The 124071-nt window shown below is 44.6% G+C and overlaps 3 protein-coding genes across 6 annotated transcripts; 1 reads left to right on the plus strand and 2 right to left on the minus strand.

The window, feature by feature from the left end:
• The first annotated feature begins 53169 nt into the window (after positions 1–53169).
• On the plus strand, positions 53170–62462 carry SQSTM1 (sequestosome 1). Of its 2 annotated transcripts, none has more exons than XM_075602046.1 (8): positions 53170–53616; positions 56309–56404; positions 56751–56965; positions 57855–58029; positions 59100–59189; positions 59556–59785; positions 60329–60545; positions 61261–62462. In XM_075602046.1, the coding sequence occupies exons 1-8, from the start codon at positions 53424–53426 to the stop codon at positions 61416–61418; spliced, it is 1374 nt and encodes a 457-aa protein (XP_075458161.1). In that variant the 5' UTR covers positions 53170–53423; the 3' UTR covers positions 61419–62462. The 2 variants fall into 2 exon arrangements, with proteins under 2 accessions (XP_075458161.1, XP_075458162.1); XM_075602047.1 differs by lacking the exon at positions 53170–53616 and adding an exon at positions 55115–55137.
• A 906-nt stretch (positions 62463–63368) lies between these two features.
• MRNIP (MRN complex interacting protein) lies at positions 63369–73152 on the minus strand. Of its 2 annotated transcripts, none has more exons than XM_075602048.1 (7): positions 72965–73152; positions 72291–72350; positions 69923–70020; positions 69016–69079; positions 67925–68085; positions 66465–66582; positions 63369–64816 (listed from the first exon to the last, which is right to left on the minus strand). In XM_075602048.1, the coding sequence occupies exons 1-7, from the start codon at positions 73022–73024 to the stop codon at positions 64226–64228; spliced, it is 1152 nt and encodes a 383-aa protein (XP_075458163.1). In that variant the 5' UTR covers positions 73025–73152; the 3' UTR covers positions 63369–64225. The 2 variants fall into 2 exon arrangements, with proteins under 2 accessions (XP_075458163.1, XP_075458164.1); XM_075602049.1 differs by having other exon boundaries at positions 69025–69079; positions 72965–73151.
• Positions 73153–75650: 2498 nt separating this feature from the next.
• On the minus strand, positions 75651–119813 carry TBC1D9B (TBC1 domain family member 9B). Of its 2 annotated transcripts, XM_075602051.1 has the most exons (22): positions 119484–119813; positions 117212–117322; positions 114254–114372; positions 112192–112420; positions 107444–107702; positions 105713–105920; positions 103570–103800; positions 95118–95270; positions 94305–94455; positions 93440–93654; positions 92900–93017; positions 92177–92462; positions 89524–89653; positions 88566–88664; positions 86947–87015; positions 86072–86312; positions 85673–85738; positions 84038–84109; positions 83036–83086; positions 82219–82278; positions 79202–79311; positions 75651–78455 (listed from the first exon to the last, which is right to left on the minus strand). In XM_075602051.1, exons 1-22 carry the CDS (start codon positions 119599–119601, stop codon positions 77760–77762), a joined length of 3792 nt encoding a protein of 1263 aa, XP_075458166.1. In that variant the 5' UTR covers positions 119602–119813; the 3' UTR covers positions 75651–77759. The 2 variants fall into 2 exon arrangements, with proteins under 2 accessions (XP_075458166.1, XP_075458167.1); XM_075602052.1 differs by lacking the exon at positions 83036–83086.
• Positions 119814–124071: the final 4258 nt, after the last annotated feature.

Consider the following 124071-nt stretch of genomic DNA (forward strand, 5'->3'; position numbering starts at 1 on the left):
GCAGAAGCGTAGGTGAGCCCCTACTAAAGCCGCTCTAATTGTGGCTGTAGGGGCTCAGTGCTGAGCGGGAGCGCGCCTCAGCGCGCCACCGCCAGCAAGCAGCAACCATGGACGAGGCCTTAGGTATAAGTAAAGGTACGGATATGCATATAAATATTTGGTGATGCAGACGTTTGTTACTTTGCTATGGTGCAGAGAGTAGGGCTGCCAGACATTCCGTATATATGGGATGGTCCCATATTTCATTGACTTGTCCCGGAAAGGTCTGTCGGGACACATTATTGTCCCGTATTTTAGCGCCTTGACGTGAAATGCTTTAACTTAAAATGACTGTAATGAAATCAGTCATAAAAACATAAAAATTTCTACTCGAGTGTAATAGTTCCCTTTTCCGATAGATGTCGCGTTTCTAAATTATTCAAATAATAAAGTCAGGACACTGCCTGGACCTCCCCTAATACCATGACACCCGCCCCTATAGGCGTTATTTTTTCTCTCACCGCGGCTTTCCCCGCTGGCCAAGGATAAAAACCAAGGACTATAGAGATCAAGCGAGAAATACCATTCAGCTCCAAGCATTTGCAAATCATTCATCAAGACGTCGCACTTTCATACTGGATTTCGGCGTCCCGTATTGTAATAAGGTAAATATGGCGACCGCAGCAGAGAGCACAGTAACACTGGTAACACTTACTGTAAACTGGTATTCAATATGCTGTGCAACTGTTTATGTGAAAGAAGCTTTTGAGCTCAATGAAATGAATGTAACGCAAAGGCTTCCCTGACACACAGAAGCAGCTTTACAGCTTATTGAATAAGGGCCTTGGAATCACTCACTTACATTGTCATCCAGACTGCAAATGTATCTCTTACACAGTACTGCACAAAGACTGAACTAAGATAAAGCAATTACAAATCCTATATTGGTAGCTCATCTGAGTTAGTACAGATGATGAAGCAGCAGCACCACCTGCTGTTCTGTTTTCATTATTGCAGGCCAGGAAATGAGAGGATGACTGTTTTAGAAAACCTGCTCAGCTTGTATATTAAATAATAATGTATACAGAAATGCCCGGGTATGCAACAGCAGAAACAGCCACAAAGAGATCCGGAAAAGGGGAGATAAAGATACAAGCAAGAAGCTCTATTTCAAACTGGATTTTTCCACTTCAGAATATATATATATAACCTTTTGACACCTCCAGCCATAAAACACATCCACACCGGGGGAAGGACCAGCACAGATAACATTCCAATAGACACTGTTTATAGTATAGCTTTTGCTTGCTTCATTCATTGTAACATCGCCGGAAGAAGAGATCAGTGTATCTCGAAAGCTCGCACAAATAAAAGCATTTCGTTAGCCACAGAACGGTATCATCTATTTATTTTTTGATTATATATATATATATATATATATATATATATATATATATATATATATATATATATACTTGGTTAAGTTATGGTGAGTAAAAAAAAGTGACAAAAACCCTCCACAGCAAAGCATATAGCAAATGGAAATTTAACTGAATGCTCATTTGCATGTCTTAGGCAGGTCTGCAATCCCGCCTTTCACCATTATCACCCAGCACATAGCACTTCCACTGCAGCAAGGGATTCTGGGAAATGACATGCAAATGAGCACACAGTGCCACTTTTTGCTTCAAAACCATTTTAAACATGGTTCCCTATAGGCTTAAGCTTGCTGCATGGTCACAGCTTTAAGCGCAGCCAGGGTTAAGATGCACGGCCATTAAACCCACCCACAGACAGCTGTTTCAACCTTAATGGGTCTCATCAGTGTGGGGTTGGTTAACTGGCTATGCAAAGCTGGAGCAATGAGGATGGGGTTTACCATACTTAGTTAAGTTATGGTGAGTAAAAAAAGTGACAAAAACCCTCCACAGCAAAGCATATAGCAAATGGAAATATAACTGTATGCTCATGACATGCAAATGAGTGCTGTCGTCTTTGTGCCATCATTTCTGCTGGTAACGTATACCTGTATTCGTTTATGGCCACAGCACCAGACCTATCAAGTTTATTTAGTTCTGTGGCTAACGAAATGCTTTTATTTGTGCGAGCTTTCGAGATACACTGATCTCTTCTTCCGGCAGAAGAAGAGATCAGTGTATCTCGAAAGCTCGCACAAATAAAAGCATTTAGTTAGCCACAGAACGGTATCGTCTATTTATTTTTGATTATTGAAGCTCGGCTAACACGGTACTGATACCTCTACACACAAACATACATACATACATACATATATATACATATATATATATATATATATATATATATATCTCCATGTTAAAAATGGTTTTGTTTTGAAGCAAAAGGTGGCACTGTGTGCTCATTTGCATGTCACTTCCCAGAATCCCTTGCTGCAGTGGAAGTGCTGTGTGATAATGGTGAAAGGCGGGGTTGCAGACCTGTCTAAGACATTCAAATTAGCATACAGTAATATTTCCATTTGATATATATATATATATATATATATATATATATATAAACCATACAATACCGTTTTAAGCACGAGATCAGGAGACAGCACTCTGGTAAGTTTGATCACAAGTTTTTGTATTGAAAAAGACACATAAACCGACGTTTCGGTCCCCCAGTGGGACCTTTCTCAGCCACCTTGAGAAAGGTCCCACTGGGGGACCGAAACGTCGGTTTATGTGTCTTTTTCAATACAAAAACTTGTGATCAAACTTACCAGAGTGCTGTCTCCTGATCTCGTGCTTCAAACGGTATCGTATGGTTTATTATTGCTTTATGGGACAAGCACCCAATTTTTTCTACTTGCAAGTGGAGTGCCGGCTGCTTCTGTGGATTCTATATATATATATATATATATATATATATATATATATATATATATATATATAATTTTAATAGTCGAGTCTCATATATTCCCAGCATCAATGACATTGTGAACTTAAATGCAGTTCCACTCAATAAGAATTATTCCACAAGTGGTTTTATTTTTTTTTAGAAGTATACCAATTTGTACTGGTGAGAGATTGTGCCATCCTGTTTCAGTTATCTGAATCTATCTGCAGAGCGGCCAAGATCCAACAACTATAAAAAGTGAGATTTGGGAGCAAAGATTAAAATCCTATTTTTTAAAAAGTTGACGTTTCTGACACTTCTCATACTATAAGTATCCTGTATTTCTCTAAGTACGGGATACTTCTATAGCCTCCCATATGTATCATGCACAGCTATGCTTGGCTTATGAAAGTCTTTCTGGAAACATCCGAGTTAACAATGTAGTGTGAATGCGTTTGGTGCCCTGATAAATACTCGCCCCCTAGACCTGAGAATCCCAAGGGGAGCTGAGGATTGCAGTTTAAACACAACATGAAAAGGAATTGGCTGAACTTCAGGATCGTTCGTCAGGCTTATAAAAAGGTTCCATAGCATTGAGTTGCCTTGGTAATGGCTGTAGGTCGGTGAAATTAATTGTGGAAACACACGCTCCTTTATATAAAAAGTAGTTAAAAGCCTGCAACGTTTCATTCATTCGGATGACCAAAGGGCATCAATGATCATTTTTTAATTTACGGAAGACACATTTTGCTTTAATCTCGTGGTTAATCTATGCTAGGAATACATTTATCTTAATACATTGTTGGAAACTAGACATTATAAAATGCTACAGTATGTAAGGCTGCAGGGTTCTAACGTCTCACTTACTAGAAGGTAGTCAAATGCACTTTTAACGTCAGTTCTCTAGCTGTCTGTCAAAGGGTTCCCACCCAGAATTGTCCCATTAATGTCCCTAATTTGTCCAATATCACCAAAATCATGTCTCCAAATGAGAAAATCATGCTGTGAGGAAATTTATATGAAGTTATTTGGTCGGCATAGATTTTCATAGTATAATATTAGGGGTATATATACATAATTGTAACACCCCAATCTCCCTCCCAGCATGAAGTTGTAACGTTGCTGACTGCAAGACAGGATACGAACCCGCAGGGCAGAGGTAGGGAGTAGTACACCGACCTTGGCCTGGGATCTGAGGCCTGGGATGCAGGGTTAGTCAAGTCCATTTCCGGGGGTCGAGGCAGGCAGAGGTCAAGCACAAGCAAGTAATCACAGAGGCAAAGACAGAGCCGAAGCAGAACAGGGTACAGAGTACTTTGCACGAGCACTGACAGGGAGCAACTGCCTGTTTTATAAAGGCCAGAAGCAGCTACTGCCAATGAGAGCCAGAGAGAGGCTGACTTCCTGTCAGGAAGTGTGGAGCAGGAATTGCCAGGAAGCAAGATGTCCACTGTAACTAAAGTGAGGGTGAGAGGTCACTTCCTGTCGGCAGCCATCTTAGGTATCCGGACAGATCCCTTATAGTATCACCCCCTTCAACCGTGACTTTGAGCTGAGTTGTCTCTTGCGAAACAATCCCAAGTCTACTATAAATAGAGGCGATACCCAAGGGCATGTCTTTTATCTGGAGAGGAATATTGACTCGCTGAACGAAGGCTTTAACCACGAACATACTGGTGGCTCCAAAATCCACAAAGGCCTTGGTAGTAACCGAATGGTTCTGCCAAGATAAACAGATGGGGATATGGCGCATATGCCCAGAGGCAACGCCGCTGTTTGTGCTTGGCACTGGCCGTCTCCTGATTTCTTAGGACAGACCCGTACCATATGGCCTTTCTTGCCACAGTAGAGGCACAATCCCAAGGAGCGACGGTGCTGCTTCTCCCGTACCGTGAGACACATATTGCCCAAGTGCATGGGCTCTACTGATTCTTCAGAGGCATCATTATGAGGAACCTCAAGAGGTGGGACCAACGGAACAGACCAAACCCTGTGATAACGGCCCTGCTCCTGACGTCTCCCCCTCATCCCAAAGCCGAGGGAAACGCAAAGGGTGATCAGGCCTTGTAGATCCGTGGGAATGTCCCTGTAAATTAATTCATCCTTCAGTCTCTCCTCAATGCCTTGACGGAGAGCAGACTTCAGGGCCCCCTCATTCCAATCAATCTCCGCTGCCAGGGTCCTAAACTCAATCGCATATTGTCCCATGGTGCGGGAGCCTTGTTTAATCTGCAGGAGATAATTGAAATTAACCTGCCACTCACTCTTAGTTTACATAGTATTTAATACTTAGGTGCATAGTGAAAAATTATGTACTTTGAGTGCAATTTAGAGGGACCTAGTATGCGAACTATACCTCATGCAACAAGTTGCTAAAAATTAATCTGCAGGAGTGCAGATTCGGCAGAAGCCACATGACCAGGAGAATTGAAGATCGTTCGAAAGGTCTGCATGAAGGTGCTGGAGTCATCCAACAGGGGGGAGCCTTATTTATAAAGGGGGGACACCCAGGCTAACACTTCATCCGTGAGGAGGGAGAAGATGTACGCCACCCGAGAGCGGTGGGTGAGAAAGATGCGTGTCAAACAACCTGGCACTGGTTCAGGAATCCTCTGCAAGCTGAGGGAAGGACTCCATGGCGGCTGGGAGTAGGGATACAGGGTTCCTTTAAGACCACAGGTACTGGTGCGACTTGACCATCAGAAGGCGAGGACGGAGATGGAGCTACCCTGGGTGGGCTGTGGTGACTGCACACGGTTTGCAGCATAGCGAAGATTGAATCCAGTTTCTGATCCAGCGTAGCTAGATGGGTGGCTTGGGTTCCCAGAAGCTGGCCCTGACGGGTAACGGTGTTCGCTGCCTCTGCACGGTCCATTGCATGGCTTGTGCAACATGTAATGTTGCTGACTGCAAGACAGGATACGAACCAGCAGGGCAGAGGTAGGAAGTATTACACTGACCTTGGCCTGGGATCTGAGGCCTGGGATGCAGGGGTAGTCAATTCCAATTCCAGGGTCGAGGCAGGCAGCAGGCAGGGGTGGTCAGGTCCAGGTAGAGGTCAAGCACAAGCAAGTAATCACAGCGGCAAAGACAGAGCTCAAGCAGAACAAGGTACAGAGTACTTTGCACGAGCACTGACAGGGAGCAACTGCCTGCTATTTAAAGGCCGGAAGCAGCTGCTGCCAATGAGGGCTATAGAGAGGCTGACTTCCTGTCAGGAAGTGAGGAGCAGGAATTGCCAGGAAGCAAGATGGCCACAGTAGTTTCAGTGAGGGTAAGGGGTCACTTCCTGTCGGCAGCCATCTTAGGTATCCGGACAGATCCCTTATAGAAGGATAGGGTGTACAGTATAAATATAACAGTCCCAACTTGTCTCTGTCCCTTTAAAGCAGCAGTCCAAGCTGCCATTTAAAAAAAAAATCCCTTTAATATGTGCATTAACACAATCCACACAATTATTAGCTAAGTTGCCGATCGATCCATTCTCCTGTGATCAATCGGTGAAGATTTGGCTTGGGGGTTCACTAAATGGCTGTCAATGCAGCAGAAGAGGACCAAAGATGCAAAGTTCTGTGGGGAAGATCATGTGACCAGGCAGTCACTAGATACCATTGGTGCACTGCTAGAGAGAGTGCAGGGCTCAAAAAGGGGTGTGCCAGAGCCTGTTTCAGAAGAGGAAGGGGATGTGACTTTGTAAATGGTTTGCTATAGAAACAAAAAATGCTTGTTACATTATAATACATTAAAAATGTCATTCAGAGTTGTTAGGTTTTTTTTGTTTTTAATGCTTCAAGTATTTTCTCATAGTATAGAACTGATTTATAAAAAAAAAACACGTGTAGGATATTGCTTGGTCTGCAGCTTTAAGGGGGATTTGTGCTTGAAAAGGGTGTAGGTGGGTTGCTCAGTGGTTACCTTAATCTTCTCAGGGCTGTAGATCCGTGCTGGCTCTCGATGAGGAGTATAAAAAGTAGAACAGGGTCAGAGGAACTTTAAACTGGGTTTATTAACATGTGAATAAATGTGCCTGACTAATACCCTATAACTCAGCGCTAATGACCATTAATTGTGATAAATACAAATGGAATTAAATTAAATGTGATGTGTTGTGAATGTGATCAAACTACGTGCGTGAATGGTAAAGCGGCCGTGGGGTTACTACCTAACAAATTACTCACAAATTTCGCATACAGACTACAATAATACAAAATGCAAAAACCCCGGCGCTTATAATACAGCTTACCCCAGTCCAATGAAATGTCCATATAGCTTTAAAAGTTCTCTTGGTGATTCAAGCGATGATAAAGTGGTGAATCCGCTGCTGGCTGGCACCCCCAATGATCCTCCTATAGATGAATAGATAAGGGGAAAGAGACCATTGCACCAGGTTTCAGTTCTATGGACTAGAAAGTTGTAAACTTACAAGTATAATAATGTTGTGTTCAATTGAGAGAATCTGTGCTTTAATCCACGTTTTCTCCTGGACTTCACGGATCACACGTGTTGTCCATCTTTAGTCAGCCTCATCTACTGGTTCCCCGCAGCTTATACCCAATAGTAATCCCTGTGGATTCCCAGAAATGAAATGACATGGGAGATAATAGTGCAGATTGCTAGAAAATTTAATAGAATAAAAAACAGTCAAAAGCCTACTTACATAAACTTAGCTGCTGTAAAACGACTGACAATGTGCCGTCCGCAGCGTGTATCAGGTGTATGGTATGGTACACTGAGCTGCAGGCTCTCCCACTGCTTACAGCTCCAATGCCGACGCTGTCCGCCGCGCAACTGACTGACGTCACACGGTGGCGCTACCCCAACCCTCCTTGCCGATGGACACCTCAGTCTCTCAACTCCTCCTTCCTTGATGAGGAGTATAAAAAGAACAGGGTCAGAGGAACTTTAAACTGGGTTTATTAACAACAGATCGTCTTCACATGCATTACAGCTGTAACGGATTTTCTGGCCTAGCCTGACCCACCCAATCTCATATTGGCCCCTGTGGTCTAACCAGTCCCCATTACAGTGTAGTGTCTGGTGGTGCACCTGTTGGCAACAGGACTCCTGAGTCTCCCGCATGATGTTGTGTGGGGATTGCCAACCCAGACAGGCAGCTGAGGTAGTGTGCATGAGTCCTACCTATATCCAGTGCAGCGCCTCCACCTCATCAGGGTCCCAGCGTCCGCTTGTGGATGGTCCTGGTGAGGAACTCCTCTGTGGTGCATCCCTCTGTGTAATCAATCCACACTTACACACGAGGGTATCTTAGATCAAGGTCATCTTTATTGACGGTTCAGGCAGACTGCCCCTCATAGCGGTCGTACTTAGCCGCTCATGTTCTTGCTGCAATCCGTGGGAAGGTTCCTCCTTTTCTAATGGAGTTGCTTCCACCTCTCCCCTAAGGAAGATTCACCAGATTCTCTCTGTCTGCTCTGAGCTGCACACAGTCACAGCTCTTGCATCAGCCTATTGTTGCAGACCTCCACATGACTCTCCTGAACAGAGTCATAACACCAACTGAACTGCTAACTTTAGGCAGTGCTGTGTCTTATATCACCTCAGGAACAGGCACATATCTGATGTCACTAAGGGTGGACACCGAGCATGTTGTCACTTCCTTTGGGACATATGACACCTCACCAGGGTTTGAGGGCAAACCTCCATGATGACTACTGGCAATCCTGCATACTTACCAGGTTTACTGCCAGCATGAAAGAGATATGTACACCAATTTTACACATGGCTACACAGCATTCATGGAGAGGTACATTGCTTCAGTTACAGATGTATATATTCTGTAATGGTTACAGCCTCTCCTTTTGGGATCATGTACTGCCATGTTCCTCTCATTCTAGGGAAACCTATCTATACGGGTACTTCCCTAACTCACAAAACAATAACTACTTTAAACTTATTTACAAATGAGATCCCTTCCTTAAAACCTCTTGGAATCTGAGGGAAAAACACATCCCTGCCCCTTATATAACCTGCAGTTGGTGTAAAACCCCACCCTAGTTACTGGGCAGAATAAAGATAGACATATGTTGCACAAGGATCACACCAGATCATGTGACCCTTCTAGCAGCTTCTGGAAAACCAGTGAGTACCATACACTGACCTTTAAGAGTCAAGATAATACTGTAGTAACTACTAGATCAGGGGTGCGCAAACTTTTCCCCGTGTGCACCCCTTACCGGCTCGCGCCATCCTCCTTCCTTGTCCATGACGCTGCAGGGTCACGTGACCCCGCGGCGTCATTTGACGCCGAAGACAAGGTGGTAGGAGATATTGCAGAGGCCTCACCCGATCCCCCGGCATTTAATTTAAATGCCGTGGGGAAGAGTGCGGGGCCTCTGCAACCCGCCCGCACACACCCCTGAAAAATCTGCCACCCCATACTTTGCGCCCCCCCTGAACTAGATCATAAATGGGCCTTGTCAGGATTAACCCCTACACTGCCTGCAGTCACCAGGACTGACTGTTTGGGTTTTAAATTTCGCACGGGTGCTACCTAATCCTTACCCATAAATCTTGTAACCTAATTTTTGCCATTTCACCTGGGCACAGGGAAATGAAATTACGTCCCATCGTCTCAAAACAAGGATGAGTCTGTGCTTAAAGATATACTAAATGCAAATAAGTGAGTGCTTTTAATATTAAACGATTAGATTTGAACCAACATAATATATATTTTTTAAGATAAGCTTTTAAGTCAAGCAATGCTGCCGGTCTCTTGAGCACAGATAAAGGGCGCTGCTTTCAGAAGCATACCGTAAAAATATATTCTGTTAGTCCAAATCAAAAAGTAATAACCTCATATACTTTTGAAATGTTCACATATTTATGCACACTGACTAATACATGGTGGAAGATAAAGGGAGATCGTTTTTTTTTTCATCACCCCACTACGATGGAAATGGTTTATTCACTGCATAATTAGATGCCGTTTTGTAAGGCATTGAGGATTACCGATGTAAATGGCCTCTCTTGGTAATTCACCTCCTTGAATATTTTAAACAGATCAGCTTTATCTTTGTTGACTGACAGAACTATCAGATCATCTGCTTTAAAGCTGCAGACCAAGCAATATCCTACGTGTGTGTTTTTTTTTTTTTTAATAAATCAGTTCTGTACTATGAGAATTTTTTTTTAAACAACTCTGATTGACATTTTTTATGTATTATAATGTAACAAGTATTTTTTTGTTTCTATTGCAACCATTTACAAAGTCACATCCCCTTCTTCTTCTGAAACAGGCTCTGGCACATCCCTTTTTGAGCCCTGCCCTCTCTCTAGCAGTGCACCAATTGTATCTAGTGACTGCCTGGTCACATGATCTCCACAGAACTTTGCATCTTTGGTCCTCACTGCTGCACTGACAGCCATTTAGTGAACCCACGATCTAATCTTCGTCCATCGATCACAGGAGAACGGATCGATCGGCAACTTAGCTTATCACGTGTCGGTGTGTAGATTGTATTGATGCACATATTAAAGGGAATTTTTTTTTAAAATAAAAGTGACGTCCTCATTTTGAAAGCGAGCAAAATGTTTTGGCACACCGAAATTAGACCAAATTCAAAACACTTCTCCTGTGTTCCAGAAATCTAACAGAGGGGACATGTGGTACGTCCTATATATTGAAGTCTGCAGTTGCAGACAAGCATGTAAATCAAGTAACATGTCTGACGATTGCTAAAGCCCCTGACATTCAAAATAGTATCATTGGAGAACAAGGTAAAACAATTCTTGGAAATTAAATATTTACATGCAATACATCCAGTCCTGGATGAAAGTTCCCAGATAGTTTGATATTATTATTAACTGAGGACATTACTTTTGAGTCTACTAGGTGTGAGAATGTTTTTGATACTCTTAACCTTCCTATAGGAAACATGAGGTCTATTCCCTCTCTGAAAGCTTTAACTTTTTCCACAAACCCGTGAGTGTATATCATACCTTGTCTTTTATATTTAAAATATTTTTCTACAATTTTGCACTATGGAGCTACTTTCTTTTTTTGTCACACACACGCACGCACGCACGCACGCACACCAAAATTATATAATAGTGACACTAATAAAACTATATATACACATTATTTTGACACTAAGGACTGTAATGTGTTATAAATTAATATTGGTGTTTTAAAATTATATACGGTACATTTTGAAATCTAATTATTCATGAGGTATCATTATAACATCCAAAGGCATTGCCCTACACTGATTTACTGAACACAACGAAAAAAAATATGAACATGTTCATCTGTATACTTTATTTAAGTGATTCCATGTACATGGCAACGTGTGATAGGCAATGGAATACAGGCATACCCCAGTTTAAGGACACTCACTTTAAGTACACTCGCGAGTAAGTACATATCGCCCAATAGGCAAACGGCAGCTCACGCATGCGCATGTCAGCACGTCCTGCACAGCAAAGTTGAACTCCCTAGAGGCACCGAAGCTGTGCGCAAGCAGGGAGACTATAGAGCCTGTTACACATGCGTTATTTACATCAGTTATGCACGTATACGATGATTGCAGTACAGTACATGCATCGATAAGTGGGGAAAAAGCAGTGCTTCACTTTAAGTACATTTTCGCTTTACATACATGCTCCGGTCCCATAGCGTACGTTAATGCGGGGTACGCCTGTAGTTGAATAAGGATTTATGTGCTTCATATATAAGGCCTCGTCCAGGGTAGAAGCGAACGCGCTGGGGTCAGTCGCTCGTGGTGATCGGGCGATTCCTGGCCAGCTACTTGCACGCGTAGGGGGGCGTGCCCGTGACGTCACGTGAGTGGTTCGCCCTCATTGGCTGAACCGCGCACGTGACCCCGAACGTCGCGTGACAAAATCAAATTATTTTGTCTGTTCGGTAATCGCGTGCGCTCTATGGCCTGCCTCATAGAGGCAAGGCCTTTTGTTCGCGCCGCGCTAAGTATGGACGCGGCCTGAGTATGCTGCAGGGATGTATGTCTTTATAATAGCTAAAGGATTCCCAGTGACAATTTAGGCAAAACATTACTTACATGTGATAAAATAAGAGCAGCATCACGGCAGTCTCTTCAATAAAATACATTCCAGGCCGTGCCTTGCTCTGTGGATAATCATTAAGCAACCATTAACATTTATAGATAAGTGTTTTAGTGCCACGTACCCTGAAAGTTACTTATAAATAAATAATAATTAAATAATAATAATTAAATAATCAATTACAAACATTGATACACTGTATATAAAGCCATCACTCACTTGGCTCCCACTCGCTGCGGCATCCTGCATATCAGGGGTCTCAAACTCGGTCCTCAAGGCCCACCAAACAGGCCAGGTTTTATGGATATCCCTGCTTCAGCTCAATCAGTGGCTCAGTCAAAGACTGAGACACCTGTGCTGAAGCAGGGATATCCATAACACCTGGCCTGTTGGTGGCCCTTGAGGACTTAGTTTGAGACCCCTGTGGTATATTATCAGCTATGTCCGCTGGAAGAGTATTTGCGATGGGCTATATTGTGTAAAACACAACAAGCCGGCACAATGTCAGCAACTTGACCAGCGGAAAATACTTTTTAATACTCCAAATGTCCGCTCAGTTACACTGCGGGTAAATGTATGTGCATCATTATATCCACACCGTGCTTCTGTAACAGGATTTGCCACAGGAGTGAGAAGCCGCGGCCTTGCTCATAGCCAGCATCACCTAATACAAAGTAAGAAAACACGATCAAATTAACAGTAACCTTTTTTGTTATAATGACACCCACTTTCATTTCAAGAAGGGCAAGCAAGTCCTTTTTTTATATATATATACTATTTCTTTATTTTTCATAACAAAAATGTTACATCATATACCATTTCCATATGAGTCACAATATTAAGGCCACAGCATCAAGTATATTTATATCTCCATATCCAAAGACCGTTTTACCATACATTAAATTATACAACATTAAATCATACCCATACAGAAAAGGCAGTGCTCATATAAGCAAGTCCTTGTTAAGAAAATGTGGTTATCCCTGTGGATGTTAAACTATATTAAATACGCTTACCTAATAGCCATACACCTGTCAAAGTGCCTGCTTCAAACTCCTCATACACAGCAGACTGGCGCAGAATATGCGAACCGTGACATGACCCTGGGAAGCCCGGTGCCACACTCATGATGCGCATATGTGCATCACACACCCCCTGCACATTGAGGGAGTGATTATGTCGCAGGTTGCAAAATATCGCCTCCCTGTTGTGTGTGGGTGGTAGCGCGTCTTGGGTGCAATCAGTTTTACCCATCACGTTTGGAAGACCCGCTAGGGGATAAAAGGCTAAGTTGACTTCCTGCCACTGTGTCCTCTCACCAGGAAATGATATGTACCCCCTAGCACGTCTAGTTAAGGCATGAAGTAATTGGCGGAAACAGCGCGAGACGTTGGGTTGCGTTAATCCGCTTACAGCTGCCAAAACTGTCTGGAAAGATCCTGAGGCCCAAAAATGTAGCGAGCAAAGTCATTTGACGATTTATATATAAAGTGTTTTATCAGGAAGTAATACATTGAAAGTTACCTCTTGTTTTCAAGTATGTCCTGACTAAACTAGGCACGGCATGAGTCCAGTTGCTCAGGGGATCTAAGTCTCCCCTCAGCTCTTCATAAAGAGCCAGTATTACATCACTGCTCAAATGGTACCTCTGCATCACCTCCTCCTGACTGAGCCCTTTCCAGAGTACACCTCTCTCTAAACACCCTGGGCCTTAACCGTCTCCAGGCAGGGTGTGCCTCCCCCTCAGTAATCTCCTCTCTCCCCCTTCTGTGTCCCCCACTCTCCCTGGGTTCAGTTGATTTCTCCTCCTCAGATTCCCCTCCACCAGAAATATCTGGGATGGCTCCATTTAGTCAGCATTAGAAAAATATTGTGAAGTTTCAGGTATTTATAGCAGAAATCAGTAAAGTAACGCCTGGCTGAAGCAGGTGTTAATTATTTGCGATATTTAAGACCAATTTGGCGTTAACAACGCCAATTGCACTTGTATATACTTTTCTGGTGTTAATTACAAGTGACCGGTAATTTGAATTCTTCTATAATGCCAGTGTCAAATATGTGATTCTGCTTGCAAATTTGCGATAGTGCAGCTTATATCTGTATAAGTATCTAGGCCTTAGTGCAGGGATGAAACCTGTGCTGATTGATAGATCAAGTCTCCACTGGGCAGCTCAGAAATCTAGATATATAGCATTGTCACGGGAGACCAGGCATTTACACCTTTATACCGGGATCATAACACTGAGCAAAATGAGTTGATTAAATAAATTGTGGTTTATTCACTTAAAATAGGCAAACACACAGTGTTACAAAACTAGACTTTCCTAGTTGAAATGAACGAAAAAACCAAAGTCTTTAGTTGACCGGGACTTGGCCCGAAATGTCCTGGAACTCAAATCGGCATGAAGTTCCTGACGCCACCGCTCTCTTTCCTCCAGAGGGGCTGAAATCCCTTGACCAGGAGTTTAGCTCCAAACGTCCTGGAGCTAAATTCGGCTTGCAATCCTAGCCGCAACCGCTACGATCCCTTTCCAGAACTTGGCCAAAAAAAGCGGGACTTAGAAAATATTTCCACCTGAAATTTCTGAAGCTGGCTCGCTGCTATTTCTCCGAGAGCATCTTTTGATACATTCAAATTTGCTGCTGATGTTTTGCCGCTTAAAATCTTATGTCCGGATTGACTGAAGTATACTTATAGTATTTCTGAGTTCAGTCATGAAATACTACAGCCAATCCCAGCGTGGGAACTTTTCTACCAGCCAATCAGAGCGATGCCAGTCTTCTCAAGCCGGGCAAGCGGACCTTCTGAATCAGCCAAGGGCATGCGCAAGATTGCCACCTCTGCCACTTGCTCGCTGTTTTAAACACAGCTTTTAAACATATCCCAGGCTATGTTTAAAAGCTATGTTTAAAACAGCGAGCATTGGCTTAAGGGTTCCATGTAATAATGGATTTGAGACAAAGGGTTGGCACCTTGTGCTCATTTGCATGTAATTTCCCAGAATTCCTTGCTGCAGTGGAAACACTGTATGCTAGGTGATACTGGCGAAAAGCTGGGTTGCAGACCTGTCTAAGACACGTGAATGTGCTCACAAGTAATATTTTTGCAGCTACAGTATATGGTGGAGGTTTTTTGTCACCTTTTCACCCACCATAACTTAAATAATGTGTAGTATAGATAAAGATATAAATGATTGCGCCTAAAACACTATAATGGGACTTTAAATGATTCAGGTGATATAAGTGACCTCAAATGTGATGTTAATTATGATGGTGCCAATATATTAGCACTTGGTGGAGACTAAACAATATGAGTGGGTCTAATACCCAAGCACAGATGATAAATGGTATGGAATAAGCAATGCAAAGCAAGAAAAATATGTAAACCAAGGTCCATAGGAGTGGCAGACTGGGTGCAAATGAATGCAACTGTAGAAAAACCACCAAATGGGTCTTTCTGGAGTCCAAGGCTGCTTTCTTCAAGGATTTAACCACTTCCTGTGATGGAACCTAAAAGAGAAAGAAAAGAGAAAGCGCATGTTCCTAGTGTAAAAACGTATTAACAATTTAATAAAACAAGATGAGTCTACAATGGTCCAACTCACAAACACCGGATAATTTTAGGCATGTCTGAGATCAATCTCAAGCTTCCTCACCGCTGTAGGAATGGAAGGTGTCCGCCATGCCCCGCTAGGTCTGTCACAGTCCTAGACGCCACTGGTGTATCCAGAAACCGGAACTGACGCTTGCACCTTCGAAATGGGTCCCCAGTCAACTGGCAGCACTTCTGATGTGTTCCCTCTGTAGTCTGGGATTTCCTGTATCTCTAGCACGATAGCGCTGTGATGTCTCAGCGTGAGATCAAGATCGAGAAAGTCCTAACGCGTTTTCTTGCAGCTTTCAACTTCATCCTTTCCTGGTAGGTTCCTGAATAATTTGAGATATGTAATAGGTTTTTCGGTGTACTAAAAGACAGTTTCCTTTAGTTGAAATGCAAATCTAATTGGTGCAATTGATGCCCGGATAATTAAAATTAGCCATTATTAAACATGACCTAGTTTTGCTGCCTTTTCCATTTGCAAAAGTATTTTGGATTCTTCAATCTCACAGATATTGATGGTTTATTACTTTTGCCTCCACTGCAAATTTCTATCCATAAGGTCTCTACATTTTCATCATTCCCTTTATAAACATCTTCCTTTGTAATAGGTTTTAAATTGGGCTTAACATATGAACATACTCCACCTCCTCTACTATTTGCTTGATATCTCAGAAAAAAGGGGATAACCCTATAAATGAACTGCGCAGTCTTGAGTTTCATCCCACCATGTTTCAGTAATACCTATGATTAGGGTGACCAGACAACCTTTTTTTTAAGCTACTATTGTCCAGGTTTTGAGAGGAGCAGGGGCTGCAGTGCAATGTCTCCTCTGGCCATTAGGTGGCGCTGCGTGTGTGTGCGTGCGTGTGTACACAGAGGCGAGAGAGAAGAGTGAAAGGGGTTACGGAGGAGGGAGAAGAGAGAAAGGGGAGGGGGAGAGGCAGAAGAGAGGAGAGGGAGTGGGGAGTGGGGGGGGGTGGAGAATACAGGAAAGAGAGAAGAGACAGGTAAGAGTGGGAGAGGGATGATAAATCAATAAAACAGCATAATTGGGGATGCTATTACACAAATACCATTATAATATTTATTTTTAAGTCATTGTAAGAGATGTGGGCAGAGGTATGCAATGGAGACCGTATTTAAGGTGAAATTCAAATAAGGCTTTATTGCGCCTGTTCCTTTAAACACCGCAAACATAAACATAAAAGAAAAACCTACTCCACTTTGGAGAAATCACTACACATTTTACTTCAGCCCCATCTAGCTAGGTGGATAGCTAAGCTGCTTACCACCCAAACATACATATATACAGTGGTCGACAAATCACCAAACAATCTACTCGCCACAAAAAAAAATCTACTCGCCACCTAGTACCAAACGTGTGCTGCTTGGGCCAATAGGAGCTCGCCACGATGTTAAATCCACTCGCCCGGGGCGAGCAAATGTATAGGTTTGTCGAACACTGCATATATATGTAAACACCCAACAGTCCAAAAAGAAAGTCTTATCTGTATCTGGAGTTTCTGTACGGGACGTCCTCTCTGTTCTCCTGGGTCAGCATCCATGTGTGCTATGGCACTCTCTGGGTCCAGGTATAGAGGTCTTGTCCCCTTGTTTTGCAGGCAGCATACAATCCTTCTGTGTGCACCAAGACATCTTCTTTTCCTTAGTTCAGCCCAGGTGTGGGCTAAGGAATCTCTTTCCTGTTTCTCAGAACAGGCTTTTTCTGACAGCCCTAATCAGTCAGGTTGACTCTGGTTGATTGCTGGTGTGCAATTAACCAGCACCCTGCTGGATTAGAGACAAATTTATCCAACAGTGATAAGTCCCTGTTACAGTCATGTTATTTGTTTTAGAAACAATTTTTTTAATGTGTCCCGGTTTTTACTTTTGGAAATCTGATCACCCTACGTGTGATATTATATTGCTCCTTTCTGTCTATTATTTCAAGCTCCACCATTTTATCAGGCTTCTTGCAAGCATGCATTTAAGATTGCTACCAGTCTGTGCTATTGATAGCTTATCTGCTGGCTCCTTTCTCCTTCCGTTTATTTTAGTCTTTAGAAATTAACTAGTATTATCTGTATTTAATATGGGTGCCTCCCTGCCTGCCAAACTCCACTTTGCCCCACTCCCATGAGACCTATAGCTATGTATCAGACCATTAACATAAAGTACACCAACAAGAGACCAAGGGTTTAATATATATATATTAACATGACCAGTGTTCAACAATCCTATACATTTACACGCCCGGGGCGGGTGGATTTAACCCCCGGGCGAGTAAATATTGGCCCAAGCAGCACACGTGTTTGTTTTTTTACATTTCCCCCCGCTCGCGCTGAATTTTCCCTGCTCGCGCTGGCTGAAAAAAAAAAAAAACTCCCCCTACCTGACAGCTGATTGGCGCGCGCTCCCAGGCTTTGTGGGCGCGCGGCCAGGCTCTATGAGCCCGCATCCAACGAGCGGTCATTTTTTCTGGCCGGAGATCTGTTGGAGAGTAAGTACTCTCCAATCCTCCATCTTGCGGCCCCTTTGCTCCTTCCCTGCAAGCCCCCTTACTCCCCTTCCCTGCAAGCCCCCTTACTCTCCTACCCTGCAAGCCCCCTTACTCTCCTTCCCTGCAAGCCCCCTTACTCTCCTTCCCTGCAAGTCCCCTTACTCCTTCCTTGCAAGCCCCCTTACTCCTTCCCTACAAGCCCCCTTACTCCTTCCCTGCAAGCCCCCTTACTCCCCGCTTCCCGCGCGAGGCAGGTGTTCCCCCTTCTCTCCCTGTCCCCGCTTAACTTGGCTTCCCGCCGATCCCCGCGCGGAGCAGGAGATTGTAGTGGGGGTGTTCCCCCCTTCTCGCCCTGTCCCGGCTTCCCGCGCGGGGCAGGAGATTGTAGTGGGGGTGTTCCCCCCTTCTCGCCCTGTCCCGGCTTCCCGCGCGGGTCTGGAGATTGTAGTGGGGGTGTTCCACCCTTCTCGCCCTGTCCCGGCTTCCCGCGCGGGGCAGGAGATTGTAGTGGGGGTGTTCCCCCCTTCTCGCCCTGTCCCGGCTTCCCGCACGGGGCAGGAGATTGTAGTTTGGGGTGTTCCCCCCTTCTCGCCCTGTCCCGGCTTCCCGCGCGGGGCAGGAGATTGTAGTGGGGGTGTTCTCCCCGCTTACCCGGCTTTCTGCCGATCCCCGTGCGGGGCTGGAGATGGTCACGGGGGGGGGGGGGGGGTGGCGAGCGGGGCAGTGGTGGTGCTCGGTCCTGCTGCCTTTCCTCTTCTTCCCCCTGTCGTGTATGTGTATGCATGGGTGTGTGCGTATGCATGGGTGTGTGTGTGTGTGTATGCATGAGGGTGTGTGTGTGTGTGTGTGTATGCATGGGTGTGTGTGTGTATGCATGGGTGTGTGTGTATGCATGTGTGTGTGTGTGTGTGTATGCATGGGTGTGTGTGTGTGTGTGTGTGTGTATGCATATGTGTGTGTGTGTGTGTGTGTGTATGCATATGTGTGGGTGTGTATGCATGGGTGTGTGTGTGTGCATGGGAGAGTGTGCCTCCCCCCCACCCTGCCGCCTCCCCCCCAAAGATTACACTAAGCCCAGCTATCTTCATGACGGCGCATGAGGTGTGTGGGGGGGGGATGCCGGTCTGCCCGCCCGCCCGACCACTAGCTTCATGCCGTGCGGGACATGCCGGCGAGGGGAGCAGGGCAGTGGCGGCCACGGTGGGTCTGACTGTCCCCTGGGGCGCCCGCTGGGGGACACCTCGCCACGTTTGGCCAGTCTACCAAATGGAGTGTCTGGCAGGATACTATGGTTTGTAAGTGTGAGTTTTAACACTCACAAACCACTCCAGCTTCCTAAACATTTGGTTGCATTCCTTAGTAGGCAGGCATCTTTGAGGGTAACTTAAACAAAGGGCTAGAATCACTATTCAACTATTAACCCTTGCCCTCCCGGATGGATCCCAGTGTTTGTGTGGTGCAGTCACTGGAACAGAAACAATACATTTTTACAGGGGAATAAACAGTTGGATGGCTGAAGCAAGGCAAAACCACATTACTGGACCCCAGTCCAGTTAACCCCTTGCTTCCCAGGTGAGAGTAGAGGGTGGCCAAATGGGGTGTAACCCCTTTAATCCCGGGCCAAATCCCCTCTCTCTTGACACACTGTCACTCACCCACTCAGTCACTCACCCAGTCAGTCAGTCACTCACCCAGTCACTCACCCAGTCAGTCAGTCACTCACCCAGTCAGTTAGTCACTCACCCAGTCAGTCACTCACCCAGTCAGTCAGTCACTCATCCAGTCAGTCAGTCACTCACCCAGTCAGTCAGTCACTCACCCCCTCAGTCAGTCACCCCCAGCCAGTCAGTCAGTCAGTCAGTCAGTCACCCCCAGCCAGTCAGCCAGTCACCCCCAGCCAGTCAGTCAGTCACCCCCAGCCAGCCAGTCAGTCACCCCAGCCAGTCAGTCAGTCACCCCCCCCAGCCAGTCAGTCACCCCCCCAGCCAGTCAGTCAGTCACCCCCTCAGCCAGTCAGTCAGTCACCCCGCCCAGCCAGCCACCCAGCCAGCCACCCAGCCAGCCAGTCAGTCACCCAGCCAGTCACCCAGCCAGCCAGTCACCCAGCCAGCCAGTCACCCACCCTCTCTCTCTCTGTGACTCCCCCCCCACACTCTCTCTCCCCCCCCCACACTCTCTCTCCCCCCCACTCTCTCTCTCTCCCCCCCCACACTCTCTCTTCCCCACACTCCCTCTTCCCCACTCTCTCTCTCACCCACACTCTCTCTCTCTCCCCCCACTCTCTCTCTCCCTCCCCCCCACACTCTCTCTCTCCCTCCCCCCCACTCTCTCCCTCTCCCCCACAATCTCTCTCTCTCCCTCTCCCCCACACTCTCTCTCTCTCCCCCACACTCTCTCTCTCCTCCACACTCTCACACTCTGGATCTCTTATTTACCCTATATATCTTAACTGCCCTATACTACACCGAAATAACCTATACTGCTTTCTTCCAGATCTGACTCAAGCTTCACACGGAAGACATCGGAACCCCCCCTAACACAGAAGACAGGTAAGGAACATCTCCCCTCCAATGTATAACATTGGGTGAATGAGGGTACCTGGACATTGAGGGACTGCGGATCAGGTAAGATCCCAGGCGGGATTGCTGCTTTAGATATTGTAAAGCGGGGATGTCCAGACACTGGTTAAGGGGTTCAGGAAACTAGTCATTCACACCTGGCTTTTATTTCTAGATCCGACATTTATACACACACACACACGTAACCAGAACGAATTGTAGTATAATGTAATACAATAAATACATTTATGTCAAAAAGAATGTTGTTCTGACTAGGAATTTATTAAATGTATTTTATTTATATATTTTATTTTAAAGCGAGGCTGGGGGCGGGGTTGGGGGCGGGACTAGGGGCGGGGCTAGGTGGCGAGTAGATTTTTTGGTTGGGCGAGTAGATTTTTGGGTGATTTGTCGAACACTGAACATGACAATGTAACACTGTTTCCTCATGAACACATACGCTACTAATGCTGTATTCTACCTGTGTGGCCCTCAGGGGCCTAAGCCTCCACACGAGGAGCCTGGGGTACATATATATATCGCAATACTCGTGGTGCAACGCCTCCACCTGAGAGGGATCCCGACAGAGTGGGAGGGGCCCCTCACAGGACACAACCCAATAACACACAATGGATATAAATAAACAAGAATAACCTTTACTGAACACGCATATACATACAGTTAGGTCCGGAAATAATTGGACACTGACACAATTTTCATAATTTTGGCTCTGTACGCCACCACAATGGATTTTAAATGAAACAACCAAGATGCAATAGAAGTGCAGACTTTCAGCTTTAATTCAAGGGCTTGAACAAAAATATCGTATGAAACATTTAGGAATTGCAACCATTTTCATACACAGTCCCCTTATTTCAGGGGCTCAAATGTAATTGGACAAATTAACACAATCATAAATAAAATGTTCATTTTTAATACTTTGTCGAGAATCCTTTGCAGGCAATGACTGCTTGAAGTCTGAAACGCATAGACATCACCAAACACTGGGTTTCCTCCTTTGTGATGCTTTGCCAGGCCTTTACTGCAGCTGTCTTCCGTTGTTGTTTGTTCGTGGGTCTTTCTGCCTTAAGTTTTGTCTTCAACAAGTGAAATGCATGCCCGATCAGGTTGAGATCAAGTGATTGACTCGGCCATTGCAGAATATTCCACTTCTTTGCCTTAAAAAAACTCCTGGGTTGCTTTCGCAGTATGTTTTGGGTCATTGTCCATCTGTAAAGTGAAGCGCCGTCCAATCAACTTCACTGAATTTGGCTGAATCTGAGCAGACAATATATCCCTTTACACTTCAGAATTCATCCGGCTGCTTCTGTCTTCTGTCACATCATCAATAAACACTAGTGACCCCGTGCTATTGTAAGCCATGCATGCCCATGCCATCACACTGCCTCCACTGTGTTTTACAGAGGATGTGGTATGCTTCGGATCATGAGCCGTTCTAAGCCTTCGCCATACTTTTTTCTTCCCATCATTCTGGTACAGGTTGATCTTAGTTTCATCTGTCCAAAGAATGCTGTTCCAGAACTAGGCTGGCTTTTTTAGATATTGTTTGGCAAAGTCTAATCTGGCCTTTCTATTCTTGAGGCTTATGAATCGTTTGCACCGTGTGGTGAACCCTCTGTATTTGCTCTCGTGAAGTCTTCTCTTTATGGTTGACTTGGATAATGATATGCCTACCTCCTGGAGAGTGTTCTTCACTTGGCTGGATGTTGTGAAGGGGTTTTTCTTTACCATGAAAAGGATCCTACGATCATCCACCACTGTTGTCTTCCGTGGACGTCCAGGCCTTTTTGTGTTGCAGAGCTCACCAGTGCGTTTTTTTCTCAGAATGTACCAAACTGTTGATTTGGCCACTCCTAATGTTCCTGCTATCTCTCTGATGGATTTTATTTTTTTTGCAGCCTAAGGATGCCCTGTTTCACTTGCATTGAGAGCTCCATTGACCGCATGTTGTGGGTTCACAGAAACAGCTTCCAAATGCGAATGCCACACCTGGAATAAACTCCAGACCTTTTACCTGCTTAATTGATGATGAAATAATGAAATAACGAAGGAATAGCCCACACCAGTCCATGAAGAATTTGTAGTGACAACTGCGCTCCAGTGTTTGATCACACAAATGATGGAAAAAGGAACTCAGGCTAATTAGACATAACATCCTCTGTGGGGCCAAAAGATCCCTGAGGTAGGGGCAAGCAATAAACCCCCATAATACCTCCAATAGGGATGGTCCCCCTCAAAGTGTTGAAAGTACTTACATATTGCACTGGTCCTTTGGATTCCTGGTAGACGTGCAGCCAAGTAGATATGGATAGCTGTAGAGAAAAGAGGAAACTGGCGCACAGTCCATTGAAGTGGGTCCCAGGATAACAAAAATAAATATTTATTGATGTGAAAACATCCAACAAACGGAGGAGAGCAACCTCCTACGCGTTTCGAACAGTAGTTCTTTGTCAAGGAGTATAACAAATAGCTCAGATACAGTTCTTATATACCCTACCTGTGTTTTCCGTTTTGGCGCCAAAATCAGGTAATAACCGGCGCTTCAAAGGAGCGTCACCGTCCCTAAGATGCTTCCTCCATCCCATGAAGCCAAAAGCATAGGTGGGTAGGCACTCCCCCTGCTCTGCACCCTCCCTCCCCCGCCCCCCCCCCCCCCCCCCCCGCCCCCCCCCCCCCCCTAGTGCGGCTACAGAGCCCGCATCATGAGCGGTCTGCGATGCTGCAGGAGATCACCACTCCTGAACAACCCCTCCCACAATGTGAGAGGAGCAGACAAGAGCAATCGATCCCAGACACGTCTTCCTCCATCGGTGGGGAAGGAGAGACTGAAGACCAGAGCAATCCATCCACGTTAATGAACATCACAAGAAGGGAGAGCATATAAAGGATTCACATCCAACTTATAGTACATTACATATGACAATAATAAAAGTTCTAATCAGAAATCTATCCAACCATCATTATCATATTATCTCCCTTGTTTAACTATAAAAATAAAAAACAAAAAACACATTTATTAAATCACAATTAAAAAGCTAATCTAATGTAAAAAAATTATATGAAATATTAAAAACAATGTGATGAACTTCTAAATCCTCCTAAGAGACAAAACAGAAGAATTGAGGAGAAGGGAAAGAAGTGAAAGGAAGGGAAGAGGGGGGGGGGGGAAGGGGAAAGGATTGGTCAAAAAGCAGGGAAAGAAGTTTGGAGAGAAACAGAAAGAAGGAAGGAAATTAGATGACAATAACAAAATCTTTATTTTATTTTATTAGTTTATTGAAATATGTATTAGAATATCTTTTCAAAGGTCCAATGTGAAAATTGTTGAAGATTGTGAAGATGCTAAACAATTTTTAGGATATTCATACTTATTCATACTTGTTTACTAGAGGGATTGAAATCTTTAAATCTTTGAGTTTTCTTAAACAATTCTAAATGTTTTACATTACATATATGCTCTGCAGACTGGATGTAAAGGCTCTTGATGGAGATATATGAAAGATTTTGTTATTGTCATCTCCTTTCCTTCCTTCTTTCTCTTTCTCTCCAAACTTCTTTCCCTGCTTTTTGACCAATCCTGTCCATGAAACAGCTTTTGAGTCAATTGTCCAATTACTTTTGGTCCCTTGAAAAAGAGGGGGCTACATATTAAAGAGATGTAATTCCTAAACCCTTCCTCCAATTTGGATGTGAATATCCTCAAATTAAAGCTGATAGACTGCACTTTAAGCCCATATTCATTATTTAATTGTAACCTGAATTTATTTTGGTACCCAGCTGAAATAACAAAACTTGTATCAGTGTCCAATTATTTCCGGACCTAACTGTATACTTATTACTCTATAAGTTCCCAATGTCATTCACCCCCACTTATGAGTGTATACCCCTTGCCCACCACCGTGTACCCCCACACCATGTCCACAGTATAACCCTTGTCCCGTGGTCAGCGCTGCCACTATGTGTGAGTACTCTGTAGTTGGTGCACATGTAACAATACCTGCCCAGTGCGGCGGCACCTGGGTGTTCAAAGATCTTCACAAAGGGTCCAACAAGTGGTAGGTCACCAAACCCGCAAGACAGGTTGGTGAACAGTCACTATGTTCCCAATACCTGTACAACATTCCTGTTGTCCCTTCCTAGAAAGGGCTTCTCCAAATGCTCCAATTGCTCAGCATGCAAGTTCATGAACCATACTGTTACCTTTACAAATAGTTCTAAAACTCTAAGTTATAGAATTAAAGACACACTTAACTGTAAATCCAAGGGGGTAATTTATTGCATCTCATGCCCCTGTGGTCTTCCATACGTTGGAATGACCACAAGAGAGGTCAGGTTTCGTGTGCTTGAACACACTAGGAATGTCAAAAATGCAAAAAAAGATTTGGATCATTTCAAAAAAATTACAACCCTAGCAAGACATTTCTTGAACAAGCATGACTCGGACTATACACTTTTGAGGGCTTTTGCTATTGAAAAGGTTACTCTGGGCATACGCTTTGGAGATCTGGAGAAAGCTCTATTACGCAGAGAGTCCAGATGGATCATTCAGATGGAATTAATTATTTCAAAAGGTCTGAATGACTATCTGGGCTTCTCCATGTTCTTATAATGTATACCTCTCTGGCTTTCGCTGAGGCCGCCCTTACCTGATGTGTGCATTTAGACATGTTAGTTGCTAATTCATTAAGAAGTACTGACCTAATTTTTTGATTAGTGAGTGTGATGTTTCCCTAAGGGAGTTACCAAATTGTGATCATTATAAATGGCTGTAATTTGGTATTATCTTATAAGAATGTTTACTGCATTTCTTTATTGTCTTCCTGTAGTGTCCTCTTCATATCGATAAGAGACACAGACTAGGGTGCAAGATGGCCTGTCATCAGATGTCTGAGAAGCAGTATGATGGACCCTTCCAGTTCCACAACAATCATCCTATGGACTGTGGGCTCAACCATAAGCACATCTTGTCCCCTACAAGAATTGGACATTTCAATATCTACTCAGCGACTATTCAGCTGGAGATTATAATGATTGAGATACTGGACTATCCTTAGTCTGATTGTATCATATGGGAGAAAAAAGAACCCAGTCTTCCAGCACTCAATCACAAACAAATGTAGAATTGTAAATTTAAAATACTTTATTATTGTTACCAAGAATAAAAAAAGGGTGTTAAAACGTAATTAAACGGTGTATTACAACAGCACGTGGCTGTGTCCAATAGTAACCCACCTAGAGCTGGGTGGGTGGATGTAGTAATAAAATCCCTTATAGATATTCGGGATTTGGACTGCTATATGTTATAGCTTCCTAAAGAGTATAGGAGAGGAGCCTATAAAAACTCACCCAGAGGTATAGTCAATGTAAGTGTATCCGGGCATGTAGTGCACACTCAGATGATACACTTATAGTGCAATTGTATTATAGTATACTATGCAAGGTCAGACCGTATCCACCCCTATTGTGGGAATAAACTGCTTCCTGCGTGATATCTATAGCGTAATCGGCGCTAGGTCTATTGCGGATTCATCTTGCGCCCACATAATAAAGTAAAACACAGGCTTATAGGCAAATATTAGGTGAGATATATATTAGCGTTCATCAGGTGCTGTAAACCATAAAGGCTCACCTATGGTACTGTCAGTGAGGTGTAGGTGGTCTTAACTCAGTATAGAACTCTGTGTGTATTGTAATTGCCTGTTGAAGCAACCTCCACTATGTGTGTGGTTGCTGCAGCTGAGATCAGCACTGGTTGAGGGGCTAATAAATACACATAACAACTGACAGAATATATGATTCTACTGAGCAGATGAACACACTGACGAAATGCCAATAGTACCAACTAATAGGGTATGTGTGGGGTTAATGATGGGATGGATTCAGTGTACAATCACCCCACCCCCCTTTTCCCTGTATAGCAGCTATATACCTAATGCCAGTTTATAGAGGGGCCGGTCTAACTGTAAATTGCATAGTCCCCTATATCAGCGCTGATCTTGGTTATATCAGCGCTGATATGTTCGAGGACATGCCTGTCTGTAGGTGAGTGGAATAAACCCCTAGAGGTAAGAGGATCACGCTGTATGGTTACAAAGCGCGATCCCGGCTTAACATGCACGCCGGGGGAAGCCGCAAATCTCTCAACGCGGATCAACATCCATCTGCTGTTGAATTTCAAATGAACTGGCTTCCCGCGTGTGCAGGAGAGGATTGCCAAGGTAAGAGGATCACGCTGTATGGTTACGAAGCGCGATCCCCGCTGAACATGCACGTAGGGGGAAGCCACAAATCTCTTAACGCGGATCAATATCCCTCTGCTGTTAAATTTAAATTAACTGGCTTCCCGCGTGTGCAGGAGAAAAATGCCGACGCGCGCGTTTCACGTAGTGAACGCTTCTTCAGGGCACGTAGGGGGCCCCCTACGTGCCCTGAAGAAGCGTTCACTACGTGAAACGCGCGCGTCGGCATTTTTCTCCTGCACACGCGGGAAGCCAGTTCATTTAAATTTAACAGCAGAGGGATATTGATCCGCGTTAAGAGATTTGTGGCTTCCCCCTACGTGCATGTTCAGCGGGGATCGCGCTTCGTAACCATACAGCGTGATCCTCTTACCTTGGCAATCCTCTCCTGCACACGCGGGAAGCCAGTTCATTTGAAATTCAACAGCAGATGGATGTTGATCCGCGTTGAGAGATTTGCGGCTTCCCCCGGCGTGCATGTTAAGCCGGGATCGCGCTTTGTAACCATACAGCGTGATCCTCTTACCTCTAGGGGTTTATTCCACTCACCTACAGACAGGCATGTCCTCGAACATATCAGCGCTGATATAACCAAGATCAGCGCTGATATAGGGGACTATGCAATTTACAGTTAGACCGGACCCTCTATAAACTGGCATTAGGTATATAGCTGCTATACAGGGAAAAGGGGGGTGGGGTGATTGTACACTGAATCCATCCCATCATTAACCCCACACATACCCTATTAGTTGGTACTATTGGCATTTCGTCAGTGTGTTCATCTGCTCAGTAGAATCATATATTCTGTCAGTTGTTATGTGTATTTATTAGCCCCTCAACCAGTGCTGATCTCAGCTGCAGCAACCACACACATAGTGGAGGTTGCTTCAACAGGCAATTACAATACACACAGAGTTCTATACTGAGTTAAGACCACCTACACCTCACTGACAGTACCATAGGTGAGCCTTTATGGTTTACAGCACCTGATGAACGCTAATATATATCTCACCTAATATTTGCCTATAAGCCTGTGTTTTACTTTATTATGTGGGCGCAAGATGAATCCGCAATAGACCTAGCGCCGATTACGCTATAGATATCACGCAGGAAGCAGTTTATTCCCACAATAGGGGTGGATACGGTCTGACCTTGCATAGTATACTATAATACAATTGCACTATAAGTGTATCATCTGAGTGTGCACTACATGCCCGGATACACTTACATTGACTATACCTCTGGGTGAGTTTTTATAGGCTCCTCTCCTATACTCTTTAGGAAGCTATAACATATAGCAGTCCAAATCCCGAATATCTATAAGGGATTTTATTACTACATCCACCCACCCAGCTCTAGGTGGGTTACTATTGGACACAGCCACGTGCTGTTGTAATACACCGTTTAATTACGTTTTAACACCCTTTTTTTATTCTTGGTAACAATAATAAAGTATTTTAAATTTACAATTCTACATTTGTTTGTGATTGAGTGCTGGAAGACTGGGTTCTTTTTTCTCCCATATGATACAATCAGTCTCCATCCAGTCAGCACCTCACTGTGGTTAGCATCAGCTGTGCGGGTTTTTCTTTGTGTATAGCTATCCTTAGTCTGAGAAACTATTTGCTTACCCCTTATTATGTTATGCACCTCTGTGTCTATTATGAGGAGTAGCTGCTCAGTTAGCTTGGAGTGGATGCATTTAAATATGCTGGGTAACTGTGGAGATATGACTTTGTGTCTCTCTGTTGTTCTGTGGGTATTTTTTGCTGCCGGTGTAGACTTTTACTGTATTTTACGAGCAAAGACACACTGCGCATGCGCACAAGCACGTATAGCGCGAATGCGGAAGCAAAGGCTATTATGGTGCGTTTCATGCTGACGCCCCGATTAAGATCAGCTGTTTTCTCCTGCTCGTCGTGAAATTATCCCTTTTTAAACAGCCCCCTGCTCTAGCCTCCTCACCACTCCAAGTTAAGTCTCTGGACGAAACGCGTAGGAGTGGGAGCGCTAGGCAGGACCCCTGGATGGCTCTCCCCATGGAGCACACATAATTATGCTGCAATACACTGCTGTCTTTTTATTGGAATTATACCACCTATAAGTAACTCTCTCAGTGAGCTGGCTATTGATTTTGCACATGATATGCATTAAGGTGTGTCAATTTACACACACCTCATGTGACTTGCTGACTGCCCATGTTATTTTCACAGCTTGAGAGAATTATCAACAAACAGCCTATTCCTTACCTTGGAAGTTGATTCTATCTTGCTCTCACAGGCTTTATCTTGAGTACTGATTTGAAAATAGTATTTTATAGGCAGCTGGTTTCTCTATGTGCTGAGTTCTATATATATTTACTCTAGCACTTTGGATATTGTCTTCTGCATTGTATGATATTGTGCCAGTGATGTTACATTGGCCAGGTACTTACTTCACTGTGGATATAGGTGATTCCTTAGTGTTGTTACACAGGTACTGGTGACTACAGTGTTAGTTCACCTTTCCTAAACATCAGTGGTATTTGTATTGCTCGTGTCAGGGGTCCACGCCATATTTTAATTATTCTGCACTGTTTTTTAATGTCTGTGTCAATTAATAAATTGTAATTTTTCATTTTGGTACACCTGAGTGCTCCCAGTGGGTCTTTTTTCTCTTGTTGAGATATATATATATATATATATATATATATATATATATATATATATATATATATATATATATATATATATATATATATATATATATATATATATGCAAATATAGCTGTATGCTCATCTGCATGTCTTAGGCAGGTCTGCAACCCCGCCTTTCCCCATTATCACCCAGCATAGAGCACTTCCACTGCAGCAAGGGATTCTGGGAAATGACATGCAAATGAGCACACAGTGTCACTTTTTGCCTCAATAACCACTTTTAACATGGTTCCCTATAGGCTTAAGCTTGCTGCATGGTCACAGCTTTGAGCACAGCCAGGGTTAATAGCCTCTCTTGCATTCCCAGTAAAATCAACCCCACACTGATGAGACCCATCAAGGTCGAAACAGCTGTCTGTGGGTGGTTTTCTGGGTATGCACCTTAACCCTGGCTGTGCTCAAAGCTGTGACCATGCAGCAAGCTTAAGCCTATAGGGAACCATGTTAAAAGTGGTTATTGAGGCAAAAAGTGACACTGTGTGCTCATTTGCATGTCATTTCCCAGAATCCCTTGCTGCAGTGGAAGTGCTGTATGCTGGGTGATAATGGGGAAAGGCGGGGTTGCAGACCTGCCTAAGACATGCAGATGAGCATACAGCTATATTTGCATATTTGCTTTCCTGTGGAGGGTTTTTGTCACTTTTTTTACTCACCATAACTTAACTCAGTATTATGTTTTATATATATATATATATATATCTGTCAAATGAAGTCCAAGAGGCAGTGACAGAACTAGTTGCCACCTCGCGGGAAGAAACATTTGTAAACACTGACATAGATAGGAGTCTATCACCCTTGGGACTCTATATAGATATTTATCTGACTTCCTTTTTACATTAGAAGCGTTGTTCATTTGTTTGCAGCATATTTCCACCATCCAGTATTGATCTTCATCGATATGTATAGCTATCAAAAATTTTGTGTACATGTCCCATTGTCTTGATATAAATATATAAATATATATATGTATGTATATATATTTATATGTATGTATGTATGTTGTTTTTATATCTAATTGGTATTTGTAACAGGAGCGAGCTTGCTACTAACAGAGCTGTTGGATGTCGGCCAGGTAGTAGTTAATCCCTGTCTGCTAACGAGCCCACCTGAGTGAAGCTAGGGTTTAAAAGGCAGGGAAGGGAAGTGTTTGTCTCTCCCCTGGTCTGCGTACAGACCACATGTACGTGTCCTTGATACAGAGGGAGACCAGGGTGTGCAGGCCACATGTACATGTCCTAGCTACCTAGGGACACCAAAGCGTGCAGACCGCATGTACGTGTCCTTGCTACCTAGGGACACCAGGGCATGCAGACCACATGTATATGTCCTTGATACAGAGGGACACCAGAGCATGCAGACCGCATGTACGTGCCCTTGATACCTAGGGACACCAGGGCGTGCAGGCCACATGTACGTGTCCTTGCTACCTAGGGACACCAGGGCATGCAGACTACATGTATATGTCCTTGATACAGAGGGACACCAGAGCATGCAGACCGCATGTACGTGCCCTTGATACCTAGGGACACCAGGGCGTGCAGGCCACATGTACGTGTCCTTGCTACCTAGGGACACCAGGGCATGCAGACTACATGTATATGTCCTTGATACAGAGGGACACCAGAGCATGCAGACCGCATGTACGTGTCCTTGATACCTAGGGACACCAGGGTGTGCAGACCACATGTACGTGTCCTTGCTAGCTAGGGACACCAGGGCTTGCAGACCGCATGTACATGTCCTTGCTACCTAGGGACACCAGGGCATGCAGACCACATGTACGTGTCCTTGCTACCTAGGGACACCAGGGCGTGCAGACCACATGTACTTGTCCTAGCTACTCTGGGACACCAGGGCATGCAAACCACATGTACGTGTCCTTGCTACCTAGGGACCCCAGGGCGTGCAGACCACATGTACATGTCCTTGATACAGAGGGACACCAGGGCGTGCAGACCGCATGTACGTGTCCTAGCTACCTAGGGACACCAGGGCATGCAGACCACATGTACGTGTCCTTGACACAGAGGGACACCAGAGCATGCAGACCACATGTACGTGTCCTTGATACCTTGGGACACCAGGGCGTGCAGACCGCATGTACGTGTCCTTGATACCTAGGGACACCAGGGTGTGCAGACCACATGTACGTGTCCTTGCTAGCTAGGGACACCAGGGCTTGCAGACCGCATGTACATGTCCTTGCTACCTAGGGACACCAGGGCGTGCAGACCACATGTACGTGTCCTTGCTACCTAGGGACACCAGGGCGTGCAGACCGCATGTACATGAACTTGCTACCTAGGGACACCAGGGCGTGCAGACCACATGTACGTGTCCTAGCTACTCTGGGACACCAGGGCATGCAAACCACATGTACGTGTCCTTGCTACCTAGGGACCCCAGGGCGTGCAGACCACATGTACATGTCCTTGATACAGAGGGACACCAGGGCGTGCAGACCGCATGTACGTGTCCTAGCTACCTAGGGACACCAGGGCATGCAGACCACATGTACGTGTCCTTGACACAGAGGGACACCAGAGCATGCAGACCACATGTACGTGTCCTTGATACCTTGGGACACCAGGGTGTGCAGACCACATGTACGTGTCCTAGCTACCTAGAGACACCGGAGCATGCAGGCCACATGTACATGTCCTTGATACAGAGGGACACCAGAGCGTGCAGGCCACATGTACGTGTCCTTGATACAGAGGGACACCAGGGCGTGCAGACCGCATGTACGTGTCCTTGATACCTTGGGACACCAGGGCGTGCAGGCCACATGTACATGTCCTTGATACACAGGACACCAGGACGTGCAGGCCACATGTACATGTCCTTGATACAGAGGGACACCAGAGCATGCAGACCACATGTACGTATCCTTGATACAGAGGGACACCAGGGCGTGCAGACCACATGTACGTGTCCTAGCTACCTAGGGACACCAGGGCGTGCAGGCCACATGTACAGGTCCTTGCTACCTAGCGACACCAGGGCTTGCAGACCACATGTACTTGTCCTAGCTACCTAGGGACACCAGGGCGTGCAGACCACATGTACATGTCCTAGCTACCTAGGGACACCAGGGCCTGCAGACCACATGTACATGTCCTAGCTACCTAGGGTCACCAGGGCGTGCAGACCACATGTACATGTCCTTGCTACCTAGGGACACCAGGGCTTGCAGACCACATGTACATGTCCTTGCTACCTAGGGACACCAGGGCGTGCAGACACATGTACGTGTCCTTGCTACAGTACCTAGGGACACCAGGGCGTGCAGACCGCATGTACATGAACTTGCTACCTAGGGACACCAGGGTGTGCAGACCACATGTACGTGTCCTTGCTACCTAGGGACACCAGGGCGTGCAGACCACATGTACATGTCCTAGCTACCTAGGGACACCAGGGCGTGCAGACCACATGTACATGTCCTAGCTACCTAGGGTCACCAGGGCGTGCAGACCACATGTACATGTCCTTGCTACCTAGGGACACCAGGGCGTGCAGACCACATGTACGTGTCCTTGATACCTAGGGACACCAGGGCTTGCAGACCACATGTACGTGTCCTAGCTACCCTGGGACACCAGGGCGTGCAAACCACATGTACGTGTCCTTGCTACCTAGGGACACCAGGGCGTGCAGACCACATGTACGTGTCCTAGCTACCCTGGGACACCAGGGCGTGCAAACCACATGTACGTGTCCTTGCTACCTAGGGACACCAGGGCGTGCAGACCACATGTACGTGTCCTTGCTACCTAGGGACACCAGGGCGTGCAGACCACATGTACGTGTCCTTTCTACCTAGGGACACCAGGGCATGCAGACCACATGTACGTGCCCTTGATACAGAGGGACACCAGAGCATGCAGACCACATGTACGTGTCCTTGATACAGAGGGACACCAGAGCGTGCAGACCACATGTACATGTCCTTGATACAGAGGAACACCAGAGCATGCAGACCACATGTACGTGTCCTTGATACAGAGGGACACCAGGGCGGGAAGACCACATGTACATGTCCTTGATACAGAGGGACACCAGGGCGTGCAGACCGCATGTACGTGTCCTAGCTACCTAGGGACACCAGGGCGTGTAGACCACATGTACGTGTCCTGGATACAGAGGGACACCAGGGTGTGCAGACCACATGTACGTGTCCTAGCTACCTAGGGACACCAGTGCATGCAGACTACATGTATGTGTCCTTGATACAGAGGGACACCAGAGCATGCAGACCACATGTACGTGTCCTTGATACCTTGGGACACCAGGGTGTGCAGACCACATGTACGTGTCCTAGCTACCTAGAGACACCAGAGCGTGCAGGCCACATGTACATGTCCTTGATACAGAGGACACCAGGGCGTGCAGGCCACATGTACATGTCCTTGATCCAGAGGGACATCAGAGCATGCAGACCACATGTACGTGTCCTTGATACCTTGGGACACCAGGGTGTGCAGACCACATGTACGTGTCCTAGCTACCTAGAGACACCAGAGCGTGCAGGCCACATGTACATGTCCTTGATACAGAGGACACCAGGGCGTGCAGGCCACATGTACATGTCCTTGATACAGAGGGACATCAGAGCATGCAGACCACATGTACGTGTCCTTGTTACAGAGGGACACCAGGGCGTGCAGACCACATGCACGTGTCCTTGATACAGAGGGACACCAGGGCGTGCAGACCACATGCACGTGTCCTTGATACAGAGGGACACCAGGGCGTGCAGACCACATGTACGTGTCCTTGATACAGAGGGACACCAGGGCGTGCAGACCACATGTACATGTCCTTGATACAGAGGGACACCAGGGCGTGCAGACCACATGTACGTGTCCTAGCTACCTAGGGACACCAGGGCATACAGACCACATGTACGTGTCCTTGATACAGAGGGACACCAGGGTGTGCAGACCACATGTACGTGTCCTAGCTACCTAGGGACACGAGGGCATGCAGACCACATGTACGTGTCCTTGATACAGAGGGGCACCAGAGCATGCAGACCACATGTACGTGTCCTTGATACCTTAGGACACCAGGGTGTGCAGACCACATGTACGTGTCCTAGCTACCTAGAGACACCAGGGTGTGCAGACCACATGTACATGTCCTTGATACAGAGGGACACCAGAGCGTGCAGGCCACATGTACATGTCCTTGATACAGAGGGACACCAGCGCGTGCAGACCACATGTACGTGTCCTTGATACAGAGGGACACCAGGGTGTGCAGACCACGTGTCCTTGATACCTTGGGACACCAGGGTGTGCAGGCCACATGTACATGTCCTTGATACAGAGGGACACCAGGACATCACTTCTGTACCTGCGATTCCTTGATACAGAGGGACTCTGGTCACTGAAACCCTGGACTTTATGCTGCTGGACTCTGGCCTCGGGAACCGTGTACTTTGGCAAGGATGGCCGAGCTGTGCAGACCACAGGTGCGTGTCCTTGATATATAGGGACACCAGGTAACTGCACGGACATCTACAGTGGCAAATAGACGTTAATCTGATATTTAAAACGGTTGTTTTTGTTGTTGCTGCATTTTTGTGCTATGAAAAGCATGTATTTTTGTTAGTGGTTTGGGGGCAAAAACCATATTCACAGAACAGACTGTGTTCCCCAGGACACTTATGTTGGTCAAGATCCTGCCCCAAATCTTCTGCTTTTCAGCTGTGCAAGTGTGTGAGCACAAGGCACCCAACAATTGTCCACCAGTCCACCATTCCATTAATCAGTTCCTCCCTAGTGAACCCGAGTCTTCTGATTCGAGAAGCATCAGAAGCAGGAGCACCGGTATCGGCAGCAGAGGTGGATCCCTGCTCAGCCATGTCAACATTTTAACTGTCTAGCTGATATGGCTGAGTAATTCAGTATGTAATGTGTATTTATTTGAATTTGCAATGCTCTCGTGGGCGTTATGGGCATTATGTTAGGTAACGCACATGCTTAACACAAGAGGAACACATGCGTTAATTGGAATGCACGTTGTATTTTTTTACAAATGTGCATTGTATTGTTTAACACATCTCAGCGCTACAATTTTTTTTTTTAGCATCTTCTTGTATAGCACTACTAGTTTTACGTAGCGCTTTACAGAGACATTTTGCAGGCAAATGTCCCTGTCCCATGGAGCTTACAATCTATGTTTTTTTGGTGCCTGAGGCACAGGGACAGGGTCTCTAGGTGCCCAAGGTCACAAGGAGCCCACACCGGGAATTGAACAAGGTTCCCTAGTGTTGGTAGAACAAATGGTGAAGAAGGTGTTTTCTGAACCTACACCAGCATTTAAAAAATACAGCACTTGGTTCTAGAGATTTATTTGTTTTATTGCAATTTTTTTTCTATTAACATTTTTTAGACACACTTCGTACAAAAATGAAACACAAATTTATCGTATCAACCTAGCTCCAAATAATCATAAAATACAAATTAAATCATGGTTCTCCAAGTATCTCTATACTATTCAAATGTAGAACAATCAAGGACCAGAATGGACTGGATTTCGAGTGTAACAAACAGGGACTGCGTCAAGTTTTTTTATGATTATATGGATTTGGGATGGGGAAAAAATGTTTTTCCATGAATCGTTTGAAAAATGTACACAAATATTGTACTGTAAGAAAAAATATCCAGGCACTCCAGTGATCTTGGGGAAGAAAAAATATATTTATTTGAACATGATCGATGTTTTGGTCCAACCTTGGATCTTTGTCATGATGAGCACCCATGGCTGAACTTGTGTAGCGTGAGTGCTCGGTATTCAGTACACATATATTGTACAACAGTCAATAGCTGTTCAAAGTTCTCGTAGCCATATTGGTCCTGGAGAAATGTAGACGTTGTAGGTTGTGATAACAACATTTCTTCAGTTCATCTCTCCTGTCTTGCCCTCAAATACTTTCTGGGCAAGCTACCCGCCTATCTGAACAAGCTCCTCACCCCTACCACATGCAGCACTTATCATCTGAGATCTGACTCCAAAAGACTGTTCTTGGTCCCAAGGTTCAACAAAGTATTCGGCCGCTCCTCCTTCTCTTACCATGCACCCAACAACTGGAACAGTCTACCAGAGACTCTCAGTTCTTTCAAAACTAAAGCTGTCTAACATTTTAATCTGGTCTGTAACTGTTATATACGCCTATAATATATATATTACCTTTACCTGTGCATGCAATGTCTTGTATATAATATACTGTATAATCCTTTTCACTCATTCTAACTATGTATCTGTAACCATGTGACGAAGTTGAGACATTAGGGGGTCTGACGTAAACAGCATTAGGGTCTAAGAAGCCATTTTGTTTGACTACTTTCTTCCGCCATTTTGTCTTGTCTTTGTAAGTCTTGTATGTCATTTTTCTATGTGAAGAAATGTCTTTGTGAACGAACGTGTGAACGAGAGTATGGAATGTTTTCACTCCTAGCTAATGTTTATTGATCTTTCCTCGTCCAACCAGCTACAAATGAAAGTGTAAACAGGCCTGAAAATAATGAGAAGCCTCGTTAGCAGTCTAAGATAAGTTCAGATTCTTACAGTGGAACTGTTTCTCATACTTATATGCCAGGTGGCAGAACAGAAAACATCACATTTAACCCCATAAGGATTTTTAGCTTACGTACATTTATTCAGTATTGTTATGTATTACAAACTGACATCAGCTTTAGTATTGTTATGTATTACAAAATTATGTAATATTTAGTGACGCGCAAACTCCCCATAAAGGGAGTTTTAGTTTTTAGGGTATAAATATTTGGCATACCGTATTATCTGCAGGAGAGAGCTTTTGTTTTAAAGCTGTCTTCTATGTGCACATGATTTAAATAAATTCACGTGTTATTCTGTGAAATAATAACCTCAGACTGTGTTTTTTATTTACGCTTTTCTCACATGTATTTGTCATTATAACTCTGTGCCCAGGAAATATGTCCTGGAACTAGATTCCATATTCCTCTGTCTTCCCCTTTAGTTATGGGATTCATTTCTCCCTTCTTTAGTTGCCTGTCAGTTTCCCCTGTCCCAGCAGCAACGCTGTATGTAAAATGCAACATTATTGCAACATGTCGTTTACACAGCCTGTGTTGGTTGCCTGCAGCTCATATTCTCCTAGCTGAGAGTGGGCTATTCCTACCCCCCTGTCCTTGCTGACAGTTAGTATAGTCCCACTTCCTATCTAGTGTGACCCTTACTCCTCATTTCCTTTTGACCCTGGACTCTGAGTGAGTAACTGCCTGCTATCACCCCAGCAAGGCCTTTTTGTTTTACACTGTCTCATTATTGATACACTGCACAGCAGACAGAGAAGCCCTCTCTCCCCACACTCCATCTACAAGCACCTATCTCCCTGTGTTTTCCCTCAATAAAACCAAGAAAGAGAAAAGGACTTGTCTGTGCTTTGGAAGAGGTGAGACACGAGTTAAGCTACCTGGAGTCATTCATACACCATTCGTGACCCTGGCTTCAGGATAGTAAAACAAAGACCTGTGTTGGGGAATCACACAGCAGCTACTACTCAAAAGACTTTGTGCTATACAGAATAGTCCCTGCACACAAGGCAGCAGCTTTGCAAACAGACTGTACACACAAACCTAACTGCCTTTTTCTCTGTCTGAGTCCACCCGCTGCTCAGCCCCACAGTGAGGAGCCAACGGACATCTGTAAGTACAGCTACCCCAACGCTGCACGCTGCAGGACACCGCTCGGCATCATCTGAGACAGACGCCCATCGCTGACAAGGTAAAAGACCGCACGCCACACGCACTGGCAAAGGCCTACACACACCTACAGCATGGCAGAACTCAGAGCCTCACCAGACATCACGCAGGAAAGCGATCTCTCAGACACAGAGACCGCTGCGCATCTGCAACAGGCGCAGGCAGGCGCAAGGCCTAAACGGGCAGTCACACTGACACAAAAGGCCCGCGAGAAATATGAGAATGACATTGAAGCGCACCGCGCTAAATTAGAGTTGGCCTGGGAAACCATCACACTTGGGATAGGCAATGTCGCCGGCACCGGTAACTATGTTCAACAGCTCGAGCAGGCAATAACCCAATTGAAGATAGACCACTCACGCTACCAAGCACTGTCACAGGCATATTTCACCTATCTAACAAGAGCTAACACGGAAGATAGCATACGAGAGCGCGACCTTCAAAAGGCGATTGACCTAGAACGTAATGGCATCGCGCAAACCGCCATCACGGAAGCCGAGAGTAGGAGAAAAGACCTTTTGCTGGAAACTGCATCGCAGCGCTCAAGCATATCCAGACACTCATCAAGGTCAGCAAGATCAGTGCAATCTAACGCGTCCAGCGCAAGCACAAACGCTACCAAGGCGCGAGCCGCCGCAGAGGCCGCACGTGCCAGGGCCGAATATAGTCGCAGAGAGGCAGCAGTAAGGGCAGAAAAAGCGCGCATAGAAGAGGAGGAGCAGAATGCCACTGCTACCGCTGCCGCTGCAAATAACGCCGCCGCTGCTACCGCTGCCGCCGCTGCCAATGCTGCCACTGCGCGTAGGAAAGCCGAATTTGATGCGGAACTAGAGGCGCTTAATCAAGAGAAGGAAGCCGCCGCCGCCATAGCCCAAGCTGAAGTCCTAGAAGCAGCCGCGCAACAGGATGGCGGGGAGCTACCGTACAGACGGATAGCCTCAGAGGATCCAGCCCAACGCACTGAAGACTACGTAAGGAGCCTCTTCAGTGTAAACACCAGCGCACCATCTCAACACGGAGGGAGCGACCCCACAGATACCGAAGACTCGCTAGGACCACGAGGAGAAGACGCTGCTCTGTCAATGGCATACGCTGCCTGGGATAGCCACAGCCGCAACAGTGATCCACACGCCAGAGCGCACACGGATGCACCACAACAGGCTCGTAATCCAGGTACACCCACGCGGGAGAAAACAGCCCCTCACACTGGCCAGCAGCCATCACGCGTCCACGCCAAGGAAGAGGCGACCGCACAGACCGTCCCAGCAACTACCTCAGAACGGGGCAAACGCGCCGACGTCTCAGGTCTGACAGACATAGCCAAGTACATGATCCGGCGCGACTTGGTGCACGCAGGACTCATCAGCTTCGACGACCGCCCTGAGAACTACCGGACGTGGAAGTTCACGTTCAAAGACGCAATCGACAGCTTGGACTTCTCAGCAAGGGAAGAGCTCAACCTGTTAGTTAAGTTCTTGGGGAACGTATCCAGGGAGCAAGCGCAGAGACTTCGGACGGCAAACGCACATCAACCCCAAGTAGGTCTGGACCTAGTGTGGGAAAGGCTAGAAGAGACCTATGGCAGCCCTGAAGCAGTCGAGGATTCACTCTTCAAAAGAATCGAGAGCTTCCCCAAGATCACGAGTAAAGACTACTCGAAGTTACGAGATCTTGGAGACCTGCTGCAAGAACTGGAGTTCGCAAGGAAAGACCATTCCTTAATAGGTCTCAACGCCCTAGATTCAGCTCGTGGAGTGAGACCCATCCTGGAGAAGCTACCCTTCAACCTCCAAGAAAGGTGGCTTTCACAAGGTTCCAAATACAAAAGGGAGAAGCAGGTTGTCTTCCCCCCATTCTCATTCTTCGTGAGCTTCATCTGCGAAGCGGCAAAGACAAGAAACGACCCCAGCTTCGTCTTAGGGGCGCAAACCACATCCAGCGTTAGCCACCCGAGGAACGAAAGGTCAACAGCAAGGTGCAAGGACTCCAGAACACCCATCTCGGTCCACAGGACGGACGTGCCCCCTACGACCCACGCGAGTCCCAGCCAGACGGCCGACAGGGACAAAAAACCAAGGGACCTTAACAAAGAATGCCCTATCCACAAAAAGCCGCATCCACTTAACAAGTGCTTCGGATTCAGGATGAAACCCATAGAGGAGCGAAAGAACCTACTCAGGGAATGGGGAGCCTGTTTCAAATGTTGTGCTTCCACAACTCATTTATTCAAGGACTGCAAAGAAGCTATGAAATGCACAGAGTGCGATAGCGACAGGCACATAGCCGCTCTACACCCGGAAGCTATGAAGCCCAAAGCAAGCAAAGCCCCTAACCCTCCGACAAAGCAGGGCGGGGAGGAAGAAGTGGGAGACACACCCCCCCCGACGTCAGTAGCATCCAAATGCACAGAAGTATGCGGAGAAGGGGACGACGGTAGATCTTGCTCTAAAATATGTCTGGTAGCAGTGCACCCAGAGGGACAACCCCAAAGAGCCAAACGGATGTATGCAATCATCGACGACCAGAGCAACCGATCGCTGGTCAGGTCAGAATTCTTCGATATGTTCGGCATACAAGACAGTACTTCTCCTTACACTCTCAGAACGTGCGCAGGGCGAATGGAGACTACAGGGAGAAGAGTGAATGGCTACACCATATGCTCAATAGACGGCAAAGTGAGCATGCCCCTTCCCACACTCATCGAGTGCAATCACATGGCGGAAGATAGGACTGAGATCCCCACGCCAGACGTGGCGCGACACCATCCCCATCTAAAAACCATTGCCGATCATATCCCACCACTAGACGAAGATGCCCAGATCCTGCTGCTACTTGGCAGAGACATCATGAGAGCACACAAGATCCGCGAACAGCGAAATGGGGACCACAACGGCCCAAGCGCCCAAAGGCTCGATCTAGGATGGGTGGTAGTTGGAGAAGTATGCATAGACAGGATACGAGGACCCGACAACGTAGGCGCCCTACAGACGAACTTGTTGGAGAACGGTCGTATATCCCACTTCAAACCTTGTCCGAACCACTTTCAGGTCCACGAGAAGCTCGAGACCAAAAGGAACTACGGAGACGCGCCTGTGGCAAGAAAATACCCCAATGACCTAGGGAGTACAGTGTTCCAGACAACAAAGGACGACGACAAACAGGCGCCATCAATGGAAGACAAAGAATTCTTGAGGTTAATGGATAAGGAGCTCTTCAAGGACGAATTGGGCAGTTGGGTGGCCCCACTACCTTTCCGCTCGCCAAGAAGACGCCTCCCAAACAACAGAGACCATGCTATGTCTAGGCTCGCTTCGCTCGGCCGTAACCTACAAAGGAAACCGGAGACCAAGGAACACTTTGTGGCCTTCATGCAAAAAATCTTCCACAGTGGCCATGCAGAGTCGGCGCTCCCAATGAAAGAAGGCGAAGAATGCTGGTACCTCCCGTCGTTTGGCGTCTACCACCCCCAGAAACCTGGCCAAATCCGAGTGGTATTCGACTCCAGCGCTCAGCATCAGGGAGTCTCCCTAAACGATGTTCTCCTCACCGGGCCGGATCTGACGAACAGTCTTCTGGGAGTGCTGATCCGCTTCCGCAAGGAACCTATTGCCGTAACCGCAGACATTCAACAGATGTTCCACTGCTTCCTTGTGCGAGAAGACAACCGTAACTACCTAAGATTCCTGTGGTACCAAGATGACGACGTAGAAAAAGAAATCACGGAGTACCGCATGAAAGTACATGTCTTCGGGAACAGCCCATCACCTGCAGTGGCAGCCTACGGCCTCAGAAGAACGGCCCAAGACGGAGAAGCAGAGTTCGGGAAAGACGCCAGGAGCTTCGTCGAAAGAGACTTCTATGTGGACGACGGATTAAAATCAGTTCCCACCGAAGAAGAAGCCGTAGATCTACTCAAGAGGACACAAAAGATGTTAGCGAAGGCCAACCTAAGGTTGCACAAAATAGCTTCCAACAGTGCCACAGTGATGAAGGCGTTTCACGCAGATGATCAAGCACCAGATCTCAAGAATTTGGATCTGGGGACCGACACGCCTCCCATACAGCGGAGCCTGGGGATAAGCTGGAATCTTAAAACAGACACCTTTACGTTCCAGGTAGCCATCGAAGAAAAACCCTTCACACGTCGCGGAGTCCTGTCCACCGTTAACAGTCTCTACGACCCGCTAGGATTCGTGGCTCCTGTCACTATACAAGGGAAGTCCCTCCTCAGAGAAATGTCCTTCGAAAAACAGGAATGGGACACCCCACTACCTCCAGAAAAACGGAAAGAGTGGGAAACGTGGAAACACTCCCTGAAGGCCCTCGAGCAACTTCAAATCCCATGCCCCTATTCACCTATATCTCTCACCGCCGCACACAGCAAAGAGCTTTGCGTGTTCTCAGATGCCTCCACCAAAGCTATAGCAGCGGTGGCCTACCTAAAAACCACGGACGTGGATGGAAGTTGCCACATCAGGTTCATCCTTGGCAAAGCTAAGCTGGCGCCACAACCTGACCATACTATACCCAGACTCGAGCTGTGTGGTGCAGTGCTAGCAGTAGAACTGGCGGAGCTCATCGAGAATGAGATGGACAGCAAACCAGATGCCGTCAAACTCTACACAGATAGCAAGGTGGTACTGGGATACATCTACAATAAGAAAAGGAGATTCTACGTATACGTAGCTAACCGCGTAGAAAGAATCAGGAAGTCAACCCAACCAGAACAATGGCACCACGTGCCCACAGAGCAAAATCCCGCAGATCACGCCACCAGATCAGTACCCGCATCTCAACTGCAGAATACGTCGTGGCTCACAGGACCAATGTTTCTTGCGCAGCCTGCGGAAACGCTACCAACCCCAGTTGACGATTTTGAACTCGTGGATCCCGAAAAGGATACGGAGATAAGGCCCCCACAAGTATCCGTGGTACTCACCAATGTATCGCACAAAAACGCATTCGGATCACATCGATTCCAACGCTTCTCAAAGTGGACGGCCCTTCTGCGAACAGTAGCCCATCTCGGGCATATAGCCTCCTCCTTCCGCCAGACACCAGACGGTAAAACTACCGGTTGCCACGGCTGGCACATCTGCAAAGAGCTGCGCACCGTAGAGGAAATTACAAAGGCTAAGGAAACTGTTCTCAGTCATGTTCAAAGGGAAACATATGCGGAAGAGATCAATTGCATTCGCGGAAAGAAGAGTGTTAACAAAAACAGTCCACTTTGGAAGTTGAATCCCTTCATCGACAACGACAGCCTCATGAGAGTAGGAGGCCGCCTCAATAAGTCCCAACTGAGCAGGGAGGAAAGCAACCCTCTTATCATCCCTGGCCGGCATCACATCGCCACTTTGTTGGTGCGCCACTACCACGAACAAGTCATGCATCAGGGACGACACTTCACCGAAGGCGCCATTAGGGCGGCGGGCATTTAGGTCGTTGGCATGAAAAGGTGCGTGGCCAGTAATCTCCACAAATGTGTTAGGTGCCGAATGCTGAGAGGCAAAAGCCAAGACCAAAGGATGGCGGATCTACCTGTCGACAGACTTAATACAGAACCCCCCTTTACCTATGTAGGACTTGATGTATTTGGGCCCTGGATGGTCATCTCGCGTAGAACTAGGGGCGGACTAGCAAACAGCAAACGATGGGCGGTACTCTTCACCTGCATGAGTATGCGAGCGATACACATCGAGGTTATAGAATCTATGGATGCTTCAAGCTTCATAAATGCCCTCAGAAGGTTCTTTGCAGTCAGAGGACCAGTTAAACAAATACGCTCCGATTGTGGTACCAATTTCGTTGGAGCATGTAAGGAATTACAAATAGACACTAAAGATAATAGAGACAATAGTATCAAAAGATACTTGCGCGACCAAGAGTGCACGTGGACATTCAACCCTCCTCACTCCTCTCACATGGGCGGAGCATGGGAACGCATGATCGGGGTAGTCCGGCGTATCTTGGACTCTATGATGCTAAAAAGCAACCTGACTCGACTCACTCACGAAGTGTTAACCACATTCATGGCCGAAATATCAGCGATAATCAATGCTAGGCCTTTGATTCCAGTGTCAACGGATCCAGAATCGCCAAGTATTTTGACGCCAGCAATGCTGCTAACCCAGAAAGTAGGGAACATCCCCACCCCAGTCGAAGGCTTCCACTCTAAAGATATGTACAAGCGACAGTGGAGACAGGTGCAGCACTTGGCTAACACATTTTGGGATCGCTGGAGACGCGAGTATCTAGTGACACTCCAAGAACGCCATAAATGGCAAACGGTTAAACCGGACATCCAAGTAGGAGACGTGGTTTTGTTGAAAGACAAACAGGTAACAAGAAACGAGTGACCCATGGGACTTATAATCAAAACCTTCCCAAGCGAAGATGAAAGGGTCCGCAAAGTGGAAGTTCGGGTGACCCAGAACGGGGTCGTTAAGACTTTTTTGAGACCTATCACAGAGACTATCCTCCTAATGCCAAAATCGGACTATCACAAAGAAGAACTGGCTACCAGTTCTATGGACTCTGAGAGACATTGTGGTGCATCAAGCTAACCTAGAGCTGTGCATTCACCTACCTTACCGAGATGGCAAGGACTTAAGCTGGTGGTACCGGACGGTATCCCATCGTTATGTGGACATGAGTTTTGCATGTTATGTTGTATTGCACATATGTTCCACACATACCTAAAATAGTGGTATCTCCAGATACCAGACGGGGAGTGTCCTGGAACTAGATTCCATATTCCTCTGTCTTCCCCTTTAGTTATGGGATTCATTTCTCCCTTCTTTAGTTGCCTGTCAGTTTCCCCTGTCCCAGCAGCAACGCTGTATGTAAAATGCAACATTATTGCAACATGTCGTTTACACAGCCTGTGTTGGTTGCCTGCAGCTCATATTCTCCTAGCTGAGAGTGGGTTATTCCTACCCCCCTGTCCTTGCTGACAGTTAGTATAGTCCCACTTCCTATCTAGTGTGACCCTTACTCCTCATTTCCTTTTGACCCTGGACTCTGAGTGAGTAACTGCCTGCTATCACCCCAGCAAGGCCTTTTTGTTTTACACTGTCTCATTATTGATACACTGCACAGCAGACAGAGAAGCCCTCTCTCCCCACACTCCATCTACAAGCACCTATCTCCCTGTGTTTTCCCTCAATAAAACCAAGAAAGAGAAAAGGACTTGTCTGTGCTTTGGAAGAGGTGAGACACGAGTTAAGCTACCTGGAGTCATTCATACACCATTCGTGACCCTGGCTTCAGGATAAAATACTTGAAAGCTAGAGGTAACTCTCAATGTATTACTTCCTCATAAAACATTTGAGGAATAAATATATTAAATGATAGAATACGTAGCTTTTAAAACATTGTAGGCTTCTTCTTCACGTGTACAACAGTAAATAACAGTACATCATTTCTACATATCTGCTGTACTTTCATGGGTAACCTCAAATGCAAATGCAAGGCTCTCGCAAAGTTATTAAGTTTACCTCGGCCCTCAATCAAGATGGGAACAAGACCACTTTCTATCCAGTAAACCAGTTGGTAACGATGACATTATCGGTACCCATACTGCTATGTCCTCGACAGAAGTAAGAACAGCTCCTATCTGTAGGATTGGGAGAAGGAGTGGCTCAGTGAGTAAAGACACTGACTGGCACTGACTTTGGCGCACGAGAACCTGGTTCAATTCCCGGTGTCGGCTCCTTGTGACCTTGGGCAAGTTACTTTATCTCCCAGTGCCTCAGGCACCAAAAACTTAGATTGTAAGCTCCAGAGGGCTTACTATAGCCTGCAGCGCTATACAAGAACATGCTATTATTATTATCCCTGGGTAACAGCCCATATTAACTGCTTACTGTGCTGTTCCATAATACATGGTACAGCCCATTGAAATAAATGGTCCATAAGTTGTCTTCTGGTGACTGCCTTCTAAAATAGCCTCGCTCAGTAAATATGGGCCAATATCTCCTGAACTGTGGGTCCCTTGGTGTAGGACTGACACAGTTCTGGACTGAGATCCTCCTCCTTCAATGAAAATATGAAAAAGACATTAAATATTAATAACAATGAAAAACAGTGTGAATTGCTCCATTAAATGACTCGGAAATGTAGAAATATTGTTAAAAAATATAACTTGTTTTGGCACTAAAGTCCAACTCTTGAAACAGTTCAATAATTAAAAAGACTCATTAAAATATTACATTAGCAGTAAAATAAGCTGCTAGATTTCAGCAGGGAAGGCCAGTGCTTTCACATCTGGTCCAAGATACAGTAATCTCCTAATACCAGTGTTACCTGAAGCTAATAAAACGCATGTGTTTACAGTTCTACATGTCACCAGTGAATGTTCTTGTCATTTGTAGCACTGCATCTTGGGATGAACTTCTCTCTTTCCATTGAATTGCACATTACTGCACACTCTGGCAGCCAAAGGGTTGATTTTCACATACCTCAAAGACATTAGTGTGAACACATCAGTTTGAGAATGTGACTCTCTTCCTGATGCAACTTGTAGCAACCAAAGATGGACCAAGAGATAAGAGCCAAGGAAGCATGGTGTGACTCATAGTCAGATGACATTGTTTCTGCTAACACGGGTGCTCAGTAAAGAAAGGGGAGTTCCTTGTATGTATTGTTATACAAGCCAGACACGTGAGAAAATGATGATGTCACATACCTGAGGCCTAGCATGACTCAGGTAACCTAACCTTAGAGGCCTAGAATGACTTGACAGTCCTCAATTTCTTAGATGAAAATAGAACTTGCAATAACATTTAATGCAACAATGTTGTTACTATTTTACTTCCCTAAAACCTTTTGCGGCTTCCTATTGGACGCCCATTAAAATCCCAGCGCTAAACCAGGGACTTAAATTGAGCCCCCCTCTTTTTTGAATAGGGTGGGAGCATGGGGGCCCTGGAGCAAAACGGTGCTGTCTACAGCTCTGGAGACCCCCATGGTTCCGAGATACTGGTGAAGGTACCAACGTTTCAGTCCCTTCGAGGGAAAACAAAATGGCGGGTTTAGTATCACGCATGACGCGGGCCAATAAGAAGCCGCATCGACATAAGTTACCTCTTTCTATTGGACGCCCATTTAAATCCCAAAGCGAAACCAGGAAGTGATATGGGTACAATCATTGGGGGGGTCCCCCAGCTGAAAATGACGCGGTTCAGCTCCAGACACCCCAGCCGCCATCTTATCACAAAGGCTGGTAAAACAGAGGGACTGCTGCTTTAAATATTTGTTTTATTTAATAGAAAGTCAAATTTAGAAATTCAAAGAAGAATATTTGAGAATCAGAAGGACGCTGGAGCTCACGGTAACACGGTTTGTAAAACAAAAAAAAAGAACATTAAAAAATATGAGCAGCACAAATCACACATGATATCGCAGAGGATTATATTTCACATTATATCCTGAATTATTCGGATTCAATTTGCAAACATTTTGATATCTGCCCACCTCCCCCTCCCCCATCCCAAAGGCTTTCCAGCAAGTGCTGTGAAAATTAGTGATTAAATTATAAATTCAAGGGGTGTAATGTGATAGGTCGGAAGCCCATTTCCAAACCTTTGTTACATTTTATATCAAACTTTAAACATAAATTAACATTTATTTCAGACTTCAATTTGTTAGCTTTCAAATGTAAATCGGTATGGGGTGCGGTCATATTGGGAAGACCAGAAATATTGATTTTTCTCTTAGCGGAAGCATAACGTGGGGGAGAAGCTGGTGAAGAGGGGAGCATGTGGGGGAGAAGCTGGTGAGGAGTGGAGCATGTGGGGGAGAAGCAGGTAAGAAAGGGGAGCATGTGGGGGAGAAGCTGGTGAGGAGGGGAGCATGTGGGGGAGAAGCAGGTGAGGAGGAGAGCATGTGGGGGAGAAGCTGGTGAAGAGGGGAGCATGTGGGGGAGAAGCTGGTGAAGAGGAAAGCATGTGGGGGAGAAGCAGGTGATAGGAGAGCATGTGGAGGAGAAGCTGGTGAAGAGGGGAGCATGTGGGGGAGAAGATGGTGAAGAGGGGAGCATGTGGGGGAGAAGCAGGTAAGAAGGGGAGCATGTGGGGCAGATGCAGGTGAGGAGGGGAGCATGTGGGGGAGAAGCAGGTAAAGAGGGGAGCATGTGTGGGTGGAGGAGGGGATCATGTGGGGGAGAAGCAGGTGAGGAGGGGAGCATGTGGGGGAGAAGCAGGTGAGGAGGGGAGCATGTGGGGGGAGAAGCAGGAGGAGGAGGGGAGTACGTGGGGGAGGAGGAAGGGAGCACGCAGGGGAGAAGCAGGTGAGGATAGCAGTACGTGGGGGAGAAGCAGGTAAGGAGGGGAGCATGTGGGGGTGAAGCGGAGGAGGAGGGGAGCACGTGGAGGAGGAGGGGAACAAGTGGGGGAGAAGCAGGTGTGGAGGGGAGCACATGGGGAGAAGCAGGTGAGGAGGGGAGCATGTGGGGGAGGAGGAGGGGAGCACGTGGGGAGTAGGGGAGCACGTGGGGGAGGAGGGGAGCACGTGGGGGAGGAGGGGAGCACGTGGGGGAGGAGGAGGGGAACAAGTGGGGGAGAAGCAGGTGTGGAGGGGAGCACATGGGGAGAAGCAGATGAGGAGGGGAGCATGTGGGGGAGGAGGGGAGCATGTGTGGGAGGAGGGGAGCACGTGGGGGAGGAGGAGCGGAGCATGTGGGGGAGGAGGAGGGGAGCACGTGGGGGAGGAGGGGAGCATGTGGGGAAGGAGGAGGGGAGCACATGGGGGAGAAGCAGGTGAGGAGGGGAGCACGTGGGGGGACAGGTGAGGAAGGAAGCACGTGGAGGAGAAGCAGGTAAAGAGGGGAGCACATGGAGAGAAGCAGGTGTAGAGGGGAGCACGTGATGTAGAAGCAGGTGAGGAGGGGAGCACGTGGAAGAGAAACTGGTGAAGAGGGGAGCATGTGGGGGAGAAGCAGGTGAAGAAGGGAGCACGTGGGGTAGAAGCAGGTGAAGGGGGAGCACATGGGGGACAGGTGAGGAAGGAAGCACGTGGGGGAGAAGCAGGTGAAGGGGGAGCACGTGGAGAAGAAGCAGATGAAGAGGGGAGCATGTGGGGGAGAAGCAGGTGCAGAGGGGAGCATGTGGGGGAAAAGCAGGTGCAGAGGGGAGCATGTGGGGAGGAGGGGAACATATGGGGGAGCAACTAGTGATGAGGGGATCCTGTGGCAGCAAAGATGGTGAGATGGGGAGCATCTGAATGCTAGGAGTCGGTTATTGCCAGTGACCGTGGCATCAAATGGTTTTCAGTGGCGTCTCACTATTTCCACTGCACAATACTTAATTGTAAATGTCATGTTTTGATCCAACAGATCTTGCTCATTTATACCCATAAACCAATATGACTCAGCACTGCATACAAAAGTCAGAGACATTCCTATGTCAGGACAATTTTTTTTAAAATTAGATTAATCCTCCCACAGACCAGGGGAAGACTATACACAAATGCATGATCATGGGACCTATCAGCTGACTTTAACACACCCTGAAGGGCCCTTCTAGGGGGGTTTGAGAGTGCTCATCATAACAAAGCTTTCTTACACAACTGTACCTACAAACTTCTGGAAGATGCGTGTAATTGCATGTAAGAGTAGAACTTGAGGCCTAACATGACTAAGCAAGAGGAGACTCTCGGGCACTGTATTATAGTAATAATGCATGTCAAAAAGCCTTAAAAACAGTAATAATTGATCATAAAATATTGTAAACCAGTTAAATACTAGTTCCATGACCCTTGCTTTAAAAAGGTTTATAAAATATTTCCTAAAACAGAACGGAATAAAACAAGCCGGGTTAATAATAATAATAATAATAATAATAATAATAATAAGGCACTTGTTCAACCTTATTTACCAGCAGCAGGTTAAATAGAAGGCTTGTTCAGCCTGTCCCGAACATGACAGCCAAACCCTTACCTTAACCGTAACATGCCAGCCTAACGCTTACCTTTACCCTAATATGCCAGCCTAACCCATACCTTAACCGTAACATGCCAGCCTAACCCTTACCCTAACCGTAACTGTCAGCCTAACTCTTACTTTAACCATAATATTCCAGCCTAATCCTAATATGCCATCCTAACGCTTACCTTAACCCTAATATGCCAGCCTAATCCATATATGACAGCCCAACTCTTACCCTAACCCTGACCAGCACTAGAGCTGGATTTAGACATTTAGAGTCTAAATCATAATAATCGGGGAGAAAATAATTGCTGGCTAAATAAGGGAAGGGGAGGAGGTTATAGATATGGCTGCTGGGTATATACACTTCCATTTAAAAAAAAGGTAGTGGCACCTAGCACATGGGGTACTGGAAGCAGGAATACTGATGGATTTCACCAACGGGGGGATGAGACCCCTTCAGCTCATTATTTTTTCATCTCATAAAATGGTCAGTTGAATTGCAAAGGTTTTCTATGGTTCTTTTGTTCCAAACCAAAGGTCAATACCACCAGCAAGCAGCACAAAACAGGTTCCCATTCCCAGTCACGCCATGTGAGTCAAGCTCCAAATATATCTCCCATAATTGCCCTAGAAATTAGAGTGATCCCAAAGTACCAGGGACCTGGATGATTGTGTGCTACGTCACCACGCTTTTGTGAGCGGCTGTGCTCCAAGCAGGGTTGCCAGGTGTCCGGTATTGAACTGGACTGTCCTGTATTTGGATACTCTGTCCAGTAAAAAATGAGAGGTACTGTAATACTGGACATGTATGTGTCCGGTATTTTCCTCCCTGGACATAGTGACCTGACGCACCTTTCACCATTGAGTCCAGTATTTTTGGAGAAGCCACCTGGCAACCCTAGCTCCAAGACACTAGCGCTACCACCAGTGGTAAACTAGCAGTCCTCGTTTGGTTGGACTCTTATTGACACGAACTCTATGTCACTTTCCCCTGGATGGCCTGGGGCAACCTCTATCCCACTGACTGAGTCAAGGACTGAGGACACCCTAGCGGGATAGTAGCTCTACATGCGGCACCAGAAGAAGACTGCAACAGATGATTACCACCTCCGTGAGAATTTGTTAATCTCTCAAATGCGCATGTTCTTGCTACACTAGTGTGCCAATCTTGACACCTTTTATTGTGATATTAAATATCAACACAGATGTATGCTATGTGACACGCGCTTCTTTGGGTGAAACTTCTTTGCTGGTACCTACAGAGTTTTGATGGGAAACATCTCTTGGGTGGTAACGAAAATCTGTGACGGAAGTGACGTCGTGGGCTGGAGATGGCCGCGCATGTGCAGAAGCGACCGTCGTACTCCGCGCATGCGCTGAAGCATCCGCGGTACTCCTTACATGGGCAGAAGTGGCTGCAATACTCCACACATGCGCAGAAGGGAAAACACACACAGAAGGACACACACATATACACACACCACTGTTACAAGAGGAATTGCAAGTGAGCACAAATACAGAAGTGCAAATAGCTAAATTTATAGAAATGTACTGTTCCATTTATAATAAAAAAAGGCAGAAGTGGAAAACATGCAAGGTGTGTACACATATAACACATGAATTGTATATAGATTAATATAATATAGTAACTGCAATGATTATAATAATACAAAAACCAGGGTGTGTGTGCCATGCATGCGCGTTCTAAGTCAAATTTCTTTGCGTTTTGTCACTGAAATTCTGCTTTCATTTTTATGATTTACATTGAAGGAAAGACTTTTGAGAGCATTTTGATTCTTTGCAATCCAAAATATATGCATCTTACTTTAGTTATCATAAGTCAATTGTATAATGTATTCCTAGTGATAGTATGGATATTTCGACATAAAAATAAATAAAATAAATGATACTCTCAAATCTCTTTTATTAAATTAAAAACATTGCCATCGCAAATACAATTTCTGTGACAAAACACAAAGACGTTTCACTTACAATGCGCGTGCCCAGCACACAACCTTTTTTTCAAATATGTGAGTATGCTGCAGGACGCAGTGTGTCAGGGCACAGCCAAGGATGATCAGGATAACAGCTTGTGTTTAAAAGGTAATCTTTATTCGAACATCATGGTGCAGACAAAAAATGGAGGGTAGCTCTTACGCGTTTCACGAAGCGCCATTTAGGCGTGAAACGCGTAAGAGCTACCCTCCATTTTTTGTCTGCACCATGATGTTCGAATAAAGATTACCTTTTAAACACAAGCTGTTATCCTGATCATCCTTGGCTGTGCCCTGACACACTGCGTCCTGCAGCATACTCATCTATTCATCACTATCACGGATGCACGCCATCAACAAGAAGAAGACAGGCTTTTCTCATGTGAGTTGTTTATCCTTTTCTACTTTGGAAGGTGTATTATCAAGGTGGTTGCAAGCGTGTGTGACATTGTCCTCATTAGGAGTAATGTGGTGGAGCTAATCATTCTCCACTCACAGCACCCCTAGGACTTCAATATATATGTCCTATACACAACGCTCACCTATACACTCATCACTCACATTTATATTAGACGCCTGCATCACTACATCTTCAATCAAGAAAGTCTACATGGACATTATCATAATCATTCCTCTATAGTCATTTTTGAGCACTATTGATGAACTTTGTTCCTCTATTTTTTTCAAATATGTATATGTATGTGTAATATATATGTGTGTATGTGTGTATGTATGTACGTATGTATAGTATGTATGTGTGTGTGCGTGTTATTATATATATAACAATCTATCCATGAAACCATCTCGTCACTCTCAAGTCCCCCAGCTGCCAAGAACACCCCCTTTGTTTTGCTTGAGCAGTGACATCACAATGAAGGGGGGGGGGGGGCGTGGTTAGAACGTGGGGGTAACAATGGGGCGTTCTATTTCTACCAAGTGGAAGTAGATTTGCAATAATAATCTCTGCTTCCTCCCAGCGGGGGTATGGCCACTGATACTGGCACTGTTATGTAAGCAGCAGGGAAGGGAATAGGACCGCCCAGACTCCGGACAGCGGTGAGGGGGGTGGGGACTTTCCCGGGCAGCTCGGCGTATACATATATAGTCAGGGGGCAGAGCCAGCCACAGCATACACAGTATCTGCGCTGCTCTGTGGTCACTTGCGTTGGTCATTTGTATCCTGCGACACCAGCCTCGAACCTGCCACGGAGATCGGCCGGTGCCACAGCTTGCCAGCGAACGCTCCGAAATGTCGGTCACAGTGAAGGCTTACCTGCTGGGGAAGGATGAGAGTCACCGGGAGATCCGCCGCTTCCCGCTGGAGCAGCCCGGGGGCAGCACAGGGAACGTGGCCCCGGGCTCCAGCTGCGAGCTGCTGAGCAAGAAGGTGACCGAGGTGTTCCAGGGCCTGAAAGGGGGCACCTTCCAGATGTTTTACAGAGGTGAGAATTCCCATTGTCCTGAAGAGATTGTGTGTGTGTGTGTGTGTGTGTGTGTGTGTGTGTGTGTGTGTGTGTGTGTGTGTGTGTGATATATATATATTATATATATATACACACACACACACACACACACACTAATACAGGGCCTTAGAAGCGGTATATATTTTTCTTTTGATTGTCAGCTCTTTGGGGCAGACTCCCCCCTTTTTGCGTAATGTTGCCATTTACCTGTTCCACTAATCCCCAATGTTTGTAATGTTGTTCAGCAGTGTGTAGATTGTTGGCGCTATATAAAATTATACATATAACATTATTATTTATGTATGCGCTAAACACATATTAGGACACTTTTCTTCGTATGAATCCTGCTTTCTTTAAAAAAAAAAATGTCAGTGTAGATTTGTAAATCACTATAACAAATCATGGGCTTCTATTTCTCTTTTTTTTTTCTTTTTATTATACTCATTATTTCCATAGCTGCTAGTATATGTAGCATTGTGTAGAAGTCCTACCAGTGAGGCCCTGCTACGAAGGGCTAACAATTCTAGTTTTAAGATAGGGGTGTCTTATTTAATATGCCAGTTGTTAATGCTGCATTTTAATTTTCTGGATTAATAAAGTAAGATGAAACGGAAGACGTTTCACTGAAATACCTACAGTACGTTACCGGTTTAAAAAAAAAATCTTAAACCTCTATTTTGTCATAACAAAACATTTAAAATGGTAGGTAATTTTGATAAATGGCTGAGTACTTTCACTGCGGTGCAAATCCATTGTAATGTTGCTAAATGTTATTGCATATGTGACGTTCTACAAAGCACATGAGGCCTAGACATATAAACGAGTACATGCATATGGATCTGTCACTAGTCATCTTTTATTTTAAAAAATGGCAACGTATTCCACAGTGCAGTACAATGGGGAAACAGTAGTCACAAACTGAGTGACCTACTAATAACAAAATGAAGGCAAATTAATACATTTCAGGTTTAACCATTTCATTGGAACCTTGTGACAATGTAAAATAGGAGATCGCCAACCCCCCTGCAGTGCACAGCCAAACATACTGGTATTTATTTTGGTTACAGAAAAGAGGTGCGGGTTCTGTCTTTATCATGTAAGAATTCAGCAAAATATGACCTTGTGGTTTGTTTTCTAAGTGCTGGGTTGGCAGAGGTGCGGCGACTGTGACATTCTAGGGCAAAGGTAAACTGTAGAGCCAGAGGGGTATAGGGGAGGAGCTGCTGGTGTTGTGACAACCTGTGGTGTCAATATAGAACTTTGCAAGCCAGGTCTGCCCATGAAATCAATGTTTAACCAGCACCTTAAGGCAGGGGTGCACAAACTTTTCTCCCTGCCCCCCACTGCCTGATCTCTCCCTATGCTCGCGCGCACCCCCCCCGCCCCCCCCCGCCCCCCCCAGCTCCGGTGTCAAAAGACGCAGCTGGGCCATGTGACGTCATGGCAACTCGACGTCAAGTGAGCCGGAGTTTCCATGACGATGCGTCGCTGGAGGCCAAGGTAAGTGAAGTGGCAGAGGCCTCGGGCTATCTCCGGCATTTAATTTAAATGCCTTCGGGGAAGGGTGGGGCCTCTGTAACTGCCGCCCCCCCCCCCTCCTTGTTTTGTTCCACAGAGTTGACATTGCTAAAGATAATGACAGATAATCATGTTACAGTTGATCATTTATTGCTATTATTTTTATTGTGGTTATTTATGCATTGAATATGTAAATGTATTCTCCCATGGTAATTGCATAAAAAGGAAAGGAGGATCTACTTAACTAAACAAATGAAATCAACACTTGGAACTAGCAGTAATGATTAATTACAGCATGGCTAAAAAGATATAAACGTCACAGATCAGTTAAATAGAAGGACTGTAAGAACACAACAAGAGTTTCCGAGTTACTGTAAATAATAGGATATATCAGCAGTTTATGTATTAGGATTGAGTGTGAATATGTATAAATATCCCACATTGACATACCATGTATAGTCCCTGTCAGCACAACTCCCCAGCAGTTCTCATTTCTTGGTGATTGATGAGTTTTTAATTTATGAGACCGTCTCTGTCCATTTAACCTTCTCTGTGCCGCAAGTCTTGGCGTTCACCCTGTGTGTGTGTGTGTGTGTTCTGTACTATGAGAAAATACTTGTAGCATTAAAGAAAAAATGTTTTAAAGACATTTTTAATGTTTCTAATGTAGGAAGCATTTCCAAAGTGACAGCCCCATTCCCCTTCGGATAGGCTCTGGCACTTGAGCCCACCCTCGCCCTGGCAGTGCACCAATTGTATCTAGTAACTGCCCAGTCAATCATATTCCAGGACTACATTGCCCAGAATGCTGTGCAAGAATTGAATTAAATAACCCAGAACAAACTATCGATTTACAGTAGAACGTATCGATCTGCAGCTTAGCTAATCACTTGTCAGTGTGCAGATTGTACTGAAGCACATATTGAATGGGGGGGGGGGGGATATATATTTTTTCAACGGCAGCTTTAACATTTGAAGAAGCATTTTGAGATTCATTTGTGCCCGGAATTGGTTGGTATTATTTGGGCATGTTGCCACGTATTGTTTCCTGCTGGTAACTGTGTCTTTGAAACATACATGCTGTTGTTTCACAAATATATTAAAGGCCTTCCGAACATTGCAGCTCAGACTGAACCACCCTCTCTCTTTCCAGATGAAGAGGGGGATTTAGTCGCCTTCTCCACTGATCAGGAGCTGAATATGGCCCTGGCCATGCTGACCGAGGGTGTTTTCCGTGTCTACATAAAAGGTATCCTATTTTCATGTTATTGGAGACACAATCTGCTCTGCTTGCCCCAACACAAGCTCCTGCTTCTCCTTGTACTGTACCTGGTCACTGTGACCTAATCTGTTTCCATTAAGTAGACAGCAGAACAGGTCAAATATAAGGTGAACAAATATATATTAAGTGTTATAATGCAAATACATATACGTTCCTGAGGTGTTTGTACCTTCATATCTAATTTCACAGTCTTTTCAAATAGACTTTGTTCTGTTTCCCATCTTTATATACAGATTCATGTATACACTGATTCGAGACTGCTTTTAAAGTTGCCTATTGATGCTAACTGTAGTCTCCTGTGATTTCTCCCCAGAGAGAAGAGAGTGCAAACGTGAGCACCGGTCACACTGCAGCCAGGACAACGCTCCGAATATGACTCACCCCAATGTGATCTGTGACGGATGTGAAGGCCCTGTGGTGGGGAACAGGTTCAAGTGCTTGATATGCCCGGATTATGATCTGTGCAGCGCCTGTGAGGAGAAAGGTGTCCACAAGGAGCACAATATGATCATGTTTCCTACTCCACTGGTGAGCAGCAGGGGAGTTGAACAGGACACGTTGCTCTGACCGCAACAGGGTTAAAGGTTATGGTGATGTCAGCACCTTTTTATATACTTAAACCCCACTGTACAAACTTATTAACATGCTGATCTGTGCAATGATAGGCTCAGCTTTGCATATGCACACTCCAATACTTATAAAGATCACATGCCTGTGTGCTGTGCTATACGTCTGAGATTGTAAGCCTGTGCGTTTGCCTCTGACTGCTACACGTATGCGGTGGGTAATCCGTGCCTATAATAACATTGCTCTGAAGGTCACTATTCTGTCTAAGGAATTTAAAGAGAACCTCATTTTGTGGGGGTATGAAGTTCCTTCTTCTTATTATTATTTTAATTAAAGGGTCTTTTGCGTACCCTTGACCTGCTAGTCAGTAGCATATTGTGCTTTGTAATTAAATAGTTGCTTTATACGGAGAATCTTTAACAGCTTTACATGTATAGCTGTAAAAGCTGAACTGTGAAAATAATAGTAACTAATAGCACAGGATACACAACCCCCCCCCAGCTTATGTTATGGAGCCCTTATCTAACTGGAATCTGTGCAGCATTTTGTGTCGCAGAGTTTCATTGGTCACTGGAGCAAACGCAAAAATGATTGTGCATCACTTTCTCTTTTCGAACTACTACATCGTATAGCAAAGTGTAAAATGATCAGGATCACAAGGCAATTTGTACTCCATATTATCAATTATGCCATCAAAGGGTTTTTGTCTGTCAAAAGCAATTTGCAGGAACGTGCAATCCAATGTATGCATCATGTAAGAGCAAGTGCCTTAGGTGAGGAGCTTAAGTTGGGTGTGATGGAATTAATCCATTTCCCTGTGTTAAATGGCCGTGTGATCTTTCTTCTCTAGGGCTTCCCCCGGGCCCGTTGGTTCCGTAAAATGCACCATGGAGTCCCGCACCATGGAGTCCCACCCCACCCATGGATGCACGGCTGGGGATTCCCTCCTGGGGGTTTCCCCTGCAACAACTTTCAACAGGCTCAAGAAAGCGCTGCCCCACAGAAGCAGCCAGCCCAGGAGGAAGGTAAGGGAGATTCTAGCTTTTTTTGTTTTAAGAGGAGTTTAACTTTTCAGCCTTTAATTTTTGAAACGCTGGCAGGATCTGCAGCACAGTGCATGTTCTATAAGTAATCCGTGCTACTTTCCTTACAATCTAATTGATGCACAGGCCTGATGCAAGACATCTAATTGATGCACAGGCCTGATGCAAGACATCTGATTGATGCACAGGCCTGATGCAAGACATCTGATTGATGCACAGGCCTGATGCAAGACATCTGATTGATGCACAGGCCTGATGCAAGACATCTGATTGATGCACAGGCCTGATGCAAGACATCTGATTGATGCACAGGCCTGATGCAAGACATCTGATTGATGCACAGGCCTGATGCAAGACATCTGATTGATGCACAAGCCTGATGCAAGACATCTAATTGATGCACAGGCCTGATGCAAGACATCTGATTGATGCACAGGCCTGATGCAAGACATCTGATTGATGCACAGGCCTGATGCAAGACATCTAATTGATGCACAGGCCTGATGCAAGACATCTAATTGATGCACAGGCCTGATGCAAGACATCTGATTGATGCACAGGCCTGATGCAAGACATCTGATTGATTGTACTTAATTGACTTGGCCAAACTCAAGAGCAGGCTTCATTTTCCCCAGTTACAAAGGCAATTGTTGGACTGTACGCAACTTCTCCACCAAGGCTGTTGGATACAGACTAAACATTCTAGCAACAAAAAGTTAACCACCTTGATGTTTCCAGTAATGGTGGAAAATGGAGAATTGATTATCTTATTAGTGTTGAAAGTGCAAGTTTTCACTTTTTTTTTTTTTTTGCGTGTTGGTGTACAGGTCTTTAAACCTTTGGCACGTTGGGGGCGGGATGTGAATGTTATCCACATGGCTATAGCAGCATCTCTATCACGATCCATGCCGATTCCTGACATTGTCAGGTGTCTGCAGGGAGCTGGTTGGCATTGTAAACTATAGAACGTGTGTTACGGATAAGGTTTATGGAAAGAGGGATTGTCTTGTTGTGAAACTCCATTTCTCTTATTTTGTTTTCTCTTTCCAAAGCGACTCCTGCCAGCGCCCCTCAACAAGATCCAAATGTCGCCTTCCTGAAGAATGTGGGAGAGAGTGTTGCAGCCATGCTGAGCCCCTTGGGTCAGTACCATTACAGGCCTTCACTTTCCAGAGATAAGGGTGTTAAGCTATGTTCACTTTGTTGCGGTCAGCTAGGGTCCAATGCATTCACTTGGTATTAACAGCTCATGTGCAATAGGATCTATGCAAATATTTGCTAGTGCTGCTTTTAGGTGTCTTATTATTGGGTATGGTTATTTTAACGGATTTCAAACTAGTGTAGTGGGTGATGTAGGAGTTTGCAACCATTAGGCAAGGTTGTAGATCCAACTTACAAGTTTTCCCCAAGACTACTTTAAAGTAGGTTGGTGTATCTTCACAAACGCCTTTTTATACTCCTTGCCTGCAAAGAATCGAGTGATTCTAATCCTATTTTGTGGTTTCCAGGCATCGATGTGGACATTGACGTGGAACATGGTGGGAAGAGGAGCAAAGTCTCTACTTCAGACGCCAGTGCGGAGGGTAGAAGCTCGCAGCCAAATAGCGCATCATCTTTCCAGAAACCCCAGGCTGAGGACAACAGATCTGACGAGGAAACTTGCATGGAGATTGTTGAACGGCTGAACAATATAGCTTTGCATTTAGATTTGAATTTACCTCTACCACAACCAGACAAAGTGAGTTACCATTAATTCATCTGCAGCTTTGAAGAAACATTGGCTCAAAGTGCACTGCTGAGGTGGATTCTTAAGAATGTAAAGTGTAATAAAGACCAAGTTAAATATTAAGTCTGGATCAACTTAACATGTTAAAGGAACATTTGTTCCGCTACAAATTAATGTATTGGCAAAACATGAGTAAATCTTGCTTGTTGAAGACCTTTCCCTTTTTAATGATCCTGTCTGCAAAATCATGAAATTGTATTTTGATGTTGCTCTAGTTCAAACCATAACCAATAAGTTTGCTACTCTAAACCATACTTCCTGCCATCTTTGCCCAAGTGCTGCAAGGTGGCTCCAGCAAAGATGTTATCTGCTGGCTTATTTGTACAATTCCATTACTCGTCCTGAAATACTGCAGTGTTCTAGCACTTCTAGCTCCTGCTCCATTTGGTAATAGCTCAGTTTGGGACACTTTGAATTTCCAAGAGCAAGGGCACTTGCCTTTTCATGTACCATGAATGTTTGTTTTGCGTCTCATCGACTCCTTTTTTCCATCAGCAGGAACAAGGCGAGAGCAGCAGCGCTTCAGGGGGTGATGATGACTGGACTCACGTCTCCCCCAAAGAGGTCGACCCCTCCACTGGTGAGCTGCAGTCCCTGCAACTCGCCGGGACAGATGAGCCAAGCCCCCTGGACCCAGATAGAGCCACTAGTTCATCCACACATGCACCTACAGGGCTAAGAGAAGCAGCTCTGTACCCACATCTCCCAGAAGGTACTGTATATAATGCACAATCGCAGGGAGAACCATTTATATACATGCCAAGATTGATTAAAATGGTACTCTATAGATGCGTAATGCGGCTTGCTGTGCAGGGGACATCACTGCAGTTTGGCTCACCTTTCATGTAGCAAGGAACACTATCTTCCCCCTAGAAACTAGCATTTATAGCATGATGTACGTCATGTGACACTCAACTAGGTCAATGAATGGTTTTAACACTTTGCTTCCCTGTGTCTGAAGTTGCATCTATAAAAGTGCAACAACTTACCACAGCCTCCCTACCTGGCTTTGTACATGAAAGAAGCACAGTAGTTGCAATGTAACCTATCTGTTTAAAAACTAAATTTTTCTAGCTTGAGACAGTTCTGTTTTGACACTAAAACAGGAATTGTTACTACAGCTCAACCCCGTTACGCGAATCTGCTTATAGCGCGATGCAAGAGTGGCTCCCAATTTTCATATTTGAGTACATTACAACACAATTATTGGTATCTTAAATACTTTATTGTACAATGCATACAATTGTTCATTATTTCTAATGCGATGTGATTCTTTGGACCCCAAGCACAGCATTATAAGGGGGTTGAGCTGTACAAGGAAAACCTTTGAATCCTGAGCAGGGAAATATCTGATGGGTACACCTTTTTTTGATGCTTTAAATGCCTCCGTATCTGTGACTTACCTGTTGCCCCTCTTTATTTTTTAGGAGCCGATCCTCGACTTATCGAAACCCTCTCCCAGATGTTGTCCATGGGCTTCTCGGATGAGGGCGGGTGGCTCACTCGTCTCCTGGAGGCAAAGCAGTATGACATTGGGTCTGCCCTAGACACCATGCAGTCTGTGCGCCATATTCCTCGGCAGTAACGCCAGCATGCTCTGAAACCTCTGCCAGCACTCTGGTCTTCTGTTAATCTTGCTGTGTATTAGAAATGTGGCTGTTGGTGTAGAAATGAGGATGCTCGTAGCACTGCGGAGACTACGGTCATATGATGGAGGAGGAACAAGTCCCCTCTTCTCAGTGCCGGGGAAAATAAATGATTTCCGTTCTCCTTGGCCTAAAGTGTGTATTTTGCCATGTTCAGTGGTATTCCCTTAGATAGAAAAGGAAGCTTAAAACTGTCACTGAATTTCCGCAAGAAGTCTGAGATATGGGGACCGTAACCTGTCTGCAATGTGGCTCTTCCACCAGGAAGAGTTAGTTGTGTAAGAGTGAAATTATAGCACAGTAACTGTGCTAGGTACCCAGAATATTAAAAAAAAACAACTTGCTTAAATGTGAATTAAAATCTTCTAAACCTTTCTATAGACTAGTGCCGAAAGGAAGTAGTGGTGTATGCAGGCATCTTCAACATCAGAAGTGTCATTTGTTTTCGGGTCAAATTAAAGCATGGACCTAATTAATTAAGACCAGTCTAAGATTTTAAAAATATTATTTGTTTAAAGGTAGCTATCAAAATGTAGGCATCTTCTATATATAATCTGTCGTGGGTGTATTCATGGCTGCCACATACTTTTTGAAGCTGCCACGTTCCGAAAACCTGCAGAATATATTTTAGCTTTGTTCCACAAACAAAAGCCATAGACCAGGACTGCACCACTCCAGTACTCGAGGGCCGCAAAACAGGCCAGGTTTTCAGGATATCCCTACTTCAGCACAGCTGGCTCAATCAGTGGCCACTAATTGAGCCAGCTGTGCTGAAGTAGGGATATCCTGAAAACCTGGCCTGTTTTGCGGCCCTCGAGGACTGGAGTGGTGCAGGCCTGCCATAGACAGTGATATTTTCCCGCAGTGCTAGCTTATTGCAGTAGTAACCTGCGATCAGCAAGAGAAAGATTAAAGTTATATCTTCTCTAATTAGTCTATATCTGTCTTAACTTTCTGCTATTAAACATTTTTGTGGAGTATCATGGAAGTATTTTCTTTTATCATGTTAGACTGGATCTGTATAAGGACACAGCGCAGTAAAACCACTGTCTGTAGCACCTATAACCCCTCAAAGAAACTGCTTCCACTTTTGGTTATAAATGTGTGGCTATAGCTAACCACGAAGCTGTGTGCCACTGCCATAGTTTCCTTACCCAAAGTGGCGGGAGGCTGTAGATAGAACCAGTAGTTTGCGCTTGTCTTGCATAGCCATCACATTCTTAACCTATGTATTACTGTAGTGTGCATGGCGTATACATCGCTGTACATAGATTTGAGCACACGTAAGTGCCTGCCCTGTAGAGCGGTCTAACCAAGTTTGGTGAGATCAAGTTCCCAAGGTGAGTTGACACTAGGATTCAAACTAGGTTTTCAACGGCAGTGACAGCGCTACTACGATACTCCATCAGCCCATCGAATGCCGATGCTAATGTCCAGATTTACACCCGCCAAGATTCAGAACTTCCCCCCGAAACGGATGCCGTACGTTGGAAGGTGCTTCAAAATTCTACACTCTGGGAACAAACTAATCTTCATTGAAACTCCCCCTCTCCTAGCAATTACTTGTAAACCATTCATGTTCTTGTCCACGGGTTTATATCCACGGGTTTATAATTCAATTTTTATTCTAAAGCAATTGGTTGTAAATGCCTTATCAAATACACGTCACGACAAATGATTGTAGAGGAGGAATGTGGAATAAATAGGATAGTTGTGGCTTGCCCACTAGAGGTAATGGTCTTGCTGAACAGCCTTGCTCCACTATATGAGGAACACAAGGTCCAAGAGAACAAAAACTATTCTAAAATAAATTAAAGAGAAACAAGCCCAATTTAACCAGAAATCTTCACACATTTTCAAGCAATTATCGAACAGCCGCAAAATGTGGGTTGAAAGAAGCAACCTGCCTTTTTATTTATTTTTAACATCTATATTTGAAACACTGCGTACCCCGGCACTGAAGGCTACGGTGAGCCCTTGGTTCCTGTACTCCACACCCCATCAGCAGGTCACTTGCCCAGTATAGATTTGCCATACATTCCCGTGCGAGCCGCTATCTGCAAGACTGGGCAAAATTGCCATAGTTCAGGGGATGCGGATGGCTTCCTTTGGAAGAGTGAAAAGTTTACATTTTTGTACCTTCTGCCCAAAAAAAAGGCACTGTGGCCTTTCAATTTCATTCTAAAAAGATGCTTATTGATGCTATTTAGCAAAGGCTCAAAGAGAAAATAAAATAGGATGAGTGGGAAAAATAGGAGTGAAATGTAAAGCTTAACCCTGCAGCTGCTAGTCAACCTCTTCGGTAGCAGACACGTTAATCACTGCTCTGTTTCCCCAAGTTACAATGCAAGGCATTATGGGGTGCGACTTCAGGAAGCAGAGTGGTAAGTGACAGCTCTGCTTCTGAAAAGGATCTGTAACAGATGCAATAAAGTACGCATCAGCCCTTGCCCGAGTGGCTTTCTGCAGCGGACCAGTAAATTAATTTTTTTAATTCAGAAAGGAACGATAAGGAAACAATTTTGAGACAGATGAATTGTCAACTTTCTAAGATCAATAAACATTTCTTCTTTAGGAGATAGGAAATTATGAAGAGATTGCACGCAACAGTTTACAGTTCCTGTGGACACTTAACAGCCAATATGTCCATAATTAAGACCTGTGTCAGTGTCTCTCACTCTATACATCATACAGAATAGAGCACTAGTCCTCCCCTCTAACTGGGAATAACTAGTGTCTACTCATCTTACAAGTTGTCGTCAAAGTCTTCATCAGTCTGAAAGAAGATAGACGGTGCAAGGGTCTTCGGTAAAGTTGTAGACAGCGTAGTAATATTAGATCCAAGTACATGGTCTTTGGGGTGACCTGTTAAATATAGGTCTGTTTGCTTGTCGTTCTGAGTCTTCCATTCTATCGGCATTTCCTTCTGCTGGATGCAGGCCGCAGTTGTGGCAAAGCACTTGCTAAAGGCAGCCACCTCCCTGCTTGTTAATGAAGAGAGACCCTGGCTTTTCCCACTGCTGACAGGCTGGAATACTTGCCCCATTTCATGAGCCTCCTGATCGTGTGCCTTTTTGCTCCATGTTATATCTAGCCTGGAGGGCTCGGTCTTCCTTTGGCTAAGTGGAATCGAGATGCTTTCTCCACAGGGTTCCACAGCAGTGGGGGAAGAAATAAATCTCCCCCACGTGGATTCTGCACACCTGGGATGTTCTGAAACAGGCGCCATGGGTTGTAGCTTCTTCCCATGGAATTTTGGGGAATCCGTACACATGGGTTCGCTGCATTGAGGCACTTGAAGGCCTAGTTTCTCTTCGTATGCGCATACCTTCCAGTCCTGTTCCACAGACAATAAAGGCAAGTTATTTTATTAAAGAGGTGCCAATTCAACAAAAAGCAAACTTTTGATGAATATGGAGAAAAATAAGCATATCTAGCAGCAGCTGGGGATTATATAGATTAATTTCCACAAATCTCATCACTCCTTTAAAAAGGAGCAGTTTCACGTCTGTTTTTTGTCCCCCCCCCCCCCTGTTTTTATTCATTTTACATAGATAGGAAAGCAGGCAGTCTCCGGAGCCGAGCGGTATTAACTCCAGCTCTGGGGACCCCCTGCTTCCCCAAATACTTCCTTCCATAGGGGGCGTTATCTTTGTGGAGTTTAAAAGTCCAGGTCATATGGGACTAAAGAAAGCCACAAGGGATGATGTCACAGCTTCTTATTGGCCCGCGTGACGCAGGGACATTTAAGCTTCCATTGCGTTAGGCACACACGGTTCCCTGGCTGCAGAGATACCGGCACCCACTACGGAGGTATCTCGGGAAGTAGGGCGTCCCGGAGCGGAAATTAACATAGTTCAGTTCCGGAGACCCCTGCTTCAATCCTAGTTTAAAAAAAAAAAAAAAAAAGGGGTACAAAGTGTTTTGCTGCTTTAAGTCCAACCAAATTTCTATGGCTTCTGTGTAGTAGTTTAAGCAATTTAAGGCAGTCCTGGCGAAGATAGTCTTACAGCCAACATTGTTAATTGCTTTTAATAATAAACAAAACATGTTGCATCATACACTTAAAAACAGCAAATCTGTGCTGATTGCCAATTTTTTTTATGTATCGATTAGTTTTTTAAATGACTTTCTTTAAAGGGGATTTTGCCTCTTGCCATTTTGTTGTTGTTTCTGTTTTAATAAATCCAGCAGTTTCTTGCCTTTAATGCAATGTAATTATCTAAAATGCAGATCGATTCGTTCTGTGGAGATGGGGGTGGGGGAGAATAAAATAAATACAAAAAGTATTATCTGATACTACACAACTGATATATATATATATATATATATATATATATAAAAAATATATATAAATAATTAGTGAGAGATATACAGTGTGATAGATAGATATATCTATCTATCTAAAAAACGAAAAGACGATACCGTTCTGTGGCTAACAAAAATGCTTTTATTTGTGGGAGCTTTCGAGATACACTGATCTCTTCTTCCAGCGATGGTACACTGAATAAAGCAGGCAAGGGTTTACTTAAAAAAACAGTGCATATAAGAATGTTATCTGTGACTGAAACCTAACACCCCCTGTGTAGTATGCGATTTATGACTTGAGGTGTTAAATAGTCCCCGAATGTTAGTGTGGTGTGTGTGTGTAAATATAAATTGGTAAAGAGTCCACAGTGTATACAGCGCTTATATATAATGAATATAAAAACATATAGGAATTTGATGGTAATGCAGCTTTTTAAGTATTACGCTTCTTGCCCTTTCCAACGTAGTTTTAAATCTGATGCTCCATTTGAAATATGAAGTGTTAATAGTATGGAAGTTAAAATGGAGCTTAAAGAAAATCGTGATACAGTATTTAACACTAAGAAAAAAGCTGAACATGCTCAGCGGGCGAGATACCAACATTCTAGGAGTTTAACTCCTATAGGCTTCTGGGTGCGATTGCTGCTTAAATGACCGATACATCATCTGACACAAACCTCGCAGGCTCTAGCTCTCTTCGCAGTGCGAGTTACTCCTTTGCTGCTTCTTTCCCTAAAGTTGTTACAATCCTGGCCATCAAAACCACAGTCACCCAGGAGAACTTTCTTACGTTTTCTAAAATAAAAGCAGGACAAGTATTTTACATTTAGTATAAAAAAGTTGAATAAAAATGTCGTCTTTTAGGGGGTCATTTAATATCGTCTGAAGCAGCCGCTCGTATTGACTGAATGGGAGTGTTACCGCTTCGTAACACATAGATCAGGGGCGGCCAACTCCAGTCCTCAAGGGCCACCGACAGGTCAGGTTTGAAGGATATCCCTGCTTCAGCCCAGGTGGCTCAATCAGTGGCTCAGTTGAAGAATGACTGAGCCACCTGTGCTGAAGCAGGGATATCCTTCAAACCTGACCTGTTGGTGGCCCTTGAGGACTGGAGTTGGCCGCCCCTGATCTAGTTGCACCTTTAGCCTTTTCATGAAGCTTTAGGCATCGGGGGGAAAAAAATTACGTTGAAAACGCTATTAAAAAAAAAATATATAGGTATTAAGGATTAAGAAAAAGAACAGAATTTTGCAATGTTGGTCCTGTACTGTAACTAGCAAAGTGTCTGTTTCCAATATACTGTAATGTACTCTGTCTCTGAGGCTGCGATTATACAGCCGAACTGCAGAGCGCGTTCATCTGTGACGTCACATTAGCGGCATCGCCGAGCGACATGTGCACAAGTACATGCTACTCCGCGCGCCGCTGCAGGCTGAAATCTGTTTTTTTTGATTGGACGTCCGCATCACGTGACGCGGCCGTCGTAACCAGAAAACAAACTTGCACAATGCTTCCACTGTCGCCCGCATTGCAGTAGTCAGCGGCGCGAAAGTCGTGCTTGGTATAAGCGCTTTCCGGGTATGTATAATTTTTGTTTTGGCGCCGCACATTTTTTATATATAATCACGGCCTAACTCTTACCTCCCGATTGATTTTACATGTCCTTATTTAACCAAGGCTACTTCAGTTTGTACAGCACTGAGCAACATATTAGCACCACATGAGAAAATGCATTATATTTTCTTTAAGGCAACTAAAACGTGGAAATTGTATTAAACAGACGGCTCCCTGAGAAAGTGACATATCACACAGTAAGAGAGAAGGAGTCTAAGTCCCCACTGGCCATGGCTGCATGCGCGTCAGAGCGCCTGGCGACGCGTGCACAGGTAAAAGCCGCCATCTGCGGCTAGGGGTAGCGATGGGATGCGCGGCCATGACGGGGGGGGCGGGGCCATGACGGTCTACACTATCTGCACAGCCATTGGTTGCTAGTCAACCATGTGACCACGTCGCTGCAAGGAAAGACAAAATCCTTGTCTTCCCTTTCAGCAGTTGCGTCATCACGTTTGCGCGCCCACGGCGACCTGCCCCATAGAGGGCTGTGCTCTGGTGTGTGACGTGCACGCCGTATGCTAACCTGTGTTCTGCTGTTGCTTTGTTCTGATGAGAATCCAATTGCTGTCGGTCAGTGCAAACGAGGCTCTCCTCCTCTTCCTTCTCCCGCTCTTCCTTCACACTGCTCTCGTCGCTGTTATTCTCAGTGTATTTATTCCAGCGGCTCACAGGGGCTGCTATTTCCTGCAAGCATTAAATACAGAAACTTCAAAATGTTTCCCCGCTGCCCCTCAAAGCAAAGAACATCACCCCCGTCTCCCCACATACAGCTATAGGCCCATCACAGCCATTAAACATGACCTACAAGACCTTTCCTAGCAGAGATACAGTCATAAGGGGGAAAGTCAGAGTTGACATTCTCGGAGCAGTTTTTACCTGGTCAGGTTTCCGGCAGTGTATGCACATGTACAAAAACGACTACTGTTCCTATGACAACACGATTATGTAGTAACAGATGTTTTGACCTTTTCGCTCCTGTCCAAAATCTGATGTGAAACCGATTCATTCTGTGACCTGTTCAATACCCTCATAACATTGTGCGAACGTCACAAGGGCTGGCACGCCGATGGCCATCAGGACATATGTCAACAGGTCAATATGATCAATCAGGGTTTTATTACGTGCAAAGTTTGGTAAAAGCAAATCGTAGTCATTTTGAAACGCGCACACACACACACACGCGCACTAAAGTAACAATCTGTGGTATTTAAATTTTTTTTTATATTATCTCAATCAGGGGGTCCCTTGGAGACGACCAGCTGTCCCCTGTCCTCGAGGGTCCACCCTGGTTCCCGAGATGTTTTTCCCAGCGCGGGCTCAGCCTAGCTGCGGTGACCAGTAAAAAGATGCAACGTGATGGGGGAGGTGACGTTGCAGCGGTCTATTGGCGACACTGGTTATTTTGTGGCGGACACCAGCAACATTTTTTTATATATCTCGTGGAAATTGGGAGGTCCCCAGGAGGTTTGAGAACAACAGATCAGCTCCAGCAAAACCCTTGGTTCAAGTATCATTAAATATATATTATATTAAATTACTAGTAATATGTATTAATTAGGAACAAATAACCATAACTTATGCCAAGTGACTGCAGACCCTAAAGCAACACTTAACAGATAATACCAATGTCCTTTCTTGTATGTCTTCATTGGACTCCTCATCTGAGCTTTCCTGTTGCCTGAAACAAGATGTGCCAAATATATGTATAAATACAAAGCATATCAGGAACCGTGTGTGGGAGCAAGAAAATAGAGGTATAGGGAGTGTGCCAGTCTACACTTTTAAGTTCTAAGCCGCAGGGGTGAGCAAACTTTTTACACAGAGCCTCACTTTTTAACCGTGATATTAGTCGGACCTCCACTGCCTGACGTAATCCAAATCACGACTTTTTTTTATTAATCGGTATAACATTTTTAAAACAGTAAAACATGACAAATGTTATAGGGTTGTTTTTAAATAAATCAGCATAGTAGTATAAGAGAATACTGACTGCAATTTTTTCTCTCCTTCCCTCTCATCCTCTCCCTGATCCTGTATGTCCTCTCCCCCTCTTCATCATCTCTCCTCATCCCCCCATCCCTACTCAGCTCTCTCTCCCCCCCCCCCTCCAGCTCTCTACCACTCCTCCATGGGGAGGAGCGCGCTGTAGCAGCATAGATTCCGGAAGTAAGAAAGGCTTCCGGGACGGACTGCTGTGTCGCGTTAGCCCTGGCCGTCCTGCTCTGCCTCCGTGCAACTCCTAACTCCTCTACTGGCTGCTCCTCTGCTTCACTCTGGCTGCCCGCCGCGCGTACCACCGTCTCCCCCCGCCGGCCTCTATCACCACCCTGTTTCACTCTGCTCCCCCTCCCCCCATTACAAAATCTTGCGCCCCCTAGTTCTAAGGAATTGTACATGCCAACAGCATCTCAGTTTTATGCATTATAATTTAAACCTATGACCCGCCACCGCGGTGCAGTGGGGTGATCTGCCTGCACTCATTTTTTTAAGAATTACCTAATAATATACATGATGTCCTTACCTTGCTGCACAGTCAGCTGCCTGCTGCACCTCACCCCGAAGGAGATTCAGTTTCTGAACATGATGTCTGCAGTCTGCTCCCGAGCCCTGTCCATATATCTTGTGAGATGCGAGAGAATTAGGAGACAATACACCAGTGTTTTTCAACAGAGGTTTCTAGGAAGCTTAGGTTCCCAGTCATCTCTAAAGGGTTCCATGCAATTTCCAGGTCATTTGACAATTGTAACGAATACAGAAGAATTTACAATGTATCCGATCTCAGACGCGCTATTAGAGAGGGTTGGGGTTCCTTACAATGCATCTGATCTCAGACGCACTATTAGAGAGGGTTGGGGTTCCTTACAATGCATCTGATCTTAGATGCGCTATTAGAGAGGGTTGGGGTTCCTTACAATGCATCTGATCTCAGACTCACTATTAGAGAGGGTTGGGGTTCCTTACAATGCATCTGATCTCAGACACGTTATTAGCGAGGGTCGTGGTTCTGCAGATAATCACAATTAAATTATAGAGTTACTTAAACAAAAAAAAAAAGGTTGAAAACCACTGCAATACACATATAAATAATTGTATTTATATAGCACCAGCAGTTAATGCAGTGCTTTACAAAATTACAATACAAAGTAAATAAATTACAAGCCATGGGGATACGTGCAACGGGTAAATGATAACATAAGGAAAAGGGAGACACTGCTCCCAAGAGCTTACAATCCAAGTGGTGTATATATCCACACACGTCTCAATCTCAAATGTATAGCATATACAGAACAGAGGTTTGCACAGTAGGGAGAACAACACTCAAAAAATTAGGCTGCAATAACACCCCATTCTGCCCTGCTTAGAGGCATTAGTAACAAGTCACATTTAAGTTAAAAATGAAAACAATGTAATTATTAGCATCTGTACCAGAAAAGCATGGCAGGGATCATTTATAGATATAGACAAAAAGACGATTCAATGGTCCATGATGCAGACAAAAAGCCTCATGTTTTGGTTCCCATGGGAACTGAAACTTCAGCTTTTTGTCTTTCTCATGGACCAATAAATCATGTTTTTCTTCAGTTGCTGTGTTGTGCTGTTATATTTAATCACTTTGGTGACGTGTGTGTGGGGTGTGTTTGTGTGTATGTATGTATATATATATATATATATATATATATATATATATATATATACCGCGACTATTAAGGTTATGGTGGGTAAAAAAAGTGACCAAAACCCTCCACAGTAAAGCATAAAGCAACTGTAAACATTCCTGTATATTCATCTGCATGTCCTAGACAGGTCTGCAACCCTGTCTTTCACCATTATCACCCAGCAAACAGCACTTCTACTGCAGCAAGGGATTCTGGGAAATGACATGCAAATGAGCACAGTGCCACTTTTTATCTCATGCTCACATTACATGAGCAACTTGCTATATATATATATATATATATATATATATATATATATATATATATATATATATATATATATATATATATATATATATATATATATAATATATATATATATATATATATATCACTTGTGAGCACATAAACATGTCTTAGACAGGTCTGCAACATATGTATATGTATAAAGCAACTGTAAATATGCCTGTATATTCATTTGCATGTCTTAGACAGGTCTGCAATCCTGTCTTTCACCATTATCACCCAGCACACAGCACTTCCACTGCAGCAAGGGATTCTGGGAAATGACATGCAAATGAGCACACAATGCCACACTTTATCTCATGCTCACATTACATGAGCAACCCTTAGCCAATGCATGCTGCTTTAAATACAGCTTTTAAGCAAGGGCTTGGGAGATGCAAAGCCAGTAAACCCACTCACAGACATGTTTCAACCTTGATGGGTATCATAAGTGTGAGGTTGGTTACTGGCATTTGTTCAAATGAGATGAGTCAGTAATCACTACACTTACTAAGGTATGGTGGGTAATTCCCTTGCTGCAGTGGAAGTGCTGTGTGCTGGGTGATAATGGTGAAAGACAGGGTTGCAGACCTGTCTAAGACACGCAAATGAATATACAGGAATATTTACAGTTGCTTTATGTATATGTATGTATATATCAACAGAAAGAAAGTCTGCAGCACTTGCTACGGTGTTCTATCAGGAAGGTATACATTTATTTCATCTAGCAACACAAAAACTGAAATATGGCCCATATTTTAGTATTGCTACATGAAATAAATGTACACCTTTCTTCCTGTTGCTATACATTACCTGGGGCTGGATGGTGATCCTGGCCCTACCACATGCACCCAGTTGGAAGCTAAGTAATTTTTCTACATTTAACATGTTATGAGTGCCCTGGACACCGGACATCAGACACACATTATTTATTATAATAATAAAGACCTTTATCAGTGACTGCTTCTCTCCGCATAGTTTGCAGTTCCATTTTTTGCTCTTTTTCACCTATAAATAAAAAAAATTATAAACACTATACAAGCTTCCTGCTGTAGATGTAACCAATCAAATCCATGTTAAATAATGAACAACAAAATATAATGGCAGCCAAGGCTGGGATTGTGGTTTCAAGCTTCTGTTAGCATAGAATCTGTGTATTAGAACAAACACAGATTTGCATACAGGGTGATATCTGCGCTGTGCGGGTCAGTCACTGTATATTACACTGATCTGCAGGGTAGATATCTGACCTGTGCGTGTCAGTCACTGTATATTACACTGATCTGCAGGGTAGATATCTGACCTGTGCGTGTCAGTCACTGTATATTACACTGATCTGCAGGGTAGATATCTGACCTGTGCGTGTCAGTCACTGTATAATACAGAGACCTGCTGTGTGATATCTGACCTGTGCGTGTCAGTCACTGTATATTACACTGATCTGCAGGGTAGATATCTGACCTGTGCGTGTCAGTCACTGTATAATACAGAGACCTGCTGTGTGATATCTGACCTGTGCGTGTCAGTCACTGTATATTACACTGATCTGCAGGGCGACATCTGACCTGTGCGTGCCAGTCACTGTGTTACATGGGTACTTGTGGGGCGGGGTTACACTGTACCTGCTGAACCTGGAAGGTATGACAGGAGGAACACCTGAGCACCTGAAACTCCTGCACCATGATATGCAGCACGCAAAGAGGAGGGCTCTGAGTATATACTGCACTCTCCCCCCGGGTATACAGTCGCTCTTCTGTAACACAGCTCTGTTAGCAACTAAAACACCAGCACTTCCGGGAATTACCTCACTTCCGGTTGCCGTAGTTTCCCACTTGGCCATGTGCACAGTACACAGCTTGGTACTTGGTACCCATTAGGACTTGCGGTGTGGATCCACTGCTTTAGCTGCCCTCAGATGTAAAGGGTTTTCCGTTCTAGAACATCTGATGAAGTCATCTCTGCCGAAACGCGTAGGGTGTGTTGGAGTGGCAAGTGCAGTAGTTATTGATTTTATTGTGCAAACACTAAGACGCTCTAGAACGGAACATAATTTAGTTTTTTTGCCAAGCTTGCTGTTTTTCACTACATATTTGCGAGAGGAAAAAAAGGCAAATTTCACCTGGTTCGCGAATCTCATTGGACATCTTAATGATACTTTTCATGCAGGGATGCTGGCGAATAAAGATTTGCCACAGCTTCAATTGATGTATGTATGGACGTAGTTAATTAAACTATATTCAGGGCTACTTAGATGTGTGTATACATGTTGTTATACTACATTATTCAAAAGCAGTATCAGTAATTAACAGGTGGGGCTTGTCTGACGTTACTGTACCTGCCCGGGATATGCATTAAACACAGAGCAGGTTTGCAGCAGAATACCTGAGTGCCTTCATGTTAGGCCTCGTCCAGGGAGACTGAGCACACTTGCGCGATCATCGATCAAACCAATGATCGCAATGAGGCTGTCCAGTGCACGCACGTGCAGGTGAGCGCTCCGCACTCAGCTACTTGCAGAGACAAATAAATTTGATGCTGGCGCGTCACATGAGTGGTTCGCCTGAGGGTGAACCAGATCCGTGACATCACGGCCGCGCCCCCCGACACACCTCCCCCTGCGCAACTGCAAATTTCAACTGGCCAGAAATCACCCCTGCTTACTCCGCGCCTGACGTCACGGCGTGAGAGCGAGAGCGCGCTCGCTCTCAGCCTGGCCGCAGCTTTATCATTTTTATTGATACCGTAGGAGGACAGACTTGGAACACTGAGCCACAGGTGGTCTAGACAGAGCACTAGGACAAAACATAGATACAGGAATTCCATTTGAAACATTAGAATGCTACTATTAACCCTTCACAGTATTTAATAGCAGACAAACAATTGCTTAAAAACCCAAGCAATTAAAAAGAGCTAATTTTTTATGGTCTTAAAAAAAAAAAAAAAAAGTGCCATGAGGAGGGGGGTAAAACGTGGTGTGGGAAGAGGGGGTGACACGGGGGGTGTGGATGACAGGGTAATAGGGGGGGCAGTGGCTGACATTGCCTACCTTCGGCCAGGTCCATGGTCAAAAAGACAGCGCTGACCCAGCATACTTACCCCCTTCATCAGATAGGAGTGCGGCTTTAGCAGGCGCGTGCGGAATTGCAGGAGACAGCTCCATTTAAAATGTGCGCGCTGAGGGGAGCGGAGGGCCAGCACGTGATTGCAAACAGCCAATGGCACCACATCACGTCGGTGGCGTGACAGGGCGCACTAGCCTCGCCTCCCACCCCAATTCCCACCCGCCTCTCAAGCGCGCTCGCTGCCTCGCCTACCAGGACACCTAAAAAGCGCCTGCTTGAGCAGGCGGGCCTGAACAGCAGCGCGGAGGAGCGCGGCTGGAGGCACCATGTCCAAGGCCTTCTCCATGCTCGCTCACTGACGCCAAGTCCTGCCTTCTCACGTGGAGCTCTCATTCCCATGCCGGCGCCTCTATGAGCGGATGTACAGCGCGGGAATGAGAAGCTCTGTCCTGGCCGCCCATAGCCCGCCCAGCGGCGCCAGCACATTGTTGAGGGGGCAGAGTTTTAGGTCAGGCATTTGGAATGGGCTTTGCCCGCACAGGCCCTTCCCTGGCTACACCCTATTATAAATATACCAACGCTGCAAAAACAGGATGAATAGAGAAAATAAAAACAGGCAATATTTAATATGGTTTCATGTGGACTGATCCGCCACTTCCATTAATATAAGTGTCCTGAATCTGTAATGGAATAGGATTACAAATGAGGTCCGAAAGAATCCTGGCAAGGTTTTAGTACGTTAAACATGTGGTATGCCTTTGGTATTTAATGTAGAGTAATGCTAGTATTACGTTTATAATGTGTAGTGTGTTATTTTTTGTATGTTACTGGGAAGTGAAGATAGTCTGCTAGAGCTTTAGGCACCAAGTGTACCCACCATACATTGTAACTAGTATTTAACTTCTTCCACTAGGATTACTGGCTATGCACTTCTTTAACCCAGGCTGGCAATACGGCAGGTATAAGTTTATAGGGCTCCATGTTAAAATGGACAAGAAGCAAAAGGTGACACTGTACCCATTTACATGTCACTAGCCAGAATCCCTGGCTGCAGCGGAAGCACGGTATGCTAGGAGATAATTGTGTAAAGCCGGGTTGCAGACTTATCTTGTGAGGACATTTACATGTCTCAGACATACATACAAGTGATATTTTTATTTGCGGTGCACATCTTCCACCAAAACGTTTCTTTTGTTTCAGAGAAACCCACAGTTCATGAACTGGTTCATACAACCTTGAGCCGCCATTGTAGATTTAATTGAATTCTGTTTTATTGAATACATGATCAATCAGACAAAGATAATTAAAAACATACACATTATAATTTTATGATTAAAAATACATTGTTGAATAAATTATGGTAAATTCAGCACAGGGCACTCGAGCCGCGAATATAAAGACAAGAGGACACTGATCAATCAAATACTCAATGCACAAATTCAGATGACATCTGTTGTCCAAGCTCCCTTTAAGATCTCCATCAGAGGAAAACGTGCATAACCCCTTAACACACTGTACAGCAATATATTAAAGGACCTTTAACAACTAGTGCTTTATACGGTCTGTACATGTACACAGAACCTGTTAGATAATTGGTCTGATAACATGTCACCTCTAAATGCAGAGAGATGTCCAAGTCATATTACCTAGAGAACGTAAATATAATGCTTTTGAAAGGTGCCAAATAAGTGACCGTAGATGTGAAATCAGTAGCAAAATAAGCAAAAATATTTATTATTAAGTAACAGGGAAAGGCCAACATATCCACCCATCTAGTGGTCGTAATCAGGGTGGGTCACTAGGTTCTTGCTTCGTTTGCTCCTGGATTGCACATTGGTCTTTTTTTTATTTGACTACGCTTGTACAATTGTCGGTTTTGCATTTATTATTTATTAGGTGTGCACAAGCTGTTATACACCTTAGATGTACAAACTATACTTCAAAATGTGGAAAACATGCTGCATCTCTGTGTGTGGATAGCTTGGTCTCCATTGTCACGCAATCACGGTGATGTGGACACCTGGACAGCAAACAACAACTGTAGCTCGCATGCTCGTGTCTCGTCAAAGTATGAAATCAGTTTGTTTTCCAAAGTGATTTGGGTCACATCTAGCTATGCAACTGTTAAAGATGAGCCGAAGAGCAGTCACAATTCGGGAACTACCAAAGAACATGGCAAATATATATATTTTTTGCACAACGGAGAGCACAGCGGGAAAGACACACACCGAACCAGTAGCTGCTGACCGTCAAATCTCGCTCTTGAAATAAATTGGAGGACACATCTATGTATTACAAATATTTCAATGAACAGGAAATATTTTATTCTCAAGTCTGCATTGCAAGGTGCTAACGGAAAGTGGAATGTAGTTAAAAAAAACAAACAAGCTGACACCGAGAAAAGTTTTAGGAGTTGAAATGGTGAGAGTTTCACAAGGACACAAATACTTTTGAGCAGCATAGTGGATGCTGCCAGCGATATGGCTGTCTAGTGCACAAACCAGTAACTAACCATCCTACAAGAGAGAAACCATTATTATCCTAAGTGGAACTCTTTCCAGTGGCTACTATCAGACTAGTGGAGTGTCATGTTCTCTAGCAACCACGAGTCATAATAGAAAAGTCCAAAGTTGAAGACCAATCCAGAAATGCCAAGTTAGAGCAGGCACCTGAATGGGGGCATCAGATATTTTTAAGATTACACAAAACATGTTTAACAAAAAATGGTCTGGGATACTATTCTGTATACCAAGATATTGCACATTAGCTACAAGCCTATGACACAGTATGTTATGCCACATTATTGCAGCTGACCCGAGATTCTACATCACTTAGGCACAAAAAACTGGACACGGACTAGCAAAGAGCCACCAGAAGTCTGGAGCAATACAGACGTGTGTTGCTTCACCTCAATGAAGTGTGGCACATGAGGGCTGCGTGAGAGTAACTATTTCCTGAATACGATACAGCGCACACATAATACATTCTACCTACAGCCAAGCAATCGCTCTTTGATACGTGTTAGGACAAGGTGCAGTGCGTAGACGATAAAACGGTCCATTAAAAGAATAGTCGAAGGAAGTCATGCATAATTGAAGGCAGCAATTTAAAGCTTCTGAGACCATGTTCTAATTTAATTTAGATTCTTGGGGAGTGCAACACTTTGCCATTAAGCAAGGTCTTCCTTTAGCCATCAGCAAACACTAGCTACAGGGGGAAGATCCAAAAAGACATTGAGCACAGTATGGTAGATGGGTAAAGAGTAAAATGCTCATTAAAAGTTTGCTCGCTTTCTTCAAAGGAGGAGTCAACCGTATGCCTTCCATCCATCCTGCAAGCAGCTCACCCCTCCTTGTCATCCTGAGACGGAGGAGAGTTCATAGTCGCTGGAAGAGCTGATTTGCCTTTCAACTTTCTTTTGCTTAATCTTCTGAACAATGTCCACTTTCTTCTCAAAGTAGCTGACCAGGGCTGCCTCAGTTAGCATGGAGGCCAGAATCTGCTCAAAGGAGATTGACCACTCGGCGTCAATGGTACTGCCGTATTTGGGAGCAGAGTTCCCAGCTTCACATCCGACCAACACTGTGTCATCTGCAATATCCTCGCACTGTAGTGAGCTGGCACTTACCATGGAATAGGAGGATACTGAGGTGTCATCCTTTGTTTCATCATCCGATGTTGGCTGTGTAGGAGGGGTGTTGCCTTCTGCTCCTCCCCCTCTTAGTTTTTGGACCTCCTCTTTCGTCAGTACTGATTGAGCTCTGCATGGAACTGGGATGCCTGCCACATCCTCCTCTTGCTGCTCTGTTGCTCCCTGCTGCCTATTCTCCAAGCCCGAGTTCTGCTCTTCCTCCTCACTGGAGGGCTCCCGTGTCATACTTGCTTGTCTCTCCTCGGTGTTCCTGAGGGGAGGGTTGGTGAACTTTTTGCCTACCTCACCAATACGCAGTAGGAGGCTGGCAACCGTAGCAATGGCGTGGTACAGCTCTTGTTCAACTGGATCCTCACTAAACAGGTTGTAGAATGTCTTACACAACTCTATAAATTGCTCCTGTGCAAAAGGAAGAGGAGGAGACGGGTGTCATACGCTAATGCACCAGTTATTAACCATATAAGTATCATTGTGTGATTATTGTTTGTATTAGGCCTACAAATTAACAGATATTTAGTATAATAAAATGTTAGTTATCAGTGGAAATTCTCTGTTACTGCCTAGTCCTATTTCAGGAGATGGGTTACGATCACAAAGTATCTGATTATATCTTTTACACAATCTGGTGCGTGCAGTGGCCAAGTGACACAATCAAAAGCATTAAAAAGCTCGAAATAGGAAACAGGAGTTTGTAGTTGTGAAGGTGTTTATAAGCACGATAACAATGAAATGTGACACTATTAGATACCTGGATTTAGACGAGACCTTTTTTTTTTTTTAAAGTTTAATTTATTCTGTTTCCTTTCAGGGCTCTTACCCTTCAGATTATGATAAGGTAATAAACTGGATCATATGTCAAACTACACTATACTGTATGTCTGTGTGTGTGCGCGCAAGTCAAGATGGAATTAAAAAACCTATTACTGGTGTGCCTTTACTGCCGTCATATACAGTTTTTGTTACGAATCAGTTTCAACAAAAAAACACCATAAATAAAAGAAAGAAACAGAATTCATCATAAATATATGTACTCTTGCGCGATATTTAGAGTTGAAAAACTACAGCATGTGGAAAGTTACTCTCAGATTCTGACTTCACTCGGTTGGAATCTCCCACCAAGATGTCATCAACGAAGAGCGTTTTACCTGGTTCATCTTCGGCAGGTCCTTGATAGTTTCTTTCTTCTGTTCCTTCTGACTGGCCCACATACGCAAATAATACTTGTAGTCAGGGGGGCTGTTTGTCGCTTTCTCCTCTGTGTTGGCAAGAAGAGAATTAAACGTTTCTATTGGCGATATCCAAAGCTTTGAGGATCGTTATAGAAATGAGTTATTATGTCTGCATTCTCCCACAGTAATGTGACAAGGCTCTCTGGGTGTATTATGATATGGTTCTCTGCACAGGGCATTTTTCTTGACAGGATATATAAATAAAAAGTGTTTACTTTTGAGAAAGTCACTGAGAAAGTGAGTGACATAGGGGGCCTCAAGTAAACAGCACTAAGCAGCTATTTTGTTAAGTATCCATCTTGGTTGCCTGATCTTGGCAGCCATCTTGTCCTGTCTGATTCTTGTCCCTGTCTGTCATCCATTTTGATGTGTTTCTGTGTGTGTCTGCTTGGAAGCTTGAAATGGAAGCTTGGGTCTGAAAGAATGTTTTCGCTCTCAGCAAATTTGTTGATGCTAGCCATAGCCAGTTGCAAAACAACCTTGAGATAGTGATAGGCCGCTGTGTAGCTGGGATTAGAGATAGCAGTCACTTCTCACATTTGAAGAGGTAGAAACAGAGACAGAGGTTGGGCCTCACAGTCAATGTACCCCCGTAAGAAATGCATAAACACAGGAGACCCTGGATGCTGTGTATATGGGGGAAAGCTTTCGAGCTTGCATAATGATTTTAGCTGACTCTCGTATTCATTTTGTTTTTCTTATACATTTATGTTATTAAATTGACTCTCATTTTCATTTTTGTTATTACTTTTTTGTTATTTCTATAACGTACAAACCACCCCAAAAAGGGGGCGTGAGCTTTAGTATTAGGGTATAACTATATCGTGTATGCCGAATACCTGTCAGAGAGCTTTGTTTATAAGCTGTCGCCTGTGTGCACCTGTTCACCAATAAACTCACTTGTTATTCTGTGACTTGAACTCTAACCTTATATTTTTTATTCACACTTTCAAACTTTTGGGGATTATAGATTTATGAAAATCCTGTATGTTCAAGAGCATTGCTTCTAAATGGCCTTACATACATAATCGATTAAACGTATTCTATAAGGGATTTAAAGGGCCAATCCCTGGTAGGATTTAAATGTACCAATGTAGGAGACATGTTTAATAGGTTATATCTCAGTGATTTACATTTTTTCTAAAGCAAAATCTGACACCAATAACTATTTAAAACTGAAAACTAAAAGGTAAAACTAAAGTTAGTTTGTAAACATGTGTTGAGCCGAGACCTGAAACATAAGAAACCAAAAATCATCCAAACCCTTGCTTTTAAGCATGGTTAAAAAAAAACGTTATACAGTATTGTACATTTTTTACAAAATTTATTTTTAGGTCAGCTATCAGGCATTGCCCCTTTAACTGTGGGCATTAATCGCACAGAGCAAGAACATACTATTACGTTTTCTTGCTTTGCCTCCTGGTCAACGGTGACAGCCGCGAGGAGGCACGACTTGGTGAGTGCGAGGGGAAGGGCTGTGGTTTCATTTAGTTGAACAGAGGGGGTGAGGGGACCCTACTTAGTTGAGCAGGGGGGGGGGGGCATGGGGTTGTTGGGACAGCGGGTCTCAATGTTTGAGTGGGAAGGAGCAAAGGGCGGCCCGATTAGTTGGCCAGGTGGGGGGGTAGTTGGATCTGCGGGCTTGATCTGTTAATATTGGGTATTATGCCCGTATACCTCTTAACAAATGTACAGTGTTTCTTTTGGGTATGATATTTCAGTGGTTAAGGCAGCAGTCCCACCCAAAATAAAAATAAAGCCGTTGCATAATCTGATATTTCATGTTGTATTGATCTGTCTAACTTCTATTTTTTTCTTCTTCAATTGTTTACTGACTTTTCAACTGTTTATTTCCCTGGCATCAGCGGTTACCAAGCCACTGCTGTTGTCTTAAGGCAGGGGTGACCCACTCCAGTCCGCCAGGGCAGGGGTGTGCAAACTGGGGGGTGCATCCTGAGATTTCTCTGGGGGGGGGGGGGGGTGCAGGCGGTTGTAGAGGCCCTGCGCTTTTCCCCCAAGGCATTAAAATTAAATGCCGGTGGATCGCTTGAGGCCTCTGCAACCTCAACTTACCGAGATTCAGCCGGCGTCTGGACACGTCTCAATAGCAACGCAGCGTCAAATGATGCTGCGGGTCACGTGACATCACATGACCCCGCGTGTCATTTGACACCGCACTAAGTGAAGGGGTGGGGGGGGGGGGGGAGGCGAGCACCGGGGGACACAAGGCATGGGGCGCAGGAGCAAACGTTTTCGCACCCCTGCTCCAAGGCAACCAACAGGTCAGGTTTTTAGCATATCCCTGCTTCCGCACAGGTGGCTCAATCAGTGGCTCAGTCAACGACTGATATGCTTAAAACCTGACCTGTTGGTGGCCCTTGAGGACTGGAGTTGGCCGCCCCTGCCTTAAGGAGGGTGAATGGCAGCGAGCGGCCTTTTTAATCAACCAGGAGGGCAAATTTTTAGCAACAGATCCCCCCCAAAATGTAACTACAGAATCGAAAAAGGGCGGGGTTACTATAAACAAACCGCAGCCAGAAGGAGCCTTTGTAAAAAAAGAAACAAGACATTTCTTCTTCTTTAAAAAAATTAAGTAAATATATGGCGATTGGCGTGGATTGCTGCTTTAACCCTTTGAGTGCCAGAGGGGCTGCGGCACACGAGTGACACTCTCCCAAGTGGCCATGTGAACGCTCTGTCACTGGTACCGGAACAGAATGGGAGAAGTCCTCTTCCTCCCGTTGCACAGAGTGTCCGGTCGATCTGCCCTTAGAAGAACGAGCGGGGGTTATTAATGACGTGGTTGCTACGCAATGGGGGCCCCTGGACAGCCAGAATGCATGACGTGGTCGTTACGCCCCAAAAGGGTTAAATGAAGAGTTGGGCTCAATAATTAGGAATGATTCACGCGTAACATTCAGCATACTGAATACCTTTCTTTTCGTGGGAGTTCCCCTGCTCAACTCCGGACCCGTTCCCCTGCCCGTCCGAGTCTAAGAAAAAAAAAAAAGGATGCTTAAAGATTTCTGGGAGACTTGGGATAATTTAGGGACTGCGTTCCCTTAATATTAAACCTGCGCTACGTATGTTCAAGGACTTAGCACTGAACACGCCTATTCGAATCTCTGGAACAAAAAGGGAAAAATTATATGCAATCAGAACTTGTGATTGAGATCAAGCCATTTAAAGAGGCAATCCTAGCGGGTGATTTTTTTTGTGTGCAAATTTTTATTTATTTTTTATTTTTTAAACATAGGATTGAAGCAGGGGGTCTCCGGAGTTGAACCCCAATAATTTCAGCTCTGGGGACCCCCTGCTTCCGGAGATACGTACCTCCGTAGGCGGTGCCGGTAGCCGCTTTGCTCGGCTAGCAGGGATCACGCGCACTCCCGCGCACTGCGGGCCCAATAAATAGGAAGCTGTGACGTCATCTGATGCAGCACCCTATTGGCGATGCGGGAGCTTTACGAAGTGAGAGGTAGCGGCACCCCCTTTGGAGGTCTGTATCTCTGGAAGCAGGGGGTCCCCCGTAGCTGAAATGAATGGGGTTCAGCTCCAGAGATCCCCCTGCTCTAAACCTATGTTAGGAAAAAAATATAAAACATTTAGCACAAAAACATTTGCCCGCTTGGATTGCTTCTTTAAAGGTCAAAGATGATGGGATGGTTCGTATATATATGCAACAAGTCACTGAAATGAAGCGGAGGCCCTTGCTATGTAGCACTATTCCCAGACGGAACATAAACTGACCTGGGAACTCACACTGCAGAATGAGATCCAGCTCGGACAGAAAGGGAGATACTGCAGCGGTCAGAAAGAAAGGGAAAAAGAAGTTGAAAGTGCCAGAAAAAAAAAGTAGAGAAAATAAAAAAAGAAGAAGGGTTCAGTCAGGAAAAGGTCGCTGCAGAGAAAGGAGGCCTTTTGCAGGTGGCGACTCACAAGAAAAAAAACAAAAAGGTTATAACCTTACACTTCTCCTAGAAATGCACTTTCACCGTGGGAAGTTTATGGCAAAGTGGAGTGCAGGGAGTAGAGGCCACGCCGCTCCAGAAAGTGCAAGTGCTTAAGACTGTGTGTTTCCTTCTTGTGAAAATCTTTCCATTTTAAGCAAATAAAATACCACTTGTGAGCACATTCGAATGTCTCAGACAGATCTGCAACCCAGCTTTTCCCCATTATGTCCTAGTATACCGTGCTTTCACTGCAGCCAGGGATTCTGGGAAATGACATGCAAATGAGTACATAGTGTCAACATTTGCTTCATGTCCATTTTAACATGGACCCCTATAAGCGTATGCCTGCCGTATTACACAGCTTTTCAGCACAGCCTGGGTTAAAGAAGTGCAGAGCCAGTAAACCTACTCACAGACATGTTTCGACCTTTTGGGTCTCATCAGTTACTGGCTTTGCAATGTGAGACTGGAACAGGTTTCAACCACACATTATAGAAGTTATGGTGGGTCAAAAAGTGACAAAAAAACTCTCCACCGTACAACAAATAAAAATATCACCTGTGAGCACATTCACATGTCTCAGACCGGTCTGTAACCCTGCTTTCCCCCAGCATCTCTTAGCATACAGTGCTTCCACTGCACCAGGAATTCTGGGTAATTACACTTAACCTCATTGTAGCAAAATGACATGAATTTAGTATATTACAAGCCTATCCACTGTAATCATAAACAGTAGATCCCCTCTCCCCAGCACAAGGCAAAGAAGAACTCAGCAGAACACAATAGGAAGGTAACTTACCCTCTGGAGTTATGTCCTCTGTGAAATAGCTTGTGGCTTCCAGAGCAGACTCTGTTTCTTCTGAGCTGAGAGCTGTAGAGACAAAGAATGAAGAAAACAGACTGCATCACATGAAGGTGAATGGAAGGAAGGATGGCTAATTTAACAGTTACCAAATAGATCAGAGGTTCCCACTGTATGTCTACTCAAATGAACAACCCTATAGGTCCACATATATGAACACCCTATTTTAACCTACCTATTGCCCTTAAACAACGTTCACTTGAAGAATAGCATCTTTGCTGTTTTATTTTGGTTTAAAAACAAAAGATCCACTGATTTCGAAAGCAAATTGTTGCTAGGTAGATGCAAACATATCCTAATTTGGTTTGCAAATAATTTAAAGGTGTTTCACTGAAAAGCAAATATTGTCAAATATGTTGACTAGCTGGATCAATAGCTAAAAGGTTCCACACAAACTGCCAGTTTGTTGAAAAACATAGATAAATCCCTTCCAAGTTCCATAAGAGGGCTTATAGAGCCCAGATAGAAAAATGGGGAGTAGAGCACTGCAAATGGACAAAGGGCTGGAGGCAAAAATAAACTATGTATTAGGCATATGTGCCAAAAGGACAAACACACAAGTGAAACTCTGACGCGTTTCCCATCACCCCCGCAGGGGTAGAAGGAAGATCTGACCTCCCGGCTCTCCAGGTACAGGTGGTTTCACATCCTTACGGGCGGCTCTCCACAGACTGGGATCCCCCAGGTGGATTCAGGTGAGGTGGTTACCCCTCTCCTTTCCTTATAGAGCCAAGAGCTTTCCTAATATCGCCAGTGGTAAATGCAATGCTTTGATCAGCAAGAGAACACGGTTGTGTCAAATTATGAATTTACCATTGTGCAGCACAGCAACCAGTCACTGCATCCCTAATATAACTAGCTTTCTTGTTTACACTATGAAAAGCAGGAGTTTTACAAAAAATATTAAAGCAGCACGACATGTTGACTGGTTGCCTTTTTTTTTGCTATAGGATTGAAACAGGGGGGGTCTCCGTAGCTGAACAATGAACAATTGAGCCTGTCAATTTCAGCTCCGGATACCCGCTGCTTCCAGACATACTTACCTCCGTAGGGGTGGTGCTGGGATCTCTGTGGGGACTTTAAAGGTCCTGGTCACGCGAGCCAATAGGAAGCTGCACCAGATGACGTCACAGCTTCCTATTGGCCCGGGTGATGCGGGACATTTAAACGCCACCATTATGTTAGGCGCAGAGTTTCTATGACTGCGTAGATACTGGCGCCCCCTACGGTGCCAAGTATTTCTGGAAGTGGGGGGTTCCCAGAGCTGAGATTAATGGGGTTCAGCTCCGTAGACATCCTGCTTTAATCATATAGCAAAATAAATATGCAGCATGTAGTTCTGCTTTAAAGTTGCCAGTAATGTTCCCAAAACATCTGTTTAATTCTATAATGAAATGACAGAATTGTAACAAACATGATGATTGCTCTATGTAAATATCGCATGTTGTGACACTAAAAACGACCATATAGGGAAGCCTCTGAATGTGCTCGGTAGCATTTGATTTGATTAGTTTCTCAGTTTACTGGAAATCGTGTAAAGCTGATAAATGCAACAAGCCAACATATACTCACCCGGAGGAAGGTGCAATTTATAGAGGAATTTCAGCTTGTCTGTCAGGTCTCCATGATACATCCCACCTGCCACAGCAAGAAGGGACAAATCAGACTGTCCATCACTCGGATAAACTATATACACTTGTTAACTAAGCATTTTATTGTTACTCGTTCTGCTGCTAGACCCCCTGGGATTAGGATCAGTATATAGCAATAGAAGAGCACAGTTGAAAAGAACCTTACACCGAACCTAGTACTCGGCTGGAAAAATGAGCTACGTCTATACCCCATGTAAATCTTCAGCTAAGCCATCTGATATTTTAATGTTCTCTCTGTGCAGTTAAGACATTTAAAATACGTGTTTTCCGACACTGCGTAACAAGGAAGAGGCGGCTTAACTTCTGCCGGGGAACCTACCGAGACCTGTTACAAACTCCTTGAAGTTAATTAGCGAGTCCTTGTTGCTGTCCAGCAGGCGGAAGATACGTGCGGCAAGGATGGGGGCATGTTGGCCGCAGGACCAGGGGGTGAGTTGAGTGAAGAGCTCCTGAAACTGCTCCAGGTCAATGCGGTATTGCTCCAGGTAAGGCAGGCTGGGGTCGTGTCGGCTGCCGGCTGCACGGTTCCCACCCCAGTAGCAGTTCATTAGATGCTGTGCCTAAGGAGGGCAGGACGGGACGGAGAATAGTATAAATGTGATATAGATTATAATCAAGAAATTAGAGACCCTTAAATTTGATCAATAACAGAATAAATGCTCTAATGGTACATTTTTGGATTGGGATTTTGTAATCCACGATTGGGATTACAGTTGAAAAGCCAGTGTTTGGAATATATGAGATTTCACTTTACTACATTATACATAAATAATAAAAAAAAGAAGTCTACAGGGTTTATTCTACATCTGCCCAAGCATGCGACTAGGCCATTCTCAGCCTGAAACTCCACACTGGTCAATGGGGAATTTCGCCCGACGACAGCCTAATCTGTGCTTTTTACACGAATAAAGCACTGCAAAAATGAAGTTCACCCAGCAAGGGGAAGGCGGCCAGCGGTCGGACACGACCCCTGCAGAGGAGGGGAGCTTGGGCGGGCCGAATCCAAGCGGTGGGACCTTGGTTAGGAATGGCCCCGCAGTGGATGGGAGCTGGGGCAGCTCAGCACAAGAAGGCCCCAGTGGCCAGACGTGGAAGCTGGGCCCGACGTACGGCCAGGCCAAACTTCCAGCATCGGTCAGCCAGGCCCTCTGCATCACTTGTCCCCCCCCCGCACCCTGCCCTGACAATACTAACCTTGAACAACACATACAGATCCTCCAGCTCTTCCATGGAAAAGCCAAGATCAGTAGAGATGGCTCTGACCTAGTGGGCAGTAATGGAGAGGATAAAGCAACATAGGTATACACTGATCAGGCATTTATGAGATGTGAAAGTATGTAATCCGAACACACAAAACACCAGTCAGTTTGTAACATTTATAAATGGCACCTCCCATCAAAGCAGCACTTCACTCTACCTTTTTTTTTTGAAATTTACATTTAAAAAAAATAAATAAACCTGGAAGAGAACCAGGGAGTCCTCGGAGCTGAATCACCTTATTTTGAGCTCCTCGGTTCCCAAGACACTTACTCGTACCATCGGTTCAGTCCTATCCATGGGCAACACAATGGTAATTGAATTTTCCCACATCACATGGGCCCACAGGAAGCAGCTTTTACTGGGAAATATCTGTGTATACAAAAATGGGTATACACATGACATAAGCGCAACTCTGATGCATTTCGTTCCTAGTGAGGAACTTTGTCAAAGTCCACTAGGAACGAAACGCGTCAGAGCTGCGCTTATGCCATGTGTTTACCCATTTGTGTAAATTAAATCCTTTTTTCATTGATTGCGCTTGGCGTTCTAATTTTCACCAACGGCTAGCAGTGCACCGCCCGCCACTATTTTTTTCCCATTCTAGTACGGCTGGAGCACGCTTCCCTTCACGATCGGATCCTCGGCTACTATACCTGCGGCATCATCTCTGTGAGCACGTACCCCTTGCCCGGGTCAGAGGCTGTGTGTGACACAAGGGTTGGTGGGGGGTTGCGGGTTAGTAGGTTTGGTGCCTACCGGGTGGTTACCGTACAGTGAGCGATCCGGCAGCTTTTTCTTCCCCCGGGATATCCACCCCCCCCTCTCCTGCATGCAGGTACACACCGCTGCATGAGCCTCACATGAGCTATTTAAAAGCAGACTTGATCATTTATATTGCTCATACAGTATTACCTACAGCTCTTGTGCACAAGCTGCAGGGGTCAACCCCATTGACCATAACCTGATATTAGCTCTAGTATGCACAAATTGGATGCTCCAGTAAAATGATTATCTGGAACTGTAGTACCTTCTTTTATTGACATAACACCACAGTTATCTTTATTACTGTAATAAAGGTAATTCATTGAAGCAATGTAGCTAGTACTGATGGATACGGGATATTAAACTCAATGACCACCCAATGCGCTTTAGTGACTAACCCACTAAAATGTCTGAGAAAACATAATAATAATAATAATTGCTCCACAATGACAGTACAGTGCGCAGTAAGCAGCACATAGGAATTTTTACAGACACAGCCCCTGCCCAGATGAGTTTACAATCTATGATTCTATCTCCCTGTCCAAGGTCACAAGGTCAAACAAGTTTGACACCAGGAATTGAACCAGGTCAGTGTCTTTTCTTTCTGAGCCACTCCTTCTCCCTGGTAGAACTATGGTAGATATAATTACAGTTATTCAGTTTTAACCTGATCACCCATTCTTTGCCATCTGAATAAAGGAGCAGGACAGCACTAACAACTACATCTTCAAAGAACTTGATGGGTCGGATGATTTCACAGACATGATACACATACGACCATTTTTGCTCACCACACTCCTCTTGGCTGAATCCTCCAAAGACTGGATTACCTTCAGCCTCTGCTTAAAGCGCATCTGCTCAATATCGTCAGCTCTCAGGCTGCTGAACTTCTAGGAAGAGACAGTGAGCAAAGTAAGCAAATAAACCCGATGATTTAATCTGAGGCAAACCAAAGGATTGTAAGACCAAACGCTAAAACGCTTGCCTAAAACTATTTATAACGCAGAATTAGCACTGTACAAAAACACAGAATATATATAACGCTGGGGAACTATTGAGGAACGTACCACTGACCCAACAGACTAGTCACCATGACACACACACTATATAGATCAGGGATGCGGAAGTTACAGAGGCAACGCGCTTCCCCGTAGGCATTTAAAATAAATGTCAGGGCTCGCGCGAGGCCTCTGTAACTTTTTACTTACTTTAGTTCCAGCAACGCGTCTCCATGATGTCACATGACCCCGCAACGTCATTTGATGCCGGAGCCGCGCAGGGAGGTGGGGGGCGCGAGCTCCGGCATCAACCCAAGCTGTACTGGAAAGCTGTTTAATGCAGGTGGCATATGCATATAGGGCTCCATGTTAAACTGGATTAGAAGCAAAAGGTGACACTGTTCTCATTTGCATGTCATTACCCAGACTCCCTGGCTGCAGTGGAAGCATTGTATGCTAGGAGATAATGATGAAAATCTGGGTTCCAGACCTGTATGAGACATATGAATGTGCTCGCAAGTGATATTTTTATTTACTGTACAGTGGAGGGGTTTTTGTCACTTTTTTACCCATCATAACGTATTTAATGTGTGGTTGAATATATACATATCACATGAATCAAAAACACAGACTATTTCCAATGGAGGACAACCATTAGAAAACGTCCAATCCCAGGGAAACAGGGAGATTGGTTTGACTGGGAAAGGCCAAATCTGCATCTGCAATCACAACAGATTCTGAAGAATGTTACCTCATAAGATGCCTTAATGAGATCAAAAATCTCAACTTCAGGAGGAGGTTCGTCGCCACTGGTGAGCAGAGCGTGCAAGTGAGGGATAGGAGGGGACACACTCTGCTTGTTAACCACGTTGTCCAGGTACCTACGAGGAGAAAGACGAAATCATGGAAGAGCATGAGGATTACATGCTTGTTGTACAGAAGGTCAGGCTGAATAAGTCAAATTGAGTAGTCTGAATCCAAAACAATGGCTGCTTTTCCCGCTGGTGCGTTGTGTATGTCCCGCTGCCAGGGGAGTAACGACGCTGGCTACATCTGTGTTTCCCTATATTCACATCATTGTGAAAAATATTGATCGACTAGAATACTTTCTGGGACCAATACAATGTAAGCCATTATGAATCATCTCCATGTGACTATATAAGCCTGTTCTGATCGATGCAACATTGGTATCACTGCAGCATTTTCCCTCAGATTGGAATGAGCCCCTAATGAAGGCGATGCAATATTTTAGGCTTTCAGATGTAAACATTATTAGCATACCTTGTATTATGAAACCAGCAGTGTTATGTGGGTAAATCATTTCACTGCAAGTACAATAGGCATACAATGTAGAACTAATTATTTTAAGAAGCTAAGCAGCTTGTATATAAGGCCGCGTCCATAGTAGCTAGCTTGTGCCTGCTCCTCGGCATATGGCTTGCAAAACAAACTTGTTTGTATTGCGAAGCGCCGCTCTCCCTGTAGCGCATGTGCACTCGCACTATGCACTACTACATTGCCGTCCTAGTGTTTGTTTTCGGCGCAAGCTATGTGGCTCGTGCCAAATCCTGTAGTATGGATGCGGCCTAAGGTAAAATGATTAGTGCAAACTGTCTAATGCAGAAGTTCCCAATTCCAGTCCACAAGTACCACTAACAGTGCAGGTGTCAAGGAAACCCCTGCTTGAGTACAAGTGCTTCAGTCCAAATGATTGGGCCACCTGTGCTAATGAGAGGTTAGAGAGGTTAACATTAAAACCTGTACTGCCAGTGGTCCTAGAGGACTGGAGTTAGGAATCTCTGGTTTAATGCAAGCAGAATATGGACCCCTGCCTCTAAAAAAATGTCCATGAATTTCTCCCCTCCCAAAATATCCACACCCACTAGGGATGGGGCAGGGGGGACCCGGTGGGCAGGGGGGGGGGGGGCGGGGGGCGGGATGGTGGGTCCACAGTTAATTTCAGCTCCGGGGACCCCTTGTTTCCTGAGATGCTTACTCCCTTAGGGGGTGCTGGTATCTCAGCTCAGGTTTACATGTCCCATCACATGTTGGCCCATGTGACCGGGGGCTTTAAACCTGGGCAGGAGATACCAGAACCCCCTAAGGAGGTGAATATCTAAGGAAGCAGGGGGATCCCGGAGCTGAAATGAACAGAGTTCAGCTCTGAAGAACCCATGCATGGAACATACATGTATTTTTTTTTTTTTTAAAGTGCATTACCTGCTTACTGCCACCGGAGGAGCCTGATCATATGCCAGTTACTCGTTTTCTAGGGGAGATCGTGTTCTGCGTTCCTGTGAAGTGCTGAACGCGATCTGGTCAACCGAGGACCAGAAGAGGACTCTTCCGTTCGCGTCATCAGGGACGCCGTGATTATGTGCTCGCGAAGTGCCGGAGGGGCTGTGGCACGGAGGTGCTCAGGCCCCCTCCAGTACTCAAAGGGTTAAGCAAAGCTGAGCAGCGATATTGTGATACTAGTAACCCTACTGACTTATTAGATTTCAGTTTCCCGATTCAAAACAAAACAGGACAACAAAAGTGTGTTCGACAATGGAAATTGTTGTAAATATTGCCAGAGGATTATTTACATTATTAGAGGACTCCATGCCTGGAAATTCTGTACACGAGACATTTACTGCAGGGCCATATTCTATGTAGTCCAAAGCCACAGTTTTGTCAAAACATTTTCCTACTCTTCCCGTGAAAAATGTCACCAATTTTAGCCAATCCTATATTAAATATTTCGGGGAAGGGGTCCGAAAAACCATTGGCGATGGTGACCATTGGTCATTGGCGATTGAAAAAAAGGTGAAACAAATAGATGTAAGAGTAACTGACGTAACTCTCGGGGGGAGAAGTCACAAGTCTAAAATCCAATACCCCCCCCAAAAAAAAAGCCCATAAAAATAAAAGGATATTTGGCAATATTCTATATCATAACACATGGATGTGGATCAGTATTTTTTGAAGGATGGTAAGGTAATGGTAAGGTAATGGCAAGGTATACTATAGGTAGGAGGAGAAATGAAAGTTTGCAAGTCAGAGAGTCTTCCAAAATGAAAACTAAAGAGACGTAGGAGGATTTCAGCTTGGAGAAGGTAATACATTATTAAAAGTAGAAGTCAGAATTTGCCTGAACTGGGGTTACCTTGGTGTGGTGGGCAAACTTATCAAAGTATCATCGTATATCATACATAGTTGTGGGCAAAATATGGAACAAATAACGAACTTTAAAGCAATTACTAGAATTTGTTGAAGGTGTGCAAACCCCGCCCCCCCCCCCTGTAATTTTGACGATATTTTAACCGATAAACGGTTTTCAATACAGGGTGAAGATGGAGATTTGCAATTCAGGTGAAAATTCCTTGAAAATGAACTTCGAGTATCTCTGTGATGATACCTACCTCCCCAGCACAGTCATTGCTTCCCCCTCGTCACTGGAGTTGAGCAGGCTCTCCATGTTGGCCTCTAGGACAGCCAGTGACAACTGCAGAACCAGCTTGATGCCCTCGTAGAAGAAGCAGTCCACCACCACCACTGCGCTCTCGAAGGGCATGACGCTGAGGAACAACGTGAGGAACCAGGACAGAGAAATGGTGGAGATCACTCCCAGCTCCTGCATCTTCTCCGACAGCTGGGGCAGGCACTCCCGTGTCAGCTCCTCAAACACACCCTGGTCCACCAGGGCTCCTGGGGCAAACGAGAGGAGAGTCATCGTTAACCAGAGCAGCAGTTCATGTTTGGGAAAAACGCTCATCCCAACCTCTACAAGAAAATGAACAAGCTACGTCGTATAAGAAAAAAGAGCATTGGTTTAGAACTATATCCGAACCAAATATAATTTAAAAGTAGCCCGTAATCAGTTGCACTTTTAACCACGGCATAATCATTTTTTTATTCTGCTCTAAATGTCTGTGAGTAGATGAGAAAATGCTAATCCAAGTCCGGCTCCTTTACAGACCAGTTCAAACTTAGATTATTACTATAGTTTATTTGTAGAGCGTCAACATATTCCACAGTGCGGACACAGAGTGACATCTATGACATCATTAGAATGACATACGAAGAAGGACAGACCAGCGCAAACAGACACAGGGAGGTAATGAGGGCTAGAACTGTGGACTTACCCACTACCCGCGTGTTGTAGTAATCTGGGAGCATCCGCTCACACAGAGCCACCAGAAGCCAGAAAGCCTCCTCCTCATTACAGTAAAGCAGCAGTACCGAGGTCACAATGTTCATAGCCTAGAGAGAAATATTGTTTTTAGCGGCACTCACGTGTAAGACCACAAAGTCGGCTTCCTTTCTGAATAAGTTTGTATCGTCTCTTTAACATCCTTTTGTCCACGTCTGCTGTTCATACTAATCCTGACAGTTCCACAACCAAGCTGTTCTTCTTACGGTAACACGCTCATGTATCTTTACATAACGATAGTGCATACTGTACATTATTACATTTACGGGTACAATAAATCCCTGGCACATACTTTTGTACTCTATTTATTCATGTCCAAGAGGCAGGAGATAAACAGACCACGGTTACAAAGAACTCCCACTTCAGAGAGCAGAGCATTTGCCATAGCCTAGTTCCTCCCCATTAAATTATTGACAAACTGCTTACCACGCTACAAAACATTCTAGTTAGAACCCAACATCAGAGCAGTTACCTGGCAGTACCCAATGTTGGGGTTGCGGAAAGCATACGCGGTCAGCACCCGACGCAGGGCAGCTATACCCAGCTCGTTCTGGAAGGCGGGATGTTCCGGCATAGATCGGTGAAGATCCCTTTCTATTTCGTCGGTCGCCAGGTTACATTTTCCAGTGGACTTCTCTATTAGGTCAGCGTAATAACCAGGGTGCGTCACCATTTCATTTGATGCCCCTAGAGAGAGGTTGTTTGGAGCTTGTTCTGCCACACAACTTATGCCTACCATTTTCCTCTAAACTCACGCTACACCTTAAGGATCTCAAGTAATGCTCCTGCAGGACTGAAGCTAGCTTGCGGTCTCATATGCCGTCATACCCACAGATGTTTGGAAGACATATTCATGGCTAAATGGAGGAGGGGGTCATGTTAACGTAAACCGCCGTCGGATAACGAACCGTCAGATTGCGGGTTCATGTTAATCGGCGGCAGTGACCGTCGGATAAGCGGGTCCGACGTCGGATAATGCATCCAGCGGACTGTATTATTCGTTATCAGATAAGGCCTTCGACGAAAAGCGGATCGTCGGATACAGAGGACCACCTGTATCATGATATTCTATTATGTGCAGATTGTCCATTTGTACATAGTTGGAACACTGGAAGAGTTACAGTACCACACACTATGCATGGCATTGTACACACTTCTTTACTACGGACCACGGAGAGAACATTTAGCTCTGACCTGTTTATAAAACAGATAATTAGCAGGTCCTGTACACCATGAGACACCTCTCTGCATCATTACATTCACACTGTTAAGTGAGGAGGAGTTAAGGTCCACAAACCCTACTGCCTGGAGGACATTCAGGTAGGTCATATGCTCACCTGAGAACAGAAGCCAGAGCTCTCCTCGCAGGCTCTCAGGAATGCCCTTCAACACCAACTCTCGTGTCTTTGATGTACGGTACATGCACATCCCACGACCATACTCAAAGAAGTGAATGTTCCAAGACTCCTCCTTCATCTTCTCCTTGGCCTAGAGGAGTATGCACAAGGCTGAGATGGCACGTTTGAAGTGATATGTCACCTGTCCACACAAACATACTAAGATTCACAAGACAAGAGATGGGTACTGAGCTAGCCTGATTCTGATATAAAGGCAAAAGCAGCTGGAATAGATGCTACTGTTTCTATCTTTCAAAAAATCCCAGATGTCATAGAAGTACAAAGACAATTCAGTGTGGTCTTTTTAGCAAATTCTTAAAGCAATCAGTCAGCCAGAATCCACCCCCTTCTTTAGTAGGACAAGGAAAGTAATACTACAGTACAAATAAGACTTCAGATTTTACAAGCCGCACTAGAGACAAAATTGCATGGTAAATACCACGAGAATGAAAAAATATATAATTTGTTCTAGTCTTCACTTGCCTTTCCCAGCGTAGATTGATTATACAGAAAAATGTTTATTCACCCAGTCATCAGTCTAAAATGATTCAACACTTGCTACTTCAACCCTTGTTACCTAGTACTTGGCAGTATGAGACACTGCATGCAATGTCGAGTATGCAGTTAGATAAACAATGCTGTGCTACAATTATAAAAAATCTGGACATCCAAACGTACCTTCATGTTTGGCTGGAAACATTGAAAATCCAGCATAACATGCCAAGAACATAATCATGAGTGAATAGTACCTACCCATTTTGAACCCATTTCCTCTGTAGTGTCTCTCCGGAATAGCTTGAGGAGGCCATGGGAAGCAGTGGGGGCTTCCCCGCTGCCAGAACACTGAGGGATGGAGACGGTGGGGCCAACATCAGTTGGACTGTTGGATGGGAGTTGTGAGATCTCCTAAGGAATACAAAATAAGAAAGTAAGCAAAAAAGTAAAAGCCAGAGAGTTGTATGTGATTCTCCCAGGCTGTTCTGGCAGAAAGTGACCAAATAAAATGCATCTTTTAATGTCATCCGATTTCTAGTATTCACATTTTTATTGAGTCTTTGTTGTCCATTTCTGCTGAAGCCTTCAGCCTCTTTACAGAGGTTTGCCATCTCTACCAAACAGCAACCAAAATATTAGACAACTTGGGTGCCTAATCTTATTTCTTTAGTACTTGTATAATGATTCTTTAGCACACTAGCAGGGCGTCTTGGAGTTTGAGAGCACAGGAATATCAACCCAATATTTGGACTTTTAATAGAGAAGTGCTTTGGATCTTCTTTATGCCTTTGGAGTGATCAGCGTTTCCCATTGCTACTGAACACAAACTGGCAGTGAGGAAGAATAGGTGGGCATTGGCGCAAGTTCAATGCCGCCAGGAGGCGTTCCCATGATGCTATGGGAATTACCAGCGATGTCATGCAGTGGGATCCCAGGATGGGTGTAAGAGTACAGGGCCTCCAAAACAAGAGTGTGGATGGACAAAGAAGAAACCCTTTGTACAGAAGCTGTGTTATTCACATGAAAATAGCATGTTTTGTATTTGATTAAAACACCAGGTCTAAGCTTGGATTAATTAGGCCAGACTGGAAACAGTCGAAGGGTGTGAAAATGTTAAGTTTTAAAGCAATACTAAAGGATACACTATTATTATTTATTCATTTTTTACAGCTAAATATCATTAAATGCAGGCTGCCTAACATAATGCAGCTACATAGTCTGAAGAATAATTAGGAAATGAAGGACATTTTGAGCCCGTCCTGTCTAAAGGAGCAATACACCCTAACTAACCTCCATGATTGGATATTCAGGGTCCTCCGTGCCGTTTTCAGCTCTGGGGAAGACCCAGATTCCTGGTGCTGATAGTTATTAAAGCGAGCACCAGAATATTAGCAAATAAATAAGAGGCGATGAAAAGTAACAATGCGTATATAAAACTAATCCCACCAATTACGCCTTACAGGTTGTGTAAGTCAATAGAATTAGTATTTTTCAGAATGACAACTGTTAGGATTAGAAAAAAGTGCAAACAAGACGTTGTCGCAGGTGAGAGTGTCAGAAGTGACATTATAAGGATTGTGGTTTTTTTAATGCAAAAGATGTGGAAACAGAATGAACATTGGGTTCAACAACACGCTGTTCTCAATTTAAAGTTGCATTTCCCTCTTTCACCCCCCTCTTATTTACTTGATTGGAACGGCACTATTTTAAGCTCTTGGGACTAACCGGTTCCGGAGATACTTACCGAAGTTACTGGTAATACCTCCTTGTTTTTGCAGGGGATTTAAATGGCTATCCAGTAAGAAGCCGCAAAAGATGATACTGCAGCTTCCTATTGGCCCCAGGTGTGGAAGCCATTTTGTTTCCCCAGAGGGTGATTTAAACAAGGTAACTTCACCGGTAGGTATCTCTCGACCCGAGGGGGCTCCCAGAGCTGAAAATAGTGGTGTTTGGTTCAAGGGGACCCTCGGATCCCACCCTGTAAAAAAAGAAATAATACAAAAAAAGGGGCGGGGGGGGGGTGGATAAAACAAGTAGAAGGTGTAACTGGTGGAGAGGAGAGCAGTCCAAATTTGTCACTGATATCCAGCACTGAAATACTAGACATTGCAGCCATGGGGGGAACAGAGCTTCACAACAACTACAGAGCGCCAAACGGAGAACGTGAGAGTGAAGCAGAAGGGAACGACGGGTAAGAGCGCAGGAATTGGTGATCCAAGACGCCACTAACGGAGACCCCCAGACCTCCCATCGTTAAAAAAAAAACCCAACCCCCCCCAGAAGGCTACACTGTTGACGAGCTGCATATTTAAAGCTGAAACATTGTAAGTGAAATAGGTTACATTGTTTCTTTACATTTGTACCAAATGTACTGCACCAGGGGTGGGCAACTCCAGTCCTCCAGGGCCACCAGCAAGGTTTTCAGGATATCCCTGCTTCAGCACAGGTTGCTCAGACATGATGATTGAGCCGCCTGTGCTGAAGCAGGGATATCCTGAAAACCTGACCTGTGGGTGGCCCTGGAGCGCTGGAGTTGCCCACCCCTGAGGCGCTCTCTGGGTGCACTTCGTATTTCCGGTTAGTACTTGTAATTGCCAGCGTGGGAAGATCGGCCAAAGCTACAGCACAGAGGGAATCCCGCAGAATACACGGGAATTATTCTTTGAATAGCCGGCACTTGTCAAGAATTTCTCAACACTATATGCCACCGTAAATTTACATTTGTATGTATTCCCAGTGGTGTGGTTGAAGCAATATCAGAACACACAAATCAGGAGTATAACTACCCACCAATATATTTTGCAGATGTTAAAGCAGCAATACTACATCCCCCCCTCGCCTTTTTCCCCCTCTTTTGAAGTGAAACTTCCTTAGTGGCACCTCATTCGTGATGGTGCAAAAAAGAATTGTGGAGACAGAAATTAAACGGATGTGACGTCAGTGCTGGCAGTTGAGGCCGGGCTGTGTTCTGGCTCAGCCCGACCCCAACACTGACATCACACCCGCTCCACAAATCAGATGCGGCGGCAACAGCCGCCGGCGCCGCTCCTAATCACCCCCCACCCCCCCCCCAAGCCCCACCACCACCCCCCCCGAGCCCCACACCCCCCCCCCCCGAGCCCCACACCCCCCACAAACCGTGACATATGCGGCGGCGATAGCCGCCGCTCCTAACGGCCGCTGCCATGCCGCGCAGCCTCTCTCCTCCCTACCTCCGCTTTCCTGCGTCCCGCTGACTGAGCGCCGCCGGGGTGTGAGGGGGGGGTGTGAGGAGAGACTCAGGCAGAGCCGCCGCGGGTCCGCAGCTCTGCCTGACTGTGAGGGGGGGGGGGAGGAGAGACTCAGGCAGAGCCGCCGCGGGTCCGCAGCTCTGCCTGTCTGTGAGGGGGGGGGGGGAGGAGAGTCTCAGGCAGAGCCGCCGCGGGTCGGCAGCTCTGCCTGTCTGTGAGGGGGGGGGGGGGAGGAGAGTCTCAGGCAGAGCCGCCGCGGGTCCGCAGCTCTGCCTGTCTGTGAGGGGGTGTGAGGGGAGGAGGAGAGACTCAGGCAGAGCCGCCGCGGGTCCGCAGCTCTGCCTGTCTGTGAGGGGGGGGGGGGGAGGAGAGACTCAGGCAGAGCCGCCGCGGGTCGGCAGCTCTGCCTGTCTGTGAGGGGGGGGGAGGAGAGTCTCAGGCAGAGCCGCCGCGGGTCGGCAGCTCTGCCTGTCTGTGAGGGGGGGGGGGGGGAGGAGAGTCTCAGGCAGAGCCGCCGCGGGTCCGCAGCTCTGCCTGTCTGTGAGGGGGGGGAGGAGAGTCTCAGGCAGAGCCGCCGCGGGTCCGCAGCTCTGCCTATCTGTGAGGGGGGGGGGGGGGGAGGAGAGTCTCAGGCAAAGCCGCCGCGGGTCCGCAGCTCTGCCTGTCTGTGAGGGGGGGGGGGGAGGAGAGTCTCAGGCAGAGCCGCCGCGGGTCCGCAGCTCTGCCTGTCTGTGAGGGGGGGGGAGGAGAGTCTCAGGCAGAGCCGCCGCGGGTCCGCAGCTCTGCCTGTCTGTGAGGGGGGGGGGGGGAGGAGAGTCTCAGGCAGAGCCGCCGCGGGTCCGCAGCTCTGCCTGTCTGTGAGGGGGGGGGGGGGGAGGAGAGTCTCAGGCAGAGCCGCCGCGGGTCCGCAGCTCTGCCTGTCTGTGAGGGGGGGGGGGGAGGAGAGTCTCAGGCAGAGCCGCCGCGGGTCCGCAGCTCTGCCTGTCTGTGAGGGGGGGGGGGGGGAGGAGAGTCTCAGGCAGAGCCGCCGCGGGTCCGCAGCTCTGCCTGTCTGTGAGGGGGGGGGAGGAGAGTCTCAGGCAGAGCCGCCGCGGGTCCGCAGCTCTGCCTGTCTGTGAGGGGGGGGGGGGGGGAGGAGAGTCTCAGGCAGAGCCGCCGCGGGTCCGCAGCTCTGCCTGTCTGTGAGGGGGGGGGGGGGGAGGAGAGTCTCAGGCAGAGCCGCCGCGGGTCCGCAGCTCTGCCTGTCTGTGAGGGGGGGGGGGGAGGAGAGTCTCAGGCAGAGCCGCCGCGGGTCCGCAGCTCTGCCTGTCTGTGAGGGGGGGGGGGGGGGAGGAGAGTCTCAGGCAGAGCCGCCGCGGGTCCGCAGCTCTGCCTGTCTGTGAGGGGGGGGGGGGGGAGGAGAGTCTCAGGCAGAGCCGCCGCGGGTCCGCAGCTCTGCCTGTCTGTGAGGGGGGGGGGGGAGGAGAGTCTCAGGCAGAGCCGCCGCGGGTCCGCAGCTCTGCCTGCCTTTGAGGGGGGGGAGTCAGGAGAGAGGGGGCAGGACACAGAAAGAGAGACACACATACAGTGACAGAAACACACACATACATATATATACACACACACACACACATACACACACACTGACACATACACACACACTGACTGACACACACACACACACACACTGACTGACACACATGCACACACACTGACACACACACTGACACACACACTGACACATACACACACACTGACTGACACACACACACACACACACACAGACACACACACTGACTGACACACATGCACACACACTGACACATACACACACACTGACTGACACACACACACACACACACACACACACACACACACACACACACACACACACTGACTGACACATACACACACTGACTGTGAATAGGTTAGGGGGATGTGTGAGGTGCAGGGGGGCTGCGCATACGTCACACGGTCACACGGTCACACACACACGCACACGCACATGGTCACGCACAGTCACACGCACACACACACAGTCACAGTCACACACACACAGTCAGTCGCACACACACACAGTCAGTCGCACACACACACAGTCAGTCGCGCACACAGTCAGTCGCGCACAGTCAGTCGCGCGCGCACGCACTGTCACGTGCACCGTGCACTGTCACGCGCACACGCACTGTCACGCGCACAGTCACACACAGTCACACAGTAACACGCACAGTCACACGCACAATCACACAGTCACACGCACAGTCACACAGTCACACGCACAGTCACACGCACAGTCACACAGTCACGCACACACACACACACACACACACACACACGAGGAATTCACGCTTAGTGCAAATACAAGGGATGTGTACGCATGTTCTAAGTCAAATTTATTTGCGTTTTGTCAATGAAATTGTATTTTGATTTTTAATTAAAACATCACCAATAAAAATACAATTTCTGTGACAAAAGTCAAAGAAGTTTCACTTACTATGCGCGTGCACAGCACACACAGCTTTTTTCTTATTTGTACAGCATGTGACAATGTATAATTCCACATTCTTACCTAAACTGGCCATGGTTTGGTGCCCCTGTTAGAAATCTGTAACAATCCTGATTGTGTAACTAACACAATGGTCGCCTTTCAGTTTCAATCAATCCTTCAGTTAGTGTTACTCAGAAGCTACAATGTATTCTTATATTAATAAGGTAACATTATCTATTGTTCCATTTTACAGCTGAAACTGCTGGGAATATTGGCAACAAATTATCACAAAACAGGAAAGTGTTGCAAAGACCTTGCACTGCTGGGGAGGTGAGCTAAAGCCTGCTATAGAAATCAAAGAATGCTCAGTATTTCAAAACTCATTAAAAATGGCATTAGGAGTTGAATTAAAAAATGTAAAATAAAACAATTTTATCTAATACTACAGAAATTATTTATTTAAAAAAATACATAAGATTTCACGTTTTGCTGCTTGAAAACTATTTATACTTTTTGCGCTTCAACACTATTAGTTTATTCTTGGGGGGAAAAAAAGTGATGGCTTACACGATACACGGCTATGACGATACAATGGTTTGCAGAACCAGTCTACAGAACAATGGTTTGCAGACCCAGTCTACGATACAATGGTTTGCAGACCCAGTCTACGATACAATGGTTTGCAGAACCAGTCTACGGTACAATGGTTTGCAGAACCAGTCTACGGTACAATGGTTTGCAGAAGCAGTCTACGATACAATGGTTTGCAGAACCAGTCTACGATACAATGGTTTGCAGAACCAGTCTACGATACAATGGTTTGCAGAACCAGTCTACGATACAATGGTTTGGAGAACCAGTCTACGATACAATGGTTTGCAGAACCAGTCTACGATACAATGGTTTGCAGAACCAGTCTACGATATAATGGTTTGGAGAACCAGTCTACGATACAATGGTTTGCAGAACCAGTCTACGATACAATGGTTTGGAGAACCAGTCTACGATACAATGGTTTGCAGAACCAGTCTACGATACAATGGTTTGCAGAACCAGTCTACGATACAATGGTTTGCAGAACCAGTCTACGATACAATGGTTTGCAGAACCAGTCTACGATACAATGGTTTGCAGAACCAGTCTACGATACAATGGTTTGGAGAACCAGTCTACGATACAATCGTTTGCAGAACCAGTCTACGATACAATCGTTTGCAGAACCAGTCTACGATACAATGGTTTGCAGAACCAGTCTACGATACAATGGTTTGCAGAGCCACACTAAGATACAATGGTTTGGAGAACCAGTCTACGATACAATAGTTTGTACAACAATACAATGGTTTGTAGAACCAGTACACGATACAATGGTTTGTAAAACCAGTCTACAATACAATGGTTTGTAGAACCAGTACAAAACAAATAAGGTGGAAGTTAACCAACTTGCCTCCATTGCAAGTGTATTTGCATTCGTGTCTTATCTTTACTACCTATCCCTATCGGTACATTCTAAAAACAGTGTAACTATGCTACTTGCAGTGCCAATGTGCATATACCTTTTTTTTTTTATTGTGTGTGTTGGCATCTCTGGCACTTCTGACCAAGAAGCACACTTCTTGTTGAGTTTCTCTTGAAGTGGACTAACGACTTTAGTTTCATTACCATAATCCATGTACATCCTTCAGATTGCTTGAATGATGATAATGATCAAGACTAGTGTGATCATCTGAAGTGCTCCTTCGGCGAGAGACACTTTTGATTCAACTGAAAAAGGCTTCAGGTGGGTTTTTAAGCCGTAGTCTGTAATTATTTCAATACACGAGATTCCTGTGCAATAAGGGAACGCTGCATAGGTTTTTGCGTTTACTCAACTAACACCGCACTCTTTCTGTAGTTATTGCAATATGGTTCCTAAGCTTACTGCAACAGAGTAAACGCATCATATTTTCTGTGAATAACATATTGCAGCGCAACTTCTGTGATTTTCTTGTTAGGACATGGAATGGTTTCTGTGGCTGAAGCAGTAGGTCTTATGCTGCATTGTTGTCGTGGCTAGTGCAATAAATAATGCATGAATGCTATCAGAGTATCGTCCATCTAAGTCAGGGGTGGGCAACTCCAGTAATCAAGGGCCACCAACAGGTCAGGTTTTCAGGACATACCGGCTTTAGCACAGGTTGCTCAATCAGTGGATCAGTCGAAGCAGGGATATCCTGCAAACCTGGACCTGTTTATGGCCCTTGAGGACTGGAGTTGCCCACCCCTGATCTAGATGAAACACGCCCTCTACATGCGCAGTAACCAGATGGCAGGGGAATAAAAAAGAAATCGAATTTCAAAGCAGAAATGTACAGATGTAGCCAAGACTTACTGCATGACGGCGAGAAACCAAGTGTAAATCCCCGGCATTTATTTGCTTTTTTGCGGTGACTGCGTCTAAGCCGTGGCCACAAAAATGGAGCTTAGCGTCGACAGTAGTACTCAGCAGTAATGATAGGCAGCGCTAATGTGCGTCTTTAATCTAAATGCAATGTAACCCATCCCTTATTCCTGAAAGACAGTGCGAGACATTTCTACATTGTATCTTGTATTGAAACGTGTGAAGTTCCTGGTATGCAAGGGCACAGAAACTGTACAATGCCATCTGCAGTACTGTATGCAATGAATGAATCCTACAGTATGTTGGGCAAATCTGTTCAGAGATCTAGGGGCCTATATACTTGTGTTTGCTCGTGCTAATTTTCTTTTAAAAAGAGCCAACCGATGAAATTTGTAACCACCAACTCCGAGGCCATTGTCACAGATACACGGAACTCCTTCGGATTATCAAAAGAACTTTGAGCGTTAACAGCTTTCAAAACCGATATAAAAATACTTATGCACTAGTCGGATATACTAAAGATGGAAATATCCTGTCACTGTTAGGTTAGTTTGGTCTATTGTGGGACTGCCCCTTTAACTAACCACATTTCAGTTTTATGAATGGACACCAAAATACCAGGACCCTCTGCACCTCATATCCGTTGTTCCCAGTGCTCCCTTTTCGTACTGCCGCCCGCGGATCCCCGCTGCAGTCCCCCCCAGCTCTCTGCGACGACGTTTTCTGCAGGAAGTCAGAGATGCGCTGCACCAGGACGTTCCTGTCCTTCAGGTTGGCGAAGAGGAAGGTCATTTTGCCCTTGGTGCTGATGGAAAGAGGACTGGGCAGCACACTGGAACTATCAGCCTTCTCCACAATAGTGACCTGGGCAGCAGAGAAATGATAAGCTGATTGGGCAGAATCTCATAGCTTTATTTTTTTTTTTAGGAGTAACTGTATGTATTTCTATTGATTCCATCTTTATACTGCTGCATTTTCATGTGAAATGTACGGTGGTCCTTTTTCATTAACTAGAACACTTTGGAAATACTGCATGGGAAGCCCTGGTAACCTGTTCCTGGCACACACAAAGCACCGTGAAAACAACTTTAAGTCAAAATTGACGACAAACTCTCCAAAACGCAGCAAGTCATTTTAAAGCTGCAGTTCAAGCAATATTCTACAGTACATGTGTTTTTTTTTTTTAATAAATCAGTTCTGTACTATGCAAAAATAATTGTAGCAATTATAAAAAATAAAAAAAATAGAATGTTTTAAAGAAATTTTTAATGTTTCTAATGTAGGAAGCATTTCCAAAGTGACAGCCCCCTTCCCCTTCTGATAGGCTCTGGCTCTTGAGCCCCGCCCTCTCTCTAGCAGTGAACCAATTGTATCTAGTAACTGCCCAGTCAATCATATTCTAGGAACTACATTGCCCAAAATGCTGTGCAAGAACTGAATTAAATAGCCCAGAGCAAGCGATTGATTACAGGAGAACAGATCGATCTGCAGCTTAGCTAATCACTTGTCAGTGTGCAGATTGTACTGTTGCACATATTGAATGGTGAAGGGGGGATATATATATATTTTTAAAAACGGCAGCTTGAACTGCAGCTTTAAGGGAGCAATTCACGCGCTTTTTAGATTTATTATGTATTTTTAAAGGATTGAAGCACAGGGTCTCCGAAGCTGAACCCCAATAATTTTTTAGCTGTGGGGACCCCATGTTTCTCGAGATACCAGAACTCCTTTGGAGGTCTGTATCTTGGCAAAGTTTAAAGCTCCCGCGTCATGCGAGCCAATATGAAGCCAAACCCGATGACGTCACGGCTTCCTATTCGCTTGCACGTTGTGGGAGCTTTGAAACTCCGTCATTATCTGAACCATGCTAGCCGAGTGACTACCAGTCCCCCCTACAGAAGTCTATATCTCAGGAATCAGGGGGTCCCTGGAGTTGAAATTAATGAGGTTCAGCTCTGCAGACCCCCCTGCTTCAATCCTATGTTAAAAAATATGCCAACCTCTAAGATAGACTCTTTTGAAGTACAGGTAGTCCTCGCTATCCAACGTTTCACTTTACAACGAATGGCATATCCAACGCTTTACAATGCCTCCCTATGGGCCGTTTTTCGACACCGAAATGCGTTATCCGACGTCTGAATGCGTTATCCAACGCTCACCGCTACTCATTAACATGGGACTCACTTTACAGCGGTTTCACTATCCAACGCCACTTCCAGAACGGATTCCGGTGGATAACCGAGGACTGCCTGTACACTCTCCAACAGAACAAGAACAGTCAGGAAAAAACACATTTCTGAAACAGTGAACACTGAAAAGTTTTGAAAGCTATGTATACTATAATGTCATGTGTGAGGAACTCTCATGGAGGTTCATTAAAAGCCATCACAACCTTCAATTAATCTACATTTTTCAATGGCCACTTCATTTTTTTTTAGAACTGTGAACTACAAAAATGGGGAAACTAATGATATGCCTCCTGAGGATGATGTGCAGAGAATCACTAATCATTTAGTGCCCTATAACAAATCTTGTTCTATTTTTTAACCCAATTACTGAAGCAACTGGTGATTGACCCATTCGGTGCAGAATGAGACAGGCTGTACCCACTGCAGAGAAGAGCAGCTGCTGGGCTCCAAGGGTTGTAGCATTCAGTATGGTCAATGGATTAATTTTTCCATGCTAAATTCTGATCCAGAATGAAAGGCACGGGGGGGGGGGTGTGGATGACCACAGCAACCCAGGGCACAACAATGTAGACGGCTTCCACACTCACCTCGCGAAGGGGTATGATGAGAAGGCATGCCTCTTCTTCTTTGCTGGCGAAGCAGATGTAGTTATTGGAGACGAACATCTGGCCAGGGATGTGCATCTTGGAAAATGGTGTCCACAGTGTGCAGTGCGTGTGACCGTCCAGCCACTCGTCCCTGGGTAGTCGGAAAGTGGCTCGGTAATGTTCATTCTTTGCACGGGCATCCAGGTCTCTGGCAACACAGGTGGGAGAGAAAGACAGTGTGAGACCTTTAAGGAAAGGAAGAGTAAAGTACACCATTTTTATGGGTAAAACTGTTTTTTGCACCCAAGCGCCAACTATTTTCTACTTCTATTTTGAAAGTAGACATCTTTAATGAAGTCTCTAATAAGCTTTCCATCAACGGCCCATACACGGTCCTAACTCCTCCTGTGAGACCTAATATCCTGTATCTTATACAGTGCTCTGCAACTCCAAAGCACTTTAGAGAGATTCATTCAGTCAGCTCAGATAGCTTCTGTATGGTGTATAAGTGATTGAGGTGTAAATGAAATCCACAAGGACCGTAACTTAACCACTATCTCACACACTGCACCTATTACTCTTATCATACTGATCATTTTGTTTCGAATCTAATTACTTTGGAAACAGGCCAAGTGTGTGACCACCATTCTAACCAATCAGGCTTCCCATTCTCTGGTTCCTAGAAATGAGATGTTACAGTTTTCTTCTCCTTAGGAAAACAAAACATGTCCATCGTTATCTTGCCAGTGAGCCAATCATCAACAAGATGTTTTTGGGTACCTCAAAATGATGGAACAATATAAAATGTATCTCTGGGTGGGGCTCATTGAGCAACTACTGGGATTGCCATGTACTGACCCCCTTAAATGCCCCCAAAAGCAGCAATTCCCCCTACTCATTTGTTTTGTACCGGATGGGAATAGAGGAGCCCTTCGTGGGGGAAGAGCGCTATTATCGGCTTCCGTGACCACATCGGTTCCTAAGATACTTACTGGTGCAGTTACCAGGTTTAAATCTCCCTCTAGGGGAATGGCCGCTAATTTGGGCCAATAGGAAGCTTCCTATTAGAAGCCCAGTTAAAGCACCCTTAAAAAACAGTAATTAACACTAATCACTTCCCCTGTGTCCACACAAAATACAGCACGGTTCAACTCCAGAAACACACCGGTTCCAATTCTATAATATATATTTTTTTTTAAATTACAGGATTGAAGCAGAGCATCCACGTATCTGAACTGCTCATTTTAGCTTCGGGGACCCCCTGCTCTTTGTAGGGGCCCCTTGAAGGGGGTGCCAGTATCTGTGAAATGTCCCTGTCCCGCTGGCCAATAGGAAGCCACAACAGATGACATCACGGCTTCCTATTGACCTGCGTGACGCGGGACAATTAAACGTCCCCATTATGTTAGGCACACAATTTCTCTGACTGCAGAGATACCGGTACTGCTACAAAGGTAAGTATTTCTGGAAGCCGGGAGTTCCCAGAGCTGAAATGAACACAGTTCAGCTCCGAAGACCCCCTGCTTCAATCCTGTAATGAAAACAAATTATAATTAAAGCAGCATGTTCTGACCTGTTGGTAACCCTTGAGGACTGGAGATGCCCACCCCTGATCTACACCTTTATTGATGCTTTAAACTATCTAGATAAATGTTATTCATCATATGTTCTACATACAACTAAAACTCTACAAGTCTTCTCTGTATTAAGGTCTTGGGAATGTGCTCAGACCTTTTCAGGGCAGAGATGTTTTTGAGGGGCCGTGTGGGTTTGGGAAGGTTCTTATCCTCCAGGTACCCCTCGTTGTCCAGGAGTTGCCTCATGGCGATGTTGGCCAGTTGTTCCATGAGCTTGAAGGTCTCGCTGATGTTGAGGAACATAGAGAAGAAGTACTCGCTGTCACGCGTGCTGACCTTGATGCATTCGGGGAAAAGCAGGGTGGCATTTTTCTCTAGCTGAATCACATCCAGCCACTGGATAACCAAGGTAACTGTCAGGTGAAGGTTGAGCGGATGAGCAGAATGTTCAGAAACAAAACAAAAACAAAAGCAGTGAGAAGGTGTATGAAGGAGAGCAAGGCTGTGCTTCAGTCATAGCTGGTTAACCACATTTTAACAAAGTACTGGACATAAACAACATGGTTACATCATGAGCTTGGATGCCCTTGAAGTAGAGAAGAGACGAGCACTGCCTGTGTCGCTTTTACATGCCATTCTGTACTGGGAAGGTACATACATACCACAGTGCTATAACCATGATGGTGACTCAGAAACAGTGAAGGCTTTGGTTGCCTAAAAAACTACAGAAAATCTCTCCACGGATTTCTTAAATACGCCATTTGTTATTTTCGATTCATCCACAAATCATTGTGTATCTAACAAATACTGCCTCAGGGTTTTTTCCATCTGGGCACTAAAACGTTAAATTAATGGGTAGTTGGTGGAAAATGAATTGCTTAGGAATTAATGCACTGGCATCTTTATTGAGAGTGCCCAAGTTTGGGACCCTGTGCCAGCGCTGTACAATATCTGGCAAATCCCTTTTGCTTAACAAAAAAAAAAAACAAACAAAACCATTGCAGGGTGGCAAGACTTTTTTTGTCCAAAAACAGGACTGCTCAATTGTTTTTCCCAGGTTCATGTCCCCTTACATTTATAAGAGTCTATACATCTGGGCACATGAACACCCTCAATCTGTTTTGGAGCCATGATACAAGCTGCATTCAATGCCATATTTGGGGTCCAATCAAAGCAAACTTGAGCCACAAATGTGTCCAACATTTGAGTAGCGCTGTACAGTCCTGAGCACACAGGCAGCTCATGTTCTGTGCACAGTGCCGAGCACACAGGAAGTCCATGGTATGTACTATATAGAATTGCTAGTAACACGCCAATACCTCGAATGGTTTCTCTGTAATCGATCACGGTTCTCTACCCAACATGTAGCTTGGAGTTCCAAATATGGCTTCCCATATATAAGTACATAAAAGATGGAGGCGCACGGGTATTAGGCCGAAAATTTGCTCTGAATTTAATATATCACTTGAGCAGATACAGCAACATTTTTTCTCATACAGAAAGAGAGTGAAAATTGAAAAACAAGAATATTTAACGGAAAAAATTGTAGCGTTGGAGAGTACACATAAAAAAAAAACCTGTTGAAGAAAATGTATAACATTTTGGGTCAGGCAAAAGGGGGGGGGGGGGACTCAGGAGGTTGCAGCTACAGGATGTAGAAGGCTCTTAAATGGACTAAGCAGCCATACTACGAACAAAGGGATAAGGCAGACCATATATTGGCAAACAAGCTTAGAGGGATATAGTCGAGGGCATCGGTCTCCGCCATTAAGATAAAGGGGAGAAGTGACATACAATCCCTCAAAGATTGCAGAGGAATCTGCTACCTTTTTAACAGAACTTTATGACCTAGATAATTCAAGCCCGAATGCTAAAATCCCTGGTTTGGCCCAGATTGAGGATTATTTGAGGGATTGTAACCTCCAAAATTGACAGAGGAAGACCATAACATTTTAAGCGCAAAAAATAACTCAGGTAAAGCTTGGGAGGGCGGTTAGCTCACTGAAGCCAAAGGCACATGGCTCAGATGGTTTTACAAATTTATATTATAAATATTTTGTAGGAATTCTGGGGCCCTGCCTGTTGGATTTATTTTATGGTTTTCTTAGCGGAAAACAGATGATGAAGGCCAATATAGTGGTGATCCCTAAAGAGGGAAAGGACCCCTTATGTTGTTGCAGTCATAGGTCAATTTCACTGCTAAAAACGGATCTGAAAATGCATAGTAAAATTCTGGCTATCAGGTTGAATCCAATACTTCCAAGATTAATCCATTATGATCTGGTGGGATTTGTGAGTGAACGCTAGGCGTCCGATAACACAAGGAAAATTATTAATGTTATTGACCTGATACACAAGTCTAAACCGAAAGCTGTCTTGTTGAGCCTGAATACGGAGAAGGCGTTTGATACGATACGGTGGGATTTTCTGGATAAAACGCTTGAGGCATTTGGATTCTCTGGGGTTATTTTACACGGAGTTCGTGCTCCCTATCAGTCTCCAACAGCCACCCTGAAGATTCCAGGTGGGGATAGGAATCTGATAACGATTAAGAATGTGACCAGGCAGGGGTGACCCCTTTCTCTCCTTCTTTTTGCCTTAACAATTGAACCCCTCGCGGCTATCAGAGCCCCCCCAATATACAAGGAATTAAAATAATGGATGCGTGCTACAAAATATCACTGTTTGCAGATGATATTATTCTTACTATATCTAACCCACTGACATCTCTCCAGAATTTACAATTCACCCTACAGGGATTTGGTGAGTTATCTGGGTATAAAGTTAATATGGGAAAGTCAGAAGCCCTACATTTAACGCTGAAAAGGAGGTTGAGGACCTTAAACGGCACTTTCTGACTATAAATGGAAAAAGACCCATTTAAGTATTTGGGAATATATCTTACTAGGGATTATCACTCGTTATACAAGTATAATTACCCTGATCATTTCTCAAAGATTAAAAAAAATCTGGAATTCTCATTATACAGTATCTCCTGGATCGGGTGTATAACTGTGGTTAAGATGAATATCCTCCCTAGACTTCTGTATTATTTGCAGACGTTGCCGATATCTGTCCCATACACAAGTATAAAAGAGATTCAAAATCGAATGATGCAATTTATTTGGAAACATAAACAACCGAGAATAGCCAGTACAATTATGTTAAAGGCTTAGGCTTGGTCCCCGGTGGTGACGGCGGCGTGCGCACTGCACACCAGTCACCAACTTCAATTAGGCAGGCCCCAGTGTCTTCTTGTGTGTTGGCTCACACGGTGCGGTGGCGCGTCAGACAGCAGGGGAGACAATACGATTGTGTTCCCGTGCGGCAGCGCTGTCATGTGGTGCGCTGGAAGCCAATACGAGGGCAGATAGCTTGGACCAATGGGACCGCAGTGCTTTGAGCAGCTGGGCTGCCCCCCGCCCCTCCCATCGCTCCTTACAGACCACGATTTGAAGCTGTGGACGCACCACCAAGACACCAGGCGCGCGTGCAGCAGCCACCACCGGGGACTTAGCCTAAGGAAGGAGGTGGTATGGCAGTCCCAAATATTCTAAAATATTATATGGCCTCTCATATGAAACAAATGGTTTATTGGCACTCTCCGAGCGGGGTCTATGCCTGGGTGGACTTGGAGAGCACACTCATAAAAATGGCTGGGCTGCCCTCCTTGTTATGATCAGGATCTGGGACTGGGAAACAGTCTGTACCAGCAGTAAATCGGGTTTATCTTGAAAATTTGGCAGATGGCAAAAAAGAAGAATAGGGTGGTGTCGGTCCCATCCAGGCTCACACCCTTGTTTGGTAATCCAGGCTTTCTGCCAGGTTTTCAGGGACAGGGTTTTGATACTTGAAGACATAGATGGATTTTGGAGGTGGGAGATTTGTTGGCAAAAGACAAGCTAATGTTGTTTGAGGAACTGAAGGAAAAGTATGATCAACCTCAAACTCAGTTGTTTAAAGTATTTGCAGGTCCAACATTTTGTGCGGCAAGGTTTTTGTGGTGAGTAATTCTCTAGATCCACACAATTTGAAGGTCTATGCAAAACAAAGGTATATCAAAAGGGAATATATATAAAATTCTGTTACGTCGGTATTACACCCCCAAAAGATTAAAGCAGATATTCCACATCGGATAGATGCTGGAGTGGATGTGGACAGACAGGAGACCTAGCACACATCTGGTGGTATTGTCCAGTAATGCAGAGATACTGGAGGATAGTTGTGAAATTAATAAAAGATGTGACGGGTATTACGATCCAGCTAGATCCAACCCATATTATTCTAACCAAGCCCATGAAAAGTGTGAATCACTACACACTTAAACTGATTTTGCATATACTAACGGCGGCTAGGTGTGCTGTAGCAGCAACATGGAAGAAGACACTCCCACAATCCAGAAGAGAGCTTATTAGAAGGGTTAACTATGTTCAATTAATGGAGAAACTCACCTCATTTCTGAACCATATTAGAAGGAAGTATTATAGGGTCTGGGACCCCTGGGATGCTGGATAAGGGGAATGAACCCGGAAGTGGGGAGGGTTCAGGAGTGTAGATTGTCGAATGTGTCATCTATAAAATGTTGTATGATATGTGATGTGATTGTTGATGCTTGTAAGATTTATGATACAGAATGGTTGTTTCCCACCCCTGTTCTTTTCTTTTTGTACCCCTACCCCTTTTAATTATGTTTGAAAACTTTAATAAAAATATAAGTTAAAAAAAACAAAAAAAAACATGTGACTGCCATTAATTCACCATGGTGAACTGTCCCTTTAACCACTTTAAACGATTCCAGTTCTTGAGGCACTCCTGTACCTTGTTACATATAAGGTAGACGCCACTAACTTTAATTAACTGATACACAAAGCAAGTGAGAGAACCTTCAGTCAGAAGTCTTACCTTCTTTCCCCAGCAAGAAGGAATAAAAGCACAGATGGTTGACAGTCAGGTAAAGCCAACCCTGTCTGGGCACTCGCCCTTTCCAGTAGCTGCAGGAATAATAGTTAACCAGCTTCTCCACCTCCGGCATCCCAAACTGCTTCCGCATCTTCAACTCTGCTTCCTTGAACTTGCCGGGGTCTTCGTCATCCTTGGGTTGCAAGCTCTTGTTCTCTTCCGCGATGATGCCCTTGGGAAGAAGAGGAGACTCAATAGAGGACTTGTTTTGCATTCAGAGGCACATGGGGAAATAGGCAGCCAAGTCAATAGGCAAAATGATAAACTACACCCCATTATGCCTTAGATTAAAAAGAACGCACAATCTTCAAAGTTTTGGTGCCCAAGACGTAGCTACTACTTCATGGTATCTGGCACTCCAGAGGCTCCATGATGTAGCAGCTACATCATAAACAAATTGCACGGTTTTTGGTAGGGGAGATTGTGTTTCGCTCTCCTGTGGAACGCAGAACGCGATCTAACAGGAAAAGGAAGACTCCTCTATTGGACCAGGTATACTGATCGCGAGTGCCAGCGAGACCGTGGCAAGTTGGTGGTGCTGCCGTCCCTCTGACACTCGAAGGGTTAAAGGATTACACCTCATTTTGACTTAAAGATTAGGATGTTTTACACTACGACATGACAAACAGATTAGGGTTCAGTAACCTGCGTCAAGTGATCACTATTGCAGAACACGCTCTGAAGCTCTCGGAAAATTAAATTATCTCTGTCTGGTAGAAAGATCAAGTTAAGGGGTCTATCCGCTAAGGCATGATAGCCATTAATGGTCATTAAAGATCATTTACTTGAATATAAATAAAACAACTTAATGTAATCATGCTTAAAAGTAAGCATTTGGCTGTATTGGTTTCTTTGGAAATGAATAGGAATGTGTTTTTATCGTGACTTCAGAATGGGCGAGTGCTTGTCATACAACTGTTAGAGGGCGAGTAAAGAGAAGCGATAGGGTGACTGTCTGTGCAAACTCCTGTTTAGCACTTTGTGATATTATAAAGTAAGGAGTACGCCGAAGAAATCAAACCTCTCCCATGTATCAGCTCCCAATGTTTTCAAATTAAAACAATTATGTAAAAATGCTCATTGGTGTAAAATGTTTGAAAAAAATAGTCAGTACTCCAGATGGGACTTGTTAAACATATCACTGCCATTGGTCCACTATGGCCCTAGGAGGGACTGCACTTCAAACAATCAACGATAACAGCAGTTTAGTAACTAGAGTGTACATTTTTAGAGGCAACAATTTGTGTTATCTGGAATGATCTGAAATGTAAATAATGACTAGAAACAGGGATCCGACTTTGGACATTAGTACACAGCTGGCTATAGAGAAAACTGGACCAGCCAGTTCTTACTGAACAAACTGTGGTGTAGCTTCCCACTGGATAAAAAAGACAATTCTAACCATGACTCAAATACGAGAGAATTGTGGTTTTCGGGCCAAATGGAAATTCTTACCAGCCTAATAAATGGCACTCATTTTAAGTTTGTAAAAACTTGGCAGCCATGGTTCGATTTCTGCAGAAATACGAGACAGCCCTCACCACTTACCTTCAGTATTAAGAAAGCTACGAGACTGTAACTTAGCCGGAGTGCGGACTGAAACATAGAGACCCATCTAGACATAGAGCATTACAGAATACAAAACACTATATAAGGTTTTTTTTTTTTTGTTTTTTTGTTTTTTTTTTTAAAGAGCGTAACTTAGGAATGTAAATAATGAAAGATAGTCCACAATAATGCCTTTATTGAGACTATAACTCACAAAATCTGTGAAAAAGTTATGTCATTCATGACCCAACCCCCGATGTCCTCATTATGTACCCCTCCCCCCATTTTTCTTTTTCTGTACCCCACAATTTATTTGAAAATGAATAAAAAATACAAGTTTAAAAATATATAGTAACATTGTTATTAGAAGGTTTATATGTATTTCATACATGAGATAAGTAGGGAGCAGGATGCAGGACACTAAATCATTCTTAATAGCACAAAAGCTCATCCTTACATGGATTTTGCCTTTGACAAAGGTGGTAATGTCCTCCTCATTGTCGAAGATAGAGAGAGTCTGCAGCAGGTTACTCTCAAGCCATTCCCAGTGCTCTGTGATCTCTTTTCGGGAGGACCCTAAGGGGAGAGAGATGTTACAAGGAATTCCATCCCCTACATACCCTGCTCCAAATCAAATATGGAATGTGTATAGACATACTTATAAAACGGTTCTGTAATGTCTCTCGGTAATATAACCCTGGATGGCCCTCCACTGACTCAAACTGAACACGTCAAAGACGGATCTCCTCATACGTCCTCCCAAGCCTGTTCCTGTAGTCCCCTTCCCCATTACTGCTATTAGCACCATCATACACCCAGTAACACAAGTACGCTGCCTGGGTGTCACATTTGTCTGCTCCCTCATTCTCCTCAAGCATTGATGGAGGGCTTCAGAAAGGAGGAAGTGAGAAATCATCACAAAACGCAGAGGGCGGGTCAACCCCGTTCTAAGTCCCCTGACGGACCAGTGACGTCATCTCCCGGCTGAAGCGCGAAGAAACGGAGGAAAGCGCAGGTACCAGGGAGAGAAGCCCGGACGGGTTGCGCTGTGTGTGGCCCGCCTGCGGAGGTCTACTGGGATTTTACATTGCATGCCAGATCGGGTTTGATGTGCTTTTTAGTAGGAAGTGTACGTGTGAGAGCATTCATTATATCTTTATCTTTTAACTATTTGGAATACATTATATACACTATGAGAGTTGTCTCTGTGCGCTCTTCTATGTTATAGTGAATTTGAGCATACAGGAAGCTGGGGGATTCTCCCAGAAGGAGCAGGACTAGGCCCAGCCCTCTATCACTACAATTACTCCAGCGACTGGACTTTGACCTGTTTAAGGTTTTACTTTTTATTTGATATTATCTATATTCATTGAGTTTCCTGATTTTATGTGGATTTACAGTTGGACTAGAGGAATAATACATACATATAAATACATGATATCTTTTCTCCCACTCTACGCTTTAAGTACACCATTATATATATTTTTTGTATATACATACTTTCCTCCTGACTGTTTTGGGGTTTAGCGCAAATTGGAAAGGGTTTGTCTCACACACACACACACACACACACACACACACACACACACACACACACACACACACACACACTATGGCCCCGTTGGCAGTAAAAGAGTTTATGCTATTTTGGTTGTTGCCGGTATAGAAACCGTGCATTCTAGTCTCAGCTGGATATACATTTTAGGCAAATACTGTACTGAGTGAAAACTCTCACTAAAGGTTCAGTTTGAGGAACCGCAAAGTATCTTTGTGGTTGACGACAAAAAAAACCCCACAAGCAAAACCTGAGGATTCATTGATACTAAAAATAACAGGTTTAAAAACATCCGACTACATTTTTAATGCGCGGCCATGGGAATGTTATTTATTTTATTTTTTTATGATGGAGGAAAGGTGTGGCAAGGTTATTTAGGGAAGGCGTCTATAGCTTTCCCTTTAAACATACCCCTTATATAGCAAACATATAGTAAGAAAGTCGTGTCCCAGGTTAAGCATTTTGCCCGCTGAAAGACTCTCCCCCATATATTATACGGGTCTGTTTTAATCTATATTTTGGGCTACAGTCACAGACCGGGCCGTTTTAAGACCTTCGTAGGCCCTAGGCACTTTTATTTCTAGAGCCTGTGTGTCCGATATTTTTACTCATTTTTATGCTAATTTCATCGTTTGCTTGTTTCTTTCGATACTAGCGATATTTGGCATCGATACTTTTGTTTCGATATTTAACGGTATCGATACTTCAAAGGCATTTTAAATTAAAATTTGCTGATTTCTCTTATTTTGTGATTTTTTTTGTTTAGGTATTTTTTCAAGTGAAATATTGTAGGCCCTAAAAGGTTTGTTGGCCCCCGGCACTGTGCCTCATCGGCCTAATGTATAAAGCGGCCCTGGCCACAGAGCTCCGATAATTCAGGCAGCGTTACGTGCCGTTATATAAACCAAGGTCGGATGTTAGGCGTAATGCATGGTATCCTCAAAGCTAATTGTATGCAAAAACAACAACCGAAAAACATGTTATCACAGTGCTCACAATCGTCATGTTACCGTAGTATAATGTTGCGTTGTATTTCAACACCGTGACATTATCCCAGCCTTGGCGTTACTCCGATCCAGACTAACCATCGGAGGTTTGCGGTCATTCCGTGGAAACAATTGGAGCCTCAAAATGACAAAACTGTGCTATTTAGCACGTTCCGCAAAAACCCTATTTCAGTGTTTGGATCTGGAGTAATGTGACGTTTAGGTTTCATCCAGTGGTTTAAAGATCAAGCGTTCCGTTCCCCGCAGTAACCATAACACTTTGATTGCCACGCGCACTCCAATCACATGATCGATCCGTCACGGATTACAAAATTCAAAGGGGAGGAGTCATCTTCTCTCCCCCCATCCTTTACTGATGAACGCACAATGTTATCCCTCCCAATAACAAAACGAGAAGGATTTTGGGATGTAGCTCCTCCGTCATGACTTTGTAGCTACATACTCGAGCGGCCAAAGGGTTAAACAGACTTTAGGAGAGGTGAGGCTATAATAATGCTTCATTTACATGTCATTATCACTAACAACTGTAACAATTAATGCAATACTCTATTCAAAAACATTATACTTTTATGATATTGTAAAGATACACTGTTAGTGTTAACGGGACGTTAAGTTAACGCTACATTAAGTGACTTAACACAGCTTTGTGGATCTAGGTCTTTGTGCGTTAGATTTTTCTTTAATTTGCATGCTTTGGAATATGCTTGTTCCTTATAAATAATAGATTATAGTAATAACACTGAGAGGCACTGCCCCTGTTTGTGAGGGTCAGCCCGTTTACTTTGTTGTAAAAAAAAGGGTCAAGGTCTCATCCATAGACAGGAGTCTATACAGGTAGATATTGTGCACTTACCACAAGCCACTGTCCAGTAGATCTGAGACTCCTGGGTCTGATGCAGTATTCGGTATGGGGCAACTCGAGCACTGGAGTCCAAAACGACGTCCAGTGTCCCGACTAGCAAGCCTACAGAAAGAGAACAGGGGGGTGTCAGATCAACTGCACAACACCAGTACAGTACTTTGTCCATCACTTCAAACCAACATTAAGTCATGTGACTAGATCACGCTGAAGGCCATCTCAGCCATAACCACTGGAGGTGGCTACATACATCATGAGCATGTGACAGCAGTATACTGTAGCTGTCATACACTATTTGAAAAAAATGTGGCTAAAGATTTAGTCCATATTCTATTGGAAAAAACAAAGAGTTTCTTAATGTTGAGATGTCTACAAGTTTATTCACGTTCCTTTAAATGTTCGAATAATAGCCTGGGTTTATATTGACACTTTCTGTGCTTGTACCCAGCAACAATTCAAGCAAAAGCTCCTATTTAAGTCCCGCCTACAAGTGAAATTAAAATACTGTTCGAATAAAGCATAAAGTTTAATATTTAAAAAACAAATGAAGAAAAATAAAACACGTCTTTTGAAATGTTGTGAAGTATAAAAAATGTCAGCGGTATGGGTTACTATACAATACTAATTTAGGTAGGTAAATAAAAAAATTCTGCTTCTATTGATATTAAAACAATAACACACCAGTTTTTTTTTTTTTTAAACTGTCCTGTCAAATACTGGTATTACAGGTAAACAATCACTAGCATCTTCTTGACCCCATGCACGTCATATATATATTGGCACACTTACCAAACAAGGTTCATAAACAGCACGTATAAAACGAATGGCAACAGCACTGCCGCAAGCCCAGGAGTCCCTATCTATGACATGTGCTGGGAGACTCGACTAGGTAAGATTCAGCACAGGCTGGCTCACCACTATTGGGACCAGGCCACTATTTGCAATTTCTGTGCTATCCCCGGCGTTTAATTGAACATTGACGGTATCTACATTGATTCTTTATGTCATACAGTGACTTATCTATTAGTTTTTTCTGTTTTGTCACAAATAATTTTTTGTCACACAGAATAATCGTTTGACTTCCTGGTTACCGAACTTGTGTTTGCAGGTTTTCTAATTAGGAAATAAATATAAACAACAACAAAAAGACAGTACAGAATATTTCTATTGTTGCTCTGATAGACTGTTTTTTTTTTTTTATCTGTAATACTTATGATGGCTCTTGAAAGCCTTTCAAATTCCCATGGAAATCACAAGACGTGACCGCAGACAAATTTCATGGACACCAAGAAAAACAAACACTAATAAATATACACACACATTCACAGTGTGTGTATATCATATACATATTTTACATACTGTATACACTGTACACAGTGTGTGTAACGCATATGATATACATACAATACGCACATAGTGTATGTAGGTGTACATTATAACATACAGTATACATACAGTATGCAGAGTGTTTGTGTGTAAATAATATACATATTATACATGTATACAGTGTGTACACATCATAATATATACATACAGTAGCCACACAGTGTGTGTACATCATATACATATATACACTGTTTGTGTACATAACATATACATACTGTATGTATTATACAGTAAGCAGTGTGTGTGGTGTGTGTAAATAATATACATATTATACATGTATACACAGTGTGGGTACATCATAACATATACATATCATACATACAGTACGCACACTGTGTGTGTGTGTGTGTGTGTGTGATACACATGTTATACATGTATATACTTTGTGTGTACATCATAACATACACATATTATACATATAGTACGCACACTGTGTGTGTTACACATATTATACATGTATACACTGTGTGTACATCATAACATACATATTATACATACAATACGCACAGTGTGTGTGATACACATATTATACATGTATACACTGTGTTTGTGTGTACATCATAACATATACATTCATACAGTAAGCACAGAGTGTGTGTGTGTGTGTGTGTGTGTGTGTGTGTGTGTGTGTGTGTGTGTGTGTGTGTGTGTGTGTGTGTGTGTGTGTGTGTGTGTGTGTGTGTGTGTGTGTGTAACACAGTATACATATAGGACACACACATTCACAGTATATATATACACACATTTTAGTAAATGGTACTATATAGTTAGTGTACGATAAACTCCATGATATGGGTAATAACAATACCCCGGAGCAGCTCCCCCCTCCCCGCTGTGATTTGCCCTCTGCCCTCCCCTCGGCGTGCCCGGGCCCTGGTACCTGTCAGGCCGCCCCCTTTGCCGTGGCCCCTCCGGCGCTGCAGGATGAAGAAGGGGTTGGCTCGCTCTGTCACCCACAACGGGTTGGCCAAGAGCACCTCCTCCGGGTTCAGCCACATTCTGACCGGCCCGGGACCGGGGGAGAACGGAGGAGAGTGCGGGCCCGGGGAGGCGGGATCACGCCAGGTCACGGGCGGGTGTCAGGCCTGCTGTTCTGGATCACGGTGCTTTGTGCTCGGCTCTGGGAGTTAGGTCCGGGCTCTGCGTCTGCAGCCGCCTCTCCTCCTACAGCAGCTGCGGAGGCCGCGGACAACTGCGAGCAGCGGAGGGGAAACAGCTACACCTAGCGGAGAGTCAGGAGCATGACAGCTATGTGGTGTATTAATTATTATTATTATTATTATTATTATTATTATTATTATTATTATCATTATCATTATCATTGATATTATTAGTAGTAAAATAATATCATCCCCATTGAGGTATACTTAATATTACCTGATTTATGTATTATTATCATTGTAATTATTATCATTGTTATTATTATTATCATTGTTATTAAAAAAAAAATAATATCATCCCCATTGAGGTATCCTTATTATTATCCCATTCATGTATTATTATTATTATTATGATTATTCCCATTCATATATTATTATTATTATCATTGTTATTATTATCATTATTATTAAAAATAATAATATCATCCCCATTGAGGTATACTTATTATTATTATTATTATCCCATTCATGTATTATTATTATTATTATTATTATTATTATTATTATTATGATTATTCCCATTAATATATTATTATTATTATTATTATTATTATTCTACCATTCATGTATTAGTATTTTTTATCTTCATCAGCCCCATTTGTGCATTAGTATTATCACTACATCATCCCATCTAATGTACTAATATTATCATCAGCAATCATCATCCCCCTGAATGTTGTATTATTATTATTATTATTATTATTATTATTATTATTCGATTGATATTATAACAACCTCATTAATGTATTATCATCATCCCCAACAATGTCATCTTCATCATTCCCATTATTTTTTATTATCATGCTCATTCATGTATTATTATCCCTACATCATACTCCCCACTAATGTTTTATTATTATTATTATTATTATCTTTATAATTATCATCACCATTATCACCATTAAATCATTAATACGGGTTAAATTTAAAAATAAACTACATATATATATTTTTATTATTTTTATTTTGTATTTCAGGATTAAAGCAGGGGGTCTCCAGAGCTGAACCCCGTTAATTTCAGCTCTGAAGACCCCCTGCTTGCAGGCAGGCTTACCTCAGTATGGGGTGGGGGGGTGCCAGTATCTCTGCGGAGCTTAAAGGTACAGGTCAAGTGGGCCAATAGGAGGCCGCACCGGATGATGTCACGGCTTCCAATTGGCCCGATGTGCGACACGGGAAATTTAAACGCTTCCATTTGATTAAGGATCATTGTTTCTCTGCCTGCAGGGATGCCGGCACCCACTATGGAGGTAAGTATGTTGGGAAGCAGGGGGTCCCTGGAGCTGAAATGAAAAGGGTTAGTCTCCGGAGACCCCCTGCTTTAAACCTGTAATAATTATTATTTTTTAAATATATATATATATATTTATTTAATAGTTAACCACTGTTACTGCCTTAATGTATGATATATATTATTACCATCATCATGTTTTCCATTATCCCCATTAATGTATAGTTATTAACATCATCCCCATGAATGTATTATCATCATCAGCACCATTATTGAATTTATTATCATCCTCCTCAATCATGTATTATTATCATCTTCATCCCCATTAATGTATTCTCTTCATCATTATCCCCATGAATGTATTATTATCTTCATCATCCCTATTAATGTATAATCATCTTCATCAGCCTCAAATAATTTATTATTATTATCTTCATCCACATTAATGTAATATTATCATCTTCATCATAACCAATAATATATTATCATCTTCATCATTACCAATAATATATTATTATCATCTTCATCATCACCAATAATATATTATCATCTTCATCATCCTCAATAATATATAATCATCTTCATCATCCTTAATAATATATTATCATCTTCATCATCCTCAATAATATATTATCAGCTTCATCATCACCAATAATATATTATTATCATCTTCATCATCCTTAATAATATATTATCATCGTTATCCCCAATAATATATTATCATCTTCGTCATCCCCAATAATGTATTATTATCTCCATCCTCCCTAATAATATATAATCATCTTCATCATCCTCAATGTATTATTATTATTATTAGGCTAATTAATGTACTATTCATATTATTAGAATTATAACCCACATTAATGTATTATGATTAAGATTATTATTATCATCACATCATCTGCAAAAAAATGTAAGCACAGATAATATTTCTTATGATAGAAATGCAGTTTGTGACGGTGCACAGCATGAAGACCTCCAATCTTGGTAAAATTGAAAAAATCCCAAAGCAAACTCCAAATAGTCAGATCAGTTTTATTGCTGGCTCAAAAACAGGTGGACTAAATAAACGCACCTACGCATTTCATGCCGAGGCCCCTCAAATCCCAACAGAATCCAATCCTCTGGCATCCTTCCTAACATTTTCAGTGACCATGCAATAGTGTACTTTGTAAGGAAAATTAAACTGCCCCAATCAAGCCCTAAAGTTCTCCTCACTAGAACATTTAGAAACTTTAACCCACAACAGTTTCTGGCTGACCTTACCAACTGGCCTTGGCACAGAATCGATTTAATTGCCGACCCTGATTCTGCGCTCGACTATTTCCAATAGAGTTCTTAAAACTCTGTGATACCCATGCTCCACTACGCAGAATAAGGGTACAGGGTGGCCACCTTCCATGGGTTACACCTGACCTTATAGCACTCTTCCAGTTCAGGGATGCCTTGTGGAAAAGCTACAAAGTAACTGGCACTACCAAGGATCTCAATCACTACAGATGCCTGCGGAACATGTGCACAAGGCAAACAAGACATGCAAAAGCACAATATTACTCTGAATCTCCTCCAGAATACATCAAACCCAGCTAACTTCTGGAAGGTTATCCACAATATATTTCAGCCTTCTAACCATCAACATCCAAGTAATATCACTAAGGGGGATATTACTCTGACAAACCCCACTGACATTGCAAATGCATTCAATGATTGCTTTGTGGGGTGTGCTACTAATTTATTAGCGAAACGCAACCCAAACCACAAACCTGGATCTCATCCTGGGAGTATCCATATAGCCCCACACCCTCCCAATACTGACCACAATTTTCAATTTGGCCCAGTATCCGAAGTGGAGATTACACAAGCGCTCCTCAAATTAAAACTAAGCAACCAATGTGGACCTGACTTACTACAATCTAGGTTCCTAAGACTTGGTGCCCCAGCAATTGCCAAACCAATTGCTTCCATAGTCAACTCTATCCTGTCTGCAGGCCATATCCCTAAGACCTGGAAAGCTGCTAGACTTGTCCCAATCTTCAAAAGTGGGGACAAAAACACTGTCGCAAACTACAGGCCAATCTCCCTTCTCCCAATCTTATCCAAAGTCATGGAAAAATGTGTCCGCTCCCAATTAAGCAATTACTATACCAAGACAAATTTCCCTAGCCAATTCCAATCTGGCTTTCGCCCCCAAACACTCTACCGTTACTACCCTGCTAAAAATTTGCAATGAAATCCAGTGTGGAATGGAACGGGGACAACTCACTGGTGCAGTATTCCTAGATTTTGCAAAGACTTTTGATACTGTTGATCATGCTATCCTGCGTAACAACTCCAGAGCTCTGGAATATGGAAGCATGCTTTAAACTGGTTTCAGTCCTACCTATCAGGTAGATCCAACATGTGTCCATCTCAGGCTCTAACTCCAACCCCCTGGATATCACCTGTAGTGTCCCGCAAGGCTCTGTTCTGGGGCCCCTACTCTTCTCAGTGTTCATCAATGATCTTCCCACAGCTTGTAAGGAAGCTTCAATACACATGTATGCAGATGATACAATCCTATATGCACACTGCCCATAGCCTGTCCGACCTTCAACACATACTTCAGTCTGACTTTTTGAGACTCGAAAACTGGATTTCCCAAAAAAACTATTTTTAAACACTGACAATACTGTAACAGTGGTATTTGGACAAGACTAAATTTTTAAAGCTTCCAGTGACTGAGCTCCAGATAAGAACCAACGCTAACACCAAACTAACTCCTGTTACTAGTTTTAATACTGGGCATATGGTTTGACTCCCACTTACATTCGGAATGCACATTGATACCCTGACATCCAAAACCTATGCCAAACTAGGTGTACTTACAGGAACAAATCCTCCCTAAGCCTGCTGTTCAGAAAGCATAACGCACAGCAGATGCTAATGCCTAATTATCGACTATGGAGACATAGTATATGGCTCGGCACCCCAAACCCACCTTAGCAAACTTGACACCCTCTACAATTCAATTGTCGTTTCGTTCTCCAATGCACCTACAACACACATTACTGCGAAATGCTCAAGAAACTAGATAGGTC

This window comes from Ascaphus truei, chromosome 5, assembly GCF_040206685.1.
Source record: "Ascaphus truei isolate aAscTru1 chromosome 5, aAscTru1.hap1, whole genome shotgun sequence".
Taxonomy (NCBI): Eukaryota; Metazoa; Chordata; class Amphibia; order Anura; family Ascaphidae; genus Ascaphus; species Ascaphus truei.

Bases quoted from the DNA above. Each gene is read 5' to 3' on its own strand.
- SQSTM1 (XM_075602046.1), top strand. From the start codon at position 53,424: ATGTCGGTCACAGTGAAGGCTTACCTGCTGGGGAAGGATGAGAGTCAC. The intron at 53,617-56,308 runs GTGAGAATTCCC...CTCTCTTTCCAG, and splicing joins CTTCCAGATGTTTTACAGAG to ATGAAGAGGGGGATTTAGTC. The intron at 56,966-57,854 runs GTGAGCAGCAGG...TTTCTTCTCTAG, and splicing joins TCATGTTTCCTACTCCACTG to GGCTTCCCCCGGGCCCGTTG.
- MRNIP (XM_075602048.1), bottom strand. From the start codon at position 73,024: ATGGTGCAGGAGTTTCAGGTGCTCAGGTGTTCCTCCTGTCATACCTTC. The intron at 72,351-72,964 runs GTACAGTGTAAC...TTTTATTTATAG, and splicing joins ATACCTTCCAGGTTCAGCAG to GTGAAAAAGAGCAAAAAATG. The intron at 66,583-67,924 runs GTTAGCATACGG...CTTTTATTTTAG, and splicing joins AAAGCAACAGCAGAACACAG to AAAACGTAAGAAAGTTCTCC.
- TBC1D9B (XM_075602051.1), bottom strand. From the start codon at position 119,601: ATGTGGCTGAACCCGGAGGAGGTGCTCTTGGCCAACCCGTTGTGGGTG. The intron at 88,665-89,523 runs GTAACATTCTTC...GTCTCTTCCTAG, and splicing joins TCATTAAGGCATCTTATGAG to AAGTTCAGCAGCCTGAGAGC. The intron at 85,739-86,071 runs GTAGGTTCCCCG...TTGCTGTGGCAG, and splicing joins GGAGTTTGTAACAGGTCTCG to GTGGGATGTATCATGGAGAC.